Source organism: Ceratotherium simum, chromosome 19, assembly GCF_057802395.1.
Source record: "Ceratotherium simum simum isolate JZ-2026a chromosome 19, ASM5780239v1, whole genome shotgun sequence".
NCBI lineage: Eukaryota > Metazoa > Chordata > Mammalia > Perissodactyla > Rhinocerotidae > Ceratotherium > Ceratotherium simum.
In genome coordinates, this window is record NC_141918.1 from 19484384 (window position 1) to 19628562 (window position 144179).

The window sequence follows — 144179 nt, forward strand, 5'->3', positions numbered from 1 at the left end:
CTGCAGCATTAAAACCACTCATTCTACTCACTAGCTCATTTACTGAGAAGCTAACACTAAAATCATCCACCAACAAGACATCTGCTCTGATCCTAAACAGTTTTGTCTAAGTCTGTTGGTCTTTTATTTTAAACCAAAGAACATTTCTGTGGGTACATGTAGGCAATATTTACATAAAACATTTGATCTTCTGATCATACTAAAGTAACTTTATTATACTAAGATGTGATATACTTTAAAAATGGCTTTTAATTGAGATTTTTTTAATGTTATAATTGGCCCATAGCATCACGCTTCTCAGATAACTTATCTCTGGTATCGTATGTCTAAAATGCTCCAAACTGTTTCGTGTTCTCAGGTATCTCCTTTCACGTACAACCTGCCCATCCAGTCCTCAGCATACTCACAAACGCCTTGACAAAGGAGTTCTTGTTATGTTGTTATCCTTCCTCTGTTGTACTGAATATATCCTAATTTTTTTTACCTGTGTGTTGATAATCTCATCAGTCAGCAATTGTATTCTTCTATTAAGAGGAATACAACTTTTTATCTGTAAAAAAAACGCATTCCAAAATGAAGAAAATATATTTCATGATTTAAAAATATGAGTCATAGTCTATAGTATTTTAAGACTCTGAATTTTCAAATCTACTTGATAGAAACAGTAGGCAGAAAATATGCTGAACTAAGATAAGTATTTCGGTGAAGAGACAGTTTGAGTTCTCTATATCTGCCATTCTGTACCCTAAATTTTATGAAATAGCTACATAAAATCCTGGATTCATAGTATTAAATCAATCAGTCTTTAACTCTTTGTCAAAAGTAACTCAATCTTTAATTATTAATAACTTGGGTCCCAAATTTAGCTGCGCTTGACAACTTTCAGAAATTAAATCAATCATAGAACAAAACCAAGGTATGAATGTACATTTTCAAAAGATTGTATGACACAACTGTTTTTTCTTAGAGAGATATATTCCAAATCTTTGCTAAAATAAGAAAATACAATTATTTATAGTCTGACCTAGAGTTTTAAAATTACAGAAATGTGTGCGTTGCTGATGGTAAAATGATTTTACAGTCAGAAGAATGTCCAGCTGTCTTGACAATGGCAGTTCTTACCAAAGAAAACCTCGGGCCTCCTAAATTCTAAGGAGTTACACTAGGTCTATTTCAGGATTCTTTAAATGATTGGATAAATTAAGCTTGTTCACCACTAGACTTGATTTGAGTCTATCCAGGACTCACCCTTTTTTTCTGTGTCTACATTCTTAGGAGGTCTTCAGTCCTATCCAGAATTTCATGCACACCTAGAAGAAATCTATTCTCTCAGCAAAAATGTATTAAGCACCTGTGTCAACTTTATGTTCCACTTGATTGGGCTAAGAGATGCCCAGACAGCTGGTAAAACATTATATCTGGGTATGTCTGTGAAAGTGTTTCTGGAAGAGGTTAGCATTTGAATCAGTAGACTGAGTATTAAAGATCAACCTTACCAATGTAATTGGGCGTCATCCAATTCCTTGAGGGCCTGAATAGAACAAAAGGGTGCAGGAAGGAGGAATTTGTTGGTTTTGCTGAGCTGGAACATCCCTCTTCTCCTGCCCTCAGACATCAGCATTCCTGGTTCTTGGGCTTTCAGACTCAGACTGAGACTTACACCATTGGTCCCCCTGGTTCTCAGGCCTTTGGGTTTGGGCTGGAACTACACCACCAATTTTCCTGGGCCACCAGCTTGCTGATGGCAGACTGTGGGCCTTCTCAACCCATGTGATCTCAGCCTTCCAAAATTGCGTGAGCCAGTCCTTCATAATAAATCTCTTTGTCTATATCTATATATCTCTATCTCTATCTCTATCTCTATCTCTATCTCTATCTCTATCTCTATCTCTATCTCTATCTCTATATCTATATCTATATCTATATCTATATCTATATCTATATCTATATCTCCCATTGGTTCTGTCTCTCTGAAGAACCCTGACTAATACAGCACCTAATAGGTAGGCATGCTAGCAGTAAATGTGACCAATAGTGCATCATGGATCTTATATTCTAAGGTGGTGGAGCAAGGTGGACAGGCAACCAGCAAAATGACACATATACAACGGTGTGTCAGGTAGTGATAAGTGCTGTGAAGAAAACTTGAGGGAGTGAGTGTAAAGAAAGGGTTTGCTTCAGGTGAGGAGGGTTACTTGAGCTGGGATGTCAGAGAAGGCATCTCTGACTCTGAATGAAGTATAAGTTAGGAAATCTGGGCGAATAGCATTCCGGGCAAGATGAGAAATAGCAAAAGACTTGAAGTAGCGTTTTTCGAAAACAAGAACTGTAGTCCAGACAGAGAATAGTGAGCTATATGCAGAGAGAGTTTAAGGAATGAGGGATGTTGATCGTATCCCCCAAAATTCACATGTTGAAGCCCTAACCCCTAGTACCTCAAAATGTAACTGTTTTTGGTAATAGGTCCTTAAAAGGGTAATTAAGTTAAAATGAGGAAGGAAGGAAGAGGCAAAGCCATTAAAAGCACTACCTTCACACATATTTTGTGTGTATATTTTTAAGACATACATATTTTTAAGACATTTAATTTTAAGTGGTCCTAAACTGGGTAATCATCTTCTACTCAAAAGATATTAAGAATTTTAAATTACTACTAGAGAAATATGAACAATCTTTCTTAAATAGTATTTTATTTAAACCTTTTGAATATCATTTTTATGGACATATGTATAATTTTTTTACAAACATTTAATAGGAATAAAAAATGCAAAATATAATTTGATGTTATTTAATATGAGCTTTCATCAATAGGCAAATTTCTCAAAAGTTGCATGGAATTGAAATTACTCTACCAAAGAAAATAAAATCACACTGGACAAGATGTGCAGGCAAAAGTTGATTTTTTTTGACACACTGACAGCAATAGGAGAGAGAGAACAGATCAAGTCTGGAGCTGGTTTCATCCTGAGACAAAGGGCTGGAGAGTTTTTAAGCACTGGGGTGAGCTAGTAAAAAAGTCCTGGAGGACAGAGGATGTTAGATGGGATCAATAGGATAGATGAGATATTGATCAATAGGATGCATTGATTACATTGACTTATTCTTGAGTTTGCAAATGTCTTTCTTTGGGATTAGGCCATCCGTGTTTGCTAATTGGTGCTCACGGAAGTTAAATTCCTTCCCTCTCACAGAGACTCGGAGATAAGGGCTCTCTCTTCCTAGATGATTACATTTCAGAGGGATGGCTCCCAGGTCCTCGAGGAAGATGTTCCTCGGTTATAAAACTGGCAAGAGGCTGGGAGACAATTTATATACATTTCAAAAGGGCAGAGAAAGAGTTTGCAATAGCAAGTCTTCCAAAGTCAATGCTCTAAGGAAAGGGAGGTCAGGAGCCTATAGTCAGTAAGAAACCTGTCTCAAGTTTAGTCAAGCTTCGAGGAACATTAAGGCTGCCTTGGTCAACTGTAACATGGGTCAGATTAAGCACTTTAATTGAACTTATTATTTAAAAATAATTCTATATTTAATATACTATAACTGTATAATTTTAGGTTTTGGTATGTAATTTTCTTAAAATTAGATGTATCTGAAAATTCTATACACTTCTCAATGCTTAGGTAGTAATATTCAGAAGGAAGTATCTTCAGATAAGACATTCATGGGCTTCAGAGCTCAGCCTGTTTGTGACCCAAATCTGACATTTAATAGTTGTATGACCGTAAGTGAATGACATAGTTCTTTCTTGTAAAATGGAGATAAGAATACCCCCTTACACAGTCTCTGGCTAGATCTGACGAGATATTATTGTACCACGCCTAACACAGTGACTAGCACATGGAAGACTGTCATCAAATACCAGTCCCCTCTCCTAGTACCCATAAAACTGTTGTAAACAAAACTTAAATTAGAAAATATAACAATTTCCTGATAGGGGAAAAATAGCTATACTCTCTCCTATCTCTTTTTCCCCTCAAACAACGTATAATTATACCCGGTATGACCGAATGTTTAGAGCAAAGGCCTTGCAGTCGTCAGTTTGTGAATTCCATGCTTTAGTGCACTAGTGACTTCTGTGACCTTAATTGAACCTCTGGGCCGGAGCTCCTCCATTTGTCAAATAGATATAATAATGGAAAACATCACTCCCTCACAAGGGTGCTTTTAGTATTACTGAAAAAAGAATCATTTTAAAGCACACAAGATGAAAGTACTGTTTTTATTAAATATGTGATGAATTGTTGGTAATTCATAGTCTGTGATGTTGTAAGAGTCAGGAGCTGTAGGAAGCAAAGCCTCTCTTGAGAGTCTTGGCCAGAAGAAACTATCTAATGGCAATTGAATTACTTGTTAAATTGAAAAAAATCATTGAGAAAACTCAGTATCCCTACGGAGAAAGAAGAAGCTATTATACTATACTTCAGTAGAATGCCAATAACACTGGAAGGGAAGTTAGATATGATCTCATTTCTTGGCCACATTTATAAGAGGCAAGTGCTTCACGGGGACATAGCCAAGACATTTCTTTTTATAGAGCAATACACTGTCAAAGTATTAAAAAAATAAAGCATTTAATGTCATGTTTGGAAAGTCAGGACCTTTACCCACATTAAGAAATTAACACACACTAATTAATTTGTCACTTGCATATTTTATATATTGATAACCTATGCAATCAATAAATGTTTTAAAATGTACAAATGGTCAAATGAATATTGAATAAAAGCTTCCCAGTGGTTACAAAATTCCTCTGTAAGTTGTAAAATTTCAGCTTGAGAAGAGATGGACTTTTTATCTAAGATGAAACACGTTTCGATAAGAAAGTTAATGTTTTAAATAAGATCAATATTTATTGGAAAGGGAATGAAGTTTATAATCTTTGTAGCAGGTTATAGTTAAAATGCTGAAGGCATTAATTATAAATTATCATTAAAAATTCTTCATGGTGTCAAAGGTAAATAAAGCTGGATACTAGTTAAAGTGGTAAAGATTTTAATCAATATTAACTATTTTTTATTGCAGTAACATTGGTTTATAACATTGTGTAAATTTCAGGAATACATCATTATACTTCTATTTCTGCATAGATTACATCATGTTCACCCAAAGACTGATTACAATCCATCACCATTCACATGTGCCTAATCATCCCTTTCACCCTCCTCCCTTCCTCCTTCCCCTCTAGTAACTCTGTCTCTATGTGTTTGTTTGTTGTTGTCTTTATCTTCTATATATGAGTGAGATCATATGGTATCTGTCCTTCTCCCTCTGACTTATTTTGCTTAGCATAATACCCTCAAGGTCCAACCATGTCATCACAAATGGTTGGATTTCATCGTTTCTTATGGCTGAGTAGTATTCCATTGTGCGTATATACCACAGCTTCTTTATCCATTCGTCCCTTGATGGACACATAGGTTGCTTCCAAGTCTTGGCTATTATGAATAATGCTGCAATGAACACAGAGGAGCATGTATCTTTAAGCATTGGTGTTTTCACATTCTTTGGATAAATACCCAGCAGTGGAATAGCTGGATCATATGGTAGTTCTATTCTTAATATTTTAAGGAATCTCCATACCGTTTTCCACAGTGGCTGCACCAGTTTGTACACCCACCAGCAGTGTATGACAGTTCCCTTCTCTCCACATCCTCTCCAACATTTGCTGTTTCCTGTCTTGTTAATTGTAGCCATTCTGACGGGCATGAGGTAATATCTCATTGTAGTTTTGATTTGCATTTCCCTGGTAGTTAATGATGTTGAACATCTTTTTGTTTGCCTATTGGACAATTGTATATCTTCTTTGGAGAAATGTCTGTTCAGATCTTTTTCCCATTTTTTAATTGAGTTGTTAGTTTTTTTGTTGTTGAGTTGTTTGAGTTCTTTATATACTTTGGATATTAACCCCTTATCAGATATATGGTTTGCAAATATCTTCTCACAATTGTTAGGTTGACTTTTCCTTCTGTTGATGGTTTCTTTTGCTGTGCAGAAGCTTTTTAGTTTGATGTAGTCCCATTTGTTTATTTTTTCTATTGTTTCTCTTGCCCGGTCAGACATGGTGCTTGAAAATATGTTGCTAAGACTGATGTCGAAGAGCGTACTGCCTATGTTTTCTTCTAGAAGTTTCATGGTTTCAGGTCTTACATTCAAGTCTTTAATCCATTATGAGTTAATTTTTGTGTATGGTGTAAGATAATGGTCTACCTTCATTTTTTTGCATGTAGCTGTCCAGTTTTCCCAACACCATTTATTGAAGAGACTTTCCTTTCTCCATTGTATGTTCTTGGCTCCCTTGTCGAAAATTAACTGTTCATAGATGTGTGGGTTTATTTCTGGTCTCTTGATTCTGTTCCATTGATGTGTGTCTGTTTTTGTGCCAGTACCATGCTGTTTTGGTTACTATAGCTTTCTAGTATATTTTGAAATCAGGGAGTGATACCTCCAGATTTGTTCTTTTTTCTCGGGATTCCTTTGGCTATTCAGGGTCTTATGTTGTTCCGTGTAAGTTTTAGGATTCTTTGTTCTATTTCTGTGAAAAGTGTTGTTGGAACTTTGATAGGGATTGCATCGAATCTATAGATTGCTTTAGGAAGTATGGACATTTTAACTATGTTAAATCTTCCAATCCAAGAGCACAGAATATCTTTCCATTTCTTTGTGTCTTCTTCAACTTCTTTCAGCAATGTTTTATAGTTTTCAGTGTACAGATCTTTCACCTCTTTGCTTAAGTTTATGTCTAGGTGTTTTATTCTTTTTGTTGCAATTGTAAACGGGACTGTATTCTTAATTTCTCTTTCTGCTGCTTTGTTGTTAGTGTATAGAAATGCAACTGATTTTTGTATGTTGGTTTTGTATCCTGCAAATTTACGGTATTCATTTATTATTTCTAAAATTTTTTTGGTGGATTCTTTAGGGTTTTCTATATATAAAATCATGTCATCTGCAAATAGTGACAGTTTCACTTCTTCCTTTCCAATTTGGATCCCTTTTATTTCTTTTTCTTGCCTGATTTCTCTGGCTAGGACTTCCAATACTATGTTAAATAGGAGTGGTGAGAGTGGGCATCCTTGTCTGGTTCCTGTTCTTAGAGGGATAGCTTTCAGTTTTTCACTATTGAGGATGATATTTGCAATAGGGAAAAGAGTCCAGCATGAACTGACCTCAACTTCTATTTGTACAGGGGTGACTAGCTGTTCTAAAGGGAGAAACAGGGAATAGGGAAGGGGTTGAGCAGAGACTCGGTAGAGTTACGGAAGTGAAAATTACAAAAAAAAAAGAGAAGAGGGGGTTGGCCCACGTGAAACCCCTCGGGGTTTGCTAACTGATATTTATTGAAGTTAAGCTCCTACCCTCACACAGAAATCAGGAGACAGGGGCCCTGTCTTTAGACTTTGGCTGGAACAGTTCTTTTGGCAGCTTTAAGTTTTCTCAGGCAGGCCCTTTAAGGGGTACTAGCGTCATCCTAGGGATGTGGTCTTGAGCTGTTAGAAACTATGTTAGTATTTGTTCATGTCTTACTGGGTTAAGGTTGAGACCTAATTGAAAAAAGGGATCAGAGAAGCCTGGCTAAAGTTTGATCAATGGAAACTCTGAAACTTTGAATTCTAGCCATAAAGCAACTCTCTCTAAACTCTTCTACCATATCCTGATTTGGCACTAAATGGCATAAATTCCTTTATTCATTCATCAGATATTTGTTAAATGGTCAAGTTCTCTGTAAAACACTAGAAATACAAAGACGGGTTAGATGTGGTTTTACCTCTTGATCAAGGGGCCTACAATCTACATGAGAGTAAAAGCCATAAAGAAATAGCTGAAATAAAATACTATAGCTGCTATGACAGAAGTCTGTACAAGGTACCGTACATGCATAAAGAGTGAGATGTCAACTCTACCTGACAGAGAAGGAGGACAGTGAATATTAATAAAGGAGGTAATGTTGGAGGTGAACTTTGATGAGGAGGTAGATGTTCTCCAGGTAGACAGGGACAGGAAAGGCAGTGCATGCAGAGGAATCAGAATGAACAAAACCACAGAGATATAAAATTCTCCAGCATATCTGAGAACTACATGTAGAAGAATAGAGTTCATGAATAGGAAAGGGTCTCAAGGGAGGGGAAACAGTATTTAAGTTAGACAAATAGAAGCAGATGGTGAAAGAAAAGATATACCATCATGTCACGGCACCCAAATTGTGCACCAATGCACTCCAGTTGCCAAAAAAAACTCATAAGACTGCCACAGACACTTTAAATTTCAGGAGGAAATCCAGTCATTTCTGTGGAATACCATGCAGTTACCACTATTAAGTTGTTGGAACCTAAGTACTTAATAAATTAAACTGTTGGATATTTATTTTGTCTGAAGGATGCTTTGCAGAAAATAACTGAATCACAAAGAATTCCAAGAGTGAAGAAAGTTTGAGAACTATTGCCATAATGATTTTTAACTTTATTTTATAAGAAACAGGGAAAACCAGAAGAATTTTAAGGAGGAGAACAAAATGGGCAAAATTGTATTTGGAGAAGATCATTTTGACAGCAGTGAGAGCATGCCTTAGAGAGTTGCCATTTTGGAATCATAGAGACTATTTTGATTTCATTGTAATTAGACAAGTAAGAGACAGTAATATGTCTAGTGAATGATGGAATCCACAACTAAAGGAATAACTGCTATTAGACAAGTGGCTCTTAACTTCCTTGCTGTTCCTTTGTGTTTGGCAACACTCTTGAAATTGTTAAATTCTATTAACTACTTAGCTATATTAACTACTTAGCTGTTCATTTAATTGCATTTCTCTTTTTACGTTTTGTTTTAGATTTTATGTGTCCTTCACCGCATAGGTATTTGAGAAAAGTTATTTATAGTCTTACACAGAACAATGGTCTGACATAGACAGACATTCTTACATGTCTCAGTAAATATGGTGTATTTAAAATACTAGGTTGACGTTACGCTACACCTTTAACTCACTTTACAAAGAAAGCTAATACTCTACTAATTGAGAATCAGTGATCTAGAACAATCAGTCTAATGGAAGCCAATACTAGAAGTATTTTCTTAGCACATATGACTCATATAATGTCTTCACTTCTGAGCACACTTCCTAGTTGCCCACGCACTGAAGCTTTCCTTGCTTCTGAGAACCTTATTTGCAAGATCATTTTTACAGTGCGTAGCCTTTTCAGATTGGTTTTTTCACTTAGTAATATGTTTTTAAGCTTCCTCCATATCTTTTCATACCTTGATAACTCATTTATTTTTAATGCTGAATAACATTCCATCGTCGGGATGTACAACAGTTTATTTATCCATTCACCTACTGAAGGACTTCTTGGTTGCTCCATGTTTTGGCGATTATGAATAAAGCTGCTATAAACATCCATGTGCAGGTTTTGGTGTGGACATAAGTTTTCAGTTCCTTTGGGTAAATACCAAGGACTGCAATTGCTGGATTGTATGGTGAGAGTATGTTTAGTTTTGTAAGAAACAACCAAACTGTCTTCCAAAGTGGCTGTACTGTTTTGCATTCCCAAGAGCAATGGATGAGAGTTCCTGTTGTTCCACATCCTCATCAGCATTTGGTGTTGTCAGTGTTCTAGATTTTGACCATTCTAATAGGTATATTGTGGCATCTCATTGTTGTTTTAATTTTCATTTCCTTGATGACATGTGATATGGAGCATCTTTTTATATGCTTACTTGCCCTCTGTATATCTCCTTTGGTGCAGTGTCTGTCAAGGTCTTTGGCCCATTTTCTAATCATGCTGTTTGTTTTTTTATTGCTGAGTCAGTTTTAAGAGTTCTTCATGTATTTTGGATAACAGTCCTTTACCAGATGTTTCTTTTGCAAATATTTTCTCCTCATCTGTGATTTGTCTTCTTATTTTCTTGAGTATTTATTTATTTTAATTATCAAGTTACATATACCTATTTGTGAAGTTCTCTTTGACTTAAATTAATTGGATAAAAATATTATTAATTTTATTTTAGAGAAAATATTATTGTGATTATGGAGAGATATGTTAATAAAAATGTAAACTTGGCTATTGCAGGTAGAGGGAAATAACATTAAAAAGGCAGCCTCACCAGCTGCAATGCTTTGGTGTCAGTGGTGTAGTCCTTAGGTTTGTGAATGGAAGAAACTTGAGTTTCTCAGTTCTTTCATATTTATAAGGTCCTCAGGTACAGATTGACATTAATAAAGTCATGAAATACTGATGTTTAACTTGTAATGTTAATACATGGATACTGACATACCAGCCTAGTCACCAGAATTCTAGTGCCCACCATCCGGGTTCTTCCTTTATTATACCAAGGTGCTTAGGAGAAAGATTTGAAAAATAAATCAAAGATAATGAGAAGAATGCATAATCACCATGGACTTAGATCAAAGAGAAGTGGAGGATCTTGAGATGTAATTCATTCATGCCATGATAAAGCCTGAATAATTATCAATGCCTTATAACAAAGTATATTCTTTAAGACTGAGGTGAGCAGGGGTGGGGTAAGGTTTAGGGTGGAAGTCGGTGATTGTAAATGAAGTAGAAAACATGGCAAATGACAAGGGATAAGAGAAAATCCTTTCTTGGAAATATGAGTATTTTAAAATATCTATGTATCTATTGATTAATTTATCTAAATCATAAATTAAATTAATCATATTAATTTATGATTTATCTATTGATAAACAGAGATTATGAATGAGAACTACAAGAGAGGATGAGCACAGTCATATAATGAATGGATGTTGCACTAAAGAGTCTGGATGTTTTTCTGAGAGCATTGATAAATTTTAGGTATGTTTATTCTAACTGTAAGAGGGAGAGATATTTAGAGGGTTCAAATGTAGATATAGTTAAAAGGCTTTCATGTTTTTAAAAAAAAATGCTACCATTTAATGAATTCTTAACTCTATGGCAGAAATTAAAGTGAGTACTTTTCATATAATAGCTCATACAATTTTAAAAATTGCTCTATTAGTATAAAGGAAGAATTTTTCTATTAGTATAAACAACTAAATGGAGGCATTGCCTAGTATTTTAAAATATTTTCTTTTTTGGGGGGATAAATAGTAAAGAACCATAGCTATAGTTTCAGGTTCAAGGTGGTAAGGAGACTCATAAGACACAAATCAGCTTTAATCTATTACTACGTTTATTTAGCTTTATGACAGGACACAAGGCAGGAAATACAGCAGCTATAGCATCATCAACTCATCTTTCTCTCTCTCAGCAACTCCCGAGTACATAGACTCTTTTGTCTGTCTCACTATAGGAACATTTGGTTTCCATGAATGAGAGCCAAGGTGTGTGTGGGTCACCTTGACACACAGAAGCTACAGGCTGCATTTTATACCAATCCTTTCTACTGTTCAAGTCCATAGGCCCCAAACCTGCTTGCCAGCTTATAGTTCTCCCAACTCAGTGCTGACCACACAACAAACAGAAACACCATTTTTCATGTTTCTTAGCTCCACTCTTTCCAAGGAAAGGTGCTTGGAAACTGAGGTCATTGTCTGAGAGGCCGCATCAGACCAGGCTGATGTTTAATTCTTTCCCACAGTTTCACCCCTGTGAGCTCAAGTCAATATTTCATAAGACATACTCAATTCTTCTGTGATGTTTTTTCCGGCAGGCACAGGTCTAATATTTTATATGCAGGAAATGCAAGCTAGCACACCTGCAACCACCAAGATTTCTACTATTCAATAAAGTGCAGGTATCCTCTTATAAAACATGTTAATCTTGATCAATATGCTTCGTAAGTCTTTCATACTTTCTTATCAATTATACAAATTTCCTCTCATTCACTATCACTTGCATCTTTTAAAAGTTATTAAAGACATTTATATGTGTGTTTAATTTCTCTAGGGCCATATTTACCATTTTGTCTGGACAATTAGATTTCATGGGGTTAGTATCAATTGGGGATTTTAAACCAGTTTCCCAAAATATCTTTTGATTCTAGAGGTCATCATCAGTATACATTACGTTTTCTTTAATTTCCGTATGTAAGCCCATAAAATACTTTATTACACCAAATAGCAGTAGATGAGACATCAAAGTAATTCTTAGCACACAAACTACTTATTAATATTACACCAAATAACAGTAGGTAAGATATTAAAGTAATACTTAGCATACCAAATATTTGTTTTTATTACAGAGCAATTTTCCCATTCTTCCCAACAGAATCATCTCTTATCCATATACCATATATTTTCAGTGACGGGAATGGTCATTAGAGTGTTCAGTAAATTCAGGAGTCCTTCTGGCCTGGGGGCCTGCTCATACCCAGCTATGAAGGAATAGGTTTCTACTGACACTGGTTCCCACATATTAATGTAGAGTACAACCAATTTACCTACAGGAAGGACATAGTGTTGGTCTTTTATCTGTTCAATACCCACTAACCGTACTGCAAGAAATGGTGGTAGCTCCTTTTAAATTCATGGCACACACGCTGTAAGGGAATGACAATAAGGACTACATGTCCCAGTGACAGTCTGCGATAATTTAGATAGCTCTTAGCATTTCAATAGGTTCATCTTTCTGGCTTGGGCTTCTAACACACCCAGGCATTACCCTTAAAACACAATAGCAATTAAGCACAGTAGATAGCCCTTCCTGGGTGAAGATACAGACCCTTCCCAGAGTTGTTGCTGGGTGTAATGTCCCAAATTTTCTTCCCTCCAGGTAACAATAGACCCTCACCAGATCCTTCTTTGCCCATTCCTAGTAACAGATGGTAGATTTGAAGAGATAAAACATAACATGTCAATCTCTACCACGAGGCAATAAAGCAGCATTCAGAGTCAGTCCTAGTTTGGTCACGTCAGGCAAAGTGATCATCTAATCCAGGGTTTCCTTAACCAAGTACAAAGCAACACAGTAAACGCAATCCTAATCTAAACCACTAGATCTGACAACCCAAAAGAGAAGCCTTGTGAGGTGTGGAAGACCAAGGTTAGTGCTTCAGCACCATTTCCCACCCCTTTACCTCAGTAGATAGACACCTTCCCTAAGGCTGTTCTTCCCTCAAACCCTCTCATATTCAGATGAAGCACACACCCACTGAGTTTAGCTAGCCAGCCTTTCTCATCCTTATCATCCTTAGCACCCTCTGTCATTCAAAATGAATGTTTTAATTGCCCATTCCAATTTTCAATTAAGCCACTCCCATGTAACTGGAGGGAATATATGCCCATTATATGTTGTGCTTTTTGTCCCATTTTGGTAAACTGGCTATGGTAAAATGTATTCCCTATGAGATAGATGAAGGGCACCCTGAACATTTGTCTATTCCTGAAAAGACCCGTTGGAATACTCCAGGAGCCATGAGCAGTGTTCTGTATAATCCATCTGTCAGTGAAGCGCTGATTTTTGACCTCATGGAATTCTCCCAATACTATTTTTGGACATTTTTTTTCCTCTTGGTAGCATTTAGGACAGTCTGTCACCATACTAGTGGCGTTTCTTGGTGACAGTGGTATATGCCGTTGTTGCATCCACCATAGCATTGCTTGAGCACCACCGTGGCAGCTCATCTCATGTACCCAATTGTTTTTCCCCAGGGGCAGACCAGAGCATCTGCCTCGGCTTTCTAGTGCTCCTCTGAGCCATAAATGTGTTCTTTTGGTGGGCATCTACACATGTAATTCTCCCTAGGAGTTTCTGTAGGGATGTCCACAATTTCACCCTTTCACACCAGGTTTTTTTTATGTATCTTTTCACCAGGGAACCATTTGCCTGCCTCCCCATGCAGTATAGTCATGGGCATGGCCCAGGAGCCTCTATATATTCAGACTTTTCCCTGAGGCCAAGAACCAAGTTCTTCCTGCACTGTCACACATACTGCTCTCAATTCCCCGCACTGTGTATACTTATTCCCCTCGGCAGCTAGGATTTTACAGTCCACCAGCAGATAGCAGCAGCCTTCCACACGCACTCCCACCACTCAGTACGAGAACTCCCATCAGAAAATCAGGCAGATGTTTTGCCTCAGCAGGTTTCAGACCCTTCGACATAAGAGTGGGTAGCTCTTCAGGAGTTCCACCGTAGAGGCAGAGACACTACCTTCTCATGGATACAATGTGCTCCCTCAGAGCTGGTCTCTTTAGCTGTTCCCAAATATACCATTTATATTTATCAGGGAACTTGTATGGCTCCTTTTTTATTGGAATCTCTTCCTGACATGACTCATGTCATCATAGGTAACTCAAGCTTCAATATAATTTGATGTTCTTTAGGAGTGAGGGCTGTTTCTGCTAGAGCCAAAGAGTGTGCCAGTACCTGTCTCTCACATGGGCTGCTCTTAGACATAGTATCAGGGAGTTTTTTTAGTCCAGAAGTCTAGCAATCGCCTGTAAGTAGCATTCTGAGGCTTTGCCAGGGACTCGAGTCTATGTGTATTTTAGTAGTGGACGTCTCCAAAAGCACTGGTTATGTCAGGGTTATAAAACCTGAGAGGGACAGCTTGGGCTACCCTCTGCTCTGGACTGCATTCAAAGCTCTTCTTTTTCTAGTCCCTGTGTGTCTTGGGGCCAATAGGATTTTCAAATATGGTATATGCGTCCTCCAGAATCCAGACAGCCCTTTGAGGCTTTGCGCCTCTCTCTTGTTAATAAAACCAGAAGGGATAGCAGTTTGCTCTTTACTGCTTGTGAAATGCCTCTAGTGGCCCTAGCCCAGATTATTCCCAGAAAAAGGACTGCTTGGCTGGGTCCTAAATCTTAGCCAGATTTAGTCATCCTCGACTAGTCCCATTGCAACTACAGCTTTTAAATTCCCTCACTCTCCAGTTCCAGCTTCCTTTTCTGAGAGGAGAAGCAAGATTATATTATCAACTTCATGAATCATCGGACAGGGTATTAACTGAATTCTGGAGAATGTGAGTAACCTTAAAGGAAGATGGTAAAAGTATATACAATGGAGTCTCTCTGGTGCAGATACCCACAGTGCTTGACATTTTTTCGAGATTCCGAGTCTATGACAGCACACCATTACGTTGGCCTGCTAAACTTTCTGATAGTTTTACCATGTCTGGCACACCAGAAGCTTCGGGGAGAATTGTTTTCTTTAACTCTGGATTTTCTCACAGGCCAGACAGGACTAAGACGGAGAGAACTGGTGTTTGATAAGGACACCTGATTCCATGACTTCTTTAAACAGAACTGAGATTTCCTGTTGCCCTCCTAGAAGCTGGTACAGTCTAGTCTTTACTACAGAAAAAGGTTAGGGCAGTTTTAAGGGCTCCTGTTTAGCTGATCCAATTAAAACCCGGCAAAGGGCAGATGTCCCCAACATTCAGCTACGGACCAGTAAGGGCAAGACCTTCCATTCGTGTGTCACATCCTTTCCAGTTACACATTCAAGCAAAAAGGATAGCACTACCGGATATCTCTTCCTTTATCATCTTCCTGTCTGGAGTTTTACTAGGAGTATGCTACGTTCTATCACAGTATCTCCATCCTCCCTCAGCTCCCTTTTTGGCCTGTTAATATTGTCTTCTTGTTCCCTGGAGATTTATAGTACATTATGTACTGATATCCACCTATCTCAGAAAGTTTTGCCAACTCTAGAATATTCTACTTTAACCAAAGGACACGGCCTTGGAACTTCCACTAGGGGTAGGGCAAAATATCCTGGGCTTCGAGTCATCCCTCTTTGGTTTCTATGCCTCGACCTATGGAGTATATTTAGCAGCCTGAGTCAACATCTTTTGTTATTCCCTAACAGCATCATTGGATTTAATTCATCTAGGCTGCTTTAAAGGAAGCATATCTCATGGGATTCATTAAGGGAGGCAGCTGCCAGATATGGAGCAGATTTTCCTCTTTCCAACTACTGATGATGAGCTAGTAAATCTGTAGAAAGTATCTATTAAATTTTTTTTTATCCTTTTTCTTAACTGCCACCTAATAATAGGTCTATCTAATTCACCTTTTCTTTATTTTTTTAGCTGCCCATCCCCCACTTTGCCTTTCCTTGACTGTTTTACCAGTAATCCCGGAGAATAAATCCATGTAACACAGCTACTCAGGCACCAAATTCTCATCAGCATCTCCTCCCCACCCCTACCCAGTTCTGGTTCCTGCATCACAGTGTTTTGACTCAAGGGCCTGAGAGCCAAGCCTACTTCTGACACCATTCTCTGGCACCACAGCTGTGGTTATGCGTGTGAGTTGGCAATTGGACTCAAGAGACACAGGCAGGATTAAACATGATACCATGTTTACGTGGCATTATAGGAGGAAATAAAGCAGTAAATACAGTAGGTTCAGCATCTTCATCTCATCCTCATCTCACCGCAGCGGCTACCCAAGTACACCAAAAAATAGGCTTCACTTGCAGCCTCACCCACATGGACACGTATGGCTGCTACAAATGAAAGCCAAGGTACGTGTGGGCCACCTTGACACGTGGAAACCTCAGCCTCTATTTCCCACCAAGCTTTTATACCATAGTCATCACATAGGCCTAGTTCCAACTCACAGCTCCCCTAACCTGAGGCAGATGTGTTCCATACAACAAATGAGGCAGACAAAATATTCGTCATTTATCTTAACTCTATGTTTCCAAGGAAACAATGCTGTGAGAATCAGAGATCTTTCTGAAACAGGCCTGATAGTAACCCTTTACTCACAAAAGTTATATATATATGTCAATGTGTTATTCATATTTTTCTGTGCTTATATTTTGCTTTCATTTATCATATTCTTTTTCTTTAACTTTTTTAATTTGTGAATTATAACTATCATACAGAAAAGTCCATAAAATATTAATCTGCAATATAATAAATAGTATTTATACGTAAAGACCCATGCAACCACCTCCCAGATTGAGAAAATGAACATTGTCAGCACTCAGAAGCCTCCAGATCATCACTTCCCAAACCAACCACCCTCAGTGTTTCCTGGCCCTGTTCGTGTGTTTGACTTTTATGGTAATCACAGAGTGTGTTTCTTTACAGTTTTTCCACTAAGTATACATCACTGAACAATACAGGTAAGATTTTCCTGTTTTAAATTTTATATTAACACTGTATATGTTCTTTTGTGTCTTGCCTTTTTTGGGGGGGGAGCTCATCATTATCCTGCTAAGATTTAATCATGTTGTACTGTGCAGAGGTAGTTTGCTTCTTTTCATTGCTATTAGTATTCTATTATATGAAAATGTTACAATTTATTTAATCTAGTCACTTACTTATGGTTGTTTTTGTTGTTTCAAGTTGAGGTTAATACAAACAATGCTTCTCTTGTAATATTCTTTGCAATACTCTAAGATAAGCATGGTCTTTGTTTTTCAGACAAAGAAAATGATGGATAGAGAGAGGAAATGTAATTTACCTAATATCATTCAGCTGGTAGACTTGGGCTTGAACCCAACTCTCTGACTCCAGAGTCCATGATCTTCATTTCTTCACTAGGCCCTTGCAATAAAAGATATTGGATTAAACTAGGATAGTGGCAATTCAGATGAAGAAAATGGACAAATTCAACCAATTCTAAGAACACAGATTCACTATGATTTTGTGATTAATTTGAAGTAGTTGCTGTAAGACATCGAAAAATCAATGATAACATCATTGATTAAGCATCTGGATTGAATGAGTGGTTGGTGGTATCATTTACTGAGATAAGAAATACAGAAGAAAGACTTGAAATGGGAAATGGAGAATTTAGTTTGGACTTGAACATACTCCTTTTCATACTGGCAAGACAACCTAGTGACTAATAGTAATAGCTAACATTTATTGAGAACTCACAATATGCCAGGAACTGTTCTAAATTCTCTACATGAATTAACTCATTTGATTCCCACACAAACCTATAAGCTAGATCCTATTATTGTGTCCACTTTATAGATGAGAAAACTGAAGCAAAGAGAGGCTCAGTGGTATCCCAACATTACAAAGTTAGTAGGTAAGTCAAGCTACATACATAAGCAGCTGCTTCCAGAGATCATGTTCTTTTTTATTTCTTTTTTTATGAGGAAGATCAGCCCTGAGCTAACATCCATGCCAATCCTCCTTTTTTTGCTGAGGAAGACCGGCCCTGGGCTAACATCTGTGCCCATCTTCCTTCACTTTATAGGGACTCTGCCACAGCATGGCCTGACAAGCAGTGCATCGGTGAGTGCCCATGATCTGAACCGGGGGCCACCAGCAATGGAGCACGTGCACTTAACCGCTATGCTATGCAGCTGACCCCCCAGAGGTCATGTTCTTAAACACAAAAATATAATGTCTCTTGATGAAAGGACACTGCCAGTAGGCAGTTAATTACACACATTTGATGCTTAGGCAAGAGATCTGGGCTGGAAATATGGCTCTGAAAGTTGTCAGTATACACACATGAATGAATGCATGGAAATGGATGAATTAACCCCCGAGGAGTGAGTAGTGTGAGCAGAGTTGTGGGCTTGATGGAACTCAGTGGGATATGAGGAAGAAAGAATGGCACCTTAGAGCTGTCCAGAATTAGGATGGGTGGATGGGACTTTATACTCTCATGTCAGTGGTTCTCAGCCAGAGGTGATTTTGCCCTCCCTCGCCCCCGCCAGGGACATTTGGCAATGTCTGGAGACATTTTTGATTACCATGGTTAAGGGTGGTACTGCTGGTATCTAGTGGGTACAGGCCAGGGATGTTGCTCAACATCCTGCAATGCACAGGACAGACCCCCACAACAAAGAATTATCCTATCCAAAATGTCAATAACACCAATGTTGAGAAACACTGTCCTACAAAGATCAGTCATTGGATGTGGGCCCACGTAGAAAGGGAGTGTAATGCAGGTGAGGAAACTCTACGGCTAAGAAGAGTCTGCTAACAGTGCTTCCAGCAGCCGGAATAAGTCGTTGATTTCTAGCTAGGAATGCAACAGTACATCACAGCATCTGCCATGGCTGTAAAAGGGAGATAAGGAAGCCTGTTTTTGACCACCTGCTGGGATCAGCAGCATATTAATCATGTCTTTTCCTTGTCTGTAATTCCAATGCTTTGACATCTTGAAGCCTTGCTGACCCTGGAGAGATTGCCCCTTTCAGGTGCTAGCCAATTCCTAGAGATGGTAAATGATTAGCCTGAGAGCAAGCCTTTCATATGCAAACCAACCAATCCAGAGCCCTCACACCCCACCACCTCCTCTCTCACTCCCAGGGCTGCTATCCCCCTGCCCTAATTACCCCAGAGTTTACTACAGGCAGACTTCCTTTTATTGTGATTCCCTTTGCTATGCTTTGCAGGTATTGTGTTTTTTACAAATTGGAGGTTTGTGGCAACCGTGCTTCCAGCAAGTTGGTCATCACCATTTTTCCAACAGCATTTGCTCATTTTGTATCTCTGTGTCACATTTTGGTAATTCTTGCAATATTTCAACCTTTTTTATTATTATTATATTTGTTATGGTGATCTGTGATCAGTGATCTTTGATGTTACTATCATAATTGTTTTGGGACGCCACAAAATGTGCCATATAAGGTGGCAAACTTCATTGATAAATGTGGTGTGTGTGTTCTGACTGCTCCACTGACCAACTGGTCCCCCATCTCTCTCCCTCTCCTCAGGTCTCCCTATCCCCTGAGACACAACAATATTGAAATTAGGCCAATTAATAACCCTACAATGGTCTCTACTGTTCAAATGAAAGGAAGAGTCCTGTGTCTCTCATTTAAATCAAAAGCTAGAAATGATTAAGCTTAGTGAGGGAGGCATGTCGAAAGCCAGGATAGGCTGAAAGCTAGGCCTCTTACACCAAACCATTAGCCAACCAGTAGATGGAAAGGAAAAGTTCTTGAAGGTAAATAAAAGTGCTACTCCAGCAAACAAACACATAATAAGTAAGCGAAACAGCCTTATTGTTGATATGGAGAAAGTTTTCGTGGTCTGGCTAGAAGATCAAACCAGCCACAACATTCCCTAAAGCCAAAGCCTAACCCAGAGCAAGGCCCTAAATCTAGTCAATCCTGTGAAGGCTGAGAGAGGTGAAGAAGCCGCAGAAGAAAAGTTTGGAGCTAGCAGAGATTGGTTCACAAGGTTTAAGGAAAGAAGCCATCTCCATAACATGAAAGTGCAAGGGGAAGCAGCGAGTGCTGATGCAGAAGCTGCAGCAAGTTATCCAGAAGACCTAACTAAGATAATTAGTGAAGGCTAACATAATTAACTAAACAACAGATTTTCAACGTAGATGAAACAGTCCTATATTGGAAGAAGCTACCATCTAGGACTTCCATAGCTAGAGAGGAGAAGTCAATGCCTGGCTTCAAAGCCTCAAAGGACAGGCTGACTCTCTTGTTAGGGGCTAATGCAGCTGGTGACTTTAGATTGAAGCCATTGCTCATTTACCATTCCAAAAATCCTGGGACATTTAAGAATTATGCTAAATCTAGTCTGCCTGTGCTCTATAAATGGAACAATAAAGCCTGGATGACGATACATCTGTTTACAACATGGTTTACTGAATACTTTAAGCCCACTGCTGAGATCTACTGCTCAGAAAAAAGAAAAATTCATTTCAAAATATTACTGCTTCTTGACAGTGCTCCTGATCACCTAAGATGGAGATGTACAACAAGATTAATGTTGTTTTCATACCTGCTAACACAACGTCCATTCTGCAGCCCATGAATAAAGCAGTAATATGACTTTCAAGTCTTTTTTTTTTTTTTTGCAGGAGAAGAGTTGCCCTAAGCTAACATCTGTTGCCAATCTTCCTCCTTTTTTCTTCCCTTTTTCCGCTACTCAAAGCCCCAGTACATAGTTGTGTATAGTTGTAAGTTCTGGTTCTTCTGTGTGAGCCGCCACCACAGCATGGCTACTGACAGATGAGCAGTATGTTTCTGCCCCCAGGAATCCAACCCAGGCAGCCAAAGTGGAGCGCACTGAACTTTAACCACTAGGCCATCAGGGCTGGCCCTCAAGTCTTATTTTTTTTTTTTTTTTTTGTGAGGAGGTCAGTCCTGTGCTAACATCTGCCAATCCTCCTCTTTTTTTTTTTGCTGAGGAAGTCTGGCTCTGGGCTAACATCCGTGCCCATCTTCCTCCACTTTATATGGGACACTGCCACAGCATGGCTTGCCAAGCAGTGCGACCGTGCACGCCCAGGATACGAACCGGTGAACCCCGGGCCACCGCAGTGGAGCTCACGCACTTAACAGCTTGCGCCACCAGGCGGGCCCCTCAAGTCTTATTTTTTTTTTTAATTTATTTTTTTATTATTTTTTTTTATTTATTTATTTTTTTAATTTTTTTGTTTATTGCAGTAACATTGGTTTATAACATTGTAAAAATTTCAGGTGTACATCATTGTACTTCTATTTCTGCATAGATTACATCATGTTCACCACCAAAATACTAATTACAACCCATCACCACACACATGTACCAAATTATCCCTTTCACCCTCCTCCCTCCTCCCTTCCCCTCTGGTAACCACCAATCCAATCTCTGTCCCTATGTGTTTGTTTATTGTTGTTATTATCTACTACTTAATGAAGGAAATCATACGGTATTTGACCTTCTCCCTCTGACTTATTTCACTTTGCATTATACCCTCAATGTCCATCCATGATGTCACAAATGGCTGGATTTCATCGTTTCTTATGGCTGAGTAGTATTCCATTGTGTACATATACCACAGCTTCTTTATCCATTCGTCCCTTGATGGGCACTTAGGTTGCTTCCAAGTCTTGGCTATTGTGAATAATGCTGCAATGAACACATGGGTGCATGTACCTTTACAAATTGGTGTTTTCAAGTTCTTTGGGTAAATACCAAGCAGTGGGATGGCTGGATCATATGGTAGTTCTATCCTTGATTTTTTGAGGAATCTCCACACTGTTTTCCATAGTGGCTGCACCAGTTTGCACTCCCACCAGCAGTGTATGAGAGTTCCCTTCTCTCCACATCCTCTCCAACACATGTTTCCTGTCTTGTTAATTATAGCCATTCTGACGGGCGTCAGGTGATATCTCATTGTAGTTTTGATTTGCATTTCCCTGATAGTTAGTGATTTTGAACATCTTTTCATGTGTCTATTGGCCATCTGTATATCTTCTTTGGAGAAATGTCTGTTCAGGTCTTTTGCCCATTTTTTAATCGGGTTGGTAGTTTTTTTGTTGGTAAGATGCATGAGTTCTTTATATATTTTGGAGATTAAGCCCTTATCAGAAGTATGGTTTGCAAATATCTTCTCCCAATTGTTAGGTTGTCTTTTCGTTTTGTTGATGGTTTCCTTTGTTGTGCAGAAGCTTTTTAGTTTGATGTAGTCCCATTTGTTTATTTTTTCTATTGTTTCTCTTGCCTGGTCAGACGTGGTGTTTGAGAAGATGTTGCTAAGACTGAAGTCGAAGAGCGTACTGCCTATGTTTTCTTCTAGAAGTTTCACAGTTTCAGGTCTTACATTCAAGTCTTTAATCCATTTGGAGTTAATTTTTGTGTATGGTGTAAGGTAAGGGTCTACTTTCATTTTTTTGCATATGGCTATCCAGTTTTCCCAACACCATTTGTTGAAGAGACTTTCTTTTCCCCATTGTATGTGCTTGGCTCCTTTGTCAAAGATTAGCTGTCCATAGATGTGTGGGTTTATTTCTGGGCTTTCGATTCTATTCCATTGATCTGTGTGTCTGTTTTTGTGCCAGTACCATGCTGTTTTGGTTACTATAGCTTTGTAGTATATTTTGAAATCAGGGAGTGTGATACCTCCAGCTTTGTTCTCTTTTCTTAGGATTCCTTTAGCTATTCGAGGTCTTTTGTTGTTCCATATAAATTTTAGGATTCTTTGTTCTATTTCTGTGAAAAATTTTGTTGAAACTTTGTATTGCATTGAATCTATAGATGGCTTTAGGAAGTATGGACATCTTAACTATGTTAATTCTTCCAATCCAAGTGCACGGAATATATTTCCATTTCTTTGTGTCTTCTTCAATTTCTTTCAGAAATGTTTTATAGTTTTCGGTGTACAGATCTTTCACCTCTTTGGTTAAGTTTATTCCTAGGTATTTTATTCTTTTTGTTGCAATTGTAAATGGGATGGTATTCTTAATTTCTCTTTCTGCTACTTCATTGTTAGTGTACAGAAATGCAACTGATTTTTGTATGTTGATTTTGTATCCTGCAACTTTACCATACTCGTTTATTACTTCTAAAAGTTTTCTGGTGGATTCTTTAGGGTTTTCTATATATAAAATCATGTCATCTGCAAATAGTGACAGTTTCACTTCTTCCTTTCCAATTTGGATCCCTTTTATTTCTTTCTCTTGCCTGATTGCTCTGGCTAGGACTTCCAGTACTATGTTAAATAGGAGTGGTGACAGTGGGCATCCTTGTCTGGTTCCTGTTCTTAGAGGGATGGCTTTCAGTTTTTCACCATTGAGGATGATATTAGCTGTGGGTTTCTCATATATGGTCTTTATTATGTTGAGGTACTTTCCTTCTATACCCATTTTATTCAGAGTTTTTATCATAAATGGATGCTGTATCTTGTCAAATGCTTTCTCTGCATCTATTGAGAAGATCATGTGATTTTTATTCTTCATTTTATTAATGTGGTGTATTACGTTGATTGATTTGCGAATGTTAAACCATCCCTGCATCCCTGGAATAAATCCCACTTGATCATGGTGTATAATCTTTTTAACGTATTGTTGTATGCGATTTGCTAGTATTTTGTTGAGGATTTTTGCATCAATGTTCATCAGTGATATTGGCCTGTAATTGTCTTTTTTTGGGTTGTCCTTGTCTGGTTTTGGTATCAGGGTAATGTCAGCTTCGTAGAATGAGTTAGGGAGCTTCCCCCCCTCCTCAATTTTTGGAAGAGTTTGAGAAGGATAGGTATTAAGTCTTCTTTGAATGTTTGGTAGAATTCACCAGGGAAGCCGTCTGGTCCTGGACTTTTATTTTTGGGGAGGTTTGTGATTACTGTTTCGATCTCCTTACTGGTGATTGGTCTATTCAAATTCTCTACTTCTTCTTGATCCAGTTTTGGAAGGTTGTATGATTCTAAGAATTTATCCATTTCTTCCAGATTGTCGAATTGGTTGGCATATAGCTTTTCATAGTATTCTCTTATAATCTTTTGTATTTCTGAGGTGTCTGTTGTAACCTCTCCTCTTTCATTTCTGATTTTACTTATTTGTGCCTTCTCTCTTTTTTCTTGGTGAGTCTAGCTAAAGGTTTGTCAATTTTGTTGATCTTTTCAAAGAACCAGCTCTTGGTTTTATTAATTTTTCTATTGTTTTTGGTCTCTATTTCATTTATTTCTGCTCTGATTTTTATTATTTCCCTTCTTCTACTGATTTTGGGCTTTGTTTGTTCTTCTTTTTCCAGTTCCTTCAGGTGCATTGTTAGATTGTTTATTTGAGATTTTTCTTGTTTGTTGAGATAGGCCTGTATCGCTATAAACTTCCCTCTTAGAACTGCTTTTGCTGTATCCCATAAATTCTGGCATGTCGTATGTTCATTTTCATTTTCATTTGTCTCCAGGTATTTTTTGTTTTCTTCTTTGATTTCTTCGTTAACCCAGTCGTTGTTCAGTAGCATTTTGTTTAATCTCCACATATTTGTGGCTTTTCTGATTTTCTTCCTATAGTTGATTTCTAGTTTTATACTGTTGTGGTCAGAAAAGATGCTTGGTATTATTTCAATCTTCTTAAATTTATGGAGACTTGTTTTGTGGCCTAATATGTGATCAATCCTGGAGAATGTTCCATGTGCCTTTGAAAAGAACGTGTATTCTTCGGTTTTTGGATGGAATGCTCTGTATATATCTACTAGGTCCATCTGTTGTAGTGTGTCGTTTAAGGCCAATGTTTCCTTATTGATCTTCTGTTTGGATGACCTATCCGTTGGTGTAAGTGGAGTGTTAAAGTCCCCTACTATTATTGTGTTACTGTCTATTTCTGTTTTTATGTCTGTTAATAATTGCTTTATATATTTAGGGCACCTACATTGTGCGTAGATATTTACAAGTGTTATATCCTCTTGTTGGATTGTTCCCTTGATCCTTATGTAATGCCCTTCTTTGTCTCTTTTTACAGTTTTTGTTTTAAAGTCTATTTTGTCTGATATGAGTACTGCTATCCCAGCTTTCTTTTCATTGCCATTTGCGTGGAGTATCTTTTTCCATCCCTTCACTTTCAGTTTGTGAGTGTCTTTAGGTCTGAAGTGTGTCTCTTGTATGCAGCATATATATGGGTCTTGTTTTTTTATCCAGTCAGCCACCCTATGCCTTTTAATTGGAGCATTTAGTCCATTGACGTTTAAAGTAGCTATTGATAAGTATGTACTTACTGCCATTTTTTATCTTTTTTTTTTTCTCAGTGTTTTAGTAGTCCTTCTCTGTTCCTTTCTTCTTCTATACAGAATTGATGGTCACTTTAGTTTGACCTCTGTCTGAAAGCTGTACTCTTTAACTCCCCTCCTCCCTCATGTTTTTGATATCATATCTAACCTCTTTGTTGTGCATTTGTATCCATTACGTTCTAATCATGGAAATAGATAATTTTTCCTATTTGTGGTCTTTTCTTTTCCCTTAAATCAGTCCCTTTAACATTTCTTGTAGCACTGGTTTCTTGGTGACAAACTCCTTTAATTTTTGCTTATCTGGGAAAATTTTGATCTCTCCTTCCATTTTGAATGATAACCTTGCTGGGTAGAGTATTCTTGGCTGTAAGTTTTTTCCTTTTAGCACTTTAAATATATCGTGCCATTCTCTTCTAGCCTGTAAGGTTTCTGCTGAGAAGTCAGCTGATAGCCTTATGGGGTTTCCTTTGTAAGTAACTTGACATTCTCTTGCGGCTTTTAGGATTCTCTCTTTATCTTTAATTCTGGACATTTTGATTATGATGTGTCTTGGTGTGGGCCTCTTTGGGTTTATCTTGTTTGGGGCTCTCTGTGCTTCCTGTACCTGGATGTCTGTTTCCTTCCTTAGGTTAGGGAAGTTTTCATCTATTATTTCTTGAAATAGATTCTCTGACCCCTTGTCTCGCTCTTCTCCTTCCGGGACACCTATAACACGGATGTTAGTGCGCTTGATGTTGTCCCAGAGGTCCCTTAGACTGTCCTCAGTCTTTTTAATTCTTTTCTCTTTTACCTGTTCACCTCAGGTAATTTCTTCTAGTCTTTCGTCCAGCTCACATATCCGTTCTTCTGTATCCTCTACTCTGCTTTTGAGTCCCTCTAATGAATTTTTCATTTCCAGTATTGTATTCTTCATTTCTGATTGGTTCTTTTTTATGTCTTCCATTTCTTTGTTGACATTCTCACTGAGTTCATCTATTCTTCTCCCCAGATCAGTGAGCATCCTTAACACTCTTAGTTTGAACTCTCTGTCGGGTAGGTTGCTCATTTCTGTTTCACTTAGTTCCTTTTCTGGGGTTTTGTCCTGTTCCCTTACTTGTAATGTATTCTTTTGCCTCTTCATTTTGCCTCTTTCCCTGTGCTTGTGTCTACGTATTGGGTAGGTCAGCTACGTCTCCTGCTCTTGGATAGGTGACTTTATGTAACCGATGGCTTAGGAGGCTTCCAGTGTGCTTCCCTCAGTTCTCAATGTTCCAGGGGTGGCCCCTATGTGGGCTACGTGTATCCTTCTGTTGTGGCCTGTTTGCTCTCCCTGTAGGTGCCCAGGGAGGCTGAGTTATGCTCCTGGCCAGCTGTTGTAATGCTCAGCTGCTTGTAGTTGTTGTGGGCCCTTCAGTCTCTTTATCAGGTGTGGTGATCCCCAGCACAGTTGGCTGCAAGTTCTAATACCACATTTGTGTTGCAGTATTTCTTTTAAGTGAGTAGGCCCCCACTGTGGCAGGTTGTTAGGCTCAGGGCCTTACAATTGCTGTAAGCCTCTAGCCTATTAGGTCTCTTGTCAGCTCTCTGAGGATTGCAGCTGGGTGGGGCTGGCCTCAGGCACAGGAGCACCCAATTGTTTCAGGTTTTGGAAGGTGGAGCAAACCTCCTATGTGGGTCTTTGAGAAGTACAAGTCTTCTGCGGCTGAGACGCCCTGCCGCCCACAGGTCCACACACACAGTCAACACAGTCCTGCCCCGTGTGAGTGCCCCGACCTCCCCAAGCGGACCCAGTCTCTCCACAGCGGGAGCCCCACACACTCTGCCACCACCCCACACTCTCCACCCGCTCCTTGTGCCCACCCTGCCCTGCTCAAGTCGGCTCAGTTGCCAGGCTGCAGAGAATCCAGTCACCAATCTATGCAGGCCCACAAGTTGCCTGAGGGCTTGTTGTTGGGTGGGGCCAGTCTCTAGGGTGGGCTGCCTGCCCTGGCTGAGCTGGATTAAATCGGTGCTCTAGTGGGTAGGGCAGACCTTGGGCTAGCAGGCCTCAGGGAGAACTCCAATGGTGTCTGTGTCAGCACGCCCACACCAGGCCACAACAATGGCCGCCGCCAATGTCCCAGTCCCTGGAGAGGTCTCACCCCTCACCGAGATGCACTCAGGGCCTATTAGGTGAGTCTCTTGTCACCAAAGCACTGTACACATTTCTTTCTGGTGATTTTAGGGTGCTTCCTGAAACGGGTGAGTTTGCGCGCGGGCCCTTTAAGAGCCAGTTTTAGTTTCTTTGTGAACCGGGTTTTCTGGGGGTGCTCCCCAATGCTTTAGTAGCAGGCACAGTCAGATATTATGCCGCTGGTGTCGATTGTGCTGGGTTCACAAAATGCCCACAGCGGGGGCGCTCCCCGGCTCAGGACCCTGCGCCTCCAGGGAGGCTGCGTACCTGTGAGCTGCTCCCGGCGGCCGTGAAGCTGGCGGCTTGTGAAGGTGGCGTTTTTCTCTCCAGAAGGGAGTCTCTGCCTCTTCCACCTCAGTTAGGATTGTTCGTTGTTGCAGGAGTTCCTCTCATCCAGTTTTCAGTTCTGTCTCAGGGGTAATTTTTCCACGAGTAGTTGTAAATTGGCTGTGTCCACAGGAGGAGGTGAGTTCAGAGTCTGCTTACGCCGCCATCTTGACTCCTCTCCTCAAGTCTTATTTTTTAAGAAATACATTTTGTAAGGCTATAGCTGCCATAGATGCTATAGAGCATGTATGCTCTGATGGATCTGGGCAAAGTCAATTGAAAACCTTCTGGAAAGGATTCACTATTCTAGATGCCAGTAAGAACATTCGTGATTCGTGGGAAGAAGTCAAATATCAACATTAACAGGAGTTTGGAAGAAATTGATTCCAACCCTCATGGATGACTTTAAGGAGTTCAAGACTTCAGTGGAGGAAGTAACTGAAGACGTAGTGGAAACAGCAAGAAAACTAGAATTAGATGTGGAGCCTGAAGATGTGACTGAATCTCTGCAATTTCATGATAAAACTTTAGCGGGCAAGGAGTTGTTTATTATGGATGAGCAAAGAAAGTGATTTCTTTCTTTCTTTTTTTTTTTTTGTGAGGAAGATCAGCGCTGAGCTAACATCCGTACTAATCCTCCTCTTTTTGCTGAGGAAGACCGGCTCTGAGCTAACATCTATTGCAATCCTCCTCCTTTTTTTTCTCCCCAAAGGCCCAGTAGATAGTTGTATGTCATAGTTGCACATCCTTCTAGTTCCTGTATGTGGGATGCGGCCTCAGCATGGCCGGAGAAGTGGTGAGTCAGTGTGCACCCGGGATCCGAACCTGGGCCGCCAGCAGTGGAGGGCGCGCACTTAACCGCTAAGCCACCAGTCTGGCCCAGAAAGCGATTTCTTGAAATGAAATCTACTCCTGGTAAAGATGCTGTGAAGATTGTTGAAATGACAACAAAGGAGTAAAAATATTACATAAACTTAGTTGATAAAGCAGTGGCAAGGTTTGAGAGGATGGACTCCAATTTTGAAAGAAGCTCTACTGTGGGTAAAAGGCTAGCAAACAGCACTGCATGCTGCAGAGAAATCATTCGTGATAGGAAGAGTCAATTGATGTGGCGAACTTCATTGTTGTCTTATTTTAATAAATTGCCACAGCCCCCAACCTTCAGCAGCCACCACCCTGATCAGTCAGCAGCCATCAACATCAAGGCAGGACCCTTCACCAGCAAAAAGGTTATGACTCACTGAGGATCAGATGATGGTTAGCATTTTTTAGCAATAAAGTATATTTTAATTAAGGTATGTACATTGTTTTTTTAGACATAACACTGTTGTACACTTAATAGGCTACAGTATAGTGTAAACATAACTTTGTGTGTGTGTGTGAGGAAGACTGTCCCTGATCTAACATCTGTGCCAATGTTCCTCTATTTTTTGCATGTGGGGTGCAGCCACAGCATGATTTGATGAGCATGCCTGGGATCCGAACCCATGAACCCCAGGCTGCTGAAGCAGAGCGCATGAACTTAACCATTATGCCACCGGGCTGGCCCCAAGCATAACTTTTATATGCACTGGAAAACCAAAAAATTGGTAGGACTCACTCTATGGTGATATTCGCTTTATTATTGTGGTCTGGAGCTGAACCCACAGTATCTCTGAGGTATGCCTGTACTAGACAGCTTGGAACAGTCCCTACACTCCAGAGCCTGCTGAAATTATCTGAACCAGCCAGTCCTAAACCTGCTTACCCTGTTTGCCTATTCCTTCCCACAGAAACCACAAAGAGGCTCTTGCCCACACTCTCCCCTTGCAACTTCTGCTTTCTGACCCACCCTGTTGTTTCCCCACATCACTCTGTACAGCACGGCCTGCCCCCTCCTCTTGCAAACTGTGAGTAATAAACTATCTTGTCCCTGAAAATCATCTCCTTTTCTGTTGGCCTCACCGTAACTGAATAATAAAACCTATATTTTAAAACTAAAGGGTGATTTAAAGATTTTATTTATTCATTTTTTTCCCCCCAAAGCCCCAGCAGATAGTTGTATGTCATAGGTTCACATCCTTCTAGTTGCTGTACGTGGGACTCGGCCTCGCGCTGGACGGAGAAGTGGTGCCCTGGGGCGCGCCCGGGATCCGAACCCAGGCCGCCAGCATCAGAGCGCGCGCACTTAACCGCTAAGCCACAGAGCCGGCCCTAAAGGGTGATTTAAATGATTGATTTATTTTATTCAGTTGTTTTTTTCTTTTCTTTTTCTTTTCTTCTCGTTTCTTGTAGTGAAAGCACTTAAAACAACTTGGGGGGCTGGCCCCGTGCATGGCCCAGTGGTTAAGTTTGCATGCTCCACTTCAGTGGCCTGAATTTGCGGGTTTGGATCCCAATTGCAGACCCACAGCACTGGTCAGCCATGCTGTGGCAGCAACCCACGTACAAAATAGAGGAAGATTGGCATAGATTTTAGCTCAGGGTTAATGTTCCTCAAGCAAAAAAAAAAATGAGGAATATTGGCAACAGATGTTAGTCCAGGGCCAATCTTCCACAGGAAAAAAATAAATAAATGAATAATTTGGCTCTGGCTGCAGACTGAGTGCTACATTTTTTACTATACCTAGGCACATTTTTCTTTCCTAAAATTTCTTATTCTCCATAATAAAAGTATATTCACATGTGGTATTTGGCCGTAAACATTATAGGCAAATTGCCCTAGTGTTATTCGTTGTCTGTCTAGTTGCTAACACATCCCATCTTCTGATTTTAAGCCAAAGAGTTTGTGGACATAAAGCTTCTATCAAATATTTAATAAAGTATTCTCATTTGCATGCTTTGTAAACAATCAGTAATCCCCCTTGATCCATGTTAATGAGCCATGCATTGTTTATTTCCAAATAATTAATTTTCAACTTCTGTTATTAATGGCTATTATTGAATTGTGATCTAATGTCATGGCATGCACAATTTCAGCTTTCCTGTAATTTATTTAACTTTTCTTTGTGGCCTAGTAGATGTCCAGTTTTTGTGAATTATCCATTGGCTTTCAGAAGAAAGTGTATATACTTGTTTGGAACACAGTCTGTCTTTTAAATAAATTATAAATTAAAGTGCTATATAGCCTTTATATTTTTACCTTTTTCCTACATGGTTCTTCAAAACCTGGGAGATGTATCTTCAAAGCTACATTTTTTTTTCTTTTCTAATTTTTTCTCATAAAGTTTTACAGCAGAGTTTTTACTTTAAATATTTTGTAGCTATGTTATTTGACATATAAAGGTTTATGCCTCTAATATCTTCATTGGGAAAGTATCATTTTTCAATATAAAATGACAGACATTTTTTCTGATTCTGTGCTGATATATTTTCCTCAAAATCTAATATAGTTGATTTTAATAGTATACTCTTTTCTTTGTTTGCCGTTATACAATATATCTCTCTCAGTTCTTTTTTCTTGCCTTTTTTGGTTTTTTTTTTTGTACTTTTCTGGGTCATCTTCCCCTAGATATGTCACTTGGGAATAACGTATAATTGGACTTTGTCTTTAATAGGAGTGTTTAACACATCCAACTTCAAAATTTTTAAGACTGTTAAACCTGAAAAGCTTGTTCATTTACCCTTTCAGTTTCAATCAGTTTTTTAATATGTTTTTATTCTTTCCTTCCCTCTCTCTCTCTTATCTAGTTCTTCATGGACTGTGATCTTATTATCTTTTTTGCTAGTGCTGTATAAAACATACATCTTATTTTAAAATTTACCAGATATATACAAGTTAAAGGAATTCCAATAATAAATTTCACAAATAAAATAGTGTTTTGATACCACCAAATGTAATTCTGGATACTAGTATTATTTTACTTTGCTTCCTTCATCCCTCATTCACTTCTCAGTTGAATAATATGGGATTGCTATAATCTGGAATTTGAGGCCCAGATTATTATTTTTATTTTCACATGTTATATATTCTATTTCAAGAGACTTTTGTGTTTTGTGTCATAACCTATTTATAACATTTAATTCAACTTATTCTGTACCATTGTATTTAATGCCTAATACCAGGTATTCTTTAGTCTTTTTTTTTTAATTCAACTCTAAACTGAATTTATGCATGTCTTTGAGTAATTTTTTTTCATGGCAAGTCCTTGTTATTGTATTTTTTTGTTTTAATTTCTACTTTCTTCTCAATTAATATTCTTCCCTTGTCAATTTATTGAATTTTTACCTCATATTTTTATCTTTTGCACCAGAGTCTATATTTTCTTAAATTGTATTAAGGACGCAAAGCAGGTGCTTTTAAAAAAAGTGCTTTAAATTTCGGATAATAAACCTTTTCCAAAAATATGTACTTGCAGCCTAAATACTAGCCTCTGTTCCCCATTCTCCCACAGCTGGTGTTTGCTAACCCGCACCCACAGCACTGCAGGTTCTAGGACAAGCCTGATCTAATGACTTCTAACCCAACCTTCCGACACTAAGTGTTGTCACCTGTGCTACCGGTCTCGCTATTGTTTTGAAAATTTTGCCTTGGTTTCATTCTCACATGTGAGTTCTGAAGACTGGGCTCTGCCTTTTCCTCTGTGAGTTCAAATCCCTCTCTTGGTTACCTACCCAGCACTTAAGATCCTCTGGGTTTACTTATCTCCCGCAACAAAGGGAGAGATTGTAATCCTGCCCTGAAATTCAAAGCCTGCTGCCCAGCGTAAGAGCATTCAGCTGCTGCGTGGCCACCTCTCTGCCGCTGCCTCCCTGCTGGAATTGCTAGACCTGTCCCTCTCAGTCAGCTTCCTCTGACACCACAGTTTCCAAAGCTAACATCTATTATGATTCCTTTTCAACATTGTACTCTACTTCCCAAAACGCACTTCTCCTGACTCCTGGGAGCAAGTTTGTTTCTTCATTATGGTTAGACCTAGCACTAGGTCAACATTCTTCCAAGATTATCCAAACCTATTTCCTGGGCCATACCTTATCATATTAAAAAATGAGAAGATGTCACATAAGTAAGACATGCTCATCTCTGCGTTATGCTTGGTATTTTCTTCCCTCTCATTCCAGCCAACTCCACAGCTAATCCATTACCAGTTTGGGTGGTTGCATATCCAAAATGTATTTTAAACCTGACCATTGCCCACCAATTTCACTAGAAGACTCTAAATCAAGTCACCATTATCTTTTACCTGGAATAAAATAGTCTTGAATGTTCTCCCCATGTTTACTCTTGTCTCTGCCCCCACCTCTTCTCCGTGGGGCAGCCAGGAGGACCCAGTGGCTCCGCTGCTTCAAGCCCTTCGGGGGCTTCCCATTGCTCTATCAGATGCTTTTAAACCTTTGCTGTGACTCATGCCTTCGTCTTCAGCTTCTTTTGCGGCTACTCTCCCTCTCTTCTTCATCGTGTTCCAGCCACACTAGATTGCTTTCTGTATTTCAAAGGTACTATTTATATTCTCCTCTGTCCAGAACCCTTTCACCTTCACTCTTGTGGGTGAATTTATCCTTTAGGCCCCAGCACCTCCTCAAATAGGACTCCCTCCAAGAGATCCTTACTGACCTCCCTGTCAGGTTAATGGATTATATTCTGTGAGAGCACCCTGTACTTTTTGTTGGTAGCATTTCTCACATATTTTTAAATGTATTTGTTTGAATGCTTGTCTGATATTTATTTCCTCTGTTATCCTGTAACCTTCATGATGGTGTCTATTTGGTTCATCATTTCCTGTCTAGGGCCTAGCAGTGTCTTATACAAGTATACTCAAACATATTTGTTCCTTGAATGAAAAAAATGAGGTGAAAATGAAATGTTAGCAATGGACCGATAACAGGAAATATTTCTTAATAAATTATATGCCCAGTGACAATGCTAGGTATTTTGTGAAAATGTTAGTCTACAAGGAAGTGTATCTCTATTTTCTTTATATGCAGGAAAAACGGGGTGGGGGGTGATGGGGGTGGGATGTAGTTCAGTGAAAGGAAACAATTGATTTGGTGACACATAGTGGGCCTGGTTAAGAGAGTATCAGTTCTGGAGACATGCCAAAGCTTTTTGAATCATTTCTTAATTGCTCATATAAATATTTATCTGGGGTTGGAAGGATACAACCACTTTTTTTTATTCATTTATAACTGAAGATGAGACAGATTTAAAAAATATTTTTTTCCAAAATTCCATATAGCAGGTAGGAAGACAAGTACATTTCCTAAATTTTATCTGCAAAACTGCTGATAAAGTACTCTCTGCTCTCATCCTATTCTGTGCACCTAACTCTCCTCACATCTGTCTTCCTAACACAGTTTCCAAGGATCTATGGAGTTCTGCATAATGGTGCATGCGACCTGTGAAGTCAGCTGCTCTAAGGGAACCATCTAGTGACTCTCGTTTAGCTCTCTGTGCATTTCATCTCCCCCCGCCCGCCTTGTAGATTCTTGCCTCACACTCTGGAAGCAGTGTTTCTTGTGCAAGACTTCTTGAAGGTTTTGGCAAAAATGCAGGTTCCTGGTTTTACCTCAGAAATTTGGATTTGGTCATTTTGAAGCAGGGCCTAAATATCTGAATTCTTCAAAAGCACAGCAGGTGCTCCTCACGCTAATAGTCTACAGAAAACACACTGAAAAACAACCAGCGGCTACTTCGTTATTTGTATCTGGTCACATACTGGCTGTAATTGCCGTAAGCAAGTCATCAAATCCTCTTATTAAAGGAGTCACCTCTATATAGAGTCAGCCTTATTTAAAAGAAACAATATTTTCCACCAATTAGAATTCATTAATTTGTTATTTTTGACAACTCATAACATACACATTTTTCAGTTAATGTGTAAGAAGACATGAATTCTTTAATTCTCTCATTATATCCAGCTGTCAACAATGAATACAGACAATATAGAGTCAATTTTTGAATTTTTATATAATTTTTCACCATTTTGATAGCATAGGTTAAAATGTTTCCAAAGAATGAAATAAAATGACTTAAACCTTAAATGAATTTGGCCAAAAAAATAAACTGTTAATTTACTTCTTTAAAATTAAGTTTTAGTAGCTCAAATATACGGATAAAATTGGCATTACGTTATCTTTCAGTTTGACTGCCATATTGCACTGCGTTACCTCCAAAAATCCCCTTTCCAATCAAAAATGATGCTAGAAATGTGATGTTTTACATCAGACACTTGACTAAAATATCTCTACTCATCAGACTTCTAAGAGTCACACTGCAGGTGGTCCTGAATTTATTTTAGATGTCTGCTATTTTTCTCCATTTGAAATCTCTTTCAAGTGAAACAACTTAAAGGAATATCAGGAAGCAATTTATTGGAGATTATGTGTTTATTTTAATCAACATAGAGAATTAACTCAATGACTGTAATACATCATCTGGATTCAGCTACATTCTGTGTTCTCTTTTTAGATGAAACACTGAAATTTTCCACAGTTCATTAAGTGTGGTATAGTTTCCTCTCTTTTTAATTAAATTTGAATCCAAATCAGTTATTATTTTTCACATTAAGTACTATTCTTCACTCCAATTCAAGATATACTGCCTTATGTTCTATCTCATAATCATGTACTCTGGTATAATTTTTCATACTTCTAAAAATCCTTATAAATTGTACTACCTTTATGCTTTCAAAAATAAAATTATACCTATATTTCTCTAATTATCTATGTCAGAACTGAAGCAGTGTATATTTATTTGCTTCCTTTAAGATGAGGAAATCAGTATACTTTTAGTTTCACTTCCCAATTTTTAGTTGTATAATTTGCATGTTTGAAACAACTTACTATAACTTTTAAACATTATCTTTTCTTTCAAAACTCTTTTTGTCATTTGCCTTATTTTATACCAAATTACAATTATTTTTGCAATTATATATTTAAACATTTTAATGATCACAGACACAATTAAATGACCTAATTCTTATTCATTCAAAATGAAATGTCTTTTCTTGATTTTAATAGAAATAAAAGCTCATTGTTAAAAACTATCAAAAAATGTAACAACAAAATGACAATTTCCTGTAATTCAGAGAAAAATATCTTTGTTTTTTTCTTTTCAGATGTCTTTTCATACATATACTATATAAAAAGTTTTCTGCAGTTACCTATAGCACTTTACTCTCCTTGTTGTTGAACAGCCTGTTTTTCACTGAACAATGAATCATGGATGTCTTTCCATATCAATATATATCTTTCATATCATATGGATGTGTCTAAATTTACATACAACTTATATAACATTTCAAGTTAAAGTAAATAGGTGAATATATAAATATATCTCAATTTATAATCAATAAACTTATGGACATTTAGATTGGTTGACTTTTTCTGCTATTATAAACAATACTGTGATGAATATCCGTATTTTTACATATTGGTCCAACAAGTTCCTGTAGATCTATTCCTGGAGGAAAAATTGCTGGATCAAAGGTATCCACTTTAAATTTTTGTATATGACTCTAGAGTGTTTGCAAAAGGTTGAACTAAAAAGTTTGTGAGAGTGCTGCTTTCTCTACACTCTTGATATTATATGATATCATTGAGTTTTTTTCTTTTTCAATCTGAAAACAATTTTAAAAATTCAGGTTTTAATTTGTATTTTGTTGACTATATGTGAAGATTAACCAAGAATGGCTACGAAATTTGCAGGACTCAGTGCAAAATGAAAATCCAGGGCCCTCTGTTCAAAGGATGTTAAAAATTTCAAGACTATGACAGCAGCGTATTACACCAAGCATGGCTCCTTTATAAGCATAGGGCTCTGTGTGACTCAAAAAGTGTCACATTCATGAGGCTGGCCTCAGGCTTAGCTTTTTAAATGCATATTAGCCTTCTTTTTCCTTTTCTGAGGAATGTTAGCCCTGAGCTAACATCTGTGCCAATCTTCTTCCACTTTATATATGGGTTGCTGCCACAGCATGGATGACGAGTGGTGTAAGTCCACACCTGGGATCCAAACCCGTGAACCTGGGCCACCAGAAGTGAAGCGTGCTGAACCCAACCACTATGCCACGGGGCGGGCCTGATATTAACTGTTTTTAATTTGATTTCTGACTACATTTGATGAGTGGATTTCATCCATTTTTAAAAATTCTGGTATATCTTTTCATTACTTTGTAAGAACTTTTTATATAGTTCCACACCCAAATTATTGAAACATTATCTAATTTTTCTTATATATTTATGAGTTTTTTTGTTGTTGTTTACATTTAAATTAAATTTAAATATTTAATCTTCTTATGATGTTTTTTGCTTGAGGTCAGATCTTAACTGCATTTTCTTTACACCAAACTGGTTATTCAATTGACCTACTATCATTTATCTTGTAATCTATATTTTCCCCAGTGATTAGAAATGCCACATTTCTCACACGCCAATAGGAATGTAGGAATCAATTTCTAGATTCTCTGTTCAGTTTCTTTGATCTGACTGATCTTCCCCCCCAAATCACATTATTTTAATTGTTGTAGCTCTATAATTCTATTCATTCTTCCTTCAGAATTTTGGTTATTTTCTTACTGGTTAATTTTCTAAACTGTATTTTTTAATTGTTTCATCAAGTTGTGAAACGGAGCCCTTAGAATTTTGATTGCAAAAATAACAAATATGTTGATTCAGCTGGAGAAATTGATGTTTTTAATTATTAACATTTCACACCTAAAAACAAGGGATGAACCTCCATTTATCTAAGTCTTTTTTCATGTACCTCAGTAAAATATAGCTTTCTTCGTATAGGTCCTGCACATCCTCAAGTTTATTCTGCTTTTAGCTTTTATCTTTTCAAAGAAAAAAAAAGGCTGTTAGTTCTGTATATTAATGTGGTTAATGGTGACCATGCTGTTTGCTTCTCAAGGTCTATATTTCACCCTTCACCACACTGTGCTGTGCCACAGGAGAAAGTCCAGTGTGGACTGGATCAGCCAGGTCCTCTTGTATTCTGACTTCTGAGTGAGTTCGTAAGGAGAAGATATCTGCTAGTATTTTGTCATCCCAGAGAGAATGTCATTTACAATCTGCAGATGAGTGACTTATGTGCTACAAGTATTGGGCTGAATTCTCCTTCTACTGGGCTCCGTTTGGTCATTCATTTAGAACTTAAGTTTAAGGGGTTGGTGGGGTCTAAGGTTTTATTACCCATTCAATTGTTTAGCCACCTGAAAAGAAGAGAGTGAGAGTTCTCCTCTCAGAACCAGAGCCAAGGGATTTTTATTTTTAAAATTACTTCACCAGGTACCGTATCCACCACCTTTTGCAAGAGGATGTAATATAGATTGTCCCACCATTTTGTTGTGAACTTGGCACATTGGTAAGAATTTTGAGGAGAATAAAAAAAAAACAACAACTCACTCTCTGCTGGTTTTCTCTTTATTGCATGGATGCATATTTTCTCTGCACTTGTACTTTTGTACCTGAAGGCCTCCATTTACAGAATCTAGTCTAAGCAATTTGAGTGTAACGTTACATCCACGTTTTACACATCCCCTCATCTCGTGAAACTCCTTGCTCTTAGCCAACTGCCAGATCAGAGAAGCATGATGAAGAGTGTCCCTCTGGGTACTTTGGTGTCTAGCTACTCTTAACTGTACGAGGTCAGTAGTCTTTGCTACTGACGTGTAGCAGGGAGTAAGACCTCAAATACAGCACATATCGTCAGCCCAAATCCCTTGAAACTAAGAGATGTTAAAGAGAATGTTATAGGATTTGAACTTAATATTTTGATTATCATTTCATCTTATATTTTTTGCTTCAAGAGTTCATGTGAATATTTTTGACAGCACAAGACAGACACTTTTAAAACATTTTTTTGTTCGTTTCTCAGGGAAGGTTTTTTTAAAGAACAAATTTTAGAGAGTTGTGTTTACTCCTTTTATTACAACAAATGATTCCTCCTTATTTTCTTCATTCTGTTTTCTCATTCTTGAATGTGGAGAGGTCATTAAAGATCTGATATTTGCCCAAGCAGCACATGGGAAGATACGTTTTTGATGTCTTCACTATACACCCGAATATATATTATAGAATATTTCTTTAATGTTTTAAACTAGAAAGGCAGTTAGCATAAATTTAGTAATCCAGCATTCAAAAAAGAATTGGAAGGAGGCTAGGGCATGGGTAGGCCTAGTGGGATAGCTTAATCTCTGTGTAATTTCTTCTCTATAATTTATGAGTCTGCTGTTCCAGGGACCAGCTCTCTGTGTCTCATTTTCCATTTGGCCCAGTCTTCAGTCTATGGATACCATGTATCTTGTTGTCTTTCCTGTATTACTATTCAAGCCATTGGGAAGAATCATAGTGGATCAGGGAGAAGACCACTACCTGCTCATTTCTTCCTTGAGTAGCTTTCATTCTGATATGTCTCCCACTGCAGATAACTCACTGATCAGAGAAAGAAAAGGGATCCAAGAGAGGTGCCTCCTGCTTATTCTATTCTGTGCCATTGCCTTTAGCCTTCTCTGCCAGAAATTGTGAAGTGCCAGAATCACCTAGATTTATTATGTGTAACGTCACACTACAATCTCAGAAAGAAGAAGAAACGAGTCTTTCCTTGATTTTTTTCCAAGTAAATTAACTCAGTTCGAAGTACACTGATTAGTCATGGTTCATAATATTGTGCAGGCTTTTCATCATTTTTATGTTCCTTTGGGCATTTTGTCATTAATTATGAGGTAATTGAGAATGTTGGGTTGGCAAAGGGGCCAAGTATTCCAATACTCAAGTCATTTACTTATCTGGAAGTCATCACCAACAGCTTCTCAATCACAAACATAAACCTCATCAATTTTTATTTGTCTGGACTCCTTCCTTAATGGAGTTTTTACTCACCTGATTTCAGGTGCACTATGCTTTCACCTAAAAATAGATATAAGTATTCTATAATGTTTTATCCTTAGTTCTCTCTTTTTCTCTTTATTTTCTATATCCATTTTTATCCAGTCTTGTGGCTTCAATGTCTCTACTTTGTGAGTGATTCCCAGATCTTACGACCTACTTTTGCATTTCCCATAGACTGTGGTTCAACCATTCAGATGAGTGCCTGCTCCTGCCCTGGATATTATGATGAAGCTTTTGTTCAAAGCAACATGTTCAAAACTGAGCTCATCATCACTTGCCTCCCCAAATCTACTTCTCTACTTGTCCATTCATCTGTCATTTATGAATGCATTCATTGTTGTGTTTATCAAATACTTTCTTTGCATCAGGTCCTGTTCCTGAGCATATATTAGTAAAAACAGTAGGCAAGGTCACTCCTCTGAGGAAATTTGAACAGAATTAAGGGACATGCATGCACACAAGTTAGCAGGCAAGTATGAGACAGCATGATAAATGCCAAGATATGATGAGTTTGGGATAGGATGAAAGAACAAAGGGGGCACCTAATCCTGACTTGGGCATCAGGAGAAATTTCTTCTTTTTTCTTTTCTTTCTTTTGTTTTTGCTGAGGAAGATTGGCTCTGAGCTAACATCTGTGCCTGTCTTCTTCTATTTTGTATGTGGGATGCCACCATAGCATGGCTTGATGAGCCGTGCGTCAGTCCCACGCTTGGGATTCAAACCTGCGAACCTTGGGCCGCTGAAGCAGAGCACACGAAGTTAACTACAATGGCACCAGGCCAGCCCCAGGAAAAGCTTCTTAAAGGAAGAAATGTCTAAGCTGACCACTAAAACTTGAGTAATAATTTAGCCACGTAAAGAGGAGAAAGAGAGAGTATTCCAGGTAGAGAGAATAGTAAGTATGAAAGTAAGAAAGATCATGGCACACAAGCAAGCCCAGGAATAGAAAATAGTTCATTATAGCTAAAGTGCAGAGGGTATGAAGTAGTGAGTTTTGAGACTGGAAAGGTAATCAGCAGACAAACCCTTAAGGGCTCTTTAAGTTGTGTTAAAGAGTTTGTACTTTATTCTGAGGGACAAAGAAAATATTGAAGGGTTAAAAGGAAGGGAGTTACAAGATCAAGTTTGAATTTTAGAAAGATCATTTTGACTGCAGTGGGGAGGTTGCATTGAAAAGCCAAAGGCAGGGGAAAGATCAATTAGGATTAAATGAGCGGTGATGAAAACTTTGATTGAAGTAGTAACATTACAGGTGGAGAAAAGCTAAGGCTCTTAAAATATATTTTGAAAGACCTTGTGATTTCTTTTACTGGGGCGTTAGGAGAAAAAAGAGACAAAGTTTTTTGGCTTGAACTGGATGTATATGGATATCTTTGTGTTTTTTTTTTCTCCTGACGCCTACCAATTCTGACACCAACTGGGTATCCTACAATTCAGTTAAATCCTGACACTAACTACCCCGGAGGTAGCATCAGACTCCAGAGGTTTAAGGGCTCGATGCACAAGACTGCCCTCACTTCAGATGCCAGTTGCAAGTATTGAGTTACTAGATCATCTGCACTTCTGTCCCACTAAGCTAGAAAGTCAGGGGTTCCCAAAACACCACCACCACCCCCTTTCAGGTTTGATATTCACTAGAATGACTCACAAGGCTCAGGAAAACACTTTACTTACTGTTACTGCTTTATTATAAAGGATACAACTCAGGAACAGCCAAATGGAAGAGAGGCATAGAGGAAGAGACATGGAGCTTCCATGCCCTCTCCAGGGGCACCACCCTCGCAGCACATCGATGTGTTCACCAACCCGATAGCTCTCCAAACCCTGTTGTTTAGGGGTTATTATGAAGGTTTCATCAAAGTCATCTCATTAGAACAAAAGATGCTTCTATAACCCTTATCACTTAGGAAATTTCAAGGGTTTTAGGAGCTATATGCTGGGAACTGGGGACAAAGACCAAATATTTATTTTTTAATATACTAAAACTTTCCATTGAGATATGGAACAGAAGAAGAGGAGCAGGTTAGGGAGGAAAACTTGAGTTCAATCTTGGACATGTTGCATTAGAGTTTCCTAAGGTATTTATAAGCCTAAATAGTCAATAGGAAGTTAATGGGTCTGGAGTTTAGGAGAAAAATCTGAACTGGAAACTTTGCTTTGGTGATCCTAGGACACTGATGGTTATTGAAGCCATGAAGCTGAATGAAGTTTGCCAACAGTGAGGACATTGCTTGAGAAGAGAAAGGACCCAGAGAGAAGAGAGTCTATTTAAGGGCTCAACCAAGAAAGAGAAGCCTACAAAGGAGATTGTGGGGTCATCAAAAAAGTAAAACGAATAATCACAGGACTAAGCTAACATTCTGAGCATGTGTGTGCACTGAACATTGAGTGCAATAAGCACTTTGCATGGATTGCCTATGTAAAACTGGAGAGTGTGAAGTCAAGAAAGACAGAAGAAAGTGTTCAAGACAGATGGAATGGACTACAGAGCTGAATGTAGCTGAGATATCAAATATGGTATAGACTCAAATGTGTTTATTGTATTTAGTGCAAGGAAATCTCTGGAGACCTTGAAAAAAGCAATTTCTGAGGAGTGTTGGGAGCAGTAACAATGGCACAGTTGGTTTAGGAAGTAATGGAAGGTAAGGAAATGTTTTCCATGACTATTGCTAGCAACTTCACTATTCCATGTATGCAGAACAGAAAACTTGGAGTCATCTCTGATTCTTTTCTCTCATTTCTCTTCTGATGTTAATTCTACTTGCGCAATGACTCTTGCTTCTCTCTGGCTTCTCCTTGTCATTGCCTCTAAAAGGCCCACTCTTGTTCAGTCCTGGGCTTTTTCTTCCACGCTCCTACTCCAGTTACTGTTTAGGGAAAATCATGCCATCCTTATTATTTAAGACCCAGTTCAAATACTGCTTTTTTAATTAAATCTCCCTAATAATTTCATATTCAAGCAATCTAGTTTTCTCTGAACTCTTATACCACTTCATTGGTATCCTTTTTATAATACTTATGACTTTCTGCCTTGAGTATGACCACCCACATACACATCTTATTTCCCTTTCTAGAGTGTTAACTTCATTAGGGTAGAAGTCATATTTATTTTTACATTGTACACAGTTCCTAAAATAGAATGTCTAAGTATTATTTTGGTTTTGCATAATTTTGAGTTATTGGACCTTGGGCAAGTCTTATCTAGGTCTTCTGAATATTTTCTCATCCAAAAAGTGATGATAATATTGTCTGTTCTGCTACTTAATATTATAGGGTGGTTTTCAGAATTAAAAAAATTAACGTATTGGAAAATTGTAGCATGTAAATCATTAAAATATAAAACACATATTATTTACATTGCTATTATCATTGGAGGAGTAGTTAATGTTAGTAGTAGTAATACTAATATGATTATTCTATGCTAAGAATTGCAAGGGCCGGCCCGGTGGCTTAGTGGTTAAGTGCTCGCGCTCTGCTGCTGGCGGCCCAGGTTCGGATCCCCGGCACACACCGATGTACCGCTTCTCTGGCCATGCTGAGGCTGCGTCCCACATACAGCAACTAGAAGGATGTGCAACTATGACATACAACTATCTACTGGGGTTTTGGGGGGAAAAATAAATAAATAAATAAAATTAGAATTGCAAGTCTATTTAGATATGCAGCAATTCAGCAAATTACTAGTTTAAAGGTTAATTTCTTTAATTCAGAGCATATAACACCTGTGGTGAAGTATCTGCCAATTTATTTTGATGAATAATTCAAGGAATATACATTTTACTCAGACTGGTTCTTTCCCTAGGTGTTTATATTAGGTGACATGGCAAGTGATTTAGATGATGTCTTGAGCCTAATCAATTTATTGTTCTTCTACTTTTTTAAGTGCAAAATTAATGCATTCTTAAACATATATATAAAAACTGAAACTCCAATTCCCAGAAATAACCACTGTTAAAAGTGTTTGGTGTGTTTATTTCTAGAAATTTGTCTTACACGCACATTTATTTTTTGTTGTTGTCAAAGTTGTTCTCTCTCTGTGTCTCTCTTTCCTCACCCCTGTGGTTGTGTATATGTATACATGCACATATGCATGTATATACACACAAAAGAATATATATATATATATGTAATGTGATTATAGATATTGTGGTAAGTGGAATAATGGGCCCCCAAAGATGTCCACATTCTATTCCCCAGAACCTGTGACTGTTACTTTACATGACAAAAGGGACTTTGAGTATGCAAATAAGGTTAAGGATCTTGAGATGGGGAGATTATCCTGAATTAATTACTTGGGCCCAATCCAATCTCATGGGTCCTTAAAAGTGGACAGGAAATCAGAAAAGTGTGTCAGATGAATGTGACATGACAAAGACTTGACCTGCTGTTGCTGGCTTTGACAATGGAGGAAGAAGGCTGAGACAAATAATGCCATGGCCTTTAGAAACCAGAAACTGCCCTCAGTTTATAGCCAGCAGGAAAATGCAGACTTCAGTCATGCAACTGCAAGGCACTGAGTTCTGCCAACAAATTGAATAAGCAAAGAAACTGAATCTCCCCTAGAGTCTCTAGTAAGGAAGGCAGCCCTACTGACACCTCGACTCGAGCCTAAGGAGATCCAAGTCTCACTTCTGACCTACAGAACTGTGAGGTAATCAACTTGTGTTGCTTAAGTCCTTAAATTTGTAATTTGATTGGACAGTGATAGAAAACTAATACAGATATAAATATATATCTACTGCTATCCACATAGTTTTGCAACTTCATTTTTCTTAAAAAATATATATGGACACCTTTTCATGTCATTTGCAAAGAGGGCTAACTTATGTGCACAGCTTTGCACATTATGGATGTAATTTTGTAGGAGAAATTGCTAAAAATAGAATAGCTCACACAAAGAATAGATACACTTTATCAGATGCAGCCAAATTGCCCTTCAAAAAGGTTCTTTCAACTAATATTTCCACCAATAATTTATGAGAGTGTCCATATTCCACTTCCTTGCCCAAACTGGATATTATAAGTCATTTTAATGCCATGGCCTTTGCCTTTTCCAGGAATCAAGATTACTTTTACAATTACTTTTACAATTACAAAAAGTAATTTACAATTACTTTTACAATTACACCAAATATATTCAATTAATCAAACATATTTGAAGACTTGCTTTGTGAAATACATTGAGCTAGGTGCTCTAAAAATATATAGGTGAGTGAAGAAAAGCCTGCTTTAAGGGAGCACAGACTCTTTTGAAAATACAGACTATACAAATATAACTGAAGTAATCCCAGCAGTGGTAAGTGGAAAATTAATATAAACCACACAGTGTATACCTCTGTATCTCTCGGTAGATGGCAAGCTCCTAGAATGCAGAGATTTCCTATGAATTGATGTATTCTGACAGTAGGCACCCCCCTAAAGGCAGAATCAAATAAAACCAATTATCATAAAACTAACATATTGAGCAATCTCAACAAATCAAAACCAACCAAAACAGCCAGAATAAGGTTTGGTAAATAAAAACCCCAGGTTAAATCAATGTAATTAGTTTTAACTTGTAGATATACTTGAAGGATGATGCTTCTCTCACATCCAAAGAATCTTTTAAGGTCTGTAATAAAAAGAAGAACACACAGTACATCTACTGTCTGTCTTCTCACACGCTATTTTTAGACCAACCTGGGCATCTTGCAATTAAGGTAATATTTGCTGAATCCCTACTGTTCATTGCTTCATTTATTCAACACGTTTATTGAGCACTATATTAGTTTCCTAAGGCTGCTAGGACAAATTACTACAAACTTGGTACCTTAAAAAACATACATTTATTTTCTTATGTAAGTCAGAAGTCTAAAATTGATTTCACTGGGCTGAAATCAAGGTGTTGGCATGGCCACTCTCCCTTTGCAGGCTTAGAGGAGAACCTGTTTTCTTGCTTTCTCTAGCTTCTAGAGCTGCATTCCTTTACTTGTGGCCCCTTCCCCAATCCTCAAAGCCAGCAGCATAGCATTTTGTGTAAGCAGTCATATTGTCGTCTTCTCTGTCAAATCTCCCTCTGTCTACCTCTTATAAGGACACTTGTGATGAAGCTTAGGGCCCACCCAGGGAATCCTCATCTCAAGATCCTTAATCACATCAGCAAAGTCCCCTTTGCTACAAAAGTAACATTCACAGGTTCAGGGGCTTAGGACCTAGATATCTCTGGGGACCAATATTCATCCTACTACAATCACCTTCTATGTGCAGGATGTAGGAGATGCAGCAGTGAAACAGACATCTCTGTATTTGCGCTCATGGAACTTGACATTACGGGAGGTAGAAAAGATGTATAAGGCACAGACCTGCTTTTTAATTGGGTTCTCTAACAAAGGAATGTTTTATCAGAGAATAAATGCAAGTTTTTTCTTTTTCTCGTTTAACAAGAGAAATTGCCAGCTACTTCTTAGAATAAACAGGCACAGAAAATCACGTTGCAGCAGATACTGTTGAGAATTACTTGTGGTTTCTCTTATATAAATAGAAGAAGAGTGGGCTCCTCTATCTTAGGAAATAACAAGCCTTTTTTTTTCTCTTAGTGACTTTGCAAACTGCTCCTTTTTTATGTCAGGAGAGGGTGGTGTTATGGCAGAAGAAAGGTTAGGTCAAGTTGGTTAAGGAACCTAAGACACCCTGGAAAGAAAGAAACCCAAACCCTAATGCCTTAGGAAATGACTCTGTAAAACCTGGACTTTAAGTGGCGTAACATTTGGGATTTGGTTTATTAGGGTATGAAACCAATGCTTGATACAACACACGAAACTTCCTTCCCCCAAAACACCGAGAGGCTTTGTGTCAACCTGTGGAGTTGTCTCCCCACTCAAGAAGTGCTGCATCTCCATGTTGGCCCAGCTTTCAACCACAGGCATGCGTCTGTCTCACTACCACCATGCCTGTGAGTGGAACAGGCTCTTCCTCAGAAAAGATGGCCCATACCCAGTCATTGGTGCATTCACAGCTAGCAGCACCAATCAACCAGAGGTGAACATTCTGCCACCTCTGTATGGGAAGGTAATGACACTGGAACTCCTTCCCATCTCCATCACTCAGGAATGCCATGACCTCAGCAAATGCTTGAATCAGAGAATGAAAGGAGATTTGTCAAAAGGACTTGGCCTCTTTAGTTGGTGTCTTAGTTCATTCAGGGCTGCTATACAAAAATACCGTAGACCAGATGGCTTATAAACATCAAACATTTATTTCTCATAGTTCTGGAGGCTGTAAGTCCAAGATTAGGGTGCCAACAGGGGCAGGCGAGGGACTTCTGGATTGTAGACTTCTGGTTTTATCCTTAAATAGCAGAAAGGGCTGAGGGAGCTCTCTGAAGCCTCTTTTATAAGGGCACTAATCCCATTCATGAGGGCTCCACTCTCATGACCTAATCACTTTCCAAAGTCCCTACCTCCTATTACCATCACCTTGATGGTTTGGTTCCAACATATGAATTTTGGAGGGACACAAACATTGAGACCATAGCAGTTGGGAATTACCTACACTGAGTTTAATCCTGGGGTATGAGTCAATCCTAGAAGAGCCTCTACCAATGGGTAAAGAGGGAACTCCAGCCCCTGTGGCCACTACAAGGCCAGAGAATTTACACAGCTCTGAGTATGAGACGTGACCTGCCAAGGCTACCTTCTTCTTTGACCTCCACCACAATTCCTGAATTTATGTAGGATGGAGTTAGACTGGATTCTTTGCTGTCAAGATGTTGGCAGGTACTCGGGATTTCTGGGTACATATGGTGAAAGGCTTAGAGCATTAGGGGGTTGGGTAAGAGTCTGGATCTCAGAACTGTCTGCTGCTATCAGCTGGCAGAAGCTTTGGTGTTTTATTAAGGGAACTTCTTGGAGTTAAATTCTTTGCATCCCAACCTGTGTCAAGAGATATCCTAGTTACACCTTCATAAAGCAAGATATGATATAAAGAATGGAACAATTTAATTAACAAACAAATTATTTCTGCATTTCAAATTTTGCCTATAAATGTAATAGGGATGAAAAGAATGGAACAATCAGTATGTAATACAAGAGCTATACAGGTTAGACTTGACATGGACACTGAACATATAGTAGTGGATAACTGAATTTTTGTTTTGGGGTTTATTTTGCTTATTTGTTTGTTTGTTCATTTGTTTGTTTTTGACTCTTTAGAATCCAAATATCCTTCTGGTTTTAGAGCAATACCATGGTGTGCGTCTTGTGACCTACTTCCCTTTAAGGAAGCCAAAGGGACTGACTTCCACTTCAAAGAAGCTAAGGAGGTACAGACATATACCCTAGGCTTAGCTAAGAAGATTATTGCAAACAAAAATTTGAATCTTGAAGAAATGAGGCAAATAATGCAGGCAGAATTGAGAAATTATTCATAGTGGTGTCAACAACACACTGAGAGTTCAGGGCAGCACTGAAAGGATCAGTGCCCTAGTCTGTACTGTTTATGAGGCTGTGTTCCCGATTGCCTGGCTTTCCTGGGTTCCTATGCATTGCCGTTGCCTAATGCACTAGTCTTCACCTTCATGCTGTACTTTACTCTTTACCCTTCACATAAAGCCTATTTGTGCTTTAGTTAGCCAGGTTCAGTTTCTATTGCATGCAAAAAAGAACTCTGACTAATATGAGTGAAGAGGATATGGACAGGAACCGAGAAGACATCTCAAGTGAGCGGAGTGATGAACAAAGGTATAAAATGGCATGATGTGTCCAGGAGACTCTAATGAAACTTCTAGGACTGCAGGGAGAAATAAAGACATGAGATAGTTGGAAGACAGACAGTAAGGACAATTCTAGGACAGAGTAAACAGTATGTATCAGGAAGTAGGGTTAAATAATAATGACTTACTAACCTCCTAGTCTTTTATTCTTTTATCCCCCAAATAAATTATCTGTTGCATTCTTGTTATATGTCAACAACCTTTGTTGGCTGTTGGCATATAAATATAAAAAGGGCAAAATCCATGCTGTCAAGGAGATACTAGTCATTCATGGTGCAGTAAGGGATTTCAGGATACAAATTCATTTTATCTTTCAATCTGACCATTTAATAACTCTCTCCCTAAAGCTAATTATTGCCACCAATTTATCAATTTTAAAAATCGATAGAAATAGAAATTCTTAAGTAATATTTCCAATATCATCTAATCCTAGAAGAATGAAAGTAAGAGAGTGTGAGTCCTGAACAGGCAGTATTCTCTATTTTAAGACCACATATGTTATATATATGGTTATATATATATATATCTATATATATATAACCACTATATGTTAGTTATGGTTAATTATAAACATATGAGTTTACAGTGAAATAATGTAGTACAGAAAAGAGGGGAGTGGAAAATCTACATATGATAGCAGAAAGGCTGGTGCCACCAATGTCTGCCCTGCTAGTTATCGCTTGACCCAGCTGTCTCTAGTAATTTATCAACTTAGACTCTCAGAAAGACCTTCGTCCTGGAATACACAGGCCTGGATTAAAATTCTTTTGCTACAATTCTGATAGTCTTCTTGGCACTGTAATCAAATAGAATAGGAAGTTTAAAGCTCAAAGTTGTGTAAACTCACTCGCCAATCAGAAACGGAACACAACAAAATTTATCTCTAGTGACCAAAAGGACACTGATGACTCACCTTTTTTTCCCAAATCCCCCATTACTGCAAGAGAAGAAAAGAACTAGAAAGACATGCACTAGGCTATAAGATAAAATCACAAGATGCAGAGCTGAGTAATAACCCTAGTCCATGGAAGACTCACAGGGGCTTACTTATATAGTACTGATAAGGAGATTGTCCAAAACTAGTCCTCACTCACAGATGGATGCCACAGATGGGTGGCTTCCTAACCCACAGTGGCATACACTGTGGCCTTCTACCATCCCATCAGCATAATTACTGGAGCTCCAGTTTCCTGAAGACTCTTTATATGGTGATGTGTTGTGGTGAAGTGAAATTAATTAGGTAAGGAAGAGCTTCTCATCTAGGGTGCCACCAATGTGTTACAGGTATGTCAAGATATTGATCTCTTTAACCCTAGGATTAAACACATAGAGTCTAGAAATAGCCAGAGTCACAGGACCCATCATGTTCACTGCAAGCAGGATATTTGCCTCAATATTTTATGAAAATATTATTTTCTCTGTTTGACAAAATGTGAACAAGAATGGCAAGCACTAGGTAGAATCAACACTCACTAGCCTCTCTAAACTAAGAACTCGGAGAGAGTCTGGCCGCACAATCCAGTCAGTATCTACATAGACCTCAGTAGACGTCTACCAGAGAGAGCTAACTGGGGCCTGGGCTCCCTGCTGGCCACTGCAGAGCAGGGGTGCACTTGGGCAGAGAATCACTACATGTGCTATGGTCAGGTCTATAACTACCAGTACATGGAGTACCACCTCTGCAGCCAGAGAATGGCTCAAACTTCCAATAAGGGAGTTAATCTGTCTGAATTCCAGTCTCTGGACATAGTGGAGGGGCAGAGGTACCATGGCACCTGATTTCATATTAGCGGTGTCAGTTTCTATGCTAGGTTTGGAGGGAACAATTTAAGGCCCTTTATTTCTTCATCTACCTATCTGTTACTCTTAAAGATGAACAGGCAGATAGAGCATATCAGTGGGGTACTATAGGAGTACTTTTAGTGATATACTTTTTATTGAAACTCCACTGGTCCTTGTACCTAACTATCAACCTCAAATATAGTTTAACCAAAAGAATACCCACTACCCCTAGTCTTAGGACCAGGATATGCTCTGATGTCCCCTTCCCAAAAAATGGTATTAAGGAACTTGATGAGTTATAACTGGCACTGGGAGAAGACACCCACTGAGTGATTCTGTTTTACTCTTCTGAAAACCTGAAGACCTACATTCAACCCCCCCCCCACCCCATTTATATTGGAAACTGGAAGAGTGATGCATGGGAATGTTGGAAGACGATGTCAATTCTATGGCCAGGCCTTTACACTCTTATTACTTTCCTAAACAAAAGGACACCCTATAGGGAAACCAAGCTACAAGGTTGTGAGTAGTATTCCAGGATCTTGCATTGGACCCAACTATCTTGGTAAGGTGTATCTCCTTCTCTTTCTCTACTCCAATCTCTGCTGAGGTGAGTTCTATTCATTGCCTATCCATATCCATTCTTCCCTTCTTTCTTAGTAACAGAGCTCTGACTTAATGTGGGGTGGTGGTGAGCCCAGGTAAAAGTCCACATTTATAAGACTCCCTTGCAGCTGAGTATGGATAAGTGACTCAATTACATTCAATCACATGAAAGCATAAATTGTTGGATGGTGCTTCCCAGAAAACTCCTTTAACAAGTGGCTGGAGGAACTTTCTTTGCCCTTTCCAACATCCTCTGCCGCCACCTTCCTTCTACTTTATGACTGGGATTCAGACAAGATATCTAGAACATAGCGGCCGTCTTTGACCATAAGACAAGAGGGAGGATGAAAGCCAGCAATAAGGATGAATGCCAGCAATAAGGTGGAGTAAAAAAAAGTAAAATAAAATAAAAAATAAAATAAGAGGAGTCTAGATCCATTATAACGGTGGAGTCACCATATAAGCGCCACAGTCCTTTTACACAAAAGAGAAGCAAAGCTTTATCTTGTTTATGCAACTGTTATTTGAGTATTATGTTTGTGCAACCAGAGTTAATCCTAACTGGTATACTTCCTCACACACTATATATCTTGTGTGTGTCTGAGGCTCACTGAAATGGAGATAGGGAAAACGATGGCTGTAGGTATAAAAGTTTGCCTAGGCCTGGGAAATAAGGAGAAGGATCTCTACTAATGCCAAAAGAGAAATGTGTGCTGCTTTTCCAGTAGAAAGACAAGATCAACCCCAAGGACCCTGTAGGGTAGGGACTATTATAATAATAAATGGTAATAAGAAGGAATCAAAGGCCACTATTAGTTTAATGCTTTAGGATAGTTCTCAACAAGAATTTGATAAGCAAAATTTGTATTTTTTTCCCATCCTTCCCTTTGGATCATGTTTTTCTTTGAGATCTCAATGACTACCCTTGATGCAGCACATTTAAAATGTCTATTTACAACACAAAATCAACTTACGTGCAGCTTTCAGCTTTTCCTTCCAGGAAACCATCTATTAGATTAATCACATATTCCTCCAGTGCTATTTTTTTAAATTAAAAAATAACATAGATATATGCTGATAGTAAAAATAAACAAGTAAAACCCATCACAGAGATGGAGTAAAAAAGAAAATCTTTCATTCCCCTTCCCTTAGATCACTACACTTAATTGTGTATACATTCTTTCAAATATTTTATATTTAACATATACATATATGTATATATATGACATATATACATACACACACACATATTTAAATAAATGGACTTATTCTGTAAATATTAATGAAGATATTTTCTCAACTTACTAAATTCTTCATGGAGACCTGTCCAAATCAGTACTTATAAATCTACCATATCCTATACTGCTTTAATTCAGGGAGCTATTTTAAAAAATTAAAAATATATATGAGAAATAGAAAACTGGACTTGGCAGAAATCACAGCCATCTCATATTTGAAAAAATGTCAAGATTTAGCATGTAATTATATACATGATCATTACAAAAAAACATTGTTGGGGCTGACCCAGTGGTGTAGTGGAAGTTTGTGCGCTCTCCTTTGGTGGCCTGGGGTTCACAGGTTCGGATCCTGGGCACGGACCTACGCACTGGTTATCAAGCCATGCTGTGGCGGCGTCCCACATAAAATAGAGGAAGATGGGCACAGATGTTAACTCAGGGCCAATCTTCCTCAGCAAAAAGAGGAGGATTGGCAACAGATGTTAGCTCAGTGCTAATCTTCTTCACACACACAAAAAAACCACATTGTTTCCATACCTCCCAGGGATGTGGAAAATAATAACATAGGAAAAAAAGTGATGTGGGAAGAAAAAGAACAACAACAACATTGTCTTTATCAATGCCACCTCAACATTTCTTGCCAGTAGCAAAGGACCAACAGAGCAGTCAGATTTACAGGATGGGGGATTAGCTGTAATCCCAATCCAATTTATAAACACTATTATGCAATGAATCACATGGGCAGAAAAAGTCAGGTAATGAGAATCTGTTTACTCAGATTTATTTATGCTGGCAGGCATAAAGTAATCAAACAGTTTTTAAGAAGTGGTCATGCATTGATACATTTGTAAAATGAAACACCTTCCCTCTCATTCAACATCAGAATATCTATTAATATAATAACCTCTATAAACATATTAGAGTAGGAAACAATGATTATTTCAAAAAATGCAGAAATAATATTTGATAAAGTTAAACAGCCATTCATGACAAAAAAAAATCTAGCAAGTAGAAATAGAAGACTTAATAATTCTGATAAAGTATCTACCAAAAACCCATAGCAAACATTATAGTTCATGATAAAATTTTAGAAGTACTGTAGTAAAGTCAGGGATGAGTTAAGGAGCTATCACTACTTCCATTAAATATTGTACTGAAAGTCCTGTTAATACACAAGAAAAGAAAAATAAATAAGTGAAAAAGAAGGAAAGAATTATCCTTGTTTACAAATGACATGTTTATATAAAATATCCAGAGAGTTAACAAAGAAAAAAAGCAAACATACAAACAAAAAAAATTCAACAAAGTTTTGTGGATATGAGACCAATATACAAAAATTGATGCCCTTTTTATATAACAGTAATAACTAATTAGAAAATGTAATTTGAAGAAAGATACCTTCAATTTTAGCAATAAAATCTAGGAGCCTGTATAATGAAAGTTGTTCAAAACTTTAATAAATTACAAAGCATTACAGAACACAAAAGACCTGAATAAATGGATAAGTCTACCATGTTCATGGATAAGAAGTTTCCCTAAATTAATCTATAAATCAATTCCATCCCAATCAAAATCCAAATAGGGTTTTTCATGGATCTTGGCTGACTCATGGTACATAAAGTTTATACGAAAGAACAAGGAGCCAACAAGAGCTAAGACAATTTTAGAGAAAAATCATAAAAAAGAGGGGCTTGCAAAATGTTTGAATACATAGACTTGAGTGCAGGTGGTCATTATGTTATTATCTGTACCCTTCTGTGTCTAAAATCTTTCATAATTAAACTTTAAAACTTTTAGAAGAAAATAAAAGAGAACAGCTTATGATCCTGGGTTGGGAAGACTCTTGTAAACAAGAAAGCAAAACCCACGAAATTATGATGTAAAAAATTGATGGGACAGCCACGTGGCTTAGCGGTTAAGTGTGTGTGCTCCGCTACTGGCGGCCCGGGTTCAGATCCTGGGCGCACACCGACGCAGCGCTTCTCCGGCCATGCTGAGGCCGCGTCCCACATACAGCAACTAGAAGGATGTGCAACTGTGACATACACCTATCTGCTGAAGCTTTGGGAAAAAAAAGGAGGAGTATTGGCAATGGATGTTGGCTCAGAGCCGGTCTTCCTCAGCAAAAGGAGGAGGATTGGCATGGATGTTGGCTCAGGGCTGATCTTCCTCAAAAAAAAAAAAAAAAAGTTAAATTCATGGGGCTTGCCCAGTGGCATAGTGGTTAAGTTCGTGTGCTCCACTTCAGCGACCCGGGGCCAGCGGGTTTGGATCCTGGGTGAGGACCAGCATACCACTTATCAAGCCATGCAGTGGCAGGCATCCCACGTATAAAGGAGAGGAAGATGGGGACAGATGTTAGCTCAGGGCCAATCTTCCTTAGCAAGAAGAGGAGGATTGGCTACACATGTTACCTCAGGGCTAATCTTCCTTACCAAAAAAAAAAAATTGTTAAATTCAACTAGCAGTACCTTGAACTATACAGCTTTTGGTCATCAAAAGACGCATAAAAAGTTAAAAGACAATCTACCAATTGAGAGAAACTATTTGCAGCACATATAACTGACAAGAAAGAAGTATTTAAACTTTAAAAATATATAAAGATTATCTACAAATCAATTTTCAAAAGCAAACAATCCAATAAAAAATGATCCAAAATTGAGAACAGGTATTTCACAGAAATCCAAATAGCCACTAAGCATATATAAAGATGCACAAGCCCATTAGCAAGAGGGGAAATGCAAATTAATAGAGCAATCATGCTATGGCCAGGCACAAATTTTAAAATCTAACAATAGAAGTCTTCTGGATAATGATGTGCCAGCCCAGTCCACGTGAAATGGATCTGTGTATAGATCAATCTCAAAATCTGAATGTTTAGTGAAAAAAGAAGTTACAGGGAAAAATGCAATATGATTCATTATATAATATACAACACCAGGATAACTATATTTTTAGGGAACCGTATGTAACTATTATCAAAAAAGCACGGAAATGGGTAATGCACAATTCAGCATAAAAGTTATTTCTGGCTGGGAGGGAAAGATACTTTTGGGAAAAGGAATCCTAGAAGGCTTCAAAAATACTGATATTTTTCTGTATCTTCAGCTCTGTAGTGGGTACCTGGGTATTCTTTTTATTATTAGCCTTTAAAATGTCCACATATGGGATACATTCAGATATGTATACTTCTCAATTAAAATTTGTTTAAAAAATCCAGTGAGATTTTAAGGAGGGCCCTTACAAAACTGTTCACATCAGCAAGTTCTAGACTGTGAGTCAGGATTCGTTGTTACTACATAACCAAACAAAACGGAGAATTGTCTTGGCTTCCGAGAGGCCGATGTAAGACAGAAACCTTCAGCTGTAACCCCTATTTCAAAAGCTCTTGTTCTTCACACCTGCCCTACTGCTCTCCATTATTTCTACGAGTGTTCCAGTACAAATGTGATTTTATAGCATACATTTGCAAATTAAAAATGTCCTCTTTCTCTGTCTACCTCGGGCTTCCAAGTAAAGTTTCATTTTTAAAAAAAGGCAAAACGGCTCCTCAATTTAAAAAGTTGAAAACCACCAGTGTACTCGAGTTCAAGGCAACTTTTGAACGCCTCACATCAAAAACAGCTGTCCTCCATTATTTAGAGCTTCCCAGAGGAACCTTAGAAGACAAGTTCCTAACAGAGAGGTGGGTCATCTCTAGCTGGAGAAAGACGACGGGAGTCCCCTACCCCGACTCTACTCCGCCCCTTTTCTCCATCAGAACAGGGCGCCCAGGAGGCTCTCCCCTCTTCCGGCCACTCCCCTCGCGACCCTCGCAGACCAGACAGGCTTGCGCCGGGAATCAGAGCCCCGCCCCCAGTGAGCCCGCCCCCTCAGTGAGCCCCGCCCCGCCCCTCGGGGCTTCCGGAGCGCTCTGCGCGCGCCTCCTGGAAGGCGGGGCTGGTTGGCCTCGCAGGCGGGACGCCACAGACGCGCTCTCTCCTCCCAGCTTCAACGGCTCCGGCGGTTGAGTCCCTGCCGGTGGCCGGATTCCCAGAACCTGGTGAGTAGCTGGAGGGCTCAGGACTCCGCAGTCGCAGCTGCGGCGGGCACGGGGCCCACCCCCGGCGCCTGCGCGCTCGTCCGCCAGCCAATGTGCTCGCCGCTCGCCTGCCCGCGGCCTTTGACCCTGCGCCCCTCCGGCGGGCTGCCGGAGGCGTTGCGCTGCTAGCCTCGGGATGTCGCGGCGCCGCACTGCTGCTGTTACCCCTTGTTTTAGTGTGGGTTAGTTTTAGTGCCTTCTACCCTGCTCTATCCTAACCCTGTCGGCCTCGTCGCCGCCACTTCTTTGGAGCGGAGCCTCCTGTCGCCAGGGTTTTCCCTTGCCTCCCCAGCAGATTGAGAATTCCGGGAGGGACGGAAGCCTTTCAGCGCCTTGTCCCTTTGTCCCAAGCTGCAGCTCGGCCTTGCGCCCACGGGGAGGGAGGAAAGATCGAGGCCTACGGGTCCCGGCGTGCAGCAGGCGGGTCGCGGTCTCCTGCCTCCCGGCGCGTTTGGGTCGGGAGAGGAGAGCGAGGATGGCGAGGTCCCCGCGGACATGGTTTTTCCCTTCACCTGTTAACAGTCTACGATGACAGTGCCAAACATGTTATCTTTTGCTAAGTCTCGGGATGTCACTATGCTGGACTAGTCTCTCTCTTTTCCAAAGGAGCCCATTGAAATTCAGGCAGTTATGATAGTTTGTTTTCCTTTTATTATTGCGGGACCCTACGGATAAGTTTTAAGGGAAAATGTGGAAGTGCTTAAAAAAAAAAAGGATAATGTTAATTATATGAACTTAAAAGACAAATGGGACTGGAATGGGTTGTCTGTGTTAAAGTATTTAGACAGTAGTTTGAAAGAAAAATACAAAATAAAATCTAAGTATTGGTAATATTAAGTCACATGGTTTGCAAATCATTTTCATGACAATATGTTACTTCTTTCATATTAAGCTGTATGTAAACCCCGAAAAATATTGGAGGGCAGTGAATCTTGTGGATTTTCAGGCTTTATGCATAAAGCACTGCCCGAGCTGTTGCTGTTAGTCACGTGATTAATAGTAAGCATATGATCAGAAAATAAGCTGTTTATTCAGATTAAATTTGGGCTACAGTTTATGAGTAGGTAACAGATGTTCATTGTTTTCTAAAGCCATAATCGAAATGAAAACATGACCACATGTCAGCAGTTTTCATCTATGTCACAAAAATTACAGTGTTGTATTCTCTAAACTTGATTTGTTGAATACCTTGTAGGAAGATGGAATAGCTTGAATTCCAGAGCCAGACTTGCTCTGCTCCTTGCCCGTTGCTTAACCTCAGGCAGGTTACTTAGCTATTTGCTAGCCCAGCGATTTGGGAAAAGTTACCAACTGCCCTGTACCTCAGTTCTGTCATCTGTAAAATGGTGTTAAAAAGAAGTTCTAGGGGCTGGCCAGGTGGCGTCGTGGTAGGGTTTGTGCGTTGTGCTTTGGCACCCTGGGGTTGCCAGGTTGGAAGGCTGGACTCGGACTTATGAACGGCTCATCAAGCCATGCTGTGGCAGGTGTCCCACATACAAAATAGAGGAAGATGAGCACAGATGTTAGCTCGGGGCCAATCTTCCTCACCAAAAAGAAACAGAAAAAAAGGAAGTTCTACTGATAGGTTGTTGTGAAGATTAAAAGGGAAGGATGAGATTGTGCTTAACTGAATCTCTGTTAACCAAAGGGTACAAGTGTTTATATTGAAACTGACCCGAGCAAGGAAGCCTTAGTACAGAAGCTGACTTTGAAAGTTCCAGATGTGCCTTCTGGTATTAATGTTTGTCTCTGCTGACTTCTTAGAAAATAAAATTAGAAGATAACAAGACTAAAAAAAGGAAAAAAGCACCTGAAGTCTGCATAAGTTAACAATACATAATTAAAAGGTAAAATCTTCTTGGCTTTTCTGAGTAACAGGATAACAGCAAATACTTTTTGAAATAATTGATATCACACTGCTTGTGGATCTCTGAGATCTCACTAGACTTTCAAGTCAAAAGCTAGCATTTCAAAGATTAAAAGCACAAAACACAAAAATAGAAACCATAAAGTTTCAAAAGAACCTATTATGTATAACTTCTGTGTATTATTATGTAATGTAAACTGCCCTTTGAAGATACCAGATTTTCAATAGCCAATACCCTGAGTAGGTTCCTGCTTTGGGAACCTATACATTTGCGATTAACATGTAATTTTTTTTCTCTCAGGTGACTTCTGAAACTTCTTTGTTGAAGCCAAATAAGTAGTTTTTCTGCTCCTTTCCTGTGAGACCATCAGACCCATTAGACATCTCAAGGGTCATTGTGGTTTTGCTATGTTGGACATGATAATTTTTATTAGAATGGATTTTTAAAATTATTGGATATGTCTATATATAATCCTTCATATATAATATGTTCAGCATAGACTATAAACATGTCAAGTGTATGTATAGCCAGTAGAATCTTTTTATACATGTACTGTGCAAATATGTACCAATGTCAAAAACAAAAGGGCCAGAAATTAAATTGTTTAAGCTGAACACTTAGTGGTCACTGACTATGTGTAAGATATATTGGGCTCTACTGGAGTGTAAAGATAAGGACCCCATTTCTGGACCTTAAGGAGAATCTAGACTGGCCAAAATACATGTAAATAAATAACATAATGCAATATATAATGAAAGAAATGCCAAGTTAAAAAGTAGGTAATGCTGTAACAGTAGAATATATAAGCAAGTGAGTACTTTTCACTCTGGCATCATTAGGAGAGGTATCAAGAAGAAGAGGCAACATTTCAGCTTTGTCTTGAAGGATGAGTAATATTTAAAAAATGAGCCATATAGAGAATAGGCATTTAAAGAGAATAAACTGTGTTGGTTATTAATTGCTTGCCAGACACCCATCTTTAATCATCATCATCATCATCATAAATAATTGCTCATATTTATTGTGTTAAACTGAGCCAGAAATGATTCTAAGAGTTTTATAATATTATTTCATTCTCACAAAAATTTTATGAGTGAGGTAATAACTCATTGTACAGACGAGAAAAGAGGCAGGGAAAGATCAGGTCACTTGTATAGGTGAAATAGCTGAGAAATGGCCCAGCTGGCATTTGAACTCAGACATGTGAACTGCAGAGCCCATACTTTTAATCACAATGATCTGCTGCCTTTAGGTTGAGATGACCTATTGTTACTTGAGATATGGAGGTTCGCATAGAGCTAGTGGGTTGTCTGTAATGATGTGATTAAACATTTTAAGTGAATGAATTAAATAAGTAATGTGAAAAGAAAAGAGAGAGGGACCAGCTTAAGAAATTAAATTTACAGGCAAGAGGGAAAAAAAAAGGCAGCTTCCATAAATGGACATTTTGTGTTTTGTGTTCATGTGTACATCTGAGAAATGAATCTAACAAATAGAAAAAAGTGTCAGAACTATTTGTTTCCCAAATTTCTTCACTTTTCATTTATATTTAAATCCAATTAGTATTTACCATTTGATTAAAACATTACCCATTTACATTTTTTTACATATATTATCTTGCATGATTCACAGAACAACTTTGTCAGAAAACAAAATGATGACGTGTTCTTTTTTAAGAAGAGATAAAAGTGGCTTACTCAGGGTTGCACAACTAGGTCAACATTGCTGATTTGAACTTGGATCTTCAGATTTCCAGATCAATATTCTTTCCATTATATATCCTCACCCTTCCATGCATTTCACCACTCAGCTGGTCAACTTCTCAAAAATCGTTGTCTTACTAATTTCTAAATTTAGTTGTTTCTCCCATTCTTTCTGACTTGTTACATTGATTATTTTCTTATAAAATACCTACCCCAAACTTTTCTTCCTTATGAAGTGTTATGTTCTGAGTTTAGAAGACAGAGTAAGAAAAGATCACTGTATTTTCTCACCCAGAGGTAATTATTATACGTGTCCAAGTGTATTTCCTTCCTCTGTTTGTGTCTTGAACATAGCTGAGATCATATTATGTCCATAATTTTTTTTTATACTTTATTGCTTGTCAAAATTCCCACTTTCTTTAAGCAAAGGGAAGGATTTGTTTTTATCTCGATAACTTGGAAGTTTCAGGACGACAATCACAGAGGCAGGCCAAAATGGTTATATCATCCCTTTTTCCTGTCCACGGGGCTGCCACATTCCATACATAGGAATTGTACTCCCTGGACTCAGGCAGTGCAGAGCTTGAAGGACTATATGAGTTGACCCTTCCCAGAAATAAGCAGGTATTAGGTTAACAACTCATGTCCTCCAGTTTGCTGGTGGGATTCTTTTTTTGTTTCTTCTTAATTTTCAAATAATTTTAGACTTAGAGAAAAGTTTCAAAAATAGTACAAACAACTCAACAATCCCTGTATATTTTTCCTGCAGATTCACCAAATGGTAATATTGTACTACATTATTATAGTACACAGCAGTGTACTATACCACAGCAGTGATTCTGTGTCCTTCTTGGGGCATCCTCTCAGGAGACTTATGATATCTACTTATCCAAAATTAACTGATGAAGTTAATTTCCATCACTTGTTTAAGGTGGTGTCTGCTAGGTTCTGCACTGTTAAGTTACTGTGTTTCCCTTAGGTATCTTTTGGGGAGATACTTTGCCAATATATGGATATCCTGTTTCTCATCAAATTTTTGCTCCCTTATTTAATATCCCTTGATGATTCTTGCCTGATACAGTTATTATTATGGTAGTTGCCAAATAGTGATATTCTAATTCCATTATTCCATCTAAATTTATTGTTGGCATTGTAATGTAAAAAGAGTCTTCTTTATTCCATTTATTTATTTTTGAATTTTTAAAATCAGTATGGATTCCTGAATTTTTATTTTAACGCCTATAATTTATTACTTTTATTTCCTGTTTTGATGCTGAAATGGTCCTGGATTTAGCCGGTGGTTGCCCCTTCAAGCTGGCTCCTGTGTCCTATGGACATGTCCCCTACATCTTTGAGTACTTCCTTACTTTCTGGCAAGATGTTCCAGGGTCATATTGTACTTTCCCAGCTACAGTATTGGAATCAACGTTTCTCAAAGGGACCTGGTTCTTTTAAGTAGAGAAGGGTGTTTAAAAACCAAAATCTTGGCATCAGATGTGTCTATTGCTGTAGGTATTTCTTTGGTTCCAGACCCTCTCACTGGACAGAGCTAGGAAATAATGTGACCACGTTTATGTGTACACCCCGCCCTATTTATTGATCTGTCACAATCCACACATCCATACTGATACTGCCAGTTACAATCTGACAGCACAAGTTTCATTTTAGCTTCCCACTTTCTATATTTATAACTCACTTTTTTGTCATTGAAAAACCTGGGCCCCATTTTCCAGCATGTATTGTTGATTTGCTTACTTTTAGAATACATAGTACATATTTTAAGAATTGCTAATCTGTACCGTTGCAAAAACCAAGTTACTAACCGGAGTTTAACATTTAATATTTGTTTGTTTGTTTTGAGTATGTGGAATATAACATGGCTCAAAAAGACAAAACTATACAAAAAAGCGTACTCAGAGAAGAATCACTTCCGTTCCCCAACGCTTCTACCCCGTTCTCATCCTCCCGTGTTTTCCACCCTGATCCTCCTTCCCCCCTGTAGATAATCAACCCTGTTAGATTCTTGTTTATTCTTCCTGTGTTTTTTTTGATCACTTGAGAAAATGTATATTTTCTTATTGGCAATCCAGAAAAGCACTTTGTCATTTCAAGAGATCTTTCATTTTTTCAGCAGAATACTCCAATATTTTAAAATGACAAACAACACTGTATATGAATTTATGTACTACTATTGGTTGTGTATTTTCAAGGTAAATTCCATGAAGTAGGACTGCTGAGTCAGAAGGTAAATGGACATATAATTTTGTTAGATATTGCCAAATTCCAAAAAAGGTGGTACCACTTTACATTCACTAACAGTGTATGGGAGTGCTTGTTTTCCCACTGTCTTGCCAGCAGGATTATTTTCATACTTTTTATTTTTTGCCAGTCTCCTAGATAAGAAATGATATCTTTGTGTAGTTTTAATTTGCATTTTTATAATTTTGAGTGAGGTAGATGATCTTGCAAATATTTTCACTCAGTTTGTCAGCTCTCCTTTTACTTTGTTTATACTGTTATTAAATTAATTACAGTATTATTAATTAATCTGTCTTTTATTGCATCTGTATTTTGAGTCCTAGTTATAAACCTTTCGCTACACTCAGGTTATAAGGGAATTTAGATGGGATTATTTAATCATTTGAATGATTCTGAGCCCTACACCTTGCATTATTCTTTGGAGATTGGGGTAGGGAATAGGGGGGTTGTTTAAAATTCCTGATTGAAAAGTAGCAGCAGAGAAGCTGACGACGTAAGTAGAAAGTGACAGCTGAGAAAATGAACAGAACTTTCAGCAGTTTCATGGCTCTGTGGGGACCAACATTGGAATTCAGAGGCCTTCCAAGGGCCATCAGAGAGGAGGGATCTTGACAAATACCTGTGGCTTTGTTTTCAGAACTCTTGGGTGTAAGGGAGTAGGAATGAATCAGAAATAGACCAAATATTCACAAGGACTTAAACCCAGTTTTGAAGATTTCAATCTGTGATTAGATTAAGGCAATCTTTCTCTATCCTAGCAGTCTTCAAGAAGCAAAAATAAGCTTTCTCTGAAGAAAGATAATAGAGCCTCACATTGTCTCTAAAAATTTTCACTCACGATATCTGGCATTTGATAAAAAAATAACCTAGGGTACAGAAAGATAGTGACTGTCTAGATATTAAGAGAAGAAATCCCCAAAGCAGGCTATAGCAACAGAATCCCTGAGATCCATATTCATGTTATTAGAGGTGGACTTTAAATAAATTGGATTAAAATGTTCAAGGAATTAAGTGAGAAGATAGAAAATTTTGGTAGGGAGTTGATGTCTTTGAAAAGAGTCAAATGGAAGTTCCAAGACTAAAATTATAACTGATAATAAGAAGTCACAGCTAAAGAGAATTAGGAAACTGGAAGATAATTCAGAAGTAAATATTCAGATTGAAGCATGGAGAGACGAAAGGAGGGAAATAAAAAAATATTTAATAAACACGGGATATAAAATTCTAACGTGTGTAATGTATTCCAAAATGAGAGATGAGAGAGCAAGAGAGCAATAATGGAGCAAAAGCAATAGTTGAAAGATAATGGTCGAGAATTTTACAGAGCTAAGGAAAGATATCAACCCACAGATTGAAGAGGCACTTTGAATCTAAAGCAGGATAAATAGTAAGAAAACAATACTCCATATATATTCCATAGGAAAAAAGCTGAAAACTAAAGATGAAGAGAAAAATATTAAAAGTAGCCAGAAATAAAGAAAATGTATTATCTTTAAAGTCTTAAAGAAGCAAGGAAAAAAACAATAGTTGAGCTTTCAACAAAAACAGTTAAAGGCAGACGATATGGATGGTGCTGAAAGAAAATAATTGAGAATATAGAAGTCTATACCTAGGTGTCAAAGTGATGGCAAAATAAGGATATTTTCAAACAAACTAATGTGGAAAGAGTTGATCAGCAGCAGACCAACCCTATAGGCCCTATTAAAGGGAATTATTTCTTCACTGTAGGGAAATTATTTTGAATGGAAGTAATGAGATGCAGGAAGAAGTGAAGAGCAAAGGAAAGGGTAAATGTAATGAACGTTGACTGCACAAAAAATAGAATATCTGCTGGGGTCTGAGATAGATGTAAAGAATAAAATACACCAAAATAGGAGTATAAAAGTTAGGGCAGTGATAAAAGAATTGAAGTCTTGCAAGTGTGCCTTCATTGCTTGAGAAATAGTAAAGTTCTAATTCATGCTAGATTTTGACAAGTAAGAATGCATGCCATAATCTGTGAGATAATTAAAATAATAGCAAAGAGAATGTATAATTAACAAGCTAATAAGGAAAATAAAACAATTAAAAAGAAAGTGAGAGAGAAAATAGAGCTTGTAAGATAGAGGCCAAAAGGAAAGCAAGGGTAAGAAGTAGATTTAAAGCTATAATATCCTTATTTGCAGAATTGTAAATGTACGAAATACTACAATTAGTGGACAAAGACTGTCAGATTAAAAACAATAATAAAAACAATGTCATATTTCAAAAATAACCATTTAAGGTGACAATAAAATGATGAAAATGACGCTCTGTGCCAACATGAACCAAATGAAATCTGTTGTAGCTGTGTTACTATTAGAATAGAATTGAAGTCAGAACCCATCAGTAGAGAAGGAAAAGAACGTCTCATTATAGAACAGATTTACTTCTTCGGGAAAATGTAGCAGTCCTAAATGTGTCTCCACATAGTAACATCAATTAAAATTATATAACATAAATATTTATAGACATGCCACAATGATAGTGGGGGGTTTTTAACATGAGCAGAAGAAAGACGAGTGAGGATATGGAAAATAGAAACAACACAATTAGCATATTTGTTCTGATACCCATATGTAGAACTCAGTAACCGCTAGGTGCAGAATATATATTCTTTCATATGGGCCGCTTAATGAAATTGGTCATAGGTTGAACCTTAAAGCAAGTCTCAGCATATTTCAAAGGACTGAAATCGTACAGTGGATTCACACTAGAAATCAACTCAAAAAGATAACTAGAAAATCTCCCAAATATAATACATTTATAAATAAGTCATCAAAGAAGAAATCATAGGGGCCAGCCTGGTGGTGTGGTGAAGTTCGTGAGCTCTACTTCGGCGGCCCGGGGTTCACAGGTTCAGATCCCAGGCGCGGCCTGACACACTGATCATCAAGCCATGCTGTGGCGGTGTCCCATACGAAGTAGAGGAAGATGGGCATGGATGTTAGCCCATGGCCAATCTTCCTTAGCAAAAAGAGGAGGATTGGTCGTGGGTGTTACCTCAGGGCTAATCTTACAAAAAAAAAAAAGAAGAAGAAATCATAATGGAAATTAGAATGTATTTTGAACTAAGTGGTCGTGAAAATACAGGAGTGCAAAACTCATGGGATACTGTTAAAGATATTTTTAGGAAAGTGCAAAAGAGAGTTCAGGGATGATAGCAACAGCAGTGGTATAGTGTTTGAATCTTCCTGCAATCATAAAAACAGAGCATTAAAATAGTAAAACCAAACAAACATCTGCAATAAAACTGAAATGACAAGTTACCCCCACTCACCCCAAAATCTGAGTGGGTGGGGATAGCTCACTAACGATTACAAGTCTTATATTCTATCTGTTTGTGCTGGAGGAAGCAGACGGAAGCAATAGTGTGTCTGCTTGACCTGAAACCGGAAAATATCTAAATATAGATATTAATTGGAAAAAGTGACAGTCCAGTCTGAGAATAGTAGCTGCAATGGAGGAGGGGAATTTTGAAGCCTTATATCTGAAGGGACTAGAGCATCTTGGTTTTTAAGAACTCTGAAAAGCTAAGTAGCTGATGCTCCTTTTCAGAACAAAGCCCCATATTGAAGAGTAACTTCTGGAAATAACTTTCAAATTGAGCAGGGTAGGAACAAAATAGAAGCAAAGGAAATTAAAAATTCTGGAAAAATGTGGGAATGGAGAAAAACCCAGCTGATCTCAAAAAAATTCAAGGCCATGTTACAACTTCATGAAAACAACAGAAGAAAGATCTCTAGAGCTCTGAAGCTAGAAAAGTGATCATGATTCAATGTTTGCTTCCAAAAATTAAGGGAAATTATTTCATGTAATATTTAGCAACAGAAAATGATCGCAGTCAAATCCCATACAAGGTCATTACAGGCAAAAAAGTTAACATACTTGTAAACGCTGAAAGCATGCCAGAGAGACGTGTTCACAAAATATATGACAACTGTAATTTACTATTTAAATAGAAGTAAACAATTGAAATAATTACATGAGATATGAATGAATAAGTAAATTACAATTATGGAAACGCAGAAATGAGGTAAAATTAATCAGAAAATAAAAATTGACAGAAAAATTACTTCATAGATTATTTCATAAATGAAGACTAGAAGACAAACACAACTGATAATGCCTTATGGGAGATAGAGTGTAGAGAAACTTAAAAAACAAAATGAAATGAAGAAAGGGGTGAAAAAGAAAAAAGGCAGTTGTAAAAATCAATAAAAGTAATAGGACTTTCTATAGACGAAAAGCAAAGCAGTGAAACAGAACAAATATTAAAATTAAACTTGGAAACATTTGCTGACAATAAAAAAGTAGACGTCAATAGGTTAATTTGTTAATGGGAAGATAAGGAAATTCCTGTATGATTGTTTCTGTTTTCTCTATGAAACATAGCTATCTGAAGAGAATAAAGGAAGTTGGTGATGTAGTAGCAGGTTTGATGGAAAATGAGAAGGAATGAAATAATTTTTTTGAGGTTAGAAAAGTGAACATACTGAGGTATAGTAATACGACTGGTAAGTGGTCTTGAGTGTCCATTTAAAATTTATAGACGTGAATTCGAAGTGAGAAATCAGCGTGGTTGTGTGTTTTTCTCCAGTATCATTCTGTGGTTCTGGATCAAGGTCAAGACAGGCATCATTTGTTTGAGGTTTTAACAGCTAAGTATTGAGAAAGGAGAGAAGTAAAGGGAGTTAAGAGTATCTGCAAGTAAGGAATTGTAATGCTAGACTATGGGCTATAAACTGCATCACTAGAAACAAAACATGAATAAAAGGAGAAATAGCGAAAAAGTGGTCGAGTTAGTGGATTGGACATCTCAATAAGGTCAAGGAATTGCCAGAATGAGCGTACTAAACTAGAGGAGTTCAAAGCATGGGAGGTTATGTTTAGAAATGAAAAAAATGAAGTAAAGATTTTGGGATGGTAAAAGATGGAAAATGGCAAGATCAAGAGTATGCGTGTGACACTTGAGTTGGTGAAGTGGGGTGGAAAAACAGATCATTAGAAGTGAGACCGGCAAAGAATTGGGAGGGTAAACTACTGCATGGATCATCCATGTCAGTGGAGTCACTAAAAACAGAAGTAGGGTAGGAAGGAAGATAGTATGTCAGTTGCTAAAATCATCAGTGAATGGGAGATTGTTAGAGTCAGACAATGGTGAAGTTTCATGGCTTGAATGTCATTTTCTATAGGTGCTTCATCCTTCTAACCTAACCTCTAATTATGCCAATATTTTGTTTACAAGTCTCCAGTGGCCCCCTGTTGACCAGAATAAGAACTGTCCTATCACTTAGATGCACAGCCTGGTTCCAACATGCCACGACAGCTTTACTTTACCTCACCATCTTGTTTTCCATGCTGCAGCCAAAGGCCTTTTTATTTCACAAATGTATCTTTTCACATCCAGTATGTCTTTGGGCATATTGTTTCCTCTGACACTTATGACCATCTTCTTTTTTCTTTCTTTTCCACCAGCCTATGCATATTGTACAATTCTTCTAAGACTTTACTATTTTTTCCTAAAGGGTTTTCGACAACTCCGTAGTTTATATGGCATTTCATTCTTTTATATGCCTTCCACTTCGCTTTCGGCATTTTTCTTCTTTGGGTTATAGTTATTTGCATATGTGTCTTCCCCTTCCTCATGGACTCTAAGCACATTGAACGTAAGGACTGTGTCTTCCTAAACCTATTTCATGTGGCGCCTAGTGTACTACTTTTTACATAATACAGTTGAAACTGAATTATGTATCTTTTACTTTTTTTTCTACAGTTTTTTGGATATTTCAACCAAGTGAAATAAATTTTTATTTGTTCCTTGGAGAACAATAAGGATTCAACTATTTCTCATCTTAAAGTCAACTGTGTCTACTTCTATAAAGTTTGTCTTAGCTTATGTCTTATGTTATTGATTGGTTACATGACATACTCTGAGTCCAGCTTGTTGATGTGGTTACAGTGTATCCATGCAATAATATTATTAAAATACAATAAAAACTTTATGGGGGGAGGTCCCTAAATTAGAGTCTTAGGAACAAGAGAAAGTGTTACTTTCATAATCTTATTTTCAAAGTTTAGGAAGGAGAAATATTTGACATGAAAGCATTTTCATCAAACCAGTGAATTAATATATTTGTAAATAAAATCCCGAGACCCATCTACTTATTCCTTTGCTAAAAGTCCATTTTCATGGCTTTTTATAAGAGAGAGAGAGAACTGATAGCGATGGGATGCAGGAATGGGGAAGAGGTAGGACGCCAGGTAAAGTGTCAGAGAGGGTTTAGTAATCAATATTGCTTCCCAAAACTTGTGTATATTTTATACATCTAATTATATATATAATTATACATATTTATAGTATAGGTAGATATGTGTAAGGTATACATATATCTCTATATAAGATTAATATGCTTATTATATATTCATGTGTGTATATGTACCTATGCACATGTGTATATATATGTATGTATATATGGATATACCATATCTGCTTGAATAAAATTTTAAAACAGGCAAAACAAATTATGTTTTGGAAAAACTATGAAGAAAGGTGAGGGGATGGTAAACACAAAAGTCAAGTGGTTGCCCTTAAGCAAGGAGAAGGGGCAGGGTTGATGATTGGCACGGGGCACAAAAGGTGGAGATGGGCTTTTAAGTTGGCAATTTTCTTTTCGAATGTTTATATGTTACAAACTAGACATATGTCTTTTATAGTAATCTTTAGGTGTGATATATTTCACAGTTAAACAAGATTGACTTTGAAAAGAATCTATGATTTTAGCCCTAAAAGAAGTATGCTTGCTCATCTTAGTATTTCTCGCATAGATGCATAATAGAGGCAGCAGTTTGTAGAAAGTATTTGTGTGTGTGTGACACAATTACTTGCTCGTTAGAGTAAGTTTTACTTGTCTTATGTTATATCAGGGTTAGTTAAACTTAATTCTCTAGAATAACAACAGCATGATATATTGTAGAAAGTCATATTTTAAAAATATGACGTCAACTTTTCACCAAATACCTTTCTAATAAGAAATTTTTACATAAAAAGACTTAAATATTTTATCCATATGTATGTGTATGTATATATACCTATGTACGTATACACACATACCTGTACAGATATTTGTATACATTCACTTATTAAAACATAAAAATAGATGTGCAATACTATTTTAGAAGTTTTAAGTTAGAAGTTTTAAGTTAATGTTTATAACCTCTGTCAATGAGATTTTTAAAGTTGTAAAGTAATATTTTTTTAAATTGGGAATCTCTAACTTGTTATCATTCTTTTCTCTACTGTCATTCTTTTTTATTTTATCTTATTCTATTCCATTTCAAAAATGTCATTTAAAATGTGTGATTACTCCCTTCCTGTGAAATCATTATTGTAGTTAAAAACATGAGTTTGTTGAAAATCCATTTAATGATCAGGCTTTTAATATACTCGTAAGTATTTCGTTTTTTGAACTAAGAACCTTTAATTTTATATTTATATTTAGAAAATTTTAGTCCATATACATAGAAAATTCCTTTTCTATATTCAGTATATGCAAAATCTGCCCAATTGATTAAAAATATATTCATTTTCTTAAGTAAAATTCCTAAAATGTTTATCTGACAAAATATAATTGTGATATTTCCAAATAAATACTGCCATTTAGTCTAGCCATATATAGATTGTTTTGTAGATATCAATAATTGATGATATAATTAATATGATAATGCACTTTAAAAGTTTTTCAGTGTAATGGACTTCATGGATTTTAGTTTTCATTTTGAAGACATTGGAAAATATTGTTAATACCACTTAACTAATTACCATTTTTCAATAAATTACAGCTAAACATTTACCATTTTGGAATTTAAAGTATGTCATCATGGCAAAGTTTCGAAGAAGGACTTGCATCATTTTGTCACTTTTTATTCTATTTATCTTCTCTCTGATGATGGGTTTAAAAATGCTGAGACCAAACAAAGCTACTTTTGGAGATCCTTTTGGACTTGACCTTCTTCCAGACCTTCATCAACGATCTCACTTGGGGAAAAGTCTTGATTCCCAAAAGAGTGACAAAATCAACAGTGAAACAAATATCAAGAATTTAAAAAGTGTTGAAAGCACTGTAAAACCTTCCAAAGCCTCTGAACTTTACCTGGAAGAACTGCCACCTCTGAATTATTATTTACATGTATTTTATTACAGTTGGTATGGAAATCCACAATTTGATGGTAAATATGTACATTGGAACCATGCAATCCTGAAGCATTGGGACCCTAGAATAACCAAGAATTATCCACAAGGGAGACACAACCCCCCAGATGACATTGGCGCCAGCTTTTATCCTGAGTTGGGAAGTTACAGCTCTCGAGACCCTTCTGTCATCGAAACTCACATGAAACAAATGTATTCGGCTTCAATTGGTAATTATTTTATGTATGTGTGTTTAGGTTTGTGTGTGTATGTATATGTATGTGTATGTGTATATAAATAATTTTTTGTAGAACATTAAATTACTAATTAGTCTTTACATTGTTATTAATTATAATTTTAAACTTATAAACTCCAAATTAAACTGTATGTATGTTCTTAAACATCCAGGCAACCACTTTTTAACACTACTTGAAAGAACGTTGTTTAATTTCCAAATTTTGGAGCATTTCTGGATATATTGTTTTTATTGATTTATAATTTAATATTCTTTCTGACTTTCATTAAATTACGATTTACATAAAATACAATGCATTCTCCCACTTTAAATATACAGCTCAATGATGTTTCTCAAAGATATACACCTGTTTAAATACCACCCCAATAATGAAGTAAGATATTCTGTAGGTCAAAAAGTGTTGTTATGCTTCCCTTATTCAGCCCCACCCTCTACCCCAGGAAACTATGGATCTGAATTTTGTCACTGTAGGGTAGTTGTGAATGTTCTATTACTATATAAAAATAGAATCATCCAGAATTTGTGTGTGTGGTCATTTGCTCAGTACGCTATTTTGGAATTTACCCATGTTGTTAACTATATCAGTAGTTTAGTTATTATTATTGCTGAGTAGTATGCAATTGTATGATTATAGCAATTTATTTCTGCATACATCTTGATGGACAGTGGGCTGTTTCAAATTTTAGGCTTGTGGCATATGATTTGGTCTTATTTTTCTGTTTTTTAAAACTAGTCTGACAATGTCTTTTTTATTTCTGTGTTTATTTCATTTATACTTAATGTAATAATGGTATGGTTGATTTTAAATGTTTCATTTTGCTATCTGTTTTCTATTTATCCCATCTGTTCTGTTCCTTTTTCTCTCTTTTTCTGCCTTCTCTTGTATTGAATATATTTATTCTATTTTGTATTCTCTTCTGGCTTATTACATATATTCCTTCATTTTATTTATTTTATGATTGCTCTAAAGCTTACAACATGCACCTTTAACTTAATTGATGAGAAGTCACCAGTTATTCTTATTGTCATTCCTCCTTCCTCTCAACTTCGTCTTCCTTCTAACTTCTGGTGCTCCAATAACACGTATTTAGATAGAGTCATATTATTCCATAGGCAAATAGTATGAAAAAAATATAATTGGGTGTCTGAAAATTCTTCAATTCATTAACATACCCTTTATAAAAACCTTCCTGTTTTGGTTCCCTCTGTCTTGTTAGTGTCCCTAGCACTAGGGATATGAGAAGAAATTGAGTTTCTCACATTTTTCCAGCTCTGCAAAAGGCACAAACTCACTATCGAGCTGATATGTATATAGAGATGTGCAAGGCTTTTTCACGAACAAAACAACATATGTCTCTATTTATAATTTACTTTTGGGGGGAGGACTTATTCAAATGACTTTTTTCCTATTTTCTACAAAGAATCTGTATCACATTCAAGTCTTTTCTGTTATTTCAAGATTGACTTGTTTGTGGCTATTAAAAGCTAAGCTTGATTGATGAAAAAAATGGATATTTATGGAAGTTTTAGTTTTCTTAATGCAAACTGAATTGCATACAATGAGAGTCTTTTTGCATCAGATGTATAACAGTTTTATATATTTATAACATATATATAAATCATATAAATATAAAAATAATATATAAATGACATACTGCATATGTTATAATTTTATTATGATAAGGAAGAAAAGTTTCAGTTCATATTTAATTTTATGCCTGTTTAATGTTTATGAAGACCTTCCCTCATATATTATTTTACAATTACATAACATATGAACATGAATTATTTCAAAATATTACAAATAATATGATTATTTTAATTTTAAATGTTGACAATTTCACTATTGATGCAAATATTTTATTTCTTTGGTAGATTTTCTGCTGGGGAAAATTAAAAAAACACTTGATGTAATAAAAGTGACATTACAATCCATCTGTAAATAAATTATTTCCTTATCAGTTAAATATTGAATTATACACTTTTTTTATTGAGATATAATTGATGTATAACATTGTGTAAGTTTAAGTTGTATAGTGTATCGATTTGATACATTTATATTTCAATATGATTGCCATTGTAGTGTTAACTAACACCTCTGTCACGTCACATAATTATCATTATTTCTAGTGGTGGGAACAATTAAGATTTACTCTCTTAGCAAGTTTAATGTTTATAATACAGTTTTGTTGTTTATAATCACTGTGCTGTGTATTAAATCTGCAGGTTTTACTTATATACTGGTTGCAAATGTGTGCCTTAAACAACATCTCTCCCATTTCCCCACTCCCAAGCCCCTAGTAACCACCATTCCCCTCTGTTTCTTTGAGTTTGGTATTTTTTTAATAGATTCTACATATAAGAGATATCTTACAGTATTTGTCTTTCTAATTCTGACTTATCTCACTTAGCATAATGTCCTCAAGATTCATCCATGTTGCTGCACTTGGGAGGATTTGCTTTTTCTCGTGGCTGAATAGTATTTCATTTTTCATATATATACCATAGCTTATTCTTTATGCATTCACTTGTTGATAGACACTTAGGTTGTTTCCATATCTTGGCTACTGTGAATAATGCTGTGGTAAACATAGGAGTGCATATGTCTTTTTGATAACCTATTTTCATTTCCTTTGGATATGTAAGTGGGATTGTGGATCATATGGTAGTTCTATTTTTAGTTTTTTGAGGAATGTCTATATTGTCCTTCATAGTGGCTGAACCATTTTACAATCGCACCAACAGTGCACAAGTTTCCCTTTTCTCCACATTCTTGCCAACACTTATCTCTTGTTTTCTTGATGATAGCTACTATTACAGGTGTGAAATGATATCTCATTGTGTTTTTGATTTGCATTTTCCTAATGATTAGTGATGTTGAGCACCTTTTCATGTACCTGTTGGCCATTTGAATGTCTTCTTTGGAAAAATGCCTCTTTAGTTCGTCTGCCCATTTTTTAATTGGATCGTTTGTTTTTTTTGTTACTGAGTTATGAGTTCTTGATAGATTTTGGATATTAACCCCTTATCCATAACACGATTTGCAAATAATTTGCCTCTTCGTTTTGTTAATTGTTGCTTTTGCACTGTAGAAGCTTTTAAGTTTTATGTAGTGCCACTTGTTGATTTTTTCTTTTGTTATTTGTGCTTTGGGTGTCATATCCAAAAAATCATTGCCAAGATCAGTGTCAAGGATTTTCCTCTCTCTGTTTTCTTCAAGGTGGTTTATGGTTTCCGGTCTTATATTTACATCTTTGATCCATTTTGAGGTGATTTTTGTGAGTGGTGTAAGGAATAAAAATATTCTCTTTCTGCATGTGGTTATCCAGTTTTCCCAATACCGTTTATTGAAGAGACTATCCTTTCCCCATTGGATGTTCTTGGCTCCCTTGTCATATATTAGTTGACCTTATATGTGGGACTTTTAATTCTGGGCTATCTATCGTGTTCCATTTTTTTGGGGGGAGTGGCAGCACCAGTAAAGTTTCTCTTACTGCCTCCACTGCGACCGAATTAGAATTTTTCTTCAGTGATGTGCTGGAGTCTCCCTTTGGGAAGGTTGGACTTCTGGAACTTCTCTCTTATACATGATGCCTGGCTGTGAGAGCACTCCTTTGATTTTTGCCCCAGAGCAAAGGAGTCAGAGGACTCTAGGCAGTTTGCTGCCTCTGCTGGTTCTGCAGCTCATAGGGAGGTTTGTCTGTTGCTTGCTGCACTGTTTGACTAGATTCCTCATGGGTCCCTTGGAGTAGGGCTCTAGGTCCGAAAGTACGCACAAAAGTGATTTGTTTGTGTACGGATGTCTAAGTCGTTGATTAAAAAGAGGGATACGAAGGAGGAATGTCTTGCACCACCATGTTGCTAATGTTACTTCCTATTGTACTCATTAAGTGAAGAATAATTTGACTGTAAAAATACTGAACACAAAACACAATTTTAGTATGGAGTTGGCATGCTGACTCTGGCATTTTTTGGATTGAAGAAGCTGGTAAATGAAGGGTATTTAAATTGCTATATGGTTGAATGTACTTTGACTTCTGTAACATTCATATTTTTCCTTTGATATATATGGTTGCCTTTTTATTCTTAAATTGCTGTGTAAAATAATTATACTGTTTTATTGCAGAGTACAAGTTGGTTAATTTTTTGCTTTTACAATTAGAGGTGTTATGTGTATAAATCTTAACAGTCTAACCTTTTTTTTCTGGAAAAGAATGATGAAATTAAAATGAAGTATTAATGTTATGTTTAAACTCCAACTATTGTATCATGATAATGTATCAGATAGCAGAAGCCACTGATGATTTGTATTCTTTTCAAGTCTTTTAAGTAAAAGATCACATCTATCCCTTGTATTGATATCTTAGAATTCTAAAGATAGCACATGGGTACCTTTTCTTTTTTTATAAAATTTTCTAAAAACATAATGGAGTATTCAGAATAATTGCCCCAAGATGTATGTATTCCAATCCACAGAATTTCTGAATATGTTATCTTACATGGCAAAAGGAATTAAGGTTGCAGATGCAATTAAGGCTGCTAATCAGTTGATCTTGAGATGGAATTATCCTGGATTATTTGGCTGGGACTAATCTATCTAATTATGCGAGTCCTTGGCATAGAAGAGGAGGGAAAAGAGTGAGAGAGATGTGATCTGAAAAAGACTCAGCTTGCTGTTCTTGCCTTTGAAAATGGGCTTAGCAGTTAATGAGCCGAAAAATGTGGTGTCCTCCACAAGCTCAGAACAGTAAGGAAATAGATTCTTCCCTGGGGCGTCCAGAAAGAAATGTAGTACAGTCCAATACCTTGATCTTAGCCTAGTGAGACCCATGTCACATTCTAACCTACACAACTGTAAGATAATAAATTTGCATTGTTTTAAACCACTAAGTTTGTGATGATTCATTATGGCAACAATAGAAAACTAATACACTTAGCAAAACATAATTCACTCTATGTCTTTAACATTATTTTTTCTTTCCCTCAGTTTAGCACTAAAATTATTTTCTCTTTCCCTCAGTTTAGCACTAAATATTTATTGAGTTTCCACCATTTCCAAACTTTGTGCTAGATTCTGGGGACATAAAGATAAATAAGTCAAATCCCCTAGTCTTTCCCTTGTTTTCATCTTTGATGCTTCAAAACCACTAGATGGAAATCAACATTAGAATATTTTCTGAAGGCAGAAAGTATCAGTTTTCATAAGGCCACATTTCTTATTTCTGCATCTCCTGCCTTTAAAATTAGTACATAAAAGTAGGAGAATTAGAACTTATAGTAAGATAAATTAGATTTTTGAAGTTTAAATGGACCTATTAACATTTAACAAAATGTCATAAATTTTTCTTTTAAAATAACTGTTTGTATTAAGTTTAAATTTGTATCTATAGTTGTAGATTGGTGATAGTTTCGTATTGCTGTAGATACCTGAGACTAGTTCTACTGATTGCCAGTTGCTTTGTCTCTTGGGAGTGTGTTGTTTTTTTTTCCTGTTTTTTCTGTGCCTCATAATTTTTTCTTGAAAGCATTTCATCTTTTGTAGGACCATGGAGACTGTGGTAAGTAGCTTTTATTCCTGGAAAATGGGTGTGCCTCTCTTTCTGCTAAGCTTATAGTGTGCGCACCCAGTTTTTCTAGCTTCATTCTTCATAGAAGACTATCCTATCTCCATTAATTATTCCTCTACTTTTATCAAAAATCAGATGACTGTATTTGTTTGGGTTTATTTCAGGACTCTATTCTGATCTGTTGATTTATGTGTCTATCCTTCACCAATACCACCTTGTCTTGAGTACTGTAGCTTTGTAATAGGTCTTGAAGTCAGGTAGTGTGATTCCTCTTTGTTCTCTTTCAAAATTGGTTGGGTTGTTATTCCTTTGCCTATCCATATCAGCTAGTCCATATCTTCAAATATCTTGGTGGAATTTTGGATGGGATTGCGTTGAACATATTGATCAATTTGGGGAAAGTTGACATTTTAAAAATATTATATTGAATTAGCAATATTGAACAATAACAGATTGAATATTCCATTCCACGAACATGATGTATCTTTCCATTTATATAGGGCTTTAAAAATTTTTTACTTTCTTTAGATTTTTGTAATTTTCAGCATCTTCAGATCTTATATCTATTTTGTTACATTTATTTCTAAGTATTTCTTTTTTAGGGGGATGCTATTGTAAATAGTGCTGTATCTTAAATTTTTATTTTTTTGCTCCTCAGTAGTATATAGAAATACAATTTTAAAACAATATGTTGACCTTGTATCTTGTGATTTTGATAAACTCATTTATTAACTCTGGGAGTATTTTTGTGGATTCTTTGCCTATATGGACAATCAAATGCAAATAGAGACATTTTTATGTCTTCCTTTCCAATCTATATACCTTTGTTTCTTTTTCTTGCCATATTGCACTAGCTTGGACTTCCAGTGTTATGTGGATAGGAATGGTAAGAGAGGATATCCTTGACTTGTTTCTGATCTTAGGGGAAAAGAAGTCTTTCCTCATTATTGTATTAGCTGTAAGATTTTTGTAACTGTCATTTATGAAGTCAGTGAAGTTCACTTCTGGGACTGCCCCCATGTCCTAGTGGTTAAGTTTGACGCATTCCCCTTTGGTGGCCAGGGTTCAGTTCCCAGGCGCAGACCTATACCACTCGTCGGCGGCCATGCTGAGGTGGCGACCCACGTACAAAATAGAGGAAGACTGGCACAGATGTTATCTTCCTCTTTTTGCTTGAGGAAGATTGGCAATAGATGTTAGCTCAGGGCAAATCTTCCTCAGCAAAAAATAAAAAAAAAAAAATTCACTTTTGTTACTAGTGCTGAGAGTTTTATGTTGAATTTTATCAGATGCTTTTATTCTGCATCTATTAACATGATCTTTCTTTTTTCCTTTAGTTTTTTCTTTTCAAAAAAATTTTTATTGTGGTAAAATACACATAACACATAACATAAAATTTATGAATTTAACCATATTTAAGTGTACAGTTCAGTGATATTAAATACATAGATAATGTTGTGCAACCATCACCACCATCCATCTCCATAATTCTTTTAGTCTTGCAAAACTGGAACTCTACCTATCAAACACAATAACTCCTTATTCTTCCCTCCCCCCAGCTCCTGGCAACCACCATTCTACTTTCTGTCTCTATTATTTTGTCTCTAAGTACATCATATAAGTGGGATCATACAGTGTTTGTCTTTTTGTGACTAGTTTATTTCACTTAGCATAATGTATGTTCCTCTGTGTTGTAGCATATTGCAGAATTATATTCTTTTTTAAGATTGAATAATATTCTGAATAATATGTATATACCACATTTTGCTTATCCATTTATCCATTGATGGACATTTGGGTTACTTGCATGTTTTAGCTACCGTGAATAATACTGCTATGAACATGGGTATATAAATATCTCTTCTGTAATCTGCTTTCAGTTCTTTTGGTTATATACTTAGAAGCGGAATTGCTGAATCATATGGTAATTTTGTTTTCAATTTTTTGAGAAACTGCCACATGTTTTCACAGTGGCTGTATTGTTTTACATTCCCACCAACAGTGCACAATGATTCTAATCTCTCCACATCTTTCCTTGCCAACGGTTGTTTTCTGTTTCTTTGTTAGTAGCTATTCTAGTGGGTGTGAGATGGTATCTCATTGTATTTCTGATTTGCATTTTCCTGATGATTAGTATATTGAGCATCTTCTCATGTGAGCATCTTTTAATGTGCTTATTGGCCATTTTTGTATTTACTTTGGAGAAATTTCTATTCAAGTCTTTGGCTTGTTTTTTAATCTGGTGGGGTTTTTTGTTGTTGAGTTTTAGTAGTTCTCTCTATATAATGGATATGAATCTCATCAGATATGATTTGAAAGTATATTTTCCCATTTTGTGGGTTGCATTTTTTACTCTGTTGATAGTGTCTTTTGATGCACAAAATTTTTAACTTTTCTCGAAGTCTGATTTGTCTGTTCGTTCTTTCATTACCTGTGCCTTTTGTGTGATGTCCAAATAATTATTGCCTAATCCAATGTCATGAAGCTTTCCCCCTCTTTTCTTCTAAGAGTTTTATGTATTACATTTAGATCTGTGATCCATTTTGAGTAAAGTTTTGTCTATGATGTTAGATAAGGGTCCAACTTCATTCTTTTGCATATAAATATCTAGTTTTCCCAGCACCATTTGTTGAAAAGACTGCCCTTGCCCCATTGAATGTTCTTCCTTGTCAAAAATGATTTTATAACATTTACAAGGGTTTATTTCTGGTCTCTCTGTTCTGTTCCATTGGTCTATATGTCTTTCTTTATGCCAGTATTACACTGTGTTAATTGCTATAGCTTTTTTTTTTTTTCATCAAATCTTTTTTTTTTTTAATTTTTTGTTTATTGCAGTAACATTGGTTTATAACATTGTAAAAATTTCAGGTGTACATCATTGTAGATTGCTATAGCTTTGTAGTAAGTTTTGAAATCAGGAAGTGTAAGTCTTCCAGTTTTGTTGTTCTTTTTCAAGATTGTTTTGGGTCTTCAGGGTCACTTGAAATTCCATATGAATTTCAGGATGGATTTTTCTGTTTATGCAAAAAACATCATTGGGATTTTGATAGGGATTGCATTGATCCTGTAGATCACTTTGAGTAGTAATGACATTTTAACAAGGTTAATTCTTCCAATCCATGAACATGGGATATGTTTGCATTTATTTATATTGTCTTTAATTTCTTTCAACAATGTTTTGTAGTTGTCACTGTACAATCTTTCATCTCCTTGGTTAAGTTAATTCCTAAGTATTTTATTCTTTTTGATACTATTGAATTGGAATTGTTTTTGTAATTTCCTTTTCAGATTGTTTTTTGTTAGTATGTAGAAATGCAACTGATTTTTCTGTGTTGACTTTGTATCTTACTACTTTGCTGAATTCACTTATTAGTTCTAACATTTTTGTTCTGAAATCTATAGAGTTTTCTATGTATAAGATCATATCAACTGCAAACAGAGATAATTTTACTTCTTCCTTTCCAATTTGGATGCCTTTTATTTCTTTTGCTTTCCTAATTGCTCCTGCTAGAACTTCCAGTACTACGTTAAATGGAAGTGGTGAAAGCAAGCATCCTTGGCTTGTTTTTTATCTGAGAGGAAAAGCTTTCAGTCTTTCACTGTTGTATTTGCTGTTCTCTGTGGGTTTTTCATATATAGCTTTTCTTATGTTGTGGTAGTTTCGTTCTGTTCCTAGTTTTTTGAGTGTTTTTATCATGAAAGAGTGTTGAATCTTGTCAGATGCTTTTTCTGCATCGATTCAGATGATCATTTGTTTTTTTTCCCTTCATTCTGTTAATGTGGTTTATTACATTGATTGATTTTCATATGTTGCACCGTGATTGCATTCCAGGAATAAATCCCACTTAATTGTGGTGTGTAATTCTTTTAATATTGTGCTGAATTTGGTTTGCTAATATCTTTTGGAGGATTTTTGCTTCGATATTCATAAGAGATAGTGGTCTGTAGTTTTCTTTAGTGTCTTTGTTTGGCTTTGGTATTAAGGTAATGTTGACCTCATAGAATGAGTTAGGAAGTGTCCTCCTCTTCAATTTTTTTTTGTGTGTGTGAGGAAGATTAGCCCTGGGCTAACATCTGTTGCCAATCCTCCTCTTTTTGCTGAGGAAGATTGGCCCTAGGCTAACATCCATGCCCATCTTCCTCTACTTTATATGGGACATCGCCACAGCATGGCTTGACAAGCAGTGCATTGGTTCGCACCCAGGATCCCAACCTGTGAGCCCCGGGCCACTGAAGTGGAGCATGCAAACTTAACCACTATGCTATCAGGCCGGCCCCCTCCTCGTCAATTGTTAGGAACAGTTTGAGAAGGATTGGGTCAATTCTTCTTTAAATATGTGATAGAATTCACTATGAAGCCATCAAGTCCAGGACTTTTCTTTGTCAGATTTTTGATTACTGATTTGATTTCCTTTCTAGTTATAAATCTATTCAGATTGTTTATTTCTTCATGATTGAGTCTTGGTAGGTTTTTGGCTTCTAGGAACTTGTCCATTTTATCTAGGCTATCTAGTTTGTTGGCGTACGATTGTTCATGTATGTTAGAACTTTGATATTTATCTCAGAGCTATTGGATGTGTTTTGTGTGTTTTACCCCAATCTTTTTTTTTCATTATATTTCAGTTATGGTTATTTCTTATGACTAGCCTGAAGTTACCTGACTCTTTCCTCAGCTCTCTTGAATCTGTTTATTAGTCTGTTGAAGTCATTCTTCTTTTCTTTTAATGTTTTTTTCATTTCTGTTTGATTCTTATAGTTTTCATCTCTCTGCTGATATTTCCCACTAATCTTACATGTTGACTATCTTTACCATTAGATTCTTTAACATTTTAATCATAGTAATTTTAAATTTCCTGTTTAATGATTTCAGCATCTGTTTCTTGTGTGAGTCTGGTTCTATTGATTGCTTTGTCTCTTGTCAATGTGTTATTTTTCTTGCATTTTTATGTGTCTTTTAGTTTTTGTTGAAAGTATGTCATTCTGTTTGGTGATAATAGTATTTATGTCTGGAAATGAGCTTGCCTTTCTTTCTGCTAAATCTTTAGTTTCAAAGAATGCTTGAGATGTTTGAAAGAAGCACTAAGTAAGGTTCCTATATATAAAAGAAGCTATCACAAGCTTTGGAGTTAAAGGTATCCAAATTTATTTAACATTTTAGTGTTTTTTTGTTATTAAATGTTTTTTTGTGGTCACTTTTGGAGGAGGTCTTACTCTCTGTAATATATTTTCTCATTTATACTTTTTAAAACAGACTTTTAAGTTATGAACTGAACTTACCCCATTTTACAGGTGTGGAAAGTTAAGTAAAATAACTTAACTAAAGATCAACACCTATCAAATGACAAAATTGGGACTTGATTCCTGTGGTCTATCTGATTTCGTATCTTGTGTTCTTAACTGTTATCCTGTTTAGATGCATCATTGAACTTAACCAAAAAATTATTAGGTATCAGTTATATTGAAGGTCCTGTGATAAGTGTTATGGAGGGATAACATCAATATGATATGATCTGCATTTATATGCTAATATTATAAGAATGGACTTCAAAGAGTATCCCTTTTCACTAAGGGATTGGAATGGTAGAAATACACAGTAATAGATCTTACTTACAAATGATACTTGGTTGATGTATTTTAGGGAAACTTTTCTGGTTACTGTGAAGGATTCATTACCATTGTAAATGGTCCAACCCTCCTCAGGAGTGGGTCCATCATTGGCTTGGTTCCCAGGCCATTACTTATTCAGAGTTCATGAGTGACACAGTCCAATAGATACTTTACAAAGATAAATTGAACTGTGGAGCATAGTATGTGGATAGAATTAGACATATGGAAGTGATAATTAATACAATAAAGAAGCTGAAACACAATAACAGGATAAGAAAGAACAAAGAACATTCTCCCTAAGCTTTAGAGGACACATTCAGAAAGGATAGGGAGCAAGAGAAATCACTAGAGAAAAATGAGTTGGTTAGGGTTTTAAAAGAATCAGAATAATCTAGCAATGCTATGTGATAGAACTTTCTATGATAATGAAAATGTTCTATATCTGTTCTGTTCAATACAGTAGAAAATACTAGCTGCTTTAAATTAAATTTAAAGCTAGAGGACTTCCCAAGCGTTGTCAACCTGGGATTTAATCCATTGTCTTTGAGGGCAGGTTTACTTCTGCCAGTTATGCTTCCAGCAGACCAGCTTCCTTGCTCACTTACTTCTCTGCCTTCACATTGTCACTTCAGTTTGGACAGGTAATTCCTTACTCTCTTTAGTTTTTTGGTTTTAAGAAGTTTTTGTTCTCCGTATTTTATTTAGTAATTTGTTTTCATTGGAAATGTTGGTCTAATTAACCTAATCTACTATTATTAGAAACAGGCATCGTGTTTTGTTTTTAATTTCATGGACGAATACTATGCTCATAATTTTCCTGCGTTTTATGGCATCTGTCTTTTGTGTCTTTCTCCTTTATTACTTTTTCTCATGTCCTTTTTTTTCTATTCATTTTTTTTTGCAGGATTTTTTCATAGGTCCCATGTTGAGAAAATTTTTATTGTCATTCTTCTTTTCATTGGTGGTGTTCTTCCTATAAGCTGGGCTAGTAGGCAGCTTGAATACTTGATCAATGTCTCCAGACACTTTTCTTACCTACATTTTTCTCTGTATATGACTCCCTTCTTGGCTGGCCAGAAGCTTACCTGAAGTCCCATGTATTATAGATTCTTCTTTCTGCCTCTTGTGTTCTTGTTTCTATTCTTATTTTCGGAGTGGATAGGGGACATAGATATCTTTTTTCTATTTAATGAAAGTTCTGTTTTGTTTCTCTAGATGGGATTGCTCTGTTTGTACGTGGAATGGCTACCACAAAGTTTGTCTTACAATTTAGTTCTCTGCTAGTTTCTAACCTTGCATTTCCTGTATTTCCACATGCTTCTCTTTGGGTACCACTGTATTTCTTTCCCTGCCTTAAAGAGTCTGGTGATTGATTTAGAAATTAGTACCATCTTTCTAATGGCCCCTTATTTCTTTATATATGTAATGAGGCTTTGAATTAGTTAATTTCACATATTCCCTCTCCAGTTAGTGATTTCTTTGCAGGATTATGTTTCTAAAACTTTTTTTGTAATTTATCAGTTCAAAAGTTAGTAGGTACTACAGGGAGAAAATGTAATTTTTTTTTTAATTTCTTGAATCTTCTGTTAAAAGATATTGCTCCTCACAAAAATCTGCATATGAATGTTTATAGCAGTTATTCATAATTGTCAAAAATTGGAAGCAACCAAGATGTCTTTCAATAAGTGAATGGATAAACAAACTGTGGTATATCCATAGAATGGGATAATATGCAGCAATAAAAAGAATGAGCTATCAAGCCATAAAAAGACATATATGAACCTTAAATACATATTCAGTGTAAGAAGACAGTCTGAAAAAGTTACAGTATGATTCCACCTATATGATATTACGGAAGAGGCAAGACTATAGAGATAGGAAAGAGATCAGTTATTGTCTGGGGGCTTCATGGGGAGAGGGAGGAGAGATGAATAAGTGGAACACAGAGGATTTTGAGGGCAGTAGAAGTATTCTATGATACTGTAATGGTGGGCACATGACATTATGCATTTGTCAAAAGCCATAGAACTGTACAACACTGAGTGAACCCTATTGTAAACTATGGATTTTAGTTAATAATAATGTATCAATGTTGGTTGATCAGTTGTAACAAATGTACCACACTAATGAAAGATGTTAATAATAACAGAAACTGTATGTGTGACTGATGGGTGGTGGGTAGGAGGGGAGTATGTGGGAATTCTGTACTTTCTGTGCAGTTTTTCTGTAAACCTAAAACTTATTCTAGAAAGAAAAACCTATTAATTAATTAAAAGATACTGATGCCTGATAAAGAGTTCATAAATATTGACTATACAAAGTAATCAAATAACCATAGGTAGTATCTAAGTAAAGTAAGTAAAAAACATTATGTGAGAATATCTTTCTTTTTTATTGTTAACAATTTGGTCTTTATTATGCCTTTTTCTTTTTAGAGTACCTGCAGCCACTCCTGTTCCTGTGTTTATTTTATTTTTTTCTTTTTGGTCTTCTCTATTAGGTGTACTAGCCCTGTCTTGGTACCCACCTGATTCAAATGATGAGAATGGAGAACCTACTGATGACTTGGTACCAACTATTTTGGATAAAGCTCATAAATATAATCTGAAGGTATTTTATTTTATTTTTTTGTTGAGATATAATTGACATATAACATTATATTAGCTTCAGGTATTCAACATAATGATTCAATATATGTATATATTGTGAAATGATCATCACAGTAAGTCTAGTTAACAACCATCACTATACATAGTTACAAATTATTTTTTCTTGTAATGAGAATTTTTAAGATCTCTTTTCTTAGCAACTTTCAAATATACAATACAGTATTATTAACTATAGTCACCATGCTGTAGATTACATCCCTAGGACTTATTTATTTTGTAACTGGAAATTTTACCTTTTAACCATCTTTACCCATTTCACCTCCCCACTGCCTCAGGTAACCAGAAATCTGTTTTGTGTAACTATGAGTTGTTTATTTGTTTTTAAGATTCCACATGTAAGTGAGATCATACGATATTTGTCTTGCTCTGGCAGACTTATTTCACTTAGCATAATGCCTATAAGTTCCATTCATATTGTAGCAAATCGGATTTCCTTCTTTTTTTATGGCTTAATAATATTCCATTGTATATATGTGTATACAGTTATTTTCTTTATCCATTCATCCATTAATGGACACTTAGGTTGTTTCCATTTCTTGGCTATTATAAGTAATGATGCAGTGAGCATCTTATATCTTATTGAGTTAGTGTTTTTGATTGCTTTGGATAAATACCCAGAAATGGAATTGGTGGATCATATGGTAGTTCTGTTTTTAATTTTTTTAAGAACTTCTATACTGTTTCCCATAGTGGCTGCATCAATTTATATTCTTACCAACAGTGCACAAAGGTTCCCTTTTTGTCACATCCTTGCCAACACTTATTTCTTGTCTTTTTGATAATAGCCATTCTAACAAATGTAAAATGATATCTCATTGTGGTTTTGATTTGCCTGATGATTAGTGATGTGGAGCACCTTCTCATGTGCCTGTTGGCCATCTGGATGTCTTCTTAGGGAAAATGTCTATTCAGAACCTCTGCCCATTTTTTAATTGGATTGTTTGTTTTTTAGCTATTGAGTTGTATGAGTTCTTTAAATATTCTGGATATTAATCCCTTATCAGATACATGATTTGCAAATATTTTCTCCCATTCAGTCGGTTGCCTTTTCATTTTGTTGGTGGTGTCCTTTGCTGCGCAGAAGCTTTTTAGTTTGATGTAGTCCAACTTGTTTATTTTTGCTTTTTTGCCTTTGCTTTTGGTGTCGAATACAAAAAATCATCACCAAGACCGATGTCGAGGACCTTTACTGCCTCTTGTTTTCTAGGAGTTTTATGGTTTCAGGTCTTATGTTTAAGACTTTAATCCATTTTGAGTTTATTTTGTATACTCTGTAAGATAGTGCTTTAGTTTCATTCTTTTTTTTTTTTTTTTTTTAGTTTCATTCTTTTTTGTGTGGCTGTCCAGTTTTTTCCCACACCATTTATTGAAGAGACTCTCCTTTCCCCATTGTATATTCTTGGCTCCATTGTTATAGCTTAATTGACCATATATGCATGGGTTTATTTCTGGGTTCTCTTTTCTGTTCCATTGGTCTATGTGTCTGTTTTTATGCCAGTACCATACTGTTTTGATTACTATAGCTTTGTAATATAGTTTGAAATCAGGGAACATGATGTATCCAGCTTTATTCTTCTTTCTCAAGATTACTTTGGCTATTCACAGTCTTTTGTGGTTTCATACAAATTTTAGGATTGTTTGTTCTATTTAAATTTTATTGAATCTATTTCTGTTTCTATTTCTATTCTATATCTAAATCTATTTCTGTTTCATTGAATCTATACATTGCTTTGGGTGGTATGGACATTTTAACAATATTGATTCTTCCAATCCATGAGCACAGAATATCTTTCCATTTATTTATGTCTTCAATTTATTTCATTAATGTCTCATAGTTTTCAGTGTATCGATCTTTCACCTCCTTGGTTAAATTTATTCCTAGGTATTTTATTATTTTTGATGCAATTGTAAATGGTATTATATTCTTAATTTCTCTTTCTGATAGTTCATTATTAGTGAATAGAAGGCCACCTGATTTTTGTATATTGATTTTGTATCATGCGACTTTACTGAATTCATTTATTAGTTGTAACAGTTTTTTGATGAAATCTTGAGAGTTTTCTATATGTCATATCATGTCGTCTGCAAAGAGAGATAGTTTTTCTTCTTCCTTTCTGTTTGGAATGCCGTTCATTTCTTTTTCTTGCATTAGTGCTCTGGCTAGGAGTTCCAATACTATGTTATATAAAAGTGTTGAGAGTGGGCATCCTTGTGTTGTTTCTGATCTTAGAGGAAAAACATTCAGCTTTTCTCTGTTGAGTATGATATAGCTGGGGGCTTGTCATATATGGCTTTTATTATGTTGACATATGTTCCCTCTATACCCACTTTGCTGAGAGTTTTTATCATAGATAGATGTTTTTCTGTATCTATTGAGATGATTGTATGATTTTTGTCCTTCATTTTGTTAATGTTGTGTGTCACATTGATTGATTTGAAGATATTAAACCATCCGTGCATCCCTGGAATAAATCCTACTTGATCCTGATGTATGATCCTTTTAATGTGTTGTTGAATTCGGTTTGCTAATATTTTGTTGAGGATTTTTGCATCTATGTTCATCAGCAATATTGGCCTATAATTTTCTTTTCTTGTAGTGTTATTGTCTGATTTTGGTACTGGATAATGCTGACCTCATAAAATGAGTTTGAATGTAGTCTCACAGTCTATTTTTTGGAAGAGTATGAGATGGGTTGGTATTAACTGTTCTTTAAAGGTTTGGTAGATTTCACCAATTAAGCCATATAGTCCCAGAAGTTTGTTGGGAGGCTTTTGATTACCAATTTAATCTCCTTAGTAGTAATCAGTCTGTTCAGATTTTCTAATTTTTTCATGATTCAGTCTTGGTAGAGTGTGTATTTCCAGGAATTTATCCATTTCTTCTAGGTTGTCCAATTTTTTGGCATATAAAACTGTTCATAGTAGTCTCTTATGTCCTTTGTATTTCTGTAGTATCAGTTATTATGACTCCTCTTTCATTTCTGACGTTCTTTGAGTGCTCTCTCTTCTTTTCTTGGTGAGTCTAGCTAAAGTTTTGTGTATTTTGTTTATCTTTTCAAAAATCTACCACTTAGTTTCATTGATCTTTTTTATTCTATTTTTAGTTTCTTTGTTTCCATTCTAATCTTTGTAATTTTCTTTCTTCTACTAATGGATTTGTTTGTTTGTTTTTCTAGTTTCTTGAGGTTTAAAGTTAAGTTGTTTATTTGAGATCTTTCTTTTTTCTTAATTTAGGCGTTTATCACTATGATCTTCCCTCTTAGAACTGTTTCTGCTGCATCCCGTAGTTTTGGTGTTATATTGCCATTTTCATTTGTCTCCTATTTTTTTATTTCTCTTTTTATTATTAATTTGACTATGGGTTGTTCAGTAGCGTGTTGTTTAATCTCCACATATTTGTGAATTTTCCAGTTTTCTTCTTGTAATTGATTTCTAGTTTCATACTGCTGTGGTCCAAAAAGATGTCTGACATGATTTTAGTCATCTTTAATTTATTGACTTGTTTTGTGGCCTAACATATGATCTGTTCTGAAGAATGTTCCATGTGCTCTTTATTCTGTTGCTTTTGGATGGAATTTTCTGTATATGTCTGTTAAGTGCATCTGGACTAACGTGTCGTTTAGGGCCGATGTTTCCCTATGGATTTTCTGTCTGGATGATCTATTCATTGATGTAAGTGGAGTATTAAAATCCCTTACTATTATTGTATTATTGTCTATTTCTCTCTTTAGGTTTGTTAATATTTGCTTTATATATTTAGGTGTTCCTATGTTGGGTGCATATTTACAAATATTATATCCTCTTATTGGATTGACCCCTTTATTGTTATGTAATGCCCTTCTTTGTCTCTTATTATAGCCTTTGTTTTAAAGTCTATTTTGTCTGATATAACTACCTCAGCTATTTTTTGGCATCCATTTGCATGGAATATGTTTTTTCATCCCTTAACTTTCAGACTATGTTTGTTCTTACATCTGAAGTGAGACTCTTGTAGTTAGCATATAGATTGGCCTTGATTTTTTTATCCATGGAGCTTCTTTTGTCTGTTTTCTTGTAGAATTTAGTCCATTTACACTTAAAGAAATTGTTGATTGGTATGGAGTTATCACCATGTTGTTAATTGTTTTATAGCTGTTTTGTAATAACTTTATCCCCTTCTTTTGCTCTCTTCCTTTGTGATTTGTGATTTTTGGTAGTAGTGGGCTTAGGTTCCTTTCTTTTTATCTTTGTGTATCTACTATAAGTTTTTGCTTTGTTGTTACCAAGAGGCTTATGTAAAACAATTTATATTTATAATAGTCTATTTTAAGTGGATAACAAATTAAATTTGAATACATTCTGAAGCTCTACATTTTTACCTCCCCATTTTATGATTTTCTTTTTTTGGGTTTTTTTGTGAGGAAGATTAGCCCTGAGCTAACATGCATTGCCAATCCTCCTCTTTTTGCTGAGGAAGATTGGCCCTGGGCTAACATCCATGCCCATCTTCCTCTACTTTATATGGGATGCCGCCACAGCATGGCTTGACAAGCAGTGCGTCGGTCCATGCCCGGGATCCAAACCTGCAAACTCTGGGCCGCTGAAGCAGAATGCGCGAACTTAACTGCTGCGCCACCAGGCTGGCCCCATCCATATTGTTTTTGACATCACCATTTATATCTTTTTATCTTGTGTCTTCATTAACAAGTTATTGTAGTTATAGTTATTTTGACTTTGTCTTTTAAGCTTCATACTAGCTTTATAAGTGATTAATCTATAACCTTTACATTAGATTTTTTTGAATTTTACTATGTATTTACTTTACTAGTAAGAGTTATACTTATATGTGTTTTCTTGTTACTAATTACTGTTCTTTTATTTAAGCTAAAGAAGTCCCTTTAACATTTCTTGTAAAGCTAGTCTATTGGTCATGAACTCCTCTAGCTTTTACTTTTCTGGAGAACTCTTTATATCTCTCCTTCAATTCTGAAGGATAACTTTGCTGAGTAGAGTATTCTTGGTTGGCAGTTTTATTCTTTCAGCACTTTTATAATCATGCCACTTGCTTTTGGCCTACAATGTTTCTGCTGAAAAATCTACTGATGGTCTTATGGGGATTCCTTTTCTCTCTTGCATGTTTAAAGAATCTTTCCTTGTCTGTAACTTTTGACAATTTATTTATAATGTATCTTGGTGTGGGTCTCTTTTGGTACATCTTATTTGGAACTCTCTGGGCTTCCTGGATCTGGATGTCTTTTTCCTTCCCCAGATTAGAGAAGTTTTTAAACGTTATTTCTTCAGATAAGTTTTCTGTCCCTTTCTCTCTTTTGTATTTCTCATTCTGGAACCCCTGTAACGTCCTCTTGATGTCCCACAAGCCCCTCACGCTATCTTCACTCTTCTTTATTCCTTTTTCTTTTTGCTGCTGTGATTGGATGAGTTCCATTGCTCTGTCTTCAAGTTCAATGTGCCTTTCTTCTGCTTCTTCTAATCTGTTGTTAAACTTGTCCTTTATATTTTTCAGTGCAGTTATTTTATTTTTCAACTCCATTATTTCTGTTTGGTACTTTCTTATATTTTCTATCTGTTTATCGAAATTCTCTTTGTTCATGCGTTGTTCTCCTGACCTTGGTGAGTGTCTTTATTATGCTTATTTTGAAATCTTCATCAGGTAAATCACTTATCTCCATTTCATTAAGGTCTTTTTTTTTGAGGTTTTTATCTTGTTCTTTTGTTTGGAACATATTCCTTTATTTCTTCATTTTCCATGACTATTTGTGTTGGTTTCTATGCATTAGATGAAACAACCACTTCTTCTAGTCTTGAAGGAGTTGCATTGTGCAGGAGGTAAAACTGCTTGTTTAACCCTGTCCTAGCTTTTGGTTGTCTCTCAAACCTTGTGATTGTTCAAGCAGCCTACTTTGTTCTTGGTGGTTCCCAGTGGTTGAGGGCTTCCAAAGACCTGTCACTGTACTAAATGGGAGGATTTCAGGCTGATTGGAAGCCAGACTTTAGCAGCCAGACTTTAAGTTAGGCAAATATATCTCTTTCAGTGGAAGCCTGAGAGATGGGCATTCCTGTTTGTTTCCTCTGTACTGAGCCCTGCGAGATAGTCAGTTAAGAATTGTTTCTTCCTTTGCTCTCATCCTGTTGAACCCATGAATACAAGCCCTGCTAGCCACCAGAGCCAGGCTGTCAAGGGACATTTCCTCTGGGCAGCAGCCACAAAAGCCGGCGTGCCAAACGTTTTTGCACAGGCTCCTTGCTCAGAGAGATATGAACGATCTGGGGGTGGTTAGAGGGAATGTGCAAAGTTGGCACCCACTGTCCTCCCTGATCTCTTGCACTTGGCCCCTAAATGTGTGTTTAATTTGAAGCCTGCCCCTCAGGTCGCAGCTATGAAGATAGGCTAATAGGCCTCTTTCACAGAAAGACTGGGCACCTCAGTCTGTTGCCTCTCTACTTTGCCCTGTGGGTGGTTGCCAATTAAGAACTCCTGCTCTGTTTGTACAGTCGTGTGGGACCTGCAAATGTAAACCACTCTGGCCACTAGAGCCAGGTGATCAAGGAGTATCCCCTGGGTGGCAGACACCAAAACTGGGGCACCAGACATGTACACAAGCTCTTTTCCAGGAGATAGCAGCCACCTGGAGTGAGGCCAAGGGAGAAGACAAAGATGGTGCCCACCAGCCACCTCTCTCTTTTGAGAGTATTCAGTAAGCCTCTGGACGTGTGTTAAATTAGATGCCTGCCCCTCAGGCCAAAGCTCTAAGATGAACATTTAGGTCTCTTTCAGAGAAAGACCGGGTGTTTCAGTCAGCTGCCTTTACACTGGGCCCTAGGTTGTAGCCACGGTGAGTCCTCACGGGCCCTTTAAGAACCGTTTCTCTTTGCTGTAGCCTTGTGGGTCTCGTGGACACAAGCCTTGTTGGCTTTCAAAGCTAATGTGGGGGCTTATGTGTCAAGTGCAGGTCTTAAAAGTTGGGGTGCCAGATTGGGGGTTCAAATCCTTCACTCCTCAGGGAGAAGCTCAGAGTTGTGGGTTCTCTCCTGATTGTGGGTCACCGTGCTGGGAGTGGAGTTTATGGTTAGATTGTATCTTAGCCTCTCCTATACATTTCAACATGGGTTTTTCTTGTTTGCCCACTCTATGGGAGTCACTCAGCTGGTTTGCCAATTTCTTTCAGAGGAAATTGTCCCATATGTAGTTGTAGATTTGATGTGTCCATGGGAAGAGGTGAGTTAAGGACCCTCTTATGTCATATCTTGAACTGGAACCTCTGAAAGTAATTTATTTTATCAAGCTACTAATGAGTTAATTCTTTTGGACATGAAGATGATAATTACAGTTTTTGGAGTAGTCATTTTAATTAAAAACTTCATGTGAAAATGACTTAGAATCTTTTTTTAATAATATTATATTTTTTCTTTAAAAAATTTCTATCATATGAGTTCCAAATCTTGTCTAGATTATAGCTTATAAAGACCCCTTGCTATTTTTATATACATGTTTTACATTCATCTATTTGTTTATTTTAGCAGAAAAGAGGATTGAAATTCTTTTATGAATATAATATAGTAATTAGATATACATGTCTAAATATCATAGATGTCAAAGATGTATTAAAAGTAAGTGTTGTTAACTATGTGAATGTAAGTATTTATAATGTAGTTAGAAAACAAACTGCTGCTCAAAAACTTGTCAAAATCCGATTTTCATTTAAACCTTAACACATGTTCATACACACACACACACACACACTCCACACACACCTATGTACATATAAAATGCAGATGAAAGTCTGAAGACAACTGTCAGACCAAGTATATTGTACCCAGATATTAAGGTGTACAAATGAGGGAAGATTTCTCACAATATAAGATTTTATTTCTTTCAGAAATTAATGAACAATGGAGAAAAATAGAACTGATTATTAAAAGGATTTAAATAGCACTACAAAGAAAAATTTTATACTGAATGCTGAGAGAAGAAGCATTGTTTTTAAAAGCCAAGGATACTTTTAAAAAATTGGTCATGTTGTAGGTAGTAATGTTAATCTTAATAAATTTGCAAAAATTATAACCAGAGTCTGCATTCTCTGACCACATTCGGTACAACTAAATGTTAATAATTAAGGTCAAACTAAACATTTAAAAAGTGTAAAATTGTTTAAAATTTTAATTATAACATTATAATTAAAAATAGTACTTATTTTAAAGAAAAAATCAAAAGTTAAATTTAAGGTGATATAAAAATAAATAGCACTGAGATTACTGCATTAGCAATACCACTAGGACATGGATAATAAAATAAACTAAAAGTAGAAGGAGGAATAATAAGGATGAAGTAAATAATTAATTAAATAAAAAACCTTTAAAATTGGTAGCCTAGATAAATTAATCATTTTTCCACTTTTAGAAAGAAATACAAAATAGAAAAACTACTAGTGATATTAAAAAGAGAAAAAATAGAGAAACATAATCTCATCAAAAATTGAAAGGGAATATTCATATAGGTATAGAAGAGAGTTTAAGATTTTATATCGCCATATTTGAAATATGTAAGAAACGGGCAATTTGCTTGGAAAATACAAAAAAGTTTATTTTTTTGCAGAAAGAAGTTTAAAAAATCTAAATTGACTTGTATCCCAGAAAGACTTCTAAAAGTTTATTGAACATGTCTTCCCCCAAAGCACCAGATTTTACCTGTCATTTCTATTCAGCCTTTGAGAAACAGTTGATTCTTGTGATACTGAAACACAGTGGAAAATTTACTCATTATCTATTGCTGCATAGCAAATTACCCTAAAACTTGGCAGTTTAAAACAGCAAACCTTTATTACCTCACCCAATTTCTAAAGGTCCAGAATCTGGAAGTGGCTTAGCCTGGTGGGTGTGGTTCAGGATCTCTCAGGAGATTACAGTCAAGCTGCAGTCATCAGAAAGCTGGAGGATCCACTTCCACGCTTGGTCATGTGGTGGCTGACATGCCTCAGCTCCTTTCAGCTGTTGGAATGGGAGTTTTAGTTCTTCCCCAGTGAGCCTCTCCACAGGGCCACCTGAGTCTCCATAAGACATGGCAGCTGGCTTCCCCATAGTGAATGATCTGAGATTGAGAGTCCAATATAGAAGCTGCAGTCTTTTTTTGACCTAATCTTGGAAGTAACTATCACTTCTGCCCTATTCTTTTGGTTTCTCTACTGACAAATGAACCCTGGTACAATATGGGAGGCAACTGCATAGGTTATAAATATCAGATGACGGGGCTCATAGGTGGCCATCTTGGAGACTGGCTAGCACGGAAAACTTGCAAATGTATTCTATAATGATAGCACAATTCTGATTCAAAAACTAAACAAGGATAGCACAAGAAGGAGATTGATAAACTGATCTCACTAATGAAAATATATGCAAAATTCCTAAAGAAAACTTACAGAAGATGTGTTTATTAGCAAGAATCTAAGAATGGTTTCAAGAGCATGAAATCTGAATTCAAATCTCCTGCTTCAATCCTGGCTCAACCACTTACTAGCTATTTTTGTAACTTGTGCCTCAGTTTCCTCATTTCTCAAATGGAAAAAGCAAGAAAATCCACCTCACAGAGTGGTTATAAGATTATGTGAGGTAAGATACATAAAGCACTTAGTGTCTGGCACAGAGTAAGCACTATATTAAGTGTTAAGTAAATAAAACTTTATTGATTATTTAAAGGAGATAAAACATGATCATCTTAATGGATACTGAAATTTTGAGGAAATAAAAACTCATTATTAATAAAACTCTTAATAACGAAAGTTCTTTAACTTGATAAAGGATATCTTGTAGTAATTTATATCATACACCGTACTTGAGAAACAGTAGTATCATGCTGATAACCAAGATCAATCAAGAACACCATCTATCATCAGTATTATTTAATATTGGTATAGAGATTCTAAACAAAGCAGTTTAACTAAAAAACATGTTCTTAGTTTAAGAAAAATGTTCTAAGAAAAAATGTTCTAAGTAAAATTATCATTCTTTGCAAATGAAAAATACCGACAAAACCCATGAAAAATGTCTAAAAACTATTAGATATAATGAGTCCAGTATAGTGACTGAAACCAAAAAACATACAAGCCAATAGGATTCCTATATTACAGGGGGAAAAAATTGGAAAGAGTACATTGAAAATAGCATAGCAATAGATATACAAAGAAATCTTTGGTATTTTATTGAAGGATATGAAAGATGTGCATAAATAGAGAAACATGAATTTGATGGGAAGATTCAAAATCACAAAACATTTGTATTTTATTTTTTAATGTGTAAATTAATGCAATCCCAGTTAGAAATTTCAATGAGATTTTAAGTATAGAATTTGACAGGCTAATCCTAAAGTTTACAAATATGTTAGAAAATAGTACGACTTTTAAAAAATATATTAGTGAGGGGAAAACTTGTCTTCCCAGATACAAAATGTACTATAAAATGGCAGAAATTGAAGGAGTGTGACATTAGCATCAGTATTCAGAAAGACATCAATGAAGCATAATACAGAGTCCAGAAACAAGGCACTTTATATGGGAATCTAATATGTAATTCAAGAATCATTTAGAATCAAGCGTAAAAGGAAGGTTTATTAATGATCTTATCTTCATGACACTAGTTTTTTTGCGTTATCCACTCTGCTGTTCTGTGTGCTTGGGTAATAATTTTCGTCTAATAATTCTACTTTCCTCTCATTTTTCTTCAAGTTTATTCTTGTTTTTCAATGCAGTGTGTTTGCAAATATTAATGAAAACGTGAATTAAAGCATCTTTTAACTAGAGACTATTTACCCTGAGTTCTCAGGTTGCTACCACTCTTAAAAATCACTGAGGATTTTCATTTGCTCTGAAACTTCTTACAGTTTGTGTATCCTAATGGAAGACAAGCTAGTTTGTCCCTTACAGGTAATTGAGCGAGCTCCTTGAGAGATGATGTGGATCACTGTTGACATATTTATTTCCAAATAAAAACATGAAAAATTAGTTTTGTCTTAATATTCCTTTTGCAGCTTAAACATTCATCAGTTATTGGGGAATAGAAATGGAACTCTAGGGAAAGAGAAGTAACTAAATAGGCAAGCATGTTTTTTTTTTTAAATCCCTGTCCATGGAGCCTTCTTTTTCTACTTTACAATCCTGAATCTGTTAGGACAGCATCTCTTAAAGTAGCTGACTGGCAATAGCTGTCATCTGCCGTGTCCCCCACTGCCATTCAGTGAGCTCTCATCGGCACTTGAAATCTGCAGATAGACAGACCTGTGGGTTCTGGCATCAGTCTGAGACTGGATAAGTGATATGATTTATCTTCCACAAAACAAGTCCAAAGGCCATTCTTCTGTCCAGGCCCTACTGTAATCCTGGGAGATGGGAGGGAGGAGGCCTTCACCACTCAAGAAAGCTGGCTAGTTCAGTACTTTCAGGAGATTTTTAAAGGTCAAGTGAAAATATTCTGATGGATGAGGATAGGTTGGTTTTTCTCCTGTTTAAAGCTTCTGTGTGGAAGCAAAGTGTGGCAAAGAGGTCTAGTTGCCAACATATTTGCTGTCTCTGTGCTTCAGATTTTTTATCTGGTAATCAGAAAAATTTGGAACCTGACAGACTTAATATTTTCCAGAATTTTTTGAACAATTTCTTGGCCTTGTATCTGGGGAGGAACTCTATACAGTGCTAAAAAAATAGACCAGGACCGTGAGACTGGAGTTCAAGTCCCAGCTGAGTAGCTCTGGAAACTTATGTTTGTTACTTCACCTTCTTGACTTGTTTTCCTCATTTGTAAAATGACAGGATGATACCATAAAATGGTTTTATTTATTGGATTTTTGTGTGATTTCTGTTGTGTTGATGTTGAGCAGATATTTTTTATAATTAGATAAGGTGTAGTAAATCTTGTTTTTATAAAGAATAGAAAACTTTCTTTTGCTTGCTAATAAAAGGGAAAGTTTATGTTTAATTAATGACAGTAACTTACTGGAATTATTTAAAGTTCTAAGTCAATGAGATGAATAATAATATTGTGAGTTCTGTGCTGATAAACTGGGACCTACAATGCACATAACTGACCACATTTGAAAACTTTAAGTATAAAATAAGTAGATTCATTAGTAACAACTCTTTGGCTTTCTAATCTTCAAGGCAAGGAGCTAATCTGCCCTTTTCTCCAATTTGATTAGTATAGACTTGCTTAGTCCCTTCCCCCAAAAAACAGCCCTTCAATTTATCAATTTTATTTTTTAAAATATTGTAATGGCTTTAATGTATTAATTCTACTTCAGTCTTGATTAATGTACTTCTATTCTTTGCTTGGCTTTGTTTTACTCTTCTTTCTACTTTTTGAGCTGAACATGTTTTTACTTTGTTTTCATTCTTTTTTTGTTTAGAAATAGAGAGTTTTTGAGGAATGGATTTGTCTCATAGTTAAGCTTTTGTCATAGCTCATTAGTTTTGATTACATAATGTTTTAACTAGTGTTAGTCATTAAATACTTTGTAATTGCAATTTTGACTTATTAACTTCATATGGAGAATCATTTAGGTGAGTGCTTTATAAGTCATAAACAAACAAGAATAACAAAAATGTTTGACACTTTACTTACTTGTTTTGCACTATCTTTAGCAAATGTGGACTAAGTTATTTTTTTGGAAGAGTAAATAAGTAAAACTAAAATGTAAATCATGATTTTTCAAAGAGGTTTAGCTTTCTGCTCTTTCCTATACTTGTCTGCATATTCACTGGAGCAAGGGCTGTAGCACTTTTAACTGCCATTAAGAGACTATAAAAATCAGAGATGGATCTTTTCCACTATATCCTCTCCATCCTACACCATTAAGAACACAGCAGTGAAACAATCTTTTGAGTGAGGCATGATAGATATGTTTTGGTAGATTGTGTCAATGTGTAGCAGATATTCCTGTTTTCCTTCCCCTCCGTGGGAAGAGCGAGGATACCTTCTGCCCCGTTGATATTGAGCTTGGCCTCATGGCTTGCTTGGGTAATGAGATGTGAGAAAACATAATGTACACCATGTCTGAGCAGAAGCATGATGTGTGCTTCCATAGTTGTGTCCCTCTTCTGTGAGAACAGCATGCCCCATGTGCTCCTCTACCTAGGACCCAGAATGACAGACACTTGGAGCAGACCGAAACCTGATCGACAGCCTAGAGCAGAACCATGAGAGCCAGTTCATAGAACTATGTGCAACAAACAAATGTTTTTCTTTGAAAGCCACTGAGATTGTGGGTTGCTTATTATACAACATCATCACATTAAAACCTGACTGAATTAAACCAGCCTTCTAGGTAAAAGAAATTCAAGCAGATCCAGTGATTCTTTCCCTTTGCTCAGGATTATAGGGGAAAGAACCAACTCAGCCACTGATGGTCTCTTGTATTTTAATAAATTTAGTACCATATTTTAAAATAGCAAGTTTTTTTCTACTTTATATATAAATCACATTTCTCATACTATTGGTTTATCAGCATCCAATATTTATTTGGCCTATGGTTCTAGCGTCATCATTATATCTGTTTCTCAGGCTTATGCAGATTTTGGACCATGTGAAACTTGCATGTAGTATGTCTCTGGTTCTTTTTAAAATGATTTTTCAGCTCCGTTTGAAAGATGTCATACTATCCATACCTATCTTCTTTTTCCCTTTTTTCCTTCTTGTTCTTAAATTAGTAGTGTGAATTTATGGTGAAAACTTGGTGAATCTTATATAAATGGCAGACCTAGAGTTTAATTTGACTGCTATCCAATTTTGCATGGAAAGCATTCATTCACTCATACATGCATTCATTCATTCAGGATCTACTATGTGCAGATAGTGTTCCAGATGCTGGTAATATTAAGAAGAATAAGATATTATCTCTGTGTTGAAGGTCGGAGACAAACACAAGTTTGGGAAAGAGAAGAGAAAAGTACAAATTATGATGGCACCACATAGGAGTAGGAAGACCTACCTCTTTCTTATTGTAGTGGGGGTGGAGGGTGTGCAGGAGTGAAAGGTGTGGGGAGTGGAGGAGTGGAGAAGGAGAAAAACATGATTCAATTTTCACTTTATTTTTTATTTCATTAAAATATAATTGACATATAACATTGTCTGAGTTTAAGGTATACAACATATTGATTTGAAACATTTATATTGTAATATGATTGCCATTGTAGTGCTTGCTGACACCTCTATCATGCCACATATTTATCATTTCTTCTAGTGATGGGAACAATTAAGATCTATTCTCTTAGCAGGTTTAGTGTTTATAGTACAGTTTTGTTGTATATAATCACTATAGTGTGTGTTAGAGCTCCATGATTTTTATTTATCTAATAGTTGCGAGTATATACCTTAAACAACATCTCTCCCATTCCACGACCCCTCAGCCCTTGGTAATCACCATTCCACTCTATGTTTTTTCTAGTTTGTTTTAGATTCCGCACATAAGCGATATCATGTAGTATTTGTCTTTCTCTCTGACCTGTCTCACTTAGCATAATCACCTCAGCGTCCATCTATGTTATCTCAGATGGCAGGATTTCCTTTTATCTCATGGCTTAATAGCGTGCCATTGTATATATATAATGAATTTTCTTTATTCATTCATCCATTGATAGATACTTATATTGTTTCCTTGTATTGACTATTGTAAATAATGCTGCAGTGAACATGAGGGTGCAGATATCTTTTCAAGACAGTGATTTCATTTGCTTCAAATAAATATCCAGAAGTGAAATTTCTATATCATATCGTAGTGCTATTTTTAATTTTTTGAGGAACCTCTATACTGCGTTTCATAATGGCTGCACCAATTTATTTTCCTACCCACAGTGTACAAGGGTTCCTTTTTCTCCACATCCTCACTAGTTATTCCTTGTCTTTTTGATGATAGCCATAACAACTGATGTGAGGTGCTTTTTCACTTTGGTTTTGATTTGCGTTTCTCTGATGATTAGTGATGTTGAGCATCTTTTCATTTGGATGTCTTCTGTGGAAAAATATCTCTACAGTTCCTCTACCTATTTTTTATTCAGATTTTTTTTATTGAGTTGTGTGTGTTCTTCATAAATTTTAGATATTAACCCCTTATTCAATACATGATTTGCAAATACTTTCTACCATTCTGTAGTTGTCTTTTCATTTTGTTATTGTTTCTTTCTGTCTTTTTTTTTTTTTTTGGTGGGGAAGATTAGCCCTGAGCTAATATCTGTTGCCAGTCTTCCTCTTTTTGCTGAGGAAGATTGGCCCTGGGCTAACATCCGTGCCCATCTTCCTCTACTTTATATGGGACGCCACCACAGCATGGCTTGACAGGTGGTGCGTTGGTGCACGCCTGGGATCTGAACTTGCAAACTGCAGGCCACTGAAGCGGAGTGCGCGCACTTAACTGCTACACCACTGGGCCAGCACCCGTTATTGTTTCTTTTGCAGTGCAGAAGCTTTTAAGTTTGATGTAGTCCCACTTTTGATTTTTTTCTTTTGTTGTTTGTGCTTTTAGTGTCATATGCAAAATATCGTTGTCAAGACCAGTGTCTAGGAGCTTCCTCCCTATGTATTCTTCTAGGAGTTTTACAGTTTCAGGTCTTATGTTTAAGTCTTTAATCTATTTTGAGGCAATTTTTGTGAGTGGTGTGAGTTAGGGGTCCGACTTTCTTTTTCTGCATGTAGTTATCCAGTTTTCCCAACATCATTTTTTGAAGAGACTATCCTTTCTCACTGGATGTTCCTGACTCCCTTATCAAATATTAGTTGACCTTATATGTGGAGGTTTAGTTCTGGGCTCTCTATTCTATTCTGCCTATTTTTGTGCCAGTACCATACTGTTTTAATTACTATAGCTTCATGGTATAGTTTGAAATCAGGAAATATGATGCCTCCAGTTTTGTTCTTTCTCAAGATGGTTTTGGTTATTAGGGATCTTTTGTGATTCCATGCAAATTAGAAGATTATTTTTTACTATTTCTGTGAAAAATGCCATTGGATTTTGATAGGGATTGCATTGAATCTATAGATGGCTTTGGGTATCGTGGACATTTTAACTATATTAATTCTTCCAGTCCATGAACACAGGATGTCCTTCCATTTGTTTGTGTTTTCTTCATTTCATTCAGCAAAGTCTTGTAGTTTTCATTGTATGTTGCTTTAAGTATTTAGGTTCTCCTATGTGGGTGCATAAATATTTAAAAATGTAATATCTTTTATTGGATTGACCCCTTTATCATTATGTAATGCCCTTCTCTGTCTCTTATTACAGTCTTTGTTTTAAAGTCTATTTTGTCTGATATAAGTATAGCTACCCCAGCCTTCTTTTGGTTTCCATCTACACGGAATATCTTTTTCCATTCTTTCACTTTCAGATTGTGCGTGTCCTTACGTCTAAAATGAGATTTTTGTAGATAGCATTTAGATGGGTTTTTCTTTTTTTTTGTTTGTTTTTGTTTTACAATTTAGCCACCCTATGTCTTTTGACAGATGGTAGCCTGCCACAAACTGTCTCTCCAGTTGTTACAATCTCGTGGGACTCAGGAACTCAAGGCCCCTGGCCACCAGAGCCAGGTGGTCAGGGGTATCCCCTGGGCTGCAGCCTCAAAACCCAGTGCCTCAGACACGTATAAGAGCTCCCCTCCAAGAGATGCTGGCGCTCTGGAGTGCAGCAGAGGGAGAGCGTGAAGGTGGCACCCCCTAGTTGGAATGAAACAGAGGGAGAGCATGGAAGGTGGTGCTCACCAGCCTCCTTCCCTGGTCAGTATCCCAGCAGACCCTTGGCCCTCAGACCAGTGCTTTAAAATTAGCAAATGAGTCTCTTTAACATAAAGTCTGGGCGCTTTTCAAAGGGCTGCTTCTACGCTGGGCGTTAGAGCAGGTGAGTCTGCACACGAGTCCTTTGAGAGCCGTTTCACAGTTCGCCAGAGCCCCGTGGGTCTTGTGAGTGTGAGCCTCATTGGTCTTCAAAGCCAGATTTTTAGGGGCTTGTCTTTCAGGTGCCAGTACTAAAAGTTGGGATGCTTGATGACGTACGAATCCTTCACTCCTCAGGGAGAAGCTCTGGGTTTTGAGTTCCCTCCCAATTGTGGGTTGCCATGCCAGTGGGGTTTATGGCAAGATTGTGGCTCAGCCTTTCCTACCCTTGATGTCGTTTCCTTCTCATCTGCCAGATATGAAGAGGTTGCTCTGCCATTTTTTAGGTTTTTTTCAGAGGAAATTCTTCCATATATAACTATAGATGTGTTGTGTCTGTGGGAGGAAGTAAATCCAGGGTCTTCCTATATAACCATCTTGAACCAGAACCCTTTTTATCTCCCTAATAGAACAGAGATATATTTATGTTAACAAAATTATAAAGTAAAACTACAAAGAATCAAACATATTTAACACTCACTGAGACAGTTTTGTAAAGAAAAAAGTTAATAGTAATCAGCATAAGAACAATAAATTATAAAGATCTGTTGATATTTTAATGGGGGAAAATAACCAAGGGAAACACAAAAATACTTTTAAAATACAGCATCATTGCCACAGCACATGAAAATATTTCCATAAAAAATTAACAATTTTCACTTGGACGTTTAACTTTTCAGCCCTCTTTGAATTTACATACTGAAATTTGATGTTCTACTGTAGTTTCCAGTTGCCTAGAATGCCTTTTCATCCTTTTTCTTTTAGTGTATGTTTGTCCTTAAAGCTGAAGTGGAGCTCTGGTTGGCAGCCTTGAGTTGGGCCTTGTTTCTTATCCATCCATCCAGCCACTGTGTGCCTTTTGATTGGTGAATTGAATCCATTTACATTTAGAATAATTACTGATACATAAGGACTTTTTAATGCCATCTTATTAGTTGCTTTCTGATTTTGTAGTTCCATTATTTCTTTCTCCCTTTGTTTCTACCTACCTTTGTAAATTGGTTATTTTCCATGGTAGTATGCTCTATGTCCCCCTTCTGTGTCTCTTGTGGATATGCTCTAGGTTTTTGCTTTGTGGTTACCATGGGGCTTACATAAAACATCTTATAAATAAGATTCTTTCTTTATCATTGATTTGTGACAGTTTAATTATAATATGTCTTGGAGAAAGTCTTTTTGCATTGAAATAATGGAGTGATCTGTAAGCTTTGTAGACTTGTATGTCTAAGTGTTTGCTCAGGTTTGGGAAGTTCTCAGCTATTATTTCTTTAAATAAACTCTCTGCCCCCTTCTCCTTCTCTTCTCCTTCTGGAATCCTGATTATTCTGATGTTTGGTTTTTTAGTGAATAACCAAAGCTCACATAAGCATTCTTTGCTCTTTTAAAATTTGAGTTCCTTCTTCTCTCTGTTATTTCAAAATTCCTATCCTCCAAGTCAACTGTTCTTTCTTCCATGTGGTCTGCCCTGCTACATGTACTCTCTATTGCATTCTTAATCTCATTCATTGAATTTTCAGCTCCAGAATTTGTTTGGTTCTTTTTAATAATTTCATTCTCCTTGGTAAAGAACTCATTTTGTTTGTATATTTTATTGCTGATTTCATTGAATTGTCTTCCTAAGTTTTCTTATAACTTGCTGAGTTTCTTCATAACAGCTATGTTGAATTCTTTATCAGTTAGATTGCAATATTCTATACCTTTGAGCTTGGTTGCTAGAGGATATCATTTTCTTTTTGTGATGCCATATTTCCTTTATTTTTATTTTATTTTTTTTGGTGAGGAAGATTGGCCCTGAGCTAATATCTGTTGCCAATCTTCTTTTTTTTGCTTGAGGAAGATTGGCCCTGAGCTAACATCTGTGCCAATCTTCCTCTGTATGTGGGACGTTGCCACAGCATGGGTTTATGAGTGATGTGTGGGTCTGCACCCGAGATCCAAACCCACAAACCTGGGCCGTCAAAGCGGAGCCTGCTGAACTTAACCATTATGCCGCTGGGCCAGCCCCTACTTGATTTTTTTATATTCTGTGTTGATTTGTGTTGGTGTTTTTGCATTTGAAGTAGTAGATGCCTCATTAACTCTTTGCCTTCAGCAGATGGAGTATTGTGTTCTATAGTGTGGTTATTATCTAAGTTTTTCCTCTGTGTTTGTGAAGGTTCACCCACTCCACTCTTCTTGCTCTTCTTTTGGGCCAATTTTTAGGCTTTTATGTCTTCTCTGGTTCTTACAGTTCACTGGGCTGATCTCTCTTTTGTGTTCCAGAAGGTGGTGCTATAGCTCAAGTTTGTGGTTTTGAGCATGCTCTGTGTCTACTGGACAGACACTCCAGCAACACCGGGAGTCCACACAAAGAGCTGACATAGAGTGGGGGGAGGTGTAGGTTTAGCACTTGGTGCATTGGCGATGCCTGCAGACCCAGTAGGGTGATCCTTGGGAGTGGCACTCCCACTGGATCCTGGGTGGACTTTCTGCTGAGCACTAATCCTTTAACAGCCACCATTTGAAATTCTTCTCTTTCCCAGTCTCCTCTCTCCCCCCACTTTTAGAGCTCTCCCTTAGTCCTCCAGGTGCTGGTAGAGAGAATGGATTTTGTTAGCCAGTCCATCCAGATGGAATAGCCCTGCACTCACTCACTGCTTTTGTTTTCCCCTGTGGGAGAGATCATTTCCACCAGATAAATCAGCCCCCTTCAGAGTTTCCTTGGGCGGAGGAGTGGTGCTGGGCAAGTGTCTCTTCCTGCCTCTGCTGCGACCAAACCCGTATTTTTCTTTTTTTCTCCAGTGGTGTGCTGGAATCTCCCTTCGGGAAGGCTAGACTTCTGCAAGTTCTCTCTCAAGCATGAGTGCCTATCCACGTCTGTACTTACCCAATTTTTGCCTGGCAGTGGCAAGAGGGCTCTAGGCAGTTGGGCTGACTCTCTGGTTCCCCAGCCCATACAGAGGTTTGTCTGTATCTTACCAGCTGCACTCGTAGGCAAGACTCCTCCCGGGTTCCTAGGAGTAGGGTGCTGAGTCCCAGAGCACCCACAAAGGTGCTTTTGTTCATGTATGTCTAATTTATTGATTAAAAAGTGGGATAAATGACGAACGTGTTGTTGATATCACTCTCTAGGAACATCAGATTTTCACTGTAGAAAGTTCACTTGGGCTGCAGGGTAGAGAAAAGACTGGCAAGGTCAAAACTAGAAGCATGAAATGAGGGAACATTTATTGACTCTTATTCCTTAATCCAAAGATAATGCAAACATTTGATTTTATATAGAGTATTCTATCATTTTTAGAGTTATTTTAGTATTGGTCTAATAGATTTTTCCAAATGGAAGAGAGAAATAGTGACTAGATCACTTCATTAATTAAACCTACAAAGTAATTTCGTTGCAATTAAGAAGTTAGAAATATATGAGGGAAAATTTAAAATATTGAATATTTATCAATGATGGCTTTCTGAATTACTATAAATATATTGATCTGCACTTTACAAAAGAAGGATGCCATTTATAATTTGGAGCTTTAAAAGCAAATTCATTTTGACATCAGATATTGGCTTAAATATGGTGTCCTTTATATATAAAATGAAAACTTACTTAGAAAGTACAATATTGCATCTAAAGGGAGATGCAAGGTAATATTATATGAGAGTATGTAAATACCTATACCCTTGCCAATCTTCTTTGAATTGCACTTGAAAAGCAAACACTAGAGCTACTGAAAAATCTAACTACCCTAGCAATACTTAGAATATACTGCACAAATGAATTCAACCTTACTGTGTTACTGATAAAAACTTCCTTTGTATAATATTACTGAAATCTCATTTTATTGAAAGTAGAGAATGGTATTTTCACTAAATGCTGTTTGACTTTAAAGTTAACTCTGTGGAAACCAGTAGCACTGATTAACGTAAAGTACATTTCACTTTAATTGGGTAATTGAAAACAAAGGCGTATTATATTTCGGTAGCATAGAAATCTCTGATTCCACACATGCTTCCTAGAGACCAAACCCTACAATTAAAACAACATCAATAAGTTTATTAGGTTGCCGTAAAGATTTTTAATGGCTACTGGTAAGTCAGTAAAGTTAGTAATAAAAGGGAAAATTCTCATATTATTTGTTTTATAGATCTTAAATAGATTGTCATTTAAGGGAAGTATCATCTGTACTACCAGTTAGAAGTGGCGTACAAATTGTTTTACTAGCCATAATTAGTTTTTCTTGATTTATATATAACTAACTTTTTTTAGTTAAAAAAAATTTGATCTTTTGTGCACTGTATTTTAAAAATATTTTTGGTTACTGCTTTCTACTGTCGTGGTAGAAATATATAAAGCATATCAATAACAAGCATTCTGAAAATTATTGTCCTTTATAGTTCTAATGGATATTATTTTTTCAGTACTTTTGTTATAAATTCTTTTTGAATAATAGTACAAATTAAATGCAGATTATTTTGTAAAAAGCTATTTTAATGATATAGAAGAATTTGTCATTTAAAGACATTTGCTATTGACTCCATTTAAATGTAAACTTGATGGCCACACCTGAAAAAAGAATCCAGATTTTTCTGGACTATGTTTTGTTTTGTTTAAGAAAGATATGTCTGAATATAGACTATATCCCTATTTATTCGTTATAAGGAATAAACACATAGGAACAATTATTGCACAGCGGTCGAACATTTGAGCTCTGAACTCAGATTGCCCATATTGTCTCCAACTTGCTGGGTGACTGAACCTAGCTTACCTTTGATTGCCTCATTTAGAAAATGAAGATAGTAATAGTAACTACCTTATAGAGTTGTGAGAAATAACTGAGGTAAAACGCATAAAATCTTTGGCATATTATTTAACAGAGAAAGCTCTTAGTAAATGTTACTACTATTAGAATTCTCTAGTAACTTTTATGTTCAATGAATATTCATTGTAAATTAAGGTTATTAAAACAGTCACTTTATTAAAAATACAGGATATACTTTCATTTTGATTTTTATATCTTAGATAATTTTTTATCTAATCAATTTTTTTGTTCTAGGTCACTTTTCACATCGAACCATATAGCAATCGAGATGAACAAAACATGTACAGAAATGTCAAATATATTATAGACAAGTGAGTTTCCTCAGTGTTTATAATTATTGTTTTATGATCCAATGATGATTACTGTTATAAAAGAAGTACATTTAAATTATATTTGAGAGATTTGAATGACTTATGGTCTGACATTTAAACTAATTTTATAATGAATATTGCAATCATTTTGAGGAACACTTCTGAAATTCCTTACAACTCACTTTGTGTATGAATAAAAATTGCTCTTTTTGCTGTTTTACATGTGTATTAGGCTATTTACGATTTCCATCATATTGACATTTTAAATTGATATTATTCTGTAAATCTTATGAATATGGTTTTGTGTTATTAAAAGAATGTTCAGATTATGAAATGTGAACTGCTTTTATAGCAATGGACCCACATCTAATATTTTCATTTATGTTTAGTCTGATTATAAGGAAAGAATTAATTAATACACTTCCTTTTGTTCAAGAATTTTACTGATAATAGTCTGTGACAGATGCCATACTCTTACAGAGAAACTTGTCAGCAACAGTGGGACATTTATCATTGATACAAAAAAAAGAAGTTTATATATTTGTGTAGAAAATGGACTTTTTATGCTGTTTGGTATCATTTGTAAACCTCAATATAAGATAATTAATTTCCTGTTTGGTTATGTCTTAATGTATCCAATATTTCATTTCCCAATGTGTAAAATTAAAAATGCATTTTTAGTGATTATACTTTTATAACTGATGCCCCAAGGAAGGTGAACAGTGTGCTTAAACCGTACTGATTACCTTCATTTTCAATACATAAACAATTATTGTCTATGGCAAATGAGTTGTGATTATTCATTTAACCTTTACATATGTTTGTATTCTAGATATGGAAACCATCCAGCCTTTTACAGGTACAAGACTAAGGCTGGCAATGCACTTCCTATGTTTTATGTCTATGATTCCTATATCACAAAGCCTGAAAAATGGGCCAACCTGTTAACCGTCTCAGGGTCTCAGAGCATTCGCAATTCTCCTTACGATGGATTGTTTATTGCACTTCTTGTGGACAACAAACATAGATATGATATTCTTCGGGGTGGTTTTGATGGAATTTATACATATTTTGCCACAAATGGCTTTACTTATGGCTCATCATATGAGAATTGGGCAGCGCTAAAATTCTTTTGTGATCAGTTCAACCTAATGTTTATCCCAAGTGTGGGCCCAGGATACATAGATACCAGCATCCGTCCATGGAACACCCAGAACACTCGGAACCGAATCAATGGGAAGTACTATGAAACCGCCATGAATGCTGCTCTCCAAACCCAACCCAGTGTAATCTCTATCACCTCTTTTAATGAGTGGCATGAAGGAACTCAGATTGAGAAAGCTGTTCCCAAAAGAACCAGTAATACAGTGTACCTGGATTACCGGCCTCATAAACCAAGTCTTTATCTAGATCTAACTCGCAAGTGGTCTGAAAAATACAGTAAGGAAAGAGCAATTTATGCCTTAGATCACCAGCTGCCTGTTTCTTAGTGCATTAATTACAGTTTAATCATAAAAATACCTAATTTCAATAAATGCCTTTTGTTTTGAGTTATGGAAAGAAAACTGTCAAAATCAGTATGCCCTGTTCCTATTATCTTTAGTAATAATAATTTGTTTAAAGATAATAGTATTATCATCGCCACCCTTCACAATGCTGCACTGAGAAAATATCTGAGGGAACAGTTGTGCAGATAACATTCCCTGTGGCATGATTTGCTTAATTTCTGACTGAAATTGAAATCCTGCTTTGATAGCAATTTAATTTTTGTTTCACGATAGATAAATGCTTGTGTCAGAGAAAGCAGCTAGCACAGAGTTAAATCCTACTTGTATTCTGGGCCCAAAGAAATAGGATTGTGTGTATATTTGGTATGTCTATTGAAGAAAAAGACTTAAAAGATACTGTACATGTTTTGTTTCTAATTTTTTTCAATGATTCAATCAACTTTATTGTATTAGTGTTCAGACTCTGGATAACTCTCCAATAATAATTCTTACAATCATATACCTTAAGCTGTGAACCATGTTGTGTTAGGAAGGCCTGCTTTCTGTATTACAATATGTATCATCATTTGCAGATTTTGGGTTACCTATAGCATGTGAGGTGTTTTGCATGTCTAGTGTTTCTGCTTTATATGCTGAATTCCAGGTTTTAGAAGCTATGGTAAGTTTTCTCATAAAAGTTAACTGTTGCTTCTCAATTATTAAGAAAACATAATTGTTTCATAATTATTATGAAGATAAAATGCCCAAAATGTTATCATTTTTATGCTACCTTATCAGTCTTTACCTTGTTATTCATGTTTTTAAATTTAATGTTAATCAGAGACCAACTATCAGATGAGAAAAAAGTTGATACTATCATTGGATTGCCTTGTTTTAATATTTTAAGCTATTTTTATCAACAGCAATAGAGAAAATTTACTTACCATTTTAGGTTTTAGGGACATGGAAATGGAAATGAAAATTCCTTTATATCTTAAATTCATTCCTGAGCTTTGACTTTTGATTAAGTTTAACACTTAATGATGGAAATAATATTTCATTTAAAAGAGAATACTTTAAATTATTATATATAATAATATCCCCATTTAAAAACATTATACTTTTATGGTACTTGTCAAGTTAAATACTTGTGATCAATTGTTGGTCATATTGTGACAAATTAATCACCTGATGCTAAAAATGAGTCTCTTTACCTTAAAAACTAGAGAATAAAATGCACTCCATTATTGTTAATATTTCCAACTAGAACTATAGTAAAAAAATTTAATATATATGCATGAATATTATTTCTTAGATATTTAGTTTATTAAAGAGATGCAATAGAATAATATTAAACAATAATACATATAAATCTTTAGAGAATAAAGACGTTCATTCAGAAACAAATCAGCAGTGGTTTTGAAGTAAAGGAGGCATGTTTTTGAAAGCAGGCATGATTAACGTTAAACTTATAACTTAAGAATTTGCCGTTTCTCAGAGAATAGAGGAAATTACAAGAATAAATCACTATGATGACATAACCAAGCATGTTCATGGAAACACTCACACAGATATAACCTGTGGATTTTTTTTCTTATGTCCAGTTAGCCACTATATGTGATATTAGGGATAAACTCTAAATATGTCATACTTAATAATCTTTTATAACATACCATATTTTATTAAAGTTTAGAGAAATATCTACTACAGAGGCATTTTTGTCATTGCTTATGTTACATATTTGAACCCACTATGACAGGTAACTAATTTTATGAAATAGTTCTGAGATTAAGGGAAAGTGTATAGACACAAGGTCAGCAAATCCTCGAGGTGGGTACTACCACTTTCTCTCCTGCCCCCCTTGCAGACATAGATCATCTACTACAGCGCACTTCACCTCTGAGCTTTGTTGTGGTTTCCAACACTTACCCCAGCCAGCCAGTAATAATCAGTGAGATTTCGAAGTAAAATAAAATGGATTCTGTCTTCATTGCAGAAAGTTATTCTCAAAGGGAAGAATGTTTGGAATCTGATCTCATAATGGTTTACTAATTTATAATTATATGAATATCATGTTTCTTTTCTCCTGTTTTAGAAAGCAGTTATTAGGAGGAATTATCTCTAATAATTTTGTTATTCTTTAGGAGGAATGCTTTCAAAATCTTCCTCAGGTATTCGTTACAGCTGCCTTTACTATTTGACTTGTAACACAGTTTAGATCATTATGATCACAAGTAAATAAGAGCAAAGAATTGATTTTCTAATTTAAAAAACTATAGGTTTGAATTCAATAAACTAACTGTAAAAGAAAAAGCAGTGTAATATATGCAACACATGAATCATAATGAATTCTTTTATGGTTTAGTCAGTCTAATTGTTTTGACTGTATAGAAACAAAATCTTTCTTTTACTTCTCCCCTTAAGGACTAATATTGTCAGAAACTGCTGTTATTAATGTTTATCGCAGTTGTTTGTTAACTTTTTCTGTTTTAAGAGTAATTAAAAGATGACTATTTTGTTATATGGAGTAGTTAACTTTCATCTAATAAAAGCATACGTGAAATATATTGTATTAGATATAAAAATCTAGTCCTTTCTATTTATGAAATATGTTTAATTTCTGATTAACAATTGAAAAGTAATAGCATTCTTTATATATTTTCTCTATTTGAGATATGCAGCACTTACAAAGTAGATATCTTTAACTGTACATACTTTTTAAATCTGTGAATTTGTATTAAACACACACACAAAGTTTTTTAAGAATTTGGGAGATGTTTTCTTATTTTTTTATTCTTTGGGCATAATCGTATATTAGATCTGACATCCTTTAGGAAATTGATCTTCCCCTAAAACGGCGGAAATAACAAGCCATGAGAGAACGTACCAAGTTCATAACCATGTGCTTTTAAAACTGATTACAGTTATTCATTCAATTTAAACTTGATGATGGCTCCTAAAGTCTGTATAGTGCCTACAGAAACAATCTTTAAAAGTGTGTATCTAAATTTTGAATTAAGGTTGAACACTCTCATGTCCCATCCTGTAGAAGCAATACTTTATTTACAACCAGAAAAATTTCAGTTATTTTTATAAATATTTACAATTTCAACATGAAAAATTGATTGAGCCACAAGCAAAAAGTGTTTTGGCTCAAATATTGCTTTTTTTAAAAAAGGTATTCCAAATTAAATTTTATACTGACTTTGTTATATACCCACATAAAGGCTAAATGTTATTGTATGATTAATGTAAGATTATTATACTTAACAATTCAAGTACTACTTTGGCTTAATTACTTTACAGAGACTCATTCATCCTTAGTCAAATCAAAGTACTAGTAGTGCTGTTATATTCCAACTATCAATGAAGGGAGGAGCATTTTTCAAAGTGATTAGCTGTTGTTGTTGTTATGTAAATACTATTTAATTTATGATATTAAAAGACAAAATAATTTAATAGCTAATAAGCAAATAGTCATAGATATAAAATTTATGAAGTCAAAATATAGTGGTATATTTATATTCGATATTCTACACTTTCTTTTAAAAGCATCTTATATTTTGAATTTAAGGTTTCTCAATTTGTATAAAAAAGTAACCATAAAGTTCAAAAACCTTTTAGAAGTTACCCCACTGAAATAAATATTTCATGACACCCAACAGTGAGGTACCGCAGTAAGATAATACTACATATGATTCAACTTGTGGTATATGGTTGCGTCATCATGCTTTTGTGTTTTCATTTTTGGCTTTTTGAAAAAAATAGATTAAAAACCCTAGCAAAAATCATTGTAAACAACAGAAAATAAAGTGGCTATCTTCAACTGCTCAATCACATTTAAAGTAAATACATTAGCTATAATTAAGTCCATGCATAAAAGTATTTTTGAGTCAGTTTTACAAAAGCCATTATCAAAACCCTATATCACCATGTTAATTTGATTGATAATAATGTCTAATGTAATGTTATCTTTACCCTGGTCTTGAAAATATCAAATGCAAAAAAGGAAAATAGAAGAAATTCAGTTGTAATATATGCAGGAAATTTTAGAAATTTATATTTCAATACAGTCATCTAAGTGTAGCATGCCATGACTTTTTTTTTATACAAACTAAATTTATATTTATTGAGTGCTGCCATTCTATATATCATTTTTTTTTAATTTTTTGTTTATTGCAGTAACATTGGTTTATAACATTGTATAAATTTCAGGTGTACATCATTATACTTCTATTTCTGCATAGATTACATCATGTTCACCACCAAAATACTAATTACAACCCATCACCACACACATGTGCTGAATTATCCCTTTCGCCCTCCCCCCTCCCCCCTTCCCCTCTGGTAACCACCAATCCAATCTCTGTGTCTATGTGTTTGTTTATTGTTGTTATTATCTACTACTTAATGAAGGAAATCATACGGTATTTGACCTTCTCCCTCTTGACTTATTTCGCTTTGCATAATACCCTCAATGTCCATCCATGTTGTCACAAATGGCTGGATTTCATCGTTTCTTATGGCTGAGTAGTATTCCATTGTGTATATATACCACATCTTCTTTATCCATTCGTCCCTTGATGGGCACTTAGGTTGCTTCCAAGTCTTGGCTATTGTGCATAATGCTGCAATGAACACAGGGGTGCATGTATCTTTATGCATTGGTGTTTTCAAGTTCTTTGGATAAATACCCAGCAGTGGAATAGCTGGATCATATGGTAGTTCTATCCTTGATTTTTTGAGGAATCTCCATACTGTTTTCCATAGTGGCTGCACCAGTTTGCACTCCCACCAGCAGTGTCTGAGAGTTCCCTTCTCTCCACATCCTCTCCAACACATGTTGTTTCCTGTCTTGTTAATTATAGCCATTCTGACGGGCGTGAGGTGATATCTCATTGTAGTTTTGATTTGCACTTCCCTGATAGTTAATGATTTTGAACATCTTTTCATGTGTCTGTTGGCCATCTGTATATCTTCTTTGGAGAAATGTCTGTTCAGGTCTTTTGCCCATTTTTTAGTTGGGTTGTTAGTTTTTTTGTTGTTGAGATGCATGAGTTCTTTATATATTTTGGAGATTAAGCCCTTATTGGATGTATCGTTTGCAAATATCTTCTCCCAATTGTTAGGTTGTCTTTTAGTTTTGGTGATGGTTTCCTTTGCTGTGCAGAAGCTTTTTAGTTTGATGTAGTCCCATTTGTTTATTTTTTCTATTGTTTCTCTTGCCCGGTCAGACATGGTGATTGAAAATATGTTGCTAAGACCGATGTCGAAGAGCGTACTGCCTGTTTTCTTCTAGAAGTTTCATAGTTTCAGGTCTTACACTCAAGTGTTTAATCCATTTGGAGTTACTTTTTGTGTATGGTGTAAGGTAAGGGTCTACTTTCATTTTTTTGCATGTGGCTATCCAGTTTTCCCAACACCATTTGTTGAAGAGACTTTCTTTTCTCCATTGTATGTATATCATTTTTTAATTACTTGGACCTATATTAGCCACTTGGCAAAATCTTTAAGCTATTAATATTAAAATGGAGCAGTCTAATCTCTGACTCCATATAAAAAGTCAACTGCAAGTCCGATTACTAAATTCTTACTTGAAAATTTGCTGTGTGGTTATATTTATTAAAAAAGTACAGGCTTGAAAATTATGCTCTTGACTTTTTCGGTATCTTGTAAGAAAAATATTTAGCAACAGTCATTATATGAACAGTAGCCGAGCTCAAATTCTATTTTATTTTTCCTTATATGAGTATTATGTATTTGTAGCTAAAGACTTAATTTAATCCCCAAATAAAATATTCTGTTAATGCACATATTTCCTCATTTTATTTTTTTACTTGAATCATTCTTAAATAGACTTTAGGTAATGTTTCCTCTTGTCAGAACGTGTGTACTCTGACTCCTTGCAAAAAGGATGTGAAACATTTTTCTGCAAAAAGTAATTACAACATTAATATGTAAGTAATGAATGATGGAATTATAAAAAAGAATGTACATATAAGTACTAGCATATAGATTGACTGCACGTTTGGTATTGAGCTTCTGAGTAATGTGAGATGTTACATGGCTCTTATTAATCGCCAGAAAAGAAGTACCTCTTTTCATATACGAGGCAAACTTTACCTTGTCAATACATTTTAAAATAAATTTCTCTAATAGGCATCATACCCAGCATCAAAAATGCAAAAGCCTACGAACCTATCAGGTAATGTAAATTAATGCATCACATTTATGACCTTAGGGAGTCCTAGGGACTATGGACAACTCTCACCTAAAAGGAGTCGTTGCTAATCAGCTCCTGTCAACGTTGCCCTTTGTAGCTGTGGGTCCCTAAAATGAGGAAGTATGTATGCCTGTGTGTGTGTGTAAATTTTTCTGTTACTATGTTGGCAAATATTGCAAAAGATTTTTAAAATATTTGCAGGTTGGATCCAGTTCATGGGTCACTAATTTGTGACCTCTGATATAAAGAATGTAAAAGTGTATTATGAAAAATGTCCTCAACAGTTTTAACCCTCAAGGGAATTTCATATGACGAGTTACTGTGATGATTATTGGATAAATTCCAAGTATAGAACAATAAAAGACAAGTCAGTGAAAGTGAATCCATGAGGGCTCTGGTTACGTGATAGCTTTCCCCAGGTCTTATCTGATGAAGGATCAGAAATTAAAGCACCCAAAAAAGGGAGTTAGGTGCATATCTCTTAGCCAATCTTCTCCATTACTCTTCCTAATTTCGCTTTTGAATAACTGATTTGATTAATTTACTATGTTCACTGAAAGGGACCTGGAATGCTTTTATTTTGTTGCTTGTTAGATATGGATCCAATTTTGAAGCCTGGCAAGTAGGTAGAAAAAAACCATAAGTAGCTGGGTTTAATTCTAACCCCCATTTCTGCAGCCTCCTTTCTGCCCTTTTGCTGCCTGCCTGCCTGCCTCTGCTTAGCTGCTTCGCCATTCAACTTTTCTTTCTTATCTCAACTCACTTGCCTTTCTTTCTTACTTGCTTTGTTTCAGAAAGGATATTGGTGATTTGTTACAATACATGACATGTGACAGTATAGTCTCAGTTAAAACTAGAACAAGAGGAGCCGGCCCCGTGGCTTAGCAGTTAAGTGCGCGCACTCTGCTACTGGCGGCCCGGGTTCAGCCGGCTCGGGATATGTGACTGCTTTTAGTGAATTGTGCATTGACATGATATTGTAATCATATACTATAATAATAGTATAAGATACAAATTTCCCAAGAAAAGTATAGCTGCCTTGGTATTAAGAGAGGAATTTCTTCTAAGGATTCTCATAAAGAAGATTCTATAGTATAATGAGCAATATCTTTATCAGCACCTTCCCTATAATGTGTCAAGACCAAATTTCATAAAGCTCTTTCTTATAAATATGGACATGCACAATGTGTAGAAGATTAGATGTCCTTGTTCATATTGGGTACTCAAAAGCTTACAGTTCAATTTGTGACCACCAGTATCACAGTGTATTTACCATAATATTCAGTTTTCATTTAATGCTGGGCTCAATCAGTGTATTCCTATTCTTCTTTTTTTTTTTTTTTTTTTGGTGAGGAAGATCAGCCCTGAGCTAACATCCATGCCAATCCTCCTCTTTTTGCTGAGGAAGACCGGCTCTGAGCTAACATCTATTGCCAATCCTCCTGCTTTTGTTCCCCAAAGCCCCAGCAGATAGTTGTATGTCATAGTTGCACATCCTTCTAGTTGCTGTAGGTGGGACGCCGCCTCAGCACGGCCAGAGAAGCGGTGCGTCGGTGCGTGGCCGGGATCCGAACCCTGGCCGCCAGTAGCGGAGCGCACGCACTTAACTGCTAAGCCACGGGGCTGGCCCCCCGGTTTTCATATGTTTAAAGTGAGATTGGGCTGGATGATGGCTAAGATTGCTATTTAGCACTAAAATTATTTTTATGTTAATGGTATCAATAGTGTCAAAACCAGAAGAAAAAAAATTGCATTTATGTAATAAATAAAAACTGTCAGAGCAAAAAGGGAATTCTGTAAAATCATACAAACCTTAAAATTAACATTTGCCATCCACTCTGGATTTTATTATTCTATAATTTTTGCCTTTCAAATACATTATTATGGGTATTAAATATATTAAATATGTATTGTTAATATAAAGATAGTGCCTGATACTGGCCTGAAACACAGTAAGGTTCAATAAATCTTGGCTATTACTGTCATTTTTATACTCAAAATAGGAATAACCCAAATGTCCTCTAGTGGAGAAAGAATAAATGAATTCTGGTACATTCATACAGTAGGATCTTGCTCAGCAATGAAAAGTAACAAAACACTGATATATGAAACCACATGGATGAAAGTCAAATGCGTTATGCTAAGTGATAGAAGTCAGCCTCCAAGGATTATATACTCTATGATTCTACTTATATGACATTCTGGAAAAGGCAAAACTCCACAGACAAAATAGATTAGTGATCACCAAGGTTTAGGAGTTGGGGACAGGGAGTTAATTACAAAAGAGCAGCACAAGATAATTTTAGGGGGTGAGGGAACTATTCTGTATCCTGGTTGAGGCAGTGGTTACTCTACATTTGCCAAAATTTACAGAACTATGCAACTCTTCCCCATCCCAACACACACACAAAATATGAATTTTCTGTATATTAATATTTTTAAAACCTCTAACGTGGTACTACACACTCATACAAATGGCTAAAATTAAGAAGACTGACTGCTAAATCTCTCATACTTTTCTGGTGATAGTATAAAATATTTCACCTACTTTCAAAAACAGTTTGGCAATTTCTTATAAAGTTAAGTATATCTTTACCATATCACCAACAATTCCACTTCCACTAGTAGAATTTCTCATCTTCCATCCACTTGCTCCTCTATCTCAATTCATGGCATTCTCATTCGTGCCATACAACCAGAAATCTGGGGTCATTCCTTGCCTTACTACACTCTCTCATGCCCTAAATCCCATCAAACATTAAGTACTCCTTCCCTTTTTCCCTAGATATTTCCTAAATATTTATGCTATTCTCCATCTGTACTATCTCTGACCATATCCAGTACACCATCATTTTTCACTTGGCCTATTATATCTTCTCAACTAGTTTATATACCTACAGTATTGCCTAATTCAAATCAATCTCTAAACTCAGAGTCTAGGTCATTCTCTTGCTTCAGATTCTTTAAGTGACACCCAATTGCCTACAGAATAAAGCACACACTTCTTCACAAGGTATGTAAGATGTCCCATTACTATTCTCTGCCTACAGCGATAGTCTTATCTCCTGGTTCTTTTTTTCTCAAAATTTCTGCTACAATAATATTTTACTTCAGAAGGATCACCAAACAAAACTTATTTCATAACCCCATGAAGATCTTTTTGGTTTTTTGGTGATGTTTTTTCCTTTGTTCCTCACTTAGTTTATTCCTACTGGAAAGAGGATACGAGTGGGACAGAAAAGCAAAGGAAGAAAGGAAATAAATGTGTATCAAACTGTGTTGTGTTGTAGATGCTATTTCATGTAACTTTCATCCAACGTTCTGAGGTAACTTTTGTTTATAGTTAAGAAAACTAAGAGGGGAGGGGGGGAGGGAGGAGGGTGAAAGGGATAATTCGGTACATGTGTGTGCTGATGGGTTGTAATCAGTATTTTGGTGGTGAACATGATGTAATCTATGCAGAAATAGAAGTATAATGATGTACACCTGAAATTTTTACAATGTTATAAACCAATGTTACTGCAATAAACAAAAAATTTAAAAAAAAAAAGAAAACTATATGTATGGAAGTTGCCAATGTCCCACAGCTGAGTAGAAATGGATTTGAACAAACTCTGTCATTCTACTGTAGGGTCATCTTATCTAGAAATATTTCCCTACACCTAACCCTTTCCCTACACTCTCACGGTTAGGCACTCAGAGTACACTTCTCTTCTAGCACTTACTACTCTGTAAGATAAGCTTCATATGTATCTTTCTCTCTACTATAAGCACCTTGAGGGTAGGGAATATCTTTAGTTTCACTCTTTTTAAGAATTCAAAATATGCATAGAGAAGAGAACATAATAGATATGTAAGTTTTTAAAAAGACTGTCATGGACCCAACACTAAATTTAATGAATTGTAGCGTTCCCTGTGGTTTTGAATCCTGGTCCCAATTGATGAGTATGTCTTTTCCACCTTTATATTCCCAGTACCTGGCAAAGAGTAAGTGCAAATTAAATGCTTGCTGAACTGAAGATAGATTCGTATGAAGCTTTGCATATACAAAACAATGTGCTACACAGAGGTGTCTGTTCATGAACATTTCTTATTGTTATTCTTTCTTCTTGGGCTACTTCAAGAAGATTGTAGATGTGTTCCATGATTTGATGGTTGTAGCCAAATAATACTGGCACATATAATTTCCTTTTATCTTCATTAACTAAAACATTAAAAATAAAATTATAGTTCTATTTCATAAGTTGTTTTTTTGTGTGTGTGAGCAACATTAGCCCTGAGCTAACATCCGATGCCAATCCTCTTCTTTTTGCTGAGGAAGACTGGCCCTGGGCTAACATCCGTGCCCATCTTCCTCCACCTTATATGGGACGCCGCCACAGCATGGCTTGACAAGCAGTGCGTCGGTATACGCCTGGGATCTGAACCTGTGAACCCCAGGCCGCCACAGTGAGCACACAAACTTAACCACTACGCCACAGGGCCAGCCCCAAGCTGTTTTTTTTTAATGAGCCTTTTGTATAAAGTCAATTTCAGGGAAGTTTTGTAAAGCAAACAAAAACAATAAACAAAAGCACTCCATCGCTTACATAAAAGTAATGCTATTGTGTTGATTTAGCATATTAGTGGCAGAAATTCTAGAAGTGTCCCACTTTAGCAGACTTTTAATCAGTCATTTATTGTAACAGTATAATATTTGAGATAGTCATAGCGTCTGAGCTATTTGCATAATCCCTGTGCTCTTTCCACTAAATGTTTTGCTAAATTTAACACAGCTATTAAAACAGAACATGCACCATAAATTTTTAAAAAGTAAATATTGACATGCTTTTCAATCAATATTAAGATTTAGAAAACCATGTATTGAATATTAACCTCATTTCTCCATTAAGCATAATTCCTCATAGATCAATAAATCTTAAGAAGGACAATAGAATCATTTCTTTCGATTTATGACCAAATAATTCTCTGTCCAAATAATTTGTGATCGAGCTTCCTACTTAACTGAGAAAGTAGAAGCAATTGAATATGATGCCCAATGAGCCATGCCCTTGTGTAATCCCCTACCCTTGAGTATGGGCAGGATCTGTAATTTACTTCTAGTAGAATATGGCAAAGTTAGTGGGTTATCATTCCTGTGATTATGAAATGGCAAAGGTGAAGGGTTTTTGAGAATGTAATAGAGATCCTTTATCAGTTGACTTGAAGTTAATCAAAAAGCAGATAATTATGGGCTGACATAATCAGCTGAGTCCTTTAAAAGAAGTCCAGAGGTTAGAGGCAGAAGGTGTTAGAGACACTCTCTTGCTGGGCTGAAGAAGCAAACCACTGTGAGTCTACAGCTTCAAGGAAACGAATTTCACCAACGACCATGTGAGCCAGGAAGAAGATTCTGAGCTTTACATGAGTCCTCAGCACCAGGTGACACCTTAATTATACCTGACTCATGGAAACTGTGAGATATTAAAATATACATTGTTTTAAGCTGCTAGATTTGTGATAATTTGTTACACAGCAATAGAAAACTAATACACAATCAAAAGAAAATGTGCGTAAGCTTCCACCACCACACACACTCTCTTGCATGCGTCATCTGTGCTCATGAGCTCTGTCAACCTTTCTTTCAACTATGAATAAACTGTCCTCGTTTTCATCCAAGGCCAGTCTCTCCCCCTCGGTTCTACATCCTGTTTTCTCTTGTCTGCTCAAAGGCATTACTCTGACAATGGTTCTCTCTCACTCCCACATCATTAAATCCCCCCTTTTCTAGTGAACCATTCCTCTCAGCAAACAGGATCTGTTTTCGTCTGACTCTAGAAAACATGCTCCCTCTGTTGTATTCTTTTCAAAAAATACAACCCCAGTCTAGTCATGAGAAAAATACATGATATACACTCAAATTGAGGGGCTTTCTACAAAATACCTGACCAGTACTCCACAAAACTATCAAAGTGATGGAACAAGGAAAGACTGAGCAACTGTCATAGACCAGAGAAGACTAAAGAGACATGACAAATAAATGCAAATTATGTCTGGGACTGGATCCCGGAACAGCAAAAGGACATTAAGGGAACAATTGCTGAAATCTGAATAAAATCTGAAGTAACCGATGTTTCTTAGTTTTGACAAATATACCATGCTGATCGATCACCTTCAGGTCTTTGCTCAGATATCACCTTCCCAGTGAGGCCTCCTTTGACAACGCCATTTTATTTTAGGTTACACCCCCTATTTCCATTTAATAAATATATATAGTGTACTTTCTTTTAGATAATGAAATGAAATGAATGCAATATCTTCATGCCCACCGATTTCACAGTTTAGAAGCAAAAGAATCATTTCTTCACAAGATATCTACTGTTTCTGCTTGCCCAGTGTTCCTTAACTCTTTCTGATAAAACGTCTGTCCTTTATATTGAAGACGCACCCTTCCCTGCTCTATGTGGTCCTGGTGGGATTATTAATCCCTGTACCTTTGGGTTGGACATATGATATAGACCGGCAAGTGAATCTACTCCCTGTGCCACAATGATTGCTCCAGGACTAGGCCTGTGAACCGAGCTCAGCTGAGCTCTAATGATATAGGTTTGGAACACTCTGCAGATATATTTTGTGCCACATGGAAAGCTTCTGTCTGAGAAAAAAGCCAACATATAGAGGGAAGCAAAAGCAACAAGTGGAGAAACAGAGTCTTGATAACATTATTTTGAACCCTCAAATTCTACCCTGAACCATGTCTGCCTTTTGGCTCCATTTTATTAGCCAGTAAACCTTTCTTTTTGACTAAGCTCATTTTCATTAGATTTATGTCATGGAACTGAGTGAGTCGTGATTAATACAACTGCACATAGTATTATAAGTCTCAAAATAGAGGTAGATATGGAGAAGGCATTAGGGAGAGAGTTAATCCTCTCTGAAAGGCTAAGGAAACATTCACAGAGGAGTCGTTCTTAAGTTTTAAAGTCTAAGAACACCAAGTACAGGGAAACAAGGAAATACCTTATTGAATTTATGAGTTCTTACCATGTGCCAAGTACTGTCTTCAGTACGTTACTTACATTACGAAATAGATTCATAATAATAAATAATAGTTGTCTTCAGTTTCCTAATAGAAAGAAAAAATTACTAACTTGCCCAAGTTTATATCTGATAATTGAATCCCCATCAGTTGAATTCCACTGTGTGCTCTTTTTAGTAAAACAAATGTTATGATATATAATTTTTTAAATGTTTGCCATGTATTCTGAGAACTCATTAAACCAATACACAACAATTTCATTCATTGTAGATTGGATTTTCTATAAAGGGGTATACTTTGAGGCCTGAAATCATCTAACTTTGGTTTAATTAGGGTGAATAATATACTAAAGACCAATGGGTAAAACAGAAATGTGGCTTAGGTTAAGAAGAGAAAAATAACTATAAGTTTATTGACCAGTGATCAATTGACCTGTGAGCTGCTAACCCCTGAGTGGGCCAGTTATTGCTGAATATATACAATTATGAACCATTTCATGGGAATCAGGTATTTCTCCTTGTGTGGCTGCAACTTTGAGTCAGGTAGAGCTGGTGACAACTGCTTGGATGGGTCAGGGGGGGTTCTCTCCATGAGTGCAAAATAGTCAAACCAAGAAAAAATTTTCGAGACACTTTAATGTGATGCTCTTCAAATGCTGTATTTCTGAGTAGTGGCAGGATATTTTTACAAAATGACATGCTAATTTCCCTGAGGAAAAGTGGTGAATATTTTTGAGGATATATGAATAGTCCTATAAGAGCTGACAGTTTTGAGAGAGCTTCAGATTTCTTTTATTTACTCACAAAAATCTAGTGACATCTAACACCAATTGATATAGATTTTCTGTACATGCTGAAGCTTCTTAAACTTTTCCTTTTATAAATATTCCTCTTATAAAATAAACCATTCATTTTATTCAAATAATATTTGATTTCCTGCAGATGTGATTATAACACCATGTAGATTCATCTCAGTCATCTCTTTGTCGTTAATAAAATGCTCAAAACTTTTCTTAAATTAAGGTACCTTTCACTAATTGACACCTGTTCTTTTGTTGCTCAGCATTCTGGCATCATATATTATTAAGATAGCTGAGAAAATATTGATTTTCTTTAATGATGCCCTGTAACATTTCAGTCTTTTTGAATTTTTAACATTGGTAGACATTAATCCAGGAAGCTGAAATATTTCTTCTTTATTGTGCACAAATTTCCAAGAACTCTAGGGAAATGTTTTTATCCATCATTTAGAAACATCATGCCGTCTGAATGGTAATTATTGACCTCTAAGAAATAAAATTATTTTCAACTAGGAATTTTAGAAAACTATTTTACCTAACTAGTTTCCAGTGAGCCAACAATTTGTTAGTGACACTTTCAGTAAAAAAATGAGAAGCACCTTGGAAACAAGCTTAAATAGACTTTATTTTCAAATTTAAAAAAATTTCTCCAGGGCCTCTTTTTCTTTCTTCTTTCTTTTTCTTTCTTTCACTTTATTCCTTCCTTGTTTTCTGTCTTTTCTCCTTCCTTTACCTCTTCTTTCCTTTTTCCCTTCCTCCCTTCCTTCCTCCCTAGTTTCCTTCATTTCTTTCTGGGAAAAAAGCTTAGTGTTACAAATGGCATTTCTCTAGACTAGATTTTTTTAATAGGCAGAACTATTGGGATACAAAGTAGTATGCTACATCTTTTTAAATTCTCTTTTCAATTCTTGTCTAAATACCAAAATAATTTTTACATATTATAATCAGCCTTGAACTTCTTGGACTTTGGAAGTAAATTTTAGTTGAAATGTTCTATCACATGTTTTCATAAATTACGAACTCTAAATTAGATAATAGTTGAAATTGCATCACTCCCTACATATATTTTGATCAGAGCATGTTGATTCATCATAGATAAGGATGATATTTATGGCTAATATTTTTTGAGTATCTATCTGCAGACTATGCTTTAATTTTGTTGTCTCATTAACCTTCAAAACATCCTTATAGAGTAAAGGGACTTTCTTTGGCTCAATTTTTAGTTTCCTTGTCTGTAAAATGCAAATAATAGTAACACTTACCTCCTTGAGTTATGTGCTATTAGACGAGGTGAAGGATACACCACAACCTACATAGAGTTGCAGAGCCAACAAGTGATAGGACCAGTTAAACATAGACCAATTTAACTCTACAGCTTGTGTGCTTATTTGTGCTATAACGACATACTGAAAGCTGATTGCTGCTGGATAGAACCCCTTCCCCTAGGTCCTGCACTGCTCTCCATTGGATTGGGGGGAAGATGACAGAGCTTGGCTTACTTTCACTGTGACCATGACTTCCCATCTTCCAATCATCCCAGCTTTACCTTGAACCAGTTCTAAGAAGGGTCTACAATTAGACTTAATCATCCATCTCTCCATAAGATACCATCAGTAGGAATAACATTGTGTCCTATATCCCTGTTTATCTTAGTCCCCCTGACAAGAAGTCCAAACCCCATATCCTTTCTCAATTTAGCTCATGGCACTGAACATTTCTTCATCTGACTCAAGCTCCCATTTTTTTCCTGCAGGTGACAGACTCTAAGACAACCCCAGGTATTCCAACCCCTGGTACTCAAGTTCTTGTGTAATCTCTTCTCCTTGAATGTGGGCAGGGCCTGCGATTTGCTTCTAACCAATAGAATACTGCAAAGGTTGACTAGATGTCACATCTGTGATTATGATATATGAGATTGTAATGTCTGTTTTGCCAGAAGACTCTCTCCCTTGCTGGTTTTGATGAAGCAAGCAGCCTTATTTGGAAGATCTACATGGCAAAGAACTGAGGGCAACCAGCCAACAGCCAGCAAGAAACTAAGGCCCTCAATCCATCAGTCTGGAAGGACCTGAATCCTATCAACAATCACATGAGTTTGGAAGCAAATCCTTCCCCAGTCAAGTCTTGAGAACGTAGCTCTGGCTGACACCTTGATTGCAGCCTTTCAGAGGACCAGAAAACCATGTTTAGCCTCCTGACCAACAGAAATTGTGAGACGACAAATCTGCGCTGTTTTAAGCTGCTAAATTTGTGATATTATTGTTACCCAGCGATATGCAACTAATACACCCCCGAATCCGCAAAACTCTTTGTCTATGCCCTCTGGAATTCATTGAGCAAATAGAGACCATGAGAAAAGAATTTCTACAACCACCAGCAAGTATTCCAATCTACCTATATGTTTTTTTCTTGATTATTCAGCTCTCTCTTGTTACAATGTGTGAACTTTCCATGCTCCTAAGGCCATCTTCTGAATTGTACATGTGATCGAATTCCCTCTCTGCATTCAAAGACTTTGTTCCTGGAATTATTTCTTCCCTCATCATCATCAATTTTTCCCTATCTATTGGATAGTTCGCATTTGCATAGAAGCATGTATAATATCCCTGTCATAAAATGACAGCAAAACTTTTCCTTGACTTCATCTTCCACCAGTTACAGCCCTCTGTTCCCTTATACAGCAAATATCTCAGAAGAGTTGTTTATACTCTCTTATCTACTTCTTCCGCTATTCCCTTTAGGATCCGATTAGTCTTTTGGTCCTACCACTCCAATAAAAGCGCTCTTATTAGGGTCCCTAATGACCTTCAAGTTGCCAAATTTAAAAGGTAATTCTCAGTCTCCATCTTATTCAAACTCTCAGCAGTGACACAGTCGGTGACTTCCTCCCCCTTGAAGCACTTTCTTCTCTTAGTTTTGGTGACATCGCCACTTCCAGTTTTCTCTCTAATACTGACTGCTCCTTTTCAGCCCACCTTTCTGCATCCTCCAGCCTTTCTTAAGCACTAAAGGTTACAATGCTCTGGCCTCTGTCCTTTGGCTTCTTCTCTTCTCCATCCACATTCCCTTCCTAGGCAATCTTGTCTAGTTCCATGGCTTTAAATCTCATGGATATGCATATAACTTCCAAAACTATATCTATAGTGCTGACTTTTCCTCTGAACTCTAGGCTCATATATCTAATCTGCACTTGGATTTCTAATAGGTAACTCAAATTTAACTCTTTAAAAGTTGAACTCTTAATTTCCTGCATCCCACAAACATCTGTTTTCCCAGCAAGTGGCATCAGTATACTTTCTGTTCCTCATGCCAATCCTTGGAATCAATCTTGATTCCTCTCTTTACTTCACATTCCACATCTATTCCTTTGTTGAGAATCTGCTAGTTCTACCTTCAAAATGTGTTCTAAATATGAACATTTCTCACTCCATTCACTAGGAGCACTTTGGTCCTAGCCACCATCTTTTCTTCTCTGGCTGTAGCTTCTCAACTTGTTTCTATTTTTGGAATCTTACAGTCTATCCCCCTCTTAGTAGCTGAGTGAGTGATCCTTTTTAACGTGTTAACTCACATCATGACATTTCATTTCTTAATACCATCCAATGACTCCCCTCAACATTGATAATAAAATCCAAAATATTTATAGCAGGCATCTAAGCCAGTATGATCTAGCCCTTGCTTCTGCCCTGACCATTTTTCCTTTATTTCTCCCCTCCTCACCCCACCCCAGCCACACAGAACTCTTTGCTGTCTCTAGAGCACTCTATACAGGTGCGTTCCTCAGGTTCCTCGTTCCTTTGTCCTTGCTGTTTCCCTAACCCAGAATGATCTTCCCCAAAATATTTGCAAGGCTCACTACTACCTTCATTCCATTTATGTCTTTGCCCAAAAGTCTCCAAATTCCCTCCCCAAGCATACTGTTTAAAATAGCAGCCATATCACTCTCCATTCGCTTGCACTACTTCTCTTTTCTTCAAGGCTCTTTTACCAAAGGACAATACTGTATAGCTCTTTTTAGAGTCTGTCATCCTTTCCGGGATGTAAGCTCCATGTCGTGGTGGGTCCTTCGTTTACTCAATGCTGCATCACAATGCAGACAAGTTAATGGGCACAGGTGAAGCATGAGCAGAGCAGCAACTCATGAAAATGGAAATATCAAAATATCGCTCTTGGTTGAGTTACATAAATGTTTATATATTGATGAAGAATTTACTGTCCTGCAATAGATCCATCACTTATGTGCTATAATTTCTCTGTAGCTGTTTACGTAGTTTTGAGGACCTTATCACACTTCTGATAGGTTCACTCTTTTCTTCTGGAAAATAGGGGATCTTGTCTCCATTCTCCTTGTCCCTGATCACCATGATTCACTTAAAATAACCCTTAATTTTAACTCAGTAAACTATCATAGTGGTATTTATCTAGACTGTTAAGAAATTCTCATCAAATGATCCTTTTCTGCTCCAAGACTTTCACTGAAGAAAAATAATTGGGACATTTTGTAAGATTCAGTACCTAATCAGTAATCCTCTTGTTAGCTTTGATCTTTTCCAGATGGTGAAAACATTAAAAAGATCTTTCAAAACCTTTTAAAGACCTTTTCTTTGTCCTAGCTAGCAGTATCTCTTATCTTCTTCCAACTTCTTCTTCAAACGTGCCAACATACCCATGAATGTTTTTGAGACTATCACAAAGCTTTTCCTTTTTCTCCTATTTCTTTTTCATTATAAATATTACCAAAAAATCCTACTCCCTTATTCTGAGGCTTAATTTGTTTAACGTACTTCTCACACACCTGCCTATCCTCATAGTGAGTTTTTAACACACAGCCAATTTGTCGTTTAGTCCCTAAGAATGGTGTTATGCTTCCACTGGGATGAGTCTATGCCAAACTTTCATAACCCCACTGTGCATAATCACAAAATTGTCCCTTCATAGTGCTTTTCCTTTTAAATGGCTTTCTCAAATTCCTTCTAAAAATAAAGATGCGAGTCTCTTACTAAAAATGCTTCATTTTCAATGTGCTTGGGCCCCTGACAAAATAAAACTTGGATGCACTATTGGTAAACTATATACATACAATAAATATAACCTTAGGATGAGGTTTTAAATTTGCTGAAAACACTTTGTGCCTTCAAATTAGCATTTGCTCCATTACTGCATTCCTCTTCTCTGTTTAGAATGTGTAGTTCTGTGATTCTCGCATTTCAGATTAAAATCTGGCTCTAAGAGTTTTTCTTAAAACTGCAAGCAGTTTCCATGGAAACACAGCACGGCTTCTCAAATGTCAGCTTTCTCAAACTAGCACTTGCAGTTTATGAAGGACCCTTCACTGAAGTGTGACAATCTCTTCCAACTCTGCAAAGTAAGTAGGAAATATTGGAACAAGAAGAGATATCGGGGACAAACTATATAGTTAAATAGTATTTCCACACCTAAACATATGAAGTAAAAACCTGTCAATTAAAAATTGGTGTTTTAAAAAAGAATAATTACCCTCCAGCTTACTAATCAAAAAGCAGTGGCAGAGAAACAAACACAGGAAGCATATTTATTTCTTTTTCCACAAAATATGTTAGGATAGCTGTGTCCTGCCTTTTCCACAGCTCTCAAATCTACTTCACAAAGCAGAGGGGCTACTTCATGCAGCATAGCCTTCTCCTCCAGCAGGGGATTCCTAGGCCTTGCCAAGCGCTGGGTTAAAACATGGAGACTGGGCATCGACAAAGTAGAGAGAAAAGTGGGCAATTTGGCCTGTGGCTTGCACACACAGAGCAGGCCCCTGTGTTATAGGAAGGATGGAAAGTGATCAGCTGGATCTGGCCTCCTGGTTTCCCCTGGATAATGCCACAGGGAAGAAGATCAAACACATGGCTCCATGTACACGTGGATTTCCTCTTATGAGCACGGCCAGATGGTCCCCACTGGGGTCCCAGACCATGGAGTGACTTTCCTCTCCATGTGGTGACTGTACTGTTGTCTCAGACAGATCCACCGCAATCCTTACCACTTCACACCTCCAACATGCCCTCACCAGTGTTCTGGGAATGACAAGGAGTAAATCAGTGGTTCCTCTTATGTAGGCGTGGCTCTAGCCTCCAAGATTACCCCTGTAGGTCCCCCAGAGGACCTCAAGAGGTGCAAAAGGGCTGTTTGGGGCTTTCCTCTAGATCAGTTTCAAAACAGGCAAAGAAAGGATTCAGCATGTCCATATCACTGCAACCAGAATTCTGCTAGGAAAATTGAGCTGAAAATTCAGGCCATGAATCCAAATAACTATGACCAAAAGAAGCTTTTAAATAAAAGTTTATTATAATAAAGTTCTTATTTTAGGAGTTTATTTGAATATTCCGTAAGCTTGAAATTTACCTGCCTGGTTATTGTGTTTCTTGATTTCTTCATATTAAAGAAAGAAATGAACTGGTCAATAACTTACAAAGTTTTCTTTCTGGGCATTGGTTGATTGAAATTTGGCTCAGCTTACTATATCAGTTACCCAGGGAGTGGTTCTCCTCCTCCTACTTTACATTCCTTCATCCCTACACTTCCCCGTCATCTTGCCAAATCATTTTCGTAATTCTTTGTCACTTTGCTTTTTTAAAAATTTAATTAATTAATTAATTAATTAATCTATTTATTTATTTATTTGGTGAGGAAGACTGGCCCTGAGCTAACTTCTGTGCCCATCTTCCTCTGTTTTGTATGTGGGTCACTGCTGTAGCATGGCTGACAAGTGGTGAGGTCCCCACCCGGGATCCAAACCTGCAAACCTAGGCCGCCGAAGTAGAGCGAGCCAAACCCAACCACCAGGCCATGGGGCCAGACCCTGATTTTATTTTTAAAAAATGTTTAATAGTCATTTTGAAGTTGTTTTTTTTTCTCATTGTCTAGTCTCTATTTCCTCCAAGTTATCTTTTTATTCTGTTTTTGTGTTAGTTTTTGGCCTTTCATATTAAATACACTCTTCAAACGTCAGATTACCCGTGGCTGTCCACTTGTCTTTGAGAGTAGACAATAAAAAGCTGATTGGAACGTCTGAGTAGAACTTATTGAGTATAGTTTTAATGTGGGATGTTCATCTGAACCATATGTTGAGAAACTTCCTGTCAGCATCAGTCTTTCCTCTTGATTGATCCAGACTCCTTGGAGAAGATTCTTTTCATCTTCTGCCTGGCTGCTAGCATTTTAGGGGCCAAGTGAGAAAGAAAGTTCAGAGAGTCGACAATCAGTGTGTGTACTTTTCTTTACTTTCTTTATTCTGTATGGACCCCAACTTTCAACTTGGTCTTCTGTCTTCCAGTCCAGAAACCTTCAGTTTGACCCAATCCAGAAATTTAGAACTTCAATCACTCTCTGGATAAAGGAAGAGCCATTGCCCAGCTGATCAAGAGTGGGAAGGGTATATGGAGGTCTACCAATACATTAAAGAGATTTTCAATTAGCCTTTTATAGCCCTACTTTCTGCCCCATTTCCAGAGGTCACTATGAAAGTGAATTCTAGAGCCTTTTAAAGGGTCCACAGTGTAAGCATAGTTGATTCTCTGCTTTCCCTACTGTTGGCTTAGGGTTTAGTTTACTTGGGTATACCAAGTCAGTCCCTCCTTGTGCCTCTGCTTTCTAGCTTCCAAATTTTATTGCTATATTGTGTCTTCTCCCATTCTCATTGTTCTCATCATTTTCTACCTTATAAACGTTCTTCTCTTGTCATTAAATGGGATTTTAGGAGAGAGCAGAACATAATGCATACATTCAACATGCCATCATTTGTGGCATGTTTATTCTTTATTTTGCTGCTACTATATAAGAATCTTGTAATCTATAACGCTTAATATTATACCTAGAAAGCCTATGGAGATCAGACACTCTCTCTTATTTCACAGATGAGAAATCTAATTCCAGGGAGGTTAATTGGCCAATTGATAGAGTTTACCAGAGTAGATTTGCAATTTGGATACAGGCCTTTTGACATTGAAATTTCAGCTCTTAGAATCTCAGAATTTTAAAACAATATAAGACTTTAGAAATAATCTCATCAAAGCCTTCATATTATAAACCACATACCAGAGAAGTTAAGAGACTTATACCTAGTCAGACTGCCAGGTAGAAGATACGTCCCTTGACAACAAATCCATATTGTCACAAATGCTTTTTAGAATGTTTTCCTCAAAGTTAGTGAAGATGGATTTAGAAAAAAGAATAGACATGGCTTATGTTTTGGAAAGTAAATGATATCTGTGCTTTGGAGTTCTCTTTGAGTCTCTAAACTTAGTAAGACTGGCTGAGTCAAGATTGGTGTTAGCCCTTAGCAAAGTTCTGGTAAAGTCTATTTCCACTGCAAGAAGATCAGTCAAAAATAGTTGGATTTTCAGAACTCGCACACATCATAAGTTGGTAGAGGTGATTTAACATAAAAGGTTTTGATATAGAAAATTTTGCTTCATATATGTAGTGTAATCTAAACTACTTGTAGCAATGATAAAACAACTGTTAAGCAAAATGTTCAATCATTGTAAAACTGGAGTAAATTTCAACTCAAGACTAAGAAATGAATACAAAACAAAACACAAAACTTTCTAAACTTTTTAGCATCCCCACACTTGGGGGAAACACACACACAAACATATATACACAGAAACACAGTCACATGTATATCTCAGTAAATAGAAAGAAATGCAAATAATTAGGTAGATTAATATTACCTTCAGGGAATATTTACTGTCATGCTATAAAACTTAGGAAACAGGATTTTATAATGAAGTGCTAACTTTAATTATAGGAAAGAGAATTGCAGTATAATAATTAACATGTAAAGCATATGCAAATAGCCTATTATTACGTAAAAATCAAGCTGAAATTCAGTGCTAAAAATCTACATGTTTAGCAAAAACAAATAAAAAATTATGATTAAGTAACTGTAGCCTCAAAGTAGCTTCAGAGAATATTCTAGAGGTTCATAGAAGTGGAAGGAAAAGGAGTAGGCTTGATGACTTGTTTTAGTAAAAGGAGTAACTCTAGCTTCTGAATACAACATGCAAAACCAACCCAAGTATGGTTTAAGAAATGATTTAAAAATGATTTCCATTCTAAGGATAAAATGATTAATCCTTAAGTTGGGATCAATCTTTTAACCACATTATTTTTCCGGTTAATAAACATTAGGTAATAGTGTGAGAGAGTTTCTCACCTATTTATCTAATTTGCTTTGCCCCAAGTGACTTGGAAATCATCTGTGCTGAAAAGAAAACAAAACATGTTAGAGGTCATTCAGCCTGGTTCCTGCAATAAGCCCTGGTATTGGCACCATCTGGAGCACTGAGGCTCTGGGGAGACCAACACCCAAAGTCAAGACTGATGTGAGAGAGAAGTGTGTTACCTATCTCGCTGTTCATTGAACAACTTTGATTTTGCACTTGCCAAAATATATGTGGGTTCCTGAGCAGGACTGATTTTGTCTTTTCAGGATCCGAGATCAAGGTGCTGCTATTTAGAGTGAAATATAAGCTGGTCAAAGAAAGGATTCCGGAAAATTCTGATTCCTTTCTTTTCATCCCTTGGTTCACTCTCTCTTTTGGTCTCCATTATCGGTTGCTATTTCAAGTGGTCAGCGCAATTTTCCTTTTATTTATTTGTCTCTGCAGTCAGGACTTCTTACTTATAACCTTTTCCAAACTCCAAATTAGGGAAACTTTCTGGGTCACTTCTATGGTCTGAATGTTTGTGTCCCTCCCAAATTTATATGTTGAAAACTTAATGCCCAAAAATGATGGTATTAGGAAGTGGGGCCTTTGGGAGGTGCTTAGGTCATTCAGGTAGAGCCTTCACAAATGGCACAATGTTCTTATAAAAGAGTCCTCAGAGAGCTCCCTTACCCCTTCTCCCATGTGAGAACACAACAAGAAGTCTGTGACCCAGAAGAGGGTCCTCACTCAACCATGCTGCCACTCTGATCTTGGACTTCCAGACTCCAAAACTCTGGGAATAAATTTCTGTTATTTATAAACTACCCAATCTGTAGTATTTTTCTTTTTTTGCTGAGGAAGATTCTCCCTGAGCTAACATCTGTGCCAATCTTCCTCTATTTTGTGTGTGGGTCACCACCACAGCATGGTTGCCGATGACTGGTGTAGGTCTGCACCTGGGCACTGAACCTGGGCCACCAAAGCAGAGTGCACCAAACTTAACCACTAGGCCATGGAGCTGGCCCCCCAATCTGTAGTATTTTGCTATAGCAGCCCAAACTGACTAATACAGTCATCATAATAGTGGTGATTATGGTTAGATAGTAACGTAAGTCTGTCACTAATTTCTTACTAGAGCCAGACACTGGGCTTTGGGCATTATACATATGGTGAATTATATCCTAAAGTATTAATTAATCTAGTTATTTTCTCTAATTCCCTACCCCTCTTCTCTTACACTTGTAACTCAAGGGCTATTTTCCCTCTATCTTAGACGAAAGGGAAAAGAAAGATGGAAAGAAACTGCAAGCCTAAGGGTAAAAACCAGTTTTCTTTTCAGAGACAGACTTTGCCTTAGATAAAACAGGCCTGTGGAAATGAGAGAAAAAAATGATGTGACATCTAAAACCGGAAGGAGAGACTGGATGATTTGGAGAGACTTCCAAGATGGAATTGTTGTGGGGCATGAATTCCTCCCTCCGCCACCAATCTATCAGTGGCGAACAACCTGATTTTTCACAGATTGGATGCTTGTAAGCTCCCTCTTGAAGAGACGATAGGAAATTTGGACATCTTGATGGAAATAGGGCTGAAGGAAGAACCTCATCCCTGACCAAAGCAGCACTAAATTAAACCAGTGGGGTATTTCCCTGTGAGCACAGGCAACCTTAGACACACTATGATTACATATAGGTTAGGAAATTGAAATTAAGTAACTTGTACAAGACCAACTATCCAGTCATTCTTGGAGCTGGGATACAAGCCCATGTAGTCTGGCGTCAGAGCTTTCCTTTATGCTAATAATCTGCTTCCCAATATTCACTGCAAAATAATTCAGGATAAGGGTTTATTAATATAGTGACATTTTCTTGCCTCTAAAAAGTATCCATCTTGTCAGAGGACAATGTTGGGCTTCAGTTTTTTCCCTATTATATCCTTATTTTCCTCAGAGAGAGATCTGGATCAAGAGCATTTCTGACAATAAAAAATAACTCGCCAATTCCCGTGCAGCCTGGGCTTTAGAATGTCAATAACGCTCGCAGGTGTTCACATTTCAGGTTTGTGGGAAACCTAACACAATTTAGACAAATGGGTTTTTAATTAACAAAAAACTGAATTCCAACCCAAGGGAGAGTACTTCAACCTTTGAATTAGCTATATAATAAATCTAGTTTCTAAAATGTCAGCCATGCCCACCCGCCTGCATTTCTGATAACTGTGCAATGGTTTCCAAGGAGCCGCCTATCAGTCTGGCCTCCTGGTATCAATTGCTGAAGTAAGATTTGCACATAACAGAGTAACTTTAGTTTATATAATCACATCAAGTTACTTTGTCTTTTCTTGACCATAAAACCCACGTTACCTTGAGTTTGGTGATTAGTTTTTCAGGCAATACTAAAAGCATGATCTATAAAAGAAAAAAATTGATAAGTTGGTCTTTAATAAAATTAAAAACTTTTCTGCAAAAGATACTATTGAGAAAATGAAAGGCAAGCCACAGAATGGGAGAAAATATTTGCAAAACACACATATGATAAAGGACATATCAAAAATATACAAAGAACTCTTAAAACACAAAAATAAGTTAAATCAGTAATAATGGGCACAAGAGCTGAACAAATACCTCATCAAAGAAGATATAATGATAGCAAATAAGCATATGAAAAGATGCTCAACATCATATGTCATTAGGGAAATGCAAATTGAAACTATAATGGGATACTACTATGCACATATTAGAATGGCTAAAATTCAAACAACTGGCACTTCCAAATGCTGGTGAGGCTATAAAGCAACAGGAACTCTCTTTCCTTACTGAAGGGAATGCAAAATGGTACAGTTACTTGGGAAGATAGTTTCGCAGTTTCTTACGAAGTTGACCATAATCTTAATGTGTGATTCAACAAGGAAGCTCTTAGATATTTACTCAAATGACTTAAAAACATATGTCCACACAAAAACCCACAAACAAATTTTCATAGCAGCTTCATTCATAATCACCAAAAACTGGAAGCAACTAAGATGTCCTTCAATAAGTAAATAGATAAACAATCCGTTTTGCATCCATACGATGGAATACTATTCAGAATCAAGCCACACAAACACACGGATGGATCTTAAATTCATATTACTAAAGGAAAGAAGCCTGTATGAAAAGGCTATATACATAGGCTTCCAATTATATGGAATTGTGAAACTATAGAGACAATAAGCAGATCAGTGGCTTCCAGGGGTTCAGTGGTGGCAGGGAGGGATGAATCACAGAAGCACAGGGGATGAGAATTTTGGAGGAGGCAAAACTGCTCATGTGATACTGTAACGATGGATACATGAAACTATGTATTTGTCAGAACCCATAGAACTTTATAGCACAAAGAGTGAATCTTTATGTATGCAAAGTTTAAAAAATTATTTAAAAGATTTAAAAGGCTACTATGGGATAAAATGCAGAGTGTGGCAAAAAGATCTAAAGGTAGGAAACAACCTCACTGAAGGGGATGGAGTGAAAGGTGCTGACTGAAATAATTTTGGAAATGGGTGGCGTCTGTAAGACTAAAGGCAAAAGGAACTGCATATAAGCTCTGTACTCTAGTTGATAAAGTTGTTTCATGCAGCAGAACTGGTTAACAATTCCGATAATGCTTTACATGTATATTGGAATTGAACAATTAAATTAATAGATAGCATGTAGTGGGAACCAGGTTCCTCCTTGTTGGAGTGGGAGGTTACAGATATGTAAGGGGAAGAAGCTAGAAGGACCTATGGGGTAATAGATTAGAGTATGCAACATCTGTGTGAATTCATATTCAGCTTAATATAGATTCAGGAGATGATATATAGAAATATTTATAGATATATGTACATATAAGGGCTAGCATACACGCACATATTTTATTGCTCTCTCAGCTGGGAAGGCTTAGAATCAATGACATCCTGCTAGCAAGGATCACACTAAGCACCCAGATCATGGTTTTACCATTCACCAATAAAAAGAACCAGTTGCTTCTCGAAGAAATGGCTGACTCTAGGCCCGGGGCAGGAAATATATAAGATGAGCCTGGAGCATTTTGTAGTTCCAAAAAGGAAGGAAATGCTTACCTAAACAAACACATAAATGCAACAAAAACAAAACTTAGTGTGAGGGTATGTCAAAAGGCCACAGGAACCAACTAACTGGCTCTCAAGGGCAGAAGCTGGAACAATTTGAGCAACATAATAAGTAAAGTAATATTGGATTCAATCCAAAGTATAATATAAATATTTATGAGTTCATATTGATATAACTGACAGAATAAACAAACAGAGGAAAATACATAAATCTCCTGTGTAGAAGAGTTCCAAATAATTTATGTAGATATTCCAACCTCAAGTAGGTAAAGCATAACTTCTCACTCATTAAGTGTGGGTTACACACAGTGACTTCCTTCCACAGTATTGAGAGGGAGAGAAAAAAGAGTAACTTGACAGTGGAGAAATCTGCCAATCACTATCTTAGGCAGGTGGTGAAGATTAACATCAATAGTGATAAGTCATGTTGACAGTATGTACTTTTGATATGATGTAATGTGAATGGCAATTCCTCCCCAAAACTCATAACTCCAGTCTAATTATGAGAAAAATATCAGATGAATCCTAACTGAGGGACATTCTGCATATTCTTCAAAACTGTCAAGGTCATCAAAACTAACAAAACTCTGAGAAACTGTCACAGTTAAGGAGACATAATGTCTAAATGCAATGTGGAATCCCGAATGGAATTCTGGAACAGAAAAAGGGCAATAGGTAAAACTAAGGAAATCTGAATAAATTAATTGTAGCAAATGTAAGATGTTAATAATAGGGGAAACTAGGTGTAAGGTATGTGGGAATTCTCTGTACTAGCTTCACGATCTTTCCGTAAATCTAAAACTATTTTAAAACAAAAAAAAATTATGTAAGGAAGTACATGTCCTAGGTATATAGCTCAATGTACTTAAACCACTGTATATCCAGCTCCCAGATCACAAAGTAGAACATAACCAGCACCACCGAAGCCCCCTCATCCTTCCCAGATCCCCGTCCTCAGGCACTACTACCCCCAAGGGCAACCACAATCCTGACCTCTAACAACATAGATTAGCTTTGTTTATCACTGAACTTAATATATAGATGGACTCACACAATGGGAAGGAGATTCCTTTCTTTCTTTCTTTCTTTCTTTTTTTTTTTTTGCTGAGGAAAATTAGCCCTGAGGTAATATCTGTTGCCAGTCTTCCTCTATTTTGTATGTGGGTCACTGCCACAGCATGGCCACTGAAGAGTGGTGTAGGTCCACACCCAGGAACTGAACCCGGGTTGCAGAAATGGAGCAGGCTGAACTTAACCACTAGGCCACTGGGCCGGCCCCAGAAGATTTTTTTAAAATGACAATTGGCTCAAGTCACTTGAGCTATGGGAACATATTTGCCCCTGATTATGTGCATTCATAAGTATAAAATTAAGTTGCTTATCAGCAGTTGGCATAGCCTTGTATTTGACTTAAGATATAATTTAAGCTACGTGGAAATGAATTAATTAGGTAAAATGGAAGAATATATGAAGTTTGTCTTCATTTCTTTGTAAGATTCCTTTTCTCTTTCTAATTATACAGAATTTGCATCCTCTAAAGTACTTCAGCTCTTTCTGGTTAACAGTCAATACAATAAATGTTGCTTATTAGGTTTTCAGACCCTAGGCCAATGGCATTTGTATTTTTAATTATGTTCTCCCCTCTTCCCATACAGTCTAAAATCTAGGCATCCTTCGCCCCTGTGGAGCGGCCCTGTGAAAGCTCCTTCTTGATTTGTCATAACTACCAGTTTGACAAATCTTTAGGACATAGAGTTTTATTTAGGTTTAGTCTTCATACAGCCCGACATATAATTGCTCATCTAACAAGTTTTTAAAATGCAGATTTCCAGGCGTAGCCAACCCTACTGAATCAGGTTCTTTGGAGTTAAAGACTGCATATCTGTAATTATATACTATCACCATGCGATTCTTTCACCCACTCAAGTTTGAAGCCCTCTTCCTTGGTGTCAGACATGGCCTAATTGTGAATTTTCTTCACAGTATCTTTAAAAATACTATTCAAAACCATTTTAAATGGAATTTCAAAATTTATACGCTATAACTCAGATTCATAAAATATGTGATCTTATTTTCTATTATTGCTTTCATCTTGCTATCCAACCCTAATTTTGAAAGACTGGAAAAAATGAAAAACAAACCTTCAACTTAAATTTAGCTTATCCGTTGCTTCTGGTTTAAAGTCGTGTTTTTCATCTGTACAAAGGCTCTTTTGGAAAACTATACAACCTTTTATAAGTTAATCTTAGGAAGTTGTGGAATTTACCCACCTTGTCCTTTCTTTCTGAGAATCTTTCAGGTCATTATGGTGTGGTACTCCATGAAGGTCAAGCACTGCCTCCTAGACATTTTTCTTACCCATTTCTAAGTTACCATGTGATCATGGCCAGTTTTTTCAGGGGCCATAGTGAAGGAGAGTTTTAAATTTTCCCTTTCTTCATAAAGGGAACAAAGAATATCCACCACCACTCTCCTCCCCGCCAAATACTAGAGTCCCGAATTTTAAAAATGAATGGTGGGGATACAGGCAGCTCCCATCTCTTTAAATAAGATTATGTTGCCCTTTTTTCTTTTTTTTTTTTTACCATCCTGCCTGACAATAGCTAATGCTTATTGAGTGCTTATTATGCTGGGCTGTGTTCTAGGCCTTTAATCTTCACAACGTTGTTATGAGATTGGTCCTATTATCATTTCCATTTTACTGAGGAACAGTGAGGGCAAGTAAGTTGCCCATGGTATATAACTAGCAGGCAGTGGGACTGATATTCAAAACCAGTCAGTCTGACTCTAAAGCCTCATGCTCTTCCTATAATGCTATACTGTTTCTCATTCATTTATTCAACAGAGATTTATGGAATACCACCCGCTAGGGGTAGATCACAAGGGATACAGCAATGCATGCAAAAGACAAGGTCCCTGCTCTCATGGACCAGGTAGGGGAGGAGAGAGACAAGGAAAGCTGATAATAAGCAAATAAATATATAATTTAATGTCAGAACGTAAAAGGTGTATGAAAGAAATGGTTGAGTATGGTTTCATTACATATGGTTATCAGGGAAGAATTATCTTAGGGAGGTAACATTGAGCGGATACTGAAGGATAATAAGGACTCAGACATGCAAAAAGATAGAAGAGCACCCGAACAGAGGGAAGTAAGGTGAGGACCCCAAAGTGAGAAAGGGTTGGAAAGTTAGAGAACGTAGAGCTGTGTGACTAGCACAGTAACCAGGAGCAACAGTGAAAGATGGGAGAGGCAAGTGAGAGCCAGATCACACAGGGCTGTGCAGTTCAGGGCAAGGAGGTGGATTTGTTCTAACAGCCTCTGTTTTAAGCAGATGATGACATGATCTGATAGGCATTAAAAAAAATATTTTGGCTGCTGTGTGTGGGAAATTAATTTTAAGAAAGTCAAATGGAAACAGGGATAACAGTCATACCTTATATCTCTTTAAAATGAAAGTTGTTGACTTTGTGGAGATTTGGGAAACACATCAACCAATAGTTAAGCAGGAATTTTTGCTAGGAAGTCTCCCTCATTAGTGTAGAACATTATGAAATAAAGCCAAAGGAAAATTATGGGGCTGGTTTCTACATTAGGGTAATGCTTTTCATTTTGATATTAATTTGATTATTTTCTAAGTTATTTTCTTTTTTCTGATGTCACATAGACACAGTCTCAGGTGATCCTCCCAAGATGCTTGGGCTTCATAATTCCCTAAAATCCCTGAAAGTTCCACACAAATCTATGGCTATGATTTTCTAGAAGAGATGCCTCCTAAAACCCAGATTGACAGAATTTGCATCTCTTTTAAGAATTTAGTTTTAAGCAATTTGAATTTGATTTGTCTCATTGACCAAATGTTTCTGGTGCACATTTCACAAGGAAGGTACTTATCTGGTTTTGCAGACAATATGCTATGTCATCTACTTTTAAGGAATTTAAAAGTTACATCTTCATTCAAGAAATGATTGAAAATCTATGATGTGGAAAACATTGGGGTAGGCATCATGGCTATGAAGATGAACAGCACACAGTTTCTAAAGAATTTTACAGCCAAATACAAGGAAGCATAACAAGAGCAAAATAAAAGACCTACTGTGATAGAGAAAAAAGTGATTGCTTTCCACTGATTGTCAAGGAGGATGTCATACTCAATGTATCCACCTGGAAACAGAGCTGGAGATTATTGCTAGTAGAGAGGTAGTTTATTTTCAGGAATAATCCCAGGGAAGAGGATTGGCAGACCAGGCAGAGTCAAACGCTTAAGGAGGGAAAGCCAACTCTAATGTACATTCTTGAATTTGGTCACCACTAGTGGCAACTTGGCTTGATTCTGCCTGGACCTTCTGCGGAGCCATGAAGGTTGTGTCCCAGAACTGCCTATCCGAGGGACAAAAGAGATCAGAATTTAATCACTGTCCACTGATCAATAGTTGCCCACTGTTATGAGATGTTCGGGGATTCGATCGGAGACATAAAAGAAACTTTCCACTCCAAACAAATGGACTGAAGGTATATTTTATTATATAGAGGACAGTAAAGGTGATAGTCTGCAAACAGATCCGAATAGGTCAAATAATAAGAGGGAAAAAACACCAGCTCGACTGGAAAGGGAAAACATCCACATCGGCTGAGATAGCAGCAGATTCGAATAGGTCATATAATAAGAGGGAAAAACATCAGATTGATCGGAAAGGGAAACACCAGATCAACTGAAGGGAAATGACATAAATCAACTGGAAAGAGAAACACCAGGTTGACCGAAAAGAGAACACATCAGATCAATTACTTCACAATAAATCAATTACTCACAACATCCATGCCCCACTGCTGGGAGAGTCCTGTCAGTTGACACGGCTGGGCGGGAATCACACGTCCTGGGCAAGGTGTCCCTTCCACAGGTGGAACTCGCACCGGGTCTCAGTCTCCAGCAGTTTATACAAGCAGTTACAGAGTTTTCAGAGCAAGCATTCAGTGTTCCCACGCACAAATGGTTATCAGTGGCGTTCGTGCACTGAGCCCCACCCCCTGGCTGTCGTCCCAGCCCAGTAGTTGTGTACGTGCATTGTTTACCCTGCTTATCCTCCCAGCCCGGCACAGATGGCCAGTCTGCCCCAGGCTGCGGCGCGCGAAGGGCCTTGAAATTTTTACACATTGCAACTATCTCCATGGGAGAAGGGCCAGTTCCCACCATGCAGAAAGCAGCTTTTATATTTCTTTTTGTGCTGGTGGCTGTAGGTCAATGGAGCAGCTAAACATGGCTGTACTCATGTCAAGACACCCACTGGGGCATTAACTCCTTCATTCTTCCAGATTACACATGAGTAAGTGGCCAAATTGGTTCCCACAGGTATCCTGTGTCAGAGAAGCTTGAGACAGAAAGTAAAAGATAACTTGTACAGGTAACGGGAGGGAAGACTGACAGGTAGCTGTCAGTCACATCCCTGTGATTTCTATGGCAATGGCTAAAGTAAAAGGTAGGCTGAGAGAATGTAGCAGGATGGGAAGGGGGCGTAAGATATTCTTAATACAGTTATGTATCACTTAACAATGAGGATACGTTCTGAGAAATGCATCAGGCAATTTTGTCACGGTGTGAACACCATAGAGGCACTTACACAAACCTAGATGGTATAGCCTACTACACACCTAGGCCATATTGTACTAATCTTATAGGTCCCCCATTGTATCTGTGGTCCATTGCTGGCCGAAATGTCATTATGCAGCACATGACTGTACAGAAAACTATAACATGAGGTAGCATTTGAGCTAGAACTCAGAGGTATATCTGGATTTTATACACTAAGGTTGGAGACATATAGTAAGATGAAAAAATTATTTAGAAATGTAGTTCAGGCAGAGAAAATCTGGTGAAAAAACATATAGATTTGGGAGAGCACAGAGTATATCAAAGGGTAATCTTGGTGTAAGAGAATATAGTGTATCAGTAAGGAGATTACGACGGATCAGAGTGGTTATATTTCTTGGGTTAAAGAGTGAAAGATCTTCAGTAGTAGACTCTGGAGTGAATCATCATTGTCCAGTGGGTGGAAGTCATTGGCCTGGTCTGGCCACATGGTAACCCCTGGGTCCAGGACAGCACTATGAAAATCAGATGCATTATTACAGCAAAAGAGTAGTTCCCTGTAGGAAAGTGTTGTGGTATAAAATATATCCACAAATTCTTTGATACTCCTCCTTTCAAGAAGTGGAGCTTAATTCCCTTCCCCTTAAGTGTAGGCTGGAGTTAATAACTTTTTTCTGACAAATAGAATATGGTGAAAGTAATAGAAAGTCAGAACCAGTTACAGTTCTGAGAGTGGGTCATAAAAGGTATATAGTTCTCTCCATGTTCTTTCTCTCTCTATTTCCTAAGAACACTAAAGCTTTCTCATGGCCCCTATGGAGAGGCCCGTATAGTGAGGAACTGTATGCCAAGCTCACTCACATGCCATTTTGCCAGCAGCCATGTGAGTGAGCTTGGAAGCAGATCCTTCAGCTCCAGCAAAGCCTTCAGATGACTACAGCACACGATGAAATCTTGATTGCAACCTTATGAGAAACTCTGAGCCAGAAACCCTCAATGATCCCTCCCCTATTCCTGATAGACAGAAGTGGTGTGATAATAAATGCTTTTTGTTTTAAGCACTAAATTTCAAGGTAATTTGTTACACAGCTATTGATAACTAATAGAGAAATGATGCTGGACAGAAAAGTTTGTGACCAGTTTAGGTTATAAGGGCTAAATTTAGGGTAGAGTTGATGGACAAAGAAAGAAAATAAAGACACATAAGAGACTAACGGAGACTAGATTTTTGTGAGAACAGCAATAACAAAAAAAGACAGACAGTTGGAGAAGACAGATAATAATAGAATCCTACCACACACCAAAAACTTGAGCATTAAAATTGTGTTTTTTCGTCATATAGTTAGTGAATCATCCCAGAGTTACATGTTCTTGAGAATAACTCATGTTACATAAGGAAGTCAAATGTAGATTTGGCTTGAGGAATGCATAGATGATAGAGAAATGATAAGATATGAGCTCCGCTTGCTTGGTTCTCTTAATTTAAAAGAAGTTAGTGGAAAGTCCATAAGAAATTAGTAGATAATAGATTCCAAGTTCAAATCAATTCCGCCCTAATTCTATAGTTTCCTTTTTAAGTGTAATGAATCCAATATTTTCAAATATATTAGGGCACTTTTTCTTTTTCTGTAATGTGTTCATGATTGTCTCACTGGTTAGCTGGAAGCAACACATCCCTTTGGGTTTGTATGTGGAGAGTAACAATTGATGCAGCAGGAATGCAAAGGGAATGGAACAGTTAATGCTGTATTCAGTTTATAATATTCAAAATAGTATTTTGATGAAAAACAATTATCTATGTAGCTAAGCTTTAATAGAGAGACATGATTTTCTAAGTTCTTTTCGTACATGAAGAAATAAACCTGACAGACTCCAACCATAGATTTTCTTTCATAGTGCAGAGGAAATAGTCCATGTGCCTATGATGATGAAGTCATAAGTCTTGCTCTCCTAAAGTAGATAAGATAAGGTAGTTTTAGGGCCAAAGCTCCTTTCTTCTCTTCCTACTCAGAATCCAATTTTTTTTTTTTTTTTTTGGTGAGTAAGATTAGTGCTGAGCTAACATCTGTTGCCAATCCTCCTGTTTTTGCTGAGGAAGATTGGTCCTGGGCTAACATCCACGCCATCTTTCTCTACTTTATATGTGGGATGCCTGCCACAGCACGGCTTGATGAGTGGTGCGTAGGTCCACGCCCGGGATCCAAAACTGCGAATCCCGGTCTGCAAAAGTGGAGCATGCGAACTTAACCACTACACTGCCGGGCCGGCCTCCAGAATCCAACATTTAATGTGAGGGTTTTGAGAAACATCCAGACTCTTAGGTTAGTTTGAGAACATTGTTCAAGTGGCATAGTTCTATGGGAATTGTGATAGTGGCTGCAAACCCCTCGGAAAATGCTCTGGATCCAACATGCCAATGTGGTATAAAAATATTGCTCAGAGGTAGTGACCAGAGGCAGGAAGACTGATAGACTTGAAGAAGCACCCATGTTCCTCTAGGCTTTTACTTGTACTAAGGCCCTGGGAGTTCCTGTGTACTCTGTGAAGGGATGCAGATGTGATAACAGGGACAGTAGATGGCCTGTCAAATTTGCAGTTCCGTGACAGAGCTACTGCAGATAGGAACTTGGAGACTCAAGACAAATATCTGGCCATCGTCTCCAGAAATGCCTGTCAGCACATGACACACATAGAGTGATATATGATCAGACATGCTTCACGAGACCAGAGAGCTGACCATCCAAGGCCCTCCATAGCCAATACTGGAGACACCTGGGATACCACGTGGGTCCACAGCCTGAGTCTCCTCTGCTGACATGAGATTGCATAAATTGTTGCCCTCTTTCAAAGGAGGAGAGATAGAAATCTGAAGGAAAAACTTTATATCCCAAAGATACGGAATTACTTCGACTGGTTTAACATTATTGACTTAAACTGAGATTACTGGATTAGGTGAATTTGATTTTCTTCCTTTCAACTGCCCCGTGGAGGTGGAGGTTTCTGAGGAACAACAGATCACACAGAGAGAGTAAAGGGTCTATGTACTCTTTGTTCCTCTGAACTGCAGTGAAAATGAATAGGGGACTCTGCTGAATTCATCTCCTTGTGAGTGTGATTATGTGCCAAATTTTTCTGATTCCAGAAACCACAGATAAAATCTATTTATCTGTTATCTGTTTTAGTTACATTATTTTGTAACAGAATGATAATAGGTAACATGGGTACAATATAATTTTTGATCCTGCATCCTACTACTATCATTATGTAAACGTGACCTTGTGAGTTTTCCGATGTGCTGATGGTGGTGTGATTTGATACCACTTAGTGTGTGTCTATATTACAAGAACATAAAGAGGCTATCTTTCTTAATGGGAGTTGTCTGTAATTTTTTTTCCAGTTTAAAATGTGTTCTTACGAGTCAATAGCATTATTTACCACTTTTTGAATGCGTATCCACTGAGATAATTTATTTTTATGACAACAATTTTCATGCATTGAGGCATTTCGTATTTTCAGTTAGCTTGAATTTTCTGAGACATAGATAAATCAATGTTAATCCTTTTCTTTTGAGGTCTATTTTTTCTTAGTT

At 36.7% G+C, this 144179-nt stretch overlaps 1 protein-coding gene across 1 annotated transcript; it reads left to right on the forward strand.

The window, feature by feature from the left end:
* The first annotated feature begins 55890 nt into the window (after positions 1-55890).
* Positions 55891-110241, forward strand: MANEA (mannosidase endo-alpha). The gene is made up of 5 exons (XM_004422131.3): positions 55891-56009; positions 69739-70317; positions 84018-84127; positions 106113-106189; positions 107022-110241. Exons 2-5 carry the CDS (start codon positions 69777-69779, stop codon positions 107677-107679), a joined length of 1386 nt encoding a protein of 461 aa, XP_004422188.1. The 5' UTR covers positions 55891-56009; positions 69739-69776; the 3' UTR covers positions 107680-110241.
* Positions 110242-144179: the final 33938 nt, after the last annotated feature.

Coding starts and splice junctions, on each gene's coding strand:
- MANEA (XM_004422131.3), top strand. CDS start 69,777: ATGGCAAAGTTTCGAAGAAGGACTTGCATCATTTTGTCACTTTTTATT. Junction 70,318..84,017: donor AATGTATTCGGCTTCAATTG/GTAATTATTTTA, acceptor CTTCTCTATTAG/GTGTACTAGCCCTGTCTTGG. Junction 84,128..106,112: donor CTCATAAATATAATCTGAAG/GTATTTTATTTT, acceptor TTTTTGTTCTAG/GTCACTTTTCACATCGAACC.